The sequence below is a fragment of the Mustela erminea genome, chromosome 5 (assembly GCF_009829155.1).
Source record: "Mustela erminea isolate mMusErm1 chromosome 5, mMusErm1.Pri, whole genome shotgun sequence".
Classification (NCBI taxonomy): Eukaryota; Metazoa; Chordata; class Mammalia; order Carnivora; family Mustelidae; genus Mustela; species Mustela erminea.
In genome coordinates this window covers 30932390-31058736 of record NC_045618.1, presented here as the reverse complement: position 1 = coordinate 31058736, position 126347 = coordinate 30932390, and the positions used below count along the sequence as shown (strand labels likewise).

General features: G+C 52.3%; 8 protein-coding genes across 19 annotated transcripts in view; 4 read left to right on the top strand and 4 right to left on the bottom strand.

The window, feature by feature from the left end:
* The first annotated feature begins 5678 nt into the window (after positions 1–5678).
* Positions 5679–23974, top strand: CSK (C-terminal Src kinase). Of its 2 annotated transcripts, none has more exons than XM_032342428.1 (13): positions 5679–5791; positions 18953–19032; positions 19396–19509; positions 19628–19740; positions 20104–20323; positions 21092–21185; positions 21373–21438; positions 21526–21625; positions 21721–21811; positions 22239–22312; positions 22398–22593; positions 22718–22804; positions 23079–23974. In XM_032342428.1, the coding sequence occupies exons 2-13, from the start codon at positions 19018–19020 to the stop codon at positions 23259–23261; spliced, it is 1353 nt and encodes a 450-aa protein (XP_032198319.1). In that variant the 5' UTR covers positions 5679–5791; positions 18953–19017; the 3' UTR covers positions 23262–23974. The 2 variants fall into 2 exon arrangements, with proteins under 2 accessions (XP_032198319.1, XP_032198320.1); XM_032342429.1 differs by having other exon boundaries at positions 22398–22631; positions 23079–23165.
* Positions 23975–28832: 4858 nt separating this feature from the next.
* Positions 28833–42029, top strand: LMAN1L (lectin, mannose binding 1 like). 6 transcript variants are annotated; one of them, XM_032342423.1, is made up of 13 exons: positions 28836–29766; positions 32882–32988; positions 33150–33257; positions 33355–33413; positions 34720–34828; positions 35193–35313; positions 36133–36188; positions 36775–36907; positions 37206–37357; positions 38428–38495; positions 39833–39956; positions 40588–40715; positions 41759–42029. In XM_032342423.1, exons 1-13 carry the CDS (start codon positions 29454–29456, stop codon positions 41895–41897), a joined length of 1617 nt encoding a protein of 538 aa, XP_032198314.1. In that variant the 5' UTR covers positions 28836–29453; the 3' UTR covers positions 41898–42029. The 6 variants fall into 6 exon arrangements, with proteins under 6 accessions (XP_032198315.1, XP_032198314.1, XP_032198312.1 ...); XM_032342421.1 differs by having other exon boundaries at positions 28837–29766; positions 32882–33036; positions 41762–42029; XM_032342420.1 differs by having other exon boundaries at positions 28837–29766; positions 32882–33036.
* An 802-nt stretch (positions 42030–42831) lies between these two features.
* CPLX3 (complexin 3) lies at positions 42832–48378 on the top strand. The gene is made up of 3 exons (XM_032342436.1): positions 42832–43127; positions 44287–44374; positions 46669–48378. The coding sequence occupies exons 1-3, from the start codon at positions 42964–42966 to the stop codon at positions 46891–46893; spliced, it is 477 nt and encodes a 158-aa protein (XP_032198327.1). The 5' UTR covers positions 42832–42963; the 3' UTR covers positions 46894–48378.
* Positions 48379–52368: 3990 nt separating this feature from the next.
* Positions 52369–59331, bottom strand: ULK3 (unc-51 like kinase 3). Of its 3 annotated transcripts, XM_032342426.1 has the most exons (16): positions 59135–59330; positions 58352–58492; positions 58145–58265; positions 57481–57585; positions 56608–56751; positions 56311–56393; positions 55653–55808; positions 55400–55505; positions 55156–55196; positions 54844–54946; positions 54649–54713; positions 54485–54563; positions 54362–54402; positions 53951–53998; positions 53666–53732; positions 52369–53547 (listed from the first exon to the last, which is right to left on the bottom strand). In XM_032342426.1, exons 1-16 carry the CDS (start codon positions 59234–59236, stop codon positions 53531–53533), a joined length of 1419 nt encoding a protein of 472 aa, XP_032198317.1. In that variant the 5' UTR covers positions 59237–59330; the 3' UTR covers positions 52369–53530. The 3 variants fall into 3 exon arrangements, 2 of the variants coding, with proteins under 2 accessions (XP_032198317.1, XP_032198318.1); XR_004285638.1 differs by lacking the exon at positions 54362–54402 and having other exon boundaries at positions 59135–59331; XM_032342427.1 differs by lacking the exons at positions 52369–53547; positions 53666–53732; positions 54362–54402 and adding an exon at positions 53761–53852 and having other exon boundaries at positions 59135–59331.
* Positions 59332–59845: 514 nt separating this feature from the next.
* Positions 59846–82044, bottom strand: SCAMP2 (secretory carrier membrane protein 2). Of its 2 annotated transcripts, XM_032342432.1 has the most exons (10): positions 81859–82044; positions 69926–69994; positions 69417–69515; positions 68741–68869; positions 67540–67657; positions 66866–66994; positions 66009–66168; positions 64853–64954; positions 61631–61751; positions 59846–61426 (listed from the first exon to the last, which is right to left on the bottom strand). In XM_032342432.1, exons 1-10 carry the CDS (start codon positions 81913–81915, stop codon positions 61292–61294), a joined length of 1119 nt encoding a protein of 372 aa, XP_032198323.1. In that variant the 5' UTR covers positions 81916–82044; the 3' UTR covers positions 59846–61291. The 2 variants fall into 2 exon arrangements, with proteins under 2 accessions (XP_032198323.1, XP_032198324.1); XM_032342433.1 differs by lacking the exon at positions 68741–68869 and having other exon boundaries at positions 81859–82042.
* A 2821-nt stretch (positions 82045–84865) lies between these two features.
* Positions 84866–92503, top strand: MPI (mannose phosphate isomerase). Of its 2 annotated transcripts, XM_032342430.1 has the most exons (8): positions 84886–85011; positions 85501–85628; positions 86512–86712; positions 87425–87566; positions 87903–88085; positions 90189–90362; positions 91331–91533; positions 91897–92503. In XM_032342430.1, exons 1-8 carry the CDS (start codon positions 84996–84998, stop codon positions 92113–92115), a joined length of 1266 nt encoding a protein of 421 aa, XP_032198321.1. In that variant the 5' UTR covers positions 84886–84995; the 3' UTR covers positions 92116–92503. The 2 variants fall into 2 exon arrangements, with proteins under 2 accessions (XP_032198322.1, XP_032198321.1); XM_032342431.1 differs by lacking the exons at positions 91331–91533; positions 91897–92503 and adding an exon at positions 90829–91301 and having other exon boundaries at positions 84866–85011.
* A 1163-nt stretch (positions 92504–93666) lies between these two features.
* Positions 93667–99502, bottom strand: FAM219B (family with sequence similarity 219 member B). Of its 2 annotated transcripts, none has more exons than XM_032342435.1 (5): positions 99204–99502; positions 98905–98992; positions 98125–98202; positions 97666–97714; positions 93667–96193 (listed from the first exon to the last, which is right to left on the bottom strand). In XM_032342435.1, the coding sequence occupies exons 1-5, from the start codon at positions 99415–99417 to the stop codon at positions 96029–96031; spliced, it is 594 nt and encodes a 197-aa protein (XP_032198326.1). In that variant the 5' UTR covers positions 99418–99502; the 3' UTR covers positions 93667–96028. The 2 variants fall into 2 exon arrangements, with proteins under 2 accessions (XP_032198326.1, XP_032198325.1); XM_032342434.1 differs by having other exon boundaries at positions 93667–96196; positions 99204–99501.
* A 15791-nt stretch (positions 99503–115293) lies between these two features.
* The window catches only part of LOC116590541 (cytochrome c oxidase subunit 5A, mitochondrial), a 15622-nt gene continuing 4568 nt past the window's right edge, over positions 115294–126347 (bottom strand). Inside the window, exons 2-5 of the mRNA XM_032342437.1 lie at positions 123006–123122; positions 121423–121544; positions 117222–117344; positions 115294–115614 (exon numbers count right to left, since the gene is read on the bottom strand). Coding sequence (XP_032198328.1) covers positions 117231–117344; positions 121423–121544; positions 123006–123122 — 353 coding nt within the window. The 3' untranslated portion in view covers positions 115294–115614; positions 117222–117230. The remainder of the gene's footprint in view (positions 115615–117221; positions 117345–121422; positions 121545–123005; positions 123123–126347) is intronic.

Genomic DNA, 126347 nt, shown 5'->3' with positions numbered 1-126347 from the left:
CTGCCTCTCTGCCTGCTTGTCATCTCTCTCTGTCAAATAAATAAATAAATAATCTTAAAAAAAAAAAAAAAAAAAGCAAGGTCTGTCCCGAGAGCCTTGATTTCCTAGACCAACACCTCATCCTCATGATAAACTCCACCTGCCCCAGGAGGGAGGTGATGTGTGATACCCCTGGATTCCAGGTAGCCTACTCACTCCCAAGGACAGTTCTGTAAGGGTGGGAATTCAGGCTGAAGCTCGAGGGCCTCTGCGGAAGGCCAAGGCCTTGCCCCCACATGAGGCAGGTGCAGCTTCTTGACTTGATGGAGTCCGGGAAGCCGGCCGTCCTGTAGATCAGGAAGGGAAAGAGGGCCCAGGGGAAGCCCAACCTGGCCCCTGGTTCCCTGCGCTTTTAGCAGCTGTGGGCATCAACATGGCCAGCTAGCCAAGCAGCCCCTGGCTTCCCTAAGGATCTCAGCCCTTGACACAGGTCTGGTCTCCCTGGCCATCTTCCCTCAAGACCCTCTTTCTACTGTCTCCACCCCTCCCCGTGCCCCACCACTCCTCGGGTCAGCGAGACCCTGCAGCACGGCAGTGCCATTCACCGCAGGCCTGAGTGACCCCTGAAGCCCACGCCCTTTCCACTTGGTCTCACTGCCACCTGGGGGTCCCCAGCTGCTATTTCTTATCAGTGCCCCTAGGCCTCTTCCCCAGGGACAGAACTCTCTGAACTTTCCGCCTTCCACACCCCCTTTCTGGAGGAGCCTTATTCCCCAAGTGGAGATAGTGATGTCGAGGCCAAAGAACAGCTCCCAGGGCTGTAGGCCTCGGAGGTGCTGTCAGGCAAGGGCAGCTGTCACAGCCAGCTCAGCCTGAGCACCTGCTTGGCAGGAAGTTAGAAGGGGACTTTGCTGGAAATCTGCCTTTAATCTTGGCTTCCTGTTTTCTGCCCTGGGGGACCGCCCAGAAGGTCTGAGTTTCAAACCATTTCACACCAGCTTCTCTAAACTGTCATCTCAGAGCCAAGGGGGAGGGGAGGAGGCAGGAGGAAGAGAGGAGAGGTCCTCCGCCTTCTCAAGGGACCCTGGGAACACAGAACAGTCCTGCCATAAAGGTGCTTAAACTCTGGACTTCCGGCAACCAACCACCCATCCAACTCTGCGGAGAGCTAGCCTTGCTCACGTTGTTAAAATGCAGCCAGGAGGGCGCCTGGGTGGCTCAGTGGTTTAAGCCGCTGCCTTGGGCTCAGGCCCTGATCTCAGGGTCCTGGGATTGAGTCCTAAATCAGGCTCTCTGCTCCGCAGGGAGCCTGCTTCCCTTTCTCTCTCTCTCTCTCTCTCTCTCTGCCTGCCTCTCCATCTACTTGTGATCTCTCTCTGTCAAATAAATAAATAAAATCTTAAAAAAAAAAAATGCAGCCATGAGTCCTGAGCTCCGTGCTCCCCATCCTGCGTTTCCAGACTCTCTTTTTTTACTCCCCCCACCGTGGAGACTAGTGGCCCAGCCTGGGAGAGCAAGTGCTGGAGTCTACTAAGCAGAGCGGGGGTGCTCCTCTTAAATTTCCTCCCCAGTCCTAAAACCCAAGGACCTTCCTCCTGGGATGATTTCCTTGCCTACAGTCTGCTGAGTTCTGAGGCCATTTGGAGCTCCTCAGACCGGAATCCCAGTCCTGGGAGGGTAGGACCCTGAGGAAGTTCTTTACTTCATTCAAGCCTCAGTGGCCTTGTCTGTAGAACTTGGCTCCAGACGCCAGCCCGACATCTCCACGTCTCACAGGGGCCTTACAGCCGCTTTGTCCAAATCAGCTCTTGAGCGCTCCCACACTTGCCCTCTCCCAAGTCCTCTGCACTGCGGCAAAGGAGTCCCATCTTTTCCCAGATGCTCCAGCCATACCCAAGGATTAGGCCTGCTTTCTCCTGTGGCCTCACTCCCCACAAACAGCACCCGAGCAAGAGCTGTCATGTGGCTCCTCTTTGTCCGTGGGGACCCATGCCCATCACCTCTGGGTCCTCACTGGCCTTATAATAAAATCCAAACTCTGGGGCACCTGAGTGGCTCAGCCAGTTAAGCATCTGCCTTTGACTCAGGTCATGATCCCTCCTGGGATCAAGCCCCACATCTGGCTCCCTACTCAGTGAGGAGTCTACTTCTACCTTTCCCTCTGCCCCTGCTTGTGCTCTCTCTCTTTCTTTCTGTCAAATAAATAAATACAATCTTTAAAAAAAATAAAATAGGGGCACCTGGGTGGTTCAGTGGCTTAAAGCATCTGCCTTCAGCTCAGGTCATGATCCCAGGGTCCTGGGATCAAGCCCTGCATTGGACTCTTTGCTCAGCAGGGAACCTGCTTCCCCACACTCTCTCTCTCTCTCTGCCTGCCTCTCTGCCTACTTATGATCTCTCTGTCAAATAAATAAGTAAAATCTTAAAAAAAAAAACAAAAACTAAACTCATGTAATAGGACACCTGGCCCACAAGGTGCCCCAGGATCTGGCCCCTTCCTCCAATACCTCTCTTCCCCACTTGTGGACTGTGTCCCCTTGGCCTTCTGACCAACCTTCAAGCGGCTGAGCCTCTGTGCCTGGCTCCGCTAGTCTGTGCTCTTCCACCCAGCAGTCATGACTTCCTGTCTTCCGCCACAGCATCTAATCACCCCATTTGCTTATCCTGCTGGGCGAGAGCCATGGGGGCCTTGCTTGTGCCTTCATCTCCAGCCTTCAGGACTGTAGCAAGCACTTAGTAGGTGTTCAGTAAGGGTTTGTCGAGTGAGTGAATGCTAAGGGACTGGGAAAGTAGGAAGTTAGCTCTCCCCCTAGAGTGCACCCAATGGGCCAGGGTACTTAATTGGTTTGTCTCCTGGACCTGGGGTTCAGGGAGGGTAAAAAAAAAAAAATGTATTTCATTCTGCTGTGGAGAGGCAGAGCCAAAATTCAAATGCAATTCTATTTGATTCCAAAGTTCACACTCGTGGCCGTAACAAACCAAGGGAGAAAATCAAATGTGTGGGGGATAAAGGAAGATGGCTTGGTGACAAAACTGGGACAAGAATTAGAGCATTTTCCCCAAATCCCCACAGTCCTTTCCCATTTCACCAGCTGACCCCGTGGGGGGAGGGGAGCTGTCAACTTCTCCCTTTCAGAAGCCTTCTGCAGAGCTGCTACTTTCCTCCAGGCTGAGAGGTGGCCCCACACAGCTCTCCCTTATCATTCCATCTTGACCTCAGAGGAAAGAAAGGGAAACCAACCAGGGCTGGGCACCCTCCCCCCCCCCCCCCCCCCCCCCCCCCCGCCACCCCCAGGGCGGTTATCTTGCTGAATCTGCAGCATCTCTCAAGAGCATAAGGATATTTTGAGCCTCATCTTACAAAAGAGGAAACTGAGCTCAGAGACCTTAAGTAGTTAGCCCAAGGTCACACAGCTAGTCAGTGGCTCAGCTGAGATTTAACTTAAGATTTGAACCCCCAATCCGTGCTTTTTTTCCATTACACCACAGCACTCTCTGAGACTGGATATCTCCTCAAAGGGTAGAGGTGTGACTACTACCTCCCCCCTTTTAAAAAATAATTAATCAATTTTTGAGAGAGCTGGAAGAGTGCCCATGTAGGGGGTGGGGGACAGAGGGGGAGGGAGAGAGACTCTTAAGCAGGCTCCTCTACCCAGCGCAGAGCCCAACACCGGGCTCGATCTCATAACCCTGAGATCATGACCTGAGCCAAAATCAAGAGTTGGACATTTAGCCGACTGCACCACCCAGGCGCCCCTATTTACCTCCTTGAAGGGCTAGCCCCTTACTGGGAAGCTGGCCCAGGGGTGCAGTGGGTCACAGGGCGAGCCTGTGGTTTGTCTGGGGAGGCACACCCAACTCGTGCTCCTGGCATTTGAGGCTCTTTGCACACTCAGCCACGCTGTCTCTCCAGCTCACTCTCCCCAGGGCCCATTACTGTCCCTCTCATTCTTTCAGTCTGGGTATACTACACTTTGCCAGTATGCCTCATTTCCCCCACCAGACAGTGCCCCTCCTCTCTGCCCACCCAACCCTGATTCTTTCTCCAGGGCCCAGTCCCTAAGAAGTGTCTTGATGCCCCCTACCTACGCCAGAGTCTGGTTTCTCCTCCATCACTAACCACCGCACCCCGCCCCCCTAACACACACAACCACACACACTGTCTGCTTCTATAGCTCAGAGCAGACCACTTCCCTGCTCCTCATTAACTATGACATGTAACAGTGGTACTTAGCTGAGGGCTGATCATGTGCCAACCACTGCGCACTAAGCACTTTAAATGATTTAACTCATTTCCTCACCACAAAGCCTTAAGAAATTGGTGCTATTATTTCCCCCATTTTACTAAATGGGGAAACCATAGCACAGAGTTTAAGTAACTTTCCCAATGTCACACAGCTACTGCCAACAACTTCATTGCCTCCAGGCTGAAAATAAAGTCCAAGAAAGTCCCACGACGTTCGTTGGCTCTCTTGTCCCTGCAGAGACCCCCATCTCCCCCCACTCTCCTGAACCCACCCAGCAAACTGCAACCATACTGAGCTATTTAGGGTTCCCCGAGCCTTCAAGTGTTCTAGTCATTCCCCGCCTTCCTCCTGGCTGTTGTTCCCTACCTGGGCTCCCAGTCCTACTAAGCCTTCCCGATAGCCCTCCCCTCTTTCCTCTTCCTGTGGACCTCCCACACCACCTCTCCACCTTTCTCAGCAGTTTCTTCGCACTTGTTTGTTGGCCTGTCAGTTATCCTACTGAGAACCCCCTGACAGTAAGGTGAGGTGGCCTAGCAGACTTCAGCGCAGAACCTGTCACGTTGTCAGAGCCAGGAAACATTTGAATGAGTGAATGAATGCTTACTAGTAGCCGCGAATGAGGCCTACTCTTCACTACAGATCCGAGGACAGAGGCCCAGGTCACGCCTCAATCGCCTCTGCATCGGGGGACCGGAGCCCAGAGAAGGCTCTGAGGTCGCCCCACTGCGGCCTGGTGGGCCCTCGCGAATGGGACCTTCCCGAGCCTTCAGCGCGGGCCCGCAGGTGGGGGCAGGGCGTGGGCGCAGACACACCCCCCGCAGTGCCGCCGGTGCCCAGCAGGGGGCGCCGCTCCTCCGGCCCACGCCCCGCCGCGCGCCGGGCAGGCCCCCTCGCGCAGGCGCGCTTCCGCGGGCGGAGGATCCGGGCCGCGCTTCCTCTCGCCAGGCCTGTGAGCTTCCTCCCCGCGGAGCCCCGGGCAAGCCGAGCTTGGCCGCCGCCGCCGCCGCCACCGCAGCCGTCCTCCCGCTCCTGCCCCACCCCGCACCCTGCCCGGGGGGCCTGCCGGGGTGGGGTCCGAGCGGGGCTACCGCCCCCCCCCCGCGCCGCCGTCGGGGCCGTCCCCCGGCCAGCCGTCCCTCCCGCTCCAGCCAGCCCGTGGTCGCCAGAGCCTCCGGGGCGTGGAGCGCGGGGAGCCTCCACGGCCCCCGATCCAGCGTCCGGGGCAGCCCCCGGCAGCCCGCGCGACGTTCCAAACTCGAACCTCGGTGGCGGCGTTCGGAAGCGGAACTCTGCCGGGGCCGCGCCGGCTACATTGTTTCCTCCCCCCGACTCCCTCCCGCCCCCCTTCCCCCGCCTTTCTTCCCTCCCCGACCCGGGCCGCGCGGCCATCCCCCTGCCTCTGTCTGGCCGTCCCTCCTCCCCCTCTTTTCGCACCAATACCTCTTTGTACCGCACCCCCCGGGGACCCCTGCGCCCCTCCCCTCCCCCCTGGCCGCATGGACCGTCCCGCAGGCCGCTGATGCTGCCCGCAGCGAGGTGGCCCGGACCGCAGTGCCCCGAGAGAGGTGAGTGCTTGGAGAGTCTGGAGGGGGTGGGCGTCCGAGTGCTTCCCGAGGGAGTGAGGGTGGAGGTCGCGCGTCCCGCTTCTCTTGCTTCCGTTGCAGCTGCGGTCACGTCCACTCCCATCCCCCACCTCCCTTACCCCCCTCCTTCCCGGTTCGAATTCTCCCGGGAGTCACTGTCAGCCCGACTGGGAGGGGAGCTCACCAGGGAGGTGCTGCCCTGGGAGCCCCACGGACTTATCTCAGGCCACTCCGAGTCTGTCTGTCCGCTCTTTGCCTCCCCCTGTGTCAGGGCTGTGTGGAGCCTGGAGGGAGGGGGCAGCGTGGGTCAGGACCCTGGAGAATGGACACTTTGCCGTTCCCTGACTGTCCAGGCCCTCCCTGCAGGTCTTCTGGCCTGCCTTGTTCTGAACCCTCCCTCATTCCCTCACCGAGGAGCCAGCTGGCTCTTCTTAGGAAGCCCAGGGCCCACCACCTCCCTTGAACTTGCCAGAGGTTGAGCCTCTACGCCTCCCAAAAGACCAGGCCTAAGCCAAGGGACCTGTGACCCTTGGGTGGGGAAACTGGGCAGGGCGTCTATGTGGGTGGACATAACACTGGGCATTAGGACGATGCCCCCACCTTCTGGCAGCCTGGTCATTTCATTCTCCCAGACTCCTCAGGGCCCAGGCCAGGTGTCAGGAAGAGGCGTGTCCAGCCACCAGAGCCTTGGACCATAACTAGAGGTTCACCTCCCCTCCCATTTTGGGGACTAGTGTACTGAGGCTCAGGGGATGGAGTTGCTACCCCAGGTCTCTGGCAGAGTCAGGCTGTCTGTCCTTTCATTCTCTGCTCCATCGAGCTGGACTGCCATGGGTGGAGGGAAACCAGGCAGGTACCTTCACCCACCAAGGACCCAGGCCCCCAGCTTGACCCAAGGGACCTTGTGGGGTGAACACGTGCTTCCCAAAGAGGGCTTCCGGGCCCAGCTCTGCCAAGGTCTGGGCTCAGGCAGCATCGGTACTACCCATGGGATTTCCCCTGGGTGCCCAAGGTGGGTCCCACCAGCAGGGGATGTGATGGGAAGGGGCGCCGTGTCTGGTGTGGCCCTGGCGCTCAGCTGAAACAGCCTGGTGGTCCGTCCTGCCCCAGGCCTCCCACACATGTGGCCCAGCTGGCCTAGGAACATGAATGGGATCCAGATGGGGAAGGTGAGAGCCCCGTTTCCACAGCCTTGGCACAGGAGTGTTGCCAGAGTGGGCACCATAGGGGCTCTTTTCCAAGCTCCCCACACTTGGGTGGTTCCAGTGTCTTTCGTGGTGGGGCCCTAACAAGAAGAGGGCAGAGGCAGCAGGAAGGAGGCTGAGAGTGTGGTGGTATCCTCTTGCTCCCTGGAGGTTAGGAGGTTCCCTGGAGGATGTTGAACTGTGTCTGGGCCTGCTTGGGGCCATGGTAGTTTTGTCCTGCTCAAGACTCTGCCCTTGATGTAGAGTTTTTTTCCAGTTGCCCCGACATGCGTAGTGGAGGGGACCCAGATGTGGTGGGCCTGTGAGGCTCCCCACACCCAGCCCTAACTTCTTTCCAGCCTGGGGCCTGGGGCTGAGGCCCGAAGGTTGGGGGCTTTCCTACCGACTATGAGCTGTATGGAGACGAACCCTGGGTCCCCAGGCCTTTGTAAAAAAGGGTCTGGCTTCAGGTTAGCACAGTTGCAGAGATGTGTTTTTTATCTGGGGAGCTTGGTGTCTTCCTGCCTCTCGGAAGTGGCTTCGCTTCTCTCTGTGTTGGCTTCTGGGTCCCCAGGACCACTGCAGGGGGCACCAGACCTCAAGAGGCTGAGCCACTGTGGAGCAGCCCCGAGTACAGATGGGGGCTGAGGCCCAGGATTCACAGTGTGGGATGCAGCTGCCCGAGCAAACTGCCAGCTGGCTTCATAGGGCAGAACAGCCTGGGTCCAGTTCTGGCCTCTATCTTTTGAGGCATTTTGAAGCCTTGACATGTAGTCCCCAAAGAAAGAGGTGTTTGGTCCGAGGGTCTAGGAAAGAGAAGGTAGGGAGAGCCCTGCAGGTGCCTGAGGGACTGTTCCGTATCTGAAAGGCCGTCCCATGGAAGATGTCCCAGAGGTCAGGGCTGGATGGGGGGGGGGGGGTGCAGTCAGATCCCAGGGAAGCAAATGTGAGCTCAGGAGAAAACTGTGTACATATTACTTTCTTAATGCATAAAGTAGCAACACAGCACCACAGAAAACTTAGAAAACACCACTAGAATCACAATTTCTTCATCAGAGGAGCAACTGTTTGCATTTTGGAGTTCCCTCCCTGTCCTTTCCTGACATGTTTTTTCCTTCCTTGCTGTTGTCATTTGAATATGTGCACCATGACACCTTTTTTCTTTTCAGTTCTGTGTCTCTGGGCCTTTTCTCATGCTGCCACACAGGGTGTAACTTTGCCACTGGATTCCAGGCCTCCCCCCAAGCCCCCTGACTAATAAGCTCGTTGTTCTACACTGCAGTGGGCGCTCCAGCTGGTGGGACCACAGGCCCCCAGAGCAGCCTGGGGTATGGCAAAGGGTGGGCAGCTCGGCACCCAGCCGATGTGGTCCTGAGCCCAGCGCCACCGTTAAGGCTGGTCACCTCAGAGATGGGGATCCTTTGCCATGGGGTGGCCATACACGGGGCAGAAGGCGATATGAGGAGTCCGAACGAACTAACCAAGGTACTAGAAGGTACCCAGCACCATCCCTAGCCTCGGGTAAGCACTTTGTAAGGAGAGATTGTTGTTGTTCACAGAGTACCCACTGCGGGCTCCCTCGGTGTGTGGGGACGACACCTGGGCCAGGGAGGACTAGTCTTGGTCCATGGAGCCCTTCGAAACCCTCTGTTCTTGAGGTACTGGACTACACCGGCCAGTGCCTGTCCCACCTCCTTGGCCTTCGCCCCCCATCAGCACGGCACTGGCTGGTCCAGGACTTGAACCTGACCCTCCCTGTCCGCCTTTGGTCTTCCGGCTCCAGAGCTGACTGGACAAGGCCTCTCCTCTGAGAGCCTGCCTGCCTTCTGCCCCAAGCGAGCTAATGCTACTTCCTAGGCCACCCCAGATTTCCCTAGCAGAGCTGGAGGCCTACTTAGCTTGGGAAAACCACTACTTGGGCAATGAGCCCAGGCATCCTGAGCCCCAACCCAGGGATGGCATGCCAGCCTCATCTCCCTACCCTTTCCCAGTGGTGGGGGTGGGGCGGGGAAGGGAAGAAAACTGGTGGTGGTTGGGGATGGGGTGTCAGGGTTTCTGGCCTCCCAGATGGGAGTTGGAAGGGAGCATAGGTGCTCCACAAATCAGTGGGGAAGTCCTGTGTGTTAGCGGCCTCCTCTTAGCCAGGTGCTACCTGGTTCTGACCTGAGTGTGTACAGCTGTGACACCCCCTGCTTCCTCTTGCTGGGCTTCTGCGGAGACCAGAGTAACTGGGAGTGCCCTCCTGGAGCCATGCCTTGGGCAGTAGGAGGAAATCAGTCTCACCTTGGCACTCCTGGGCTTGAGAGACCATAGCCCCAGGCGACCTTAGGGTAATCCAGGACTAACCTAGGCAGGAGGTCCTCCGCCATGTGGCCCATTCAGTGCAGAGATCCCCCAGGCACCTGATCTCAGATTCTACCTGCTAGAGTTCGCCTGTGGAGTGTCTCCCTCCTCCCTGGTCTTGGTGCAGGGGAAGTGGGCATTACAACTACCCTCCTGTCCCACAGCTTAGGCTGGGATGAGGTCACTGGGTGGGGTCCCCTCCAAGATGCTGGCCTGGCTGGGGCAAGCCCTTTGGGTGTTTCTTGGTCCCCCCGCCTTGGTTGGGGACAGGATGGGTGGAGGAGCAGGCTGCCCCCAACAGCGGGCAGGGAGCACTGCCTTCCTCCCTTCTCTCCTGTGGGTCCCTTCATTCAAGGGCTGGAAATAGAATCCGCTAAGTAATGATTAAAGTCAAATTCAGACCTAAAAATAAAGAGCTGGTAAAGGAAGAGCTAGTGTGCTCCCTGCGTGGCTGAGGGGAGAAGCAAGCAGGGCGAGGCTAGCTTCCCGGGAGAGGCCAAAGCCCGCTGGGGGATTAGGACTCCTCCACCGGTGGGGAGAGGGCATCTCTTTTATCCGGCACCAGTTGGGTAGTCTAGCCACACCAGGGAGAGAATCCCATTTTTCCCCTGGGGAGACTGAGGCCCAGAAGGGGGAAGTGTTTTGTCCAGCCACTGCCCAAGAGCTCTCCTTGGCAGGCACCCAGGGACCCGAGGGCCCCACGCAGCCCAGTTCGTCCTTTCTGCCTGTTCAGTTTCTCTTCCTGGTTTTGAGGTACTGTGATGAGAGGAGCTTCTCATCACACACCAGCTATGCACGCCTCGGGGGTGCTGGGCCTCTGACCGCAGCTTCCCTCCGTCCCCCTGCCCCCCCATCTCCGCCCCTTCCGTGATCAGGGCCCAGAGCTGCAGGAACAAGCAGAAGAGAGGCACCCCCCCACCCCCGCCTATGCTGCTCTCCACACAGTTGGAAGTTTTGTAGGGGTGAAAACCTGGGTGTCATCTGATGCCTGCCCACCCTGCCCTGGCTGCTGCTTCTCAGGCCTGCCCAACCCCACCCCGGTCTCTGTGTTGGTTCTGGGCACCTGTGCTGGCGTCCTGTGCCATAGGGAGACTGGAAGGGAGAAGGAAGGAGGAACCCTGAGAGCTCCCCTGCTTGCCAGCAGAGACCAGACTCAGAGAGGAGTCGGGGGAGCCTGTGGTTCAACTTCCTGTCATGGCTGGTGGGGAGCTCAGAAGCTGGGGGGGGTCTGCGTAGGCTGGAGCAGCCAGGAGGGCTTCCTGGAGGGGAAAGGCCATGAAAATCAAAAAGTTTTGAGCTCCTTGCTTGGAATTTCTGCCTTCTCTAGAACCCTAGGTTGCTGGCTTCACTAGTAGCTAGATGGCCGTGGGCAAACTCTTGGTTTCTCCGTGCAAAGCAGAATATGGCACACGATTAAGGAGTGGGTGCACGAATGTAACCTCTGCTTCCCAGAGCAGGAGGGTCAAGCTCTAGGCAGATGTCTCTTCAGATACCTGCTCTCACCTAGCTGCCCATTTTCAGAGGGTCATTTGTCCTGCCCAAGGAAAGGCTGGGGTTTTTCTCCTGACCAAGTTCAGACAGATCGGAGTTCAAATCTCTACTCTGCCCCCTTGGAAACTGGACAACCTGTCAGCCTGGTTCCTCCTGAGTCAAACAACGATCAACAGTAAAACCTCACAGGGATTTTTGAGGATTAAGTAAATAACACAGGGTTGGGCCATTGGGCCGTCATCCCCATGCTTTCATTCCCATGATCTTGTGCCCATTTCATTTCATTTTCATCACCCATCCTGCCAGGGGAAGGTGTTGATAATCTCCTTCTCCATCAGGTGTGTAGCAAGACTATAAGTCCTTTGTGTTGGGCCCCCACAGTTTTATCTTTTGAGCTATGTGTTTTGTGGGTCACAGTCCTGAGACAGACCAAGAATCTGGGGGCCAAAGTTCTAGGCAGTTCCTGAGCCTCTGGGCCTCAGCCCCCCACCAGTAATGTGCATGAGAGACTTCAGGATAAAGCACAAGGACACTCATGATTAAGTGGCTGTTGGAAGTCAGCACTGAGAGGCTGTATGTAAATGTAGGCAAATGGCCATGCAAAGCCTGCAGCCTGTGCTGGGGGACAGGGGAACAGAGGCCTGTGTGAGGGCCCTGGGGAAGGCCCGAGTCCCTGCTGCCCAGTGCATGTAGGTAATTAGGCTCCTGTGCGGTAATTAGAAACCTTTCTGGGCCAGAAGTGTCAGCCTCACACCGCAGCAGTGCCCGGGGGAGGCGGCTTCCCATTAGCCTTCTCTCACGCCAGCCCCCATCTCTCCCAAACCACTAGAGGGGATTTCCGGTCCCAGGAGTCACTGGGGGCAGGAAAAAGGCAGTGAGTTGCTATAATTTCATTTCAAACATTTTTTAGCCATTAAGTCACCCCTACCCTTAGGGCAGGGGTCCTGAAGACTGAGGGAGGCCTAGGTTAGTGGGGAGGGAGGGCAAGCAACACACCCAGGAGCCAAAGCAGGGCCATCCTTCCAGCCCTTTCCTTACCCCCAGGGACATTTGGGCGTCTTGGAGGGTCTTGCGTGCCAGACTGCAGTGCCTGACCCTGAGACACGTGTGCAGTGGGTATGCTGAGCACTCTGGGCCGCCTTCCTGGGTCAGTGGGCCCCTCCAGCCCCGCAGCCTCACGGTGTGGTGTGTGGCCTGGGCCTCATGGTGCCCTTAGCCTGAGTGTCCTTTGCAGAACCAGAGGTGGGGCTGATCTTACTGCTGCCAAACCAGCCCAACTGCTGGGAGCCCCGCCCTCCTCAGGTGCTCCGCTGCCCTATCTGAGGGGCGTGCCTGAATCTGGAAGCTCAGTTTTGCTTGTTATCTGTTCTGTGACCTGTCAGAACTTCCGGGCTGGTCAGAACCTTGGTGCACCGCCACCGTGAGCTGCCTTCTGCCGACATTAACTCTTCCATACCACAGTTTGGGTAGCTTAATCCTGGCCTAGTCTAGCACCTGCTCCACGCCCTCCCCCCTGCAGTTGCTTCCACTGAAATCCTCCCAATTCCAGCTCCCCTCCCCTTCTTCCTGGAAGCTTTCCCAGGTTGCCCCTGTCTCTTCTGTCAGTGGGGACTCCAAGTACCCCTGGCCATGACTGGCCGTCTGGTAGCCAGGAGGACAGAAGTAGGGCAACATTTTGGTGGTGGCCTTAGGCTGGGCCCACAGGGGAGATAGATGAGTGGGGTTCCTAGAGCCCCCTGGGGTCTCATGGGTCCTTTCCTCCTTTCCATCCTGGCTCACCTAGCAGGGGCTCTACCAGTGAGGCTCCAGGAACCTGGTTCGAAGAATAAGGTAGAGTGAACCTGCTTGTTGCTCTGGCAGCTGCCCCTGCCCCCAGACTCTCCAGCTGGGTCCTGTGGCAGAACCAAAGTCTCTGGGGGCCGCAGCCTGAGTTCCCCCCAGGTCTCTTGTGTACTTCCCTTTTCAGTGGATATTTTTAGCTGGGTGTAAACAGTTACTGAAGGCTCCCACGCCCCACTGGGCAGTGGAGTTTTGGTGAAAGGGGCAGGGCAGGAGACCCTTGACCTGCCCCAGCTTCTGGTACATGCTAGGCGGTGGTGGTCCATGGCTGCCCCCAGGGCAGGGCAAGAGCAGCCTGGGAGTTTTTGGGCTCCCAGTACTCCTCTCTTCCCCCCTCCCTGCCAGCCCGGGCTACCAAGAAAGGCCTGCCTGAGGCTGCAGCCACTGACCTCAGTGCTTGGGCACAAAGCCCAGCCTGTTCCCGGGACCCCAGCACAAGGGCTGCTGGGAGCAGAGTTTGGGGCAGGAAGTCAGAGTGAAGCGCTGACTTCACAGAGTTCCAAAGCCCCTGTCCCCTGGTCCTTGGCGGGTGTGCCGACAGCTGCTGTCCCTTTGGGGTTAAATATAGTCCCGGCAGTTAGGGGACCTTGGTGTGGCATGGCCTAGCTTCCTCCTTTCCTTTGTTGGTTCATTCATTCATTCGGTACTCATTTACTGAGCAGCCACTCTGGGCTCAGCCCATGCTGGGGACATGAGTCAGCTCCCAGCCTTCCCCCCGCAGAGCTCCCAGGCCAGGATCAGTGAGGTTCTCACCAGAGCTCAGGGATGTGTGAGAGGCTGTGGAGGCCTGGAGCCGCGAGCACAGCTGGGGAACCAAGGAAGGCTCTTGGCAGGGGGGTGGGGTTCAAAAAGTGGTTTATTTTCAATCTTATTTTTAGGGAGAGGTTAGTAATAGATACATGCGGTTTTCGAAAAAAGAAAAAAAAGTCAAAAAGGACAAAATAGCAAATACACAGTGAAAAGTAATTTTCCCTTAAACTTGACTCCCCCCACTTCCCAGCCCAGAGACAACTCGTGTTGCCAATTTCCTGGCTTTCAAGGATAATCCGTGTGTATTTGAATTTAGGGATGATTTGTATGTCCCCTGCACCGTGTCTTTTTTCACAGCCTCGTATTCGTAGTATTTAAACCTACTAAAAAGCCAAACTAGGGCGCCTGGCCGGCACTGTGGGTGGAGCCCGCGACTCTTGATCTTGGGGTCGTGAGCTTGAGCCACGTCTGGTGTAGAGATTACCTAAAAGATTAATAATAATAGGGGCACCTGAGTGGCACAGTTGGTTGAGCGGTGGACTCTTGATTTCCACTCGCGGCTATGAGATCAAGCCCCTCTTCCGGCTCTGTGTTCTACGGGTAATCTGCCTGTCCCTCTCCCTGTCCCCGCACTTGTATGTGCCCTCTCACGTGGTCTCTGAAATAAAGAAATAAAATCTTTAAAAATAATGACAATTATCATAAAAAGCTGAAATAGTCATATAAGGAGTACCCACACATCCTTCATGCATATTCACCCGATCTTAACATTTGGCCGCATTTGGTTACCTCTTTTATATACGTACATGTGTATACATGAGGCTTGGCACTGGTTCGTTTGAGTGTCAGTTACAGCCATCTATCTTTCATTTCCAAGTCCTTTAGCATGTACTGCTTACATAATCGGAGCACCGTGATCACGCTTAAGAAAATTGCTGTTAAAATTCCCTAATATTACCTAACATTTCCATTTTTCCAACTGTCATCCACTGATTTTTATAGCTACTATTTTTCTCCCTCTGAGCCAGAATCCAATTCAGGATCACTCATTGAATCTAGTTGTCCTGTTGCCTTCTCCCTTTTTTCCAGCTTTATGGAGCTGTAACTGACGTACAGTATTGTGTGAGTTTAAGATTTACAGCAAGGGGAACTGATACATGTGTGTTGCTAAACAGTTACCTCAGTGGGCTTGGTCAACACCTGCTCACCTCCAGTAAATTCCATTTTGTTGTTGTGTCCTGTGTCCTGTTTCATCAAGAACATTCTCCAGCCTCTATTCATTTGTTTTGTCTTTTCTTTAAAGATTTTATTTTCATTTGTCAGAGACAGAGCATAAGCAGGGGGAGCAGCAGGTAGAGAGAGAGGGAGAAACAGGCTCCCTGCTGAACAGGGAGCCCGATGTGGGACTCGATCCCAGGACCCTGCCATCATGACCTGAGCTGAAGGCAGATGCTTAACCCACTGAGCCACCCAGGTGTCCCCTTTGTTTTGTCTCTCAAGACACTAACTTGGAAAGTCCTGGCCAGTTGTTGAGTCTGTGCCAGATGGCATCTTCCTGGTTTTAGTCAGGTTGACGGGCTCTGCGGGAATCCTACCCCGAAATCCTAGCAGGAGGCACTTGGCGTCATTTCTTTAATCATGGATGATGCTTAATTCGGTTGCACGGTTAACCATATATCTGCCAGGTCTGCCTGTTGTGCAGGGGCTGCTGCTTTCTGAGTAATCCTGAGTGTCCCTGTCTTGTTCCCCCCAGAAGCTTTTTCTTAAGCGACTTCAACTGGCTTTTTGCCGTTTCCACTTGCTTCGCCGTCTGGTGCACTGTGCTCTCAGCCCCTAAAGGTCTGTTCAGGCCCCGTCACCACCGGAACTGTCATTCCCTCTTAGGGGTAGCTGGCTGTCTTTTCACTTGGTCCCTCACTGATGGACATAAAGATCATCTCCCAGTCTCTTGCTGCCACAGACAAGGATTTTGTAGGCACACGTGAAACAGAAGCAATTCCTCAGGTGCGCCCTGGAGGTTGAGAGGAGGAAGGAAGTTCCTTGGGGTAGAGAAGAGGGAGCGAGTGGAGAGGGATGGCCAGGCAGGGAGGTAGGAATAGCAGGCAGGACACAGGTCTGGCTGAGGTGTTGGAGAGCCAGCCAGCAAGTCCCAGAAGAGTCAAGTGACTTTCCCAAGGTCATATACATACAGGAAATTGGTGGCGGGTCCAGAAACAGGACTGAGAGTCCCCCAGTCCCAGAACAGTGTTCCTGTACTGCCTCCCCAAAGTGGCCTGAAAGGCACACAGAACCCTTGTGTGCCAGGCCCAGGCAGGCTTAGAGGCCTAGGTTTGCTGCAGCCCCTCCCAGCCATTCTGGCTCTTCTCTCTGTCCCGGAGGGAGACTGCTAAGCCGCCCCGGGGCTCAGGCTTCCGCTCGGGCTGGGACTTCACCAGGGAAGAGCTGTCAGAGCCCACGGCTTGCACTCGGCATTTTCGCATTTTCGTGCAAAGGCAGGTCTCGCTCCTGGTGCGGGAGATGCCCACTCCAGTCTCCTGAGGCGGCCCTGGTTGCTGCAGGGTTTTCACCAACACATTGTACAGATGAGAAATCAGGTCCTAAAGTTTTAGCCAGCAGAAAAAAGGGGAAGGACCAGCTCTTTCCCCTGCTTTCCAAATCTATGGTTGCAGCCCCCTGAGAAACCCCCCTACCACCACTGCAGCCGGCCTTGTCCCTCCTCTGGGCCCTGCTTCTCTCTTCCCCTGCGCTCTCCCAGGCCCACAGCAGCTCCTGGGGTGTGGTGCAGGGGGCCTTGGGGCATCTGACACCTGAGCAGGGCAGGGCGCTTGCTTAAGGTTTAAACCTCAGGCAAGGCCACCTTGCTTCCTTGACCTTGCTCAGGGTCCTTGTCGGTAAAATGAGGTAAGAGTAGCCTCCGTCTTACAGGATTTGATGAGCTGTAGCATGCTAGGGACCGGGCCTTGCACAGAATAAGTGCTCAGAAAACAGGGCCTATTATTATTTGTATTATTATCATCAAGTCAGTGGGGAGGCGGCCGCTGCAGCTGCAGCCTGGGAAGGGAGTGTTTGCAAACTGACAGCCAGGAGGGTGACTAAGGGTGCCCTGCCCTCCCTGGTGGTGCAGTGGTGGTGAGTCTGGGGATGGAGGAGTGGGGGAGACATGGGGATGTGGAAAGCTAGCAGAGCCCCTGTTCAGAAGGGCCTGAAGATCAGGGACCCAACCAGTCCTCATTCGGGAACCCTCATTCGGGTTCTGGGCTGTCCACCCCTAACTAGCTATAGGACTTTACCCAAGCTGTTCAACCTTGTGAGCCTCAGTTTCTGCTTCTATAAAATGGGGGTAAGAAGAGCTCACAGCTCACCACAGTTTGTGGACCACAAGAGCCCAGCGGGTGGTTCCTGTCCCCAACTCAGTCATGTGAATGTGTGTTTGGGGTTGGGGGGGGTGGGGAGGCATATCTGCTCAGCCTTGTTGGGCCCCAGTCTCCCTGTGCAGACAGCAGAGATCCGTGGGCTGGCCTCTGGGGACAAAAAGCACTGTGTATCCTTGGAGGAAGGGTCGCCTTTTTGTCTGCTGGGGGCGGGGGTTATGTCAAGCCCTGCGCCAGACCTTCTCAGTCCAGGGGTCTTGTTCTGCTCTGTCCACAGCCTGCGTGTAGGGCCTGTCCCTCCCTGCCTGTCAGGGTGAGGGATCTGAGGCTCAGAAGGGTTGAGTCATTCTTCCGAGTTGCAAACTCAACAGAGCCAGGTCTGCCTGACCAGAAGCAGGAGCAAGGCCTGGAAGGGGTTCTGGTTCTCCCCAGCCTCTGCTCTCCTCAGCCACATGCTTCTCTGCCAAGGCCCTGGGAGCAGAATGTGATTCCTCACTTAGGCGTTTGAAGCCCCTACTGACCTGCAGGGTTGATGCCAGGCAGGCCACCCACCGCCACCACCAAACTAGCCCCCGCTAGCAGACTGCCAGTATGCCTGGATGGTCGGGGTGTGCTTGCCAATCCCTCCCATGGGCTCACAGCCGGGCCCTTTTCTCTCAGTGGTCCTTGTCTACCTGACCCCTTGCTCTGCTGTCACCCCAGCCCGGGGCCACCTTTTCTGCTTGTCTCCTGTCCCTAAGCTCTCCATTCTTCAGGGCTCAGTTCTGGGGCTCCCTCCTCCAAGAAGCCCACCGAAGCCCTGTAGTCCTTGTTCACCTCACACGCCTGGGCACATGCGCTCAAGCGTTGCCTCCCCCTACCTGGCCTGGGGGAGGTGGCATTGCAGCCTGGCCCTAGACCTTGTCCATCCTGTCCGATGAGCCTGGGAACGGGACTCTTGGAGGTTTCCTGCTGACATACTGCAACCGTGGAGGAATCGGCAGCCTGTCTGAGCCTCAGCCGCCTCAGTCTCCTGTCTGGCAGCAGAGAGCAGGAGCCCCAGGCCCGCTGCTTCCTGAGACAGGAGCTGGGGCTCGGGGCTGGAGGAAGATGGCCGTGCTGGAGGGGCACCAGGCTAGGGCCACAGAGTATGTGCATGCGGGACAGTGTGGCTGCTACTTTTGGAGTGTGGCTGGGCTGGAGGCTTCTTGGAGGGGCTCCGCTTTACTGGAGTAAACCTACAGTCCCAAAAGTGCCCCCATCATAAGGATGCAGCTCAGTGAGATACCACAAGGGAAACTCACCCCTCTTCCGGTGGCACTAGCCTTCCCGAGGGCAGTTGCCATCCCGCACCATGGACTTGGCCAGATTTTGAACTTTATGCAGTATAAATGGGATTTCATTGCCTGTGTTCTTCTGACCGGCTTCTTAGTTAATACCACTCGGGAAATTCGTCATCGTGGTTTCGTTACTCAGAGTGTTGGTGTTTGCCACCGAGCAGAGTACTGCTCTGTGAAGCTGCACGGTTTGGCAGCTGACCCCCAATGGGTGTCTGGGCCGCCCCCATTGCGAGGCTGGCGACAGATTGTGCTGCGCGTGTGCTCTCATGCCCATGGCACTGGACACCTGCCCTGTGTCTGCTTGGGTGTGTACCTAGCAGTGGGGTGACTGGGCTGTGAGGTCGGCATACCTTCACTTCAGACATATTTCCCAGGCCCGTTTTTACAGGCAGCAGAACTCAGAGGCTCACAGAGAACAAGTGATTTTCCCAAGTCACATTGCACCTTCCCCAGCTTCACAGAGCTGCCTCGAGCTCCCTTCCCCCACAGACCACACAGCTCATATCCGGACCTAGGGCTGGGAGAGGGGTCAGGTGGCACTGGTGCTGCCCCCCCCCCAGCTTCCTTTGCCTCTGTTGGCCAGTCGGTCGGGCTGGAAGCCTCCATGGGCCTAGGGTTGGGGACCCCTCTGTCCCTGGCACGCTGTAGCCTTCATGCTCCTGCCTCTCCCTATCCAGCGCTCTCAGGCTGCTGAGGCTGGAAGAGAGGATGGATGGCCCTTGCCCAAGTCCCAGCTCTGGAGGTCTTTGGTGCTTGTTCACATCTCTGCGGGGAAGGAATGGAAGCCCAGTGATTGGGTGGGGCCAGCTCCTCACCCCCTCCCTGGTCTTTCCCTTCTCCCTGCAGCTCTCATGGTACCAAGTGGCAGGGTGGCCTTCCTGTGACACGGGGAAGCCAGATCTTCTGAGAAGATGTCAGCAATCCAGGTACCACAGGGGTAGGGGTCTAGGGCAGTTGAGTGTCCCCCCACCTCTGGAGGGGTGCTGAGTGGAAGAGAGAGAATGAGGGCTTGCGTCAATCTGCTCCCCTTGGCCCAACCCTGGCTTTCAACAAAGGAAAATTCAGGGGGCGCTATTAGACCCAGGGCTCTCAAGATGGGAGTAAAGATCTGAGGGTGGTGGGGGAATATCAGCTGGAAGGCACCCAGAGTTCTTGGGGGTAGGGGTGGGGAGTGCCTCTCTTTGGCTCACAAAGGCAGGCCAAGAGACTCTAACCTTGAGCGTGGGTGGGCAAGTGGGTGGAGATAGCCTCCGGGCTGCCTCCACCTGCCCACCTGTCCTATCCTGCAGGCCGCCTGGCCTTCCGGTACAGAGTGCATTGCCAAATACAACTTCCATGGCACTGCTGAGCAGGATCTTCCCTTCTGCAAAGGAGACGTGCTCACCATTGTGGCGGTCACCAAGGTAATGGGGGGGCCTCACATGGCCACACCTTGTCTGGCCTCCAGGCGTTCCTGCTGGGTCCGGTCTCCCCTGCAGGTGACGGTGGGCCTGAGAGTGTGCCTGGGCTCCCTCTCCCCAGGACCCAAACTGGTACAAAGCCAAGAACAAGGTGGGCCGTGAGGGCATCATCCCAGCCAACTACGTCCAGAAGCGGGAGGGCGTGAAGGCTGGCACCAAGCTCAGCCTCATGCCGTGAGTACTGCCCAGGAGTGGTCGGGGTCTGAGGTGTGGGGAGGGAGGAGTAAGGGAAGCCCTGGTTCCCCCTAGAGGAGTCAGGGAAACAGAGAGGCCGGAGTAGGAGTGGGAATGTGTGAAGACTTCGAGATAAGGGGAAGGGCATGGGTGCTTGACCTCAGAGGTAGGGGGTGGGCCTGGAAGGACCAGAGGAGGAAGTGTGGGAAGCAGGAGATGAGGGCCTCCTATGCCTGGCTGAGCCGGTGGGGGCTGTGGTGAGGGGCGGGGCAGAGGGAGCACCTCGGAGAGTGGAGCCTGGAGGACGCATGTGGGGGCTGGTGACCTCGAGCCGCTGTGAGCCATGATCTGGCCTCCCCCCAGCTGGTTCCACGGCAAGATCACACGGGAGCAGGCAGAGCGGCTTCTGTGCCCGCCGGAGACGGGCCTGTTCCTGGTGCGGGAGAGCACCAACTACCCCGGGGACTACACGCTGTGCGTGAGCTGTGATGGCAAGGTGGAGCACTACCGCATCATGTACCACGCCAGCAAGCTCAGCATCGACGAGGAGGTGTACTTCGAGAACCTCATGCAGCTGGTCGAGGTGAGCCTGGCCAGCCTTCCGGTTCCGTCCCACCTCTCCTGGCCCCTGGGAGCCTGTGTGTCCTCTGCCTTGACAAAGCTCCTGCTCCGTGCCAGGATTGCCCTCTGACCGCCCACAGTGCTGCCATAGGGAGAGTGGCACTGTCTCCATGTCACAGCCTAGGAGACAAGTTCAAAGCAGTGCAGGGATCTGCCTCAGGTCACACAGCTATAAATCAGCGGTGCCAGGACTAGAAGCTGAGACTGGCCAATCCCAGGGCTAGGCTTCCTTCCAGGCCTACAGAACTCCATGCCTGTCCTCCTGAGTTGCACCCCGATGGCCCCAGGCTCCTGCACCCGTACCGATCTGCCCACATGGTCCTGCATCTCCCAAGGCCAGTGCTGCCAGCCCTGTTGAGGCCATATCTGGCTTCCAGAAGCCCCAGTGGCCCCCCAGATGCCTCCTGCTGCTGGGAAGGGTCCCGGGCACATCTGTACTGAGCTAGGGCTTGCCTTCTGCCTCAGGATGCTGATGAGGCCCGGAGTAGTAGCAACAGCCCCGTGTCTGTCCAGCATCTGGATGTGACTGGGAAATGGGTCACCAATCTGAGTCTGGGGCCTCCCAAATCTTTCCCCTGGCTGGAAGTGAGAAGCCCTCCTCTCAACACAAAGCGACTCCAGGCTGGGTGGGCTCGGCCTCCACCGCCCTCTGGCGGTTAGAGATGGGCAGTGCATGGGAGTGGCTGGTGGCCCTCATGGCTGGCCCTCAGTGCCTGCCCTGCCCTCGCAGCACTACACCTCAGACGCAGATGGACTCTGTACGCGGCTCATCAAGCCAAAGGTCATGGAGGGCACCGTGGCAGCCCAGGATGAGTTCTTCCGCAGTGAGTGCCATCCCCGCCCCCAGTCCTCACTTGACTCCCTGCCTCCTCCCACCCAGGCTCCCTGGCACTGCCCCCATCCCAGAGGCTCTGGAGACCTCCAGGGAGCGCCACACACACGGTCCAGGCTGTGACCGCTGTGAGCCCTGCTCTGGCTTCACCCCTCACTGACACCCCCTCCCCCCGCCAGGCGGCTGGGCACTGAACATGAAGGATCTGAAGCTGCTGCAGACCATTGGGAAGGGGGAGTTTGGAGGTGAGCGGGAGGGGGTGGCAGCGTTGGGGGGAGGGGGCAAGGGCCTGTGGAGAGTTCCGGGAACAAGCTCCAGCCCTCCTTCCCCAGATGTGATGCTAGGTGATTACCGAGGGAACAAAGTCGCTGTCAAGTGCATTAAAAATGACGCCACTGCCCAGGCCTTCCTGGCTGAAGCCTCTGTCATGACGTGAGCCGGGGCCAAGGGTGGGTGCGGAGGTCACCCCGGGACAGGGAGGAGATAGGGAGGCTCAGCAGGCTCTGACCACCTGCCTCCTGCCCCAGGCAACTTAGGCATAGCAACCTGGTACAGCTTCTGGGCGTGATCCTGGAGGAGAAAGGCGGGCTCTACATCGTCACTGAGTACATGGCCAAGGTATGCACCTGCCCGGAGGGCCCGCCCCCATTCTGGAGCTGAGCACCTGGGTCTTCCAGCTGTCCCAAACCCCTCACTGTCCTCGGGCCCCTGCTCCCTCAGGCCCCTCTCTCTCTGAAGAGAGAGACAAATTGGGTGTGACAAATTGGGTAGCTTGCCAAGCCTCAGTTTCCTCATCTGTGAAATGGAGATAGTATCGGAGTTCCTCTGAGAGATTTATGAGATTTAAGGGCGAATGCATGAAAACAGCTGAGTGTGGTAGCCGGCTCATAGAACCTGGTACCCATTCAGCACTGAGTCCCGGCCTCTCTGCTCCTCCCCCTGCTCGTATCGCCCTCATGTGTTCACCCAGCCCTGCCCATGATTCCAGAGGGCTGGGGGGCCAGTCTGACCTGGGGGGCCGCTTGGTCTGTCTGTCCTGCCCCAGGGGAGCCTGGTGGACTACCTGCGGTCGAGGGGTCGGTCGGTGCTGGGCGGAGACTGTCTCCTCAAGTTCTCACTGTGAGTGACGCAGCACCCACTGGGGGGGACCCTGGCCTGCTGCGGGGGCCCTGTCTGAGGGGACACGTGTCCGGCTCTCTCCCAGAGATGTCTGTGAGGCCATGGAGTACCTGGAGGGCAACAACTTCGTGCACCGGGATCTGGCTGCCCGCAACGTGCTGGTGTCAGAGGACAACGTGGCCAAGGTCAGCGACTTCGGCCTCACCAAGGAGGCCTCCAGCACGCAGGACACAGGCAAGCTGCCAGTCAAGTGGACAGCCCCGGAGGCCCTCAGAGAGAAGGTGAAACGGGCCTGTCCCCAGAGCCTGAGGAGTGGGAGGTAGGGGTCCTGGGTTCCCCACCCCCCACCCCCACCACCTCCCAAACTCCCAGGATCTGACACTTCTTCTTCCACCCATGTGGCAGAAATTCTCCACCAAGTCTGACGTGTGGAGTTTTGGAATCCTTCTCTGGGAAATCTACTCCTTTGGGCGAGTGCCTTATCCAAGAATTGTAAGTCGAGTACTGGGGCTGGGTCATGGCCAGGGCCGGGGCATGGCTGGGGCTGACGGGGAGGCTTTTGGAGCAAGGAGGAAGGGGTGGGCCAGAGAGGCAGCCTTTCTGGGCCCTGCCTTCCATTCTTAGCCACAGAGCAGCCCTCAGGACTTTCCAGGAGCCTTCCGGGCCTGGATCTGAGGCCTGGGTCTGAAGGGGATCCCTGAAGCTGAGTCGAGGTCCACTGGGGAGTCACTCCCTGCACAGACTGACCCCACCCGCCTGCCCGCAGCCTCTGAAGGATGTTGTCCCTCGGGTGGAGAAGGGCTACAAGATGGACGCCCCCGACGGCTGCCCGCCTGCAGTCTACGAGGTCATGAAGAACTGCTGGCATCTGGATGCCGCCACGCGGCCTTCCTTCCTGCAGCTGCGGGAGCAGCTCGAGCACATCAAAACCCACGAGCTGCACCTGTGACCTCTGGCCCCCTTACCCCCCGCACCCCCTGACCCAGGTCGGGGGCCTGCAGGGACTGAACCTGGAGAGATTGTGGACCTGGTGCCCCCACTTGCTGGGCCCAAGCCTGAACTGAGCCCAGCAGGCCAGTGGGCCTCTTTCCTCTGCCCCAGCCTGCGCCCCCTCTGGCCCCCCAGAGACCCTGCCTAGGCCTGGCACCTTTTCTCATGGACCCACCCAAGGGGCTTCGGGAGCCCCACCAAAGGGCCAAGAAGGGAGGAGGCTGGGGAGCGTGAGGCAGATGCCTTCTGCCATGGTCAGGCTTCTCCTGGCCTCCCATCTCTCGCCTTCTTAGAGTTTTATTCCTTTCCTTTTTTGAGATTTTTTTCCCGTGTGTTTATTTTTTATTATTTTTCAAGATAAGGAGAAAGAAAGTACCCAGCAAATGGGCATTTTACAAGAAGTACGAATCTTATTTTTCCTGTCCTGCCCAGGGATTGGGGAGACCAGGCCCCTCTCTAGGGACCCATCACCCCAGCCTTGTTCCCCATTCCGTGTTCTGTGTCCCGTGTCGCCTCGGTCGCCCCGTGTTTGCGCTTGACCATGTCGCACTGTTTGCATGCGCCCGAGGCAGACGTCTGTCAGGGGCTTGGAGTTCATTCGTGTGCCGCTGCCGCCCACCCACCTGCCTTGTGAGATGGAACCGTAATAAACCACTCCATGAGGACACCGCTGCCCAGCCTCGGCGCTTCCTCCGCCGAGCCTGCCTGTCCCGCCCGGCCCCCTGTCCCTGTGCCATCTTGTCCATCCCCCTGTCTCTGTGAGTGGGGCTGTGCTTGCCCTGGAGTGGGGGGGGGGGGGCGTGGGGAGCACGGCCGGGAGATGTAGCCGCCGCTTTGTGTCAGCTGCACGAGCGAGTGTCCTGTGTCTGCCGTGGGGGAGCCCTCACCACCAACCCTCCCCCACCGTCCTGTTGTGGCCCGGGCTGGGCCCCGGGGCTGTCCTGAACTTGGGACCCCGTCCACAGGGTCCTGTGTGTGGGGCCTAGCTAACAGCACAAGGAGGGCTGGAGCCAAGGATGGGCAAGGCAGCCAGGCCCGGCCAGATGGAAGCAGGGCGCCCCGGTTGGAGGCAAGATAAATGTCTCATGCCTCAGAAGGTGCTGCCCATAGAGAGGGAGGGGAAGATTCTGAGCTGCTGGCAGTTCTCACGGTTCACCCCAGATGTAAGAGCATCGCCACCTCCCAGCGCATGCCCATGTGCCTGAGGATACAGAGGTGGAGACCTTCCCCACCCCACCTCGGGGGCCACAGATGGAGAATGAGGACCAGCCTTGGCATGTTCTCCCCTCACTCAGGTTGTCCAGGGTCGGTGGTCAGTGTAGAAGCTGTAAAGAATTGGGGAGGCTCATTTCATTCACAGAGACAGGCACTGGTGGTGTGGGGAGGGTGGGCAAGGGGGTCCCCTTGTCCGGTTGTGGCTTTGACTCAGTCCCAACCAACAGGCCCTGAAGTCCAGGGAGGTCTGAACTTCGCTGTGTGTCTCGTGTCTGTGCCTCAGCCCCCTGCAGCCCAGCTGCTGGCGTTGGCCCCAACCCCCTCAGCCCAGAGCAACAGCCTCTTCGCCTCCCCCAGTCCATCCTGTCTACACATCGCCAGCCTCGTTTTTCCAAGACCAGACCATTCATTCAATAGGAGTTACTTCAATAGCTGCTTTGTGCCAGGACTGGGGCTCAGCAGCGAAACAGACCTTGTGGAGTTTCCAGTCAGGAGGAGTCACACGGACAACAACAAACTGAGAAGTGCCAAACTGAGAAGTGCTATGGAAAAAACGTGACGTGGGAATGGGATCTTGTCTCTAGGTCAGGGAGGGCTTCCTGTAAGAGGCAGCATGTAAGCTGAGATCAGGGTAAACAGGAGGTGTGGGGGTTGGGCAGCAGCATTCCAGGAAGAGATGCTGGGACTGGAGGGAGGCAGCTCGATCCAGGGTCTCTGGAAACATGGTGAAGCTACACAGGGAGACTTGAGGTGGAGAGGGGAGGCCAGAGGAAGGGTTGGCTTTTGTCACCCTTAGAGCCATGGGGTGCCAGTAGCAGATTCTGAGCAGGAAGGAACAATCACCTGGGCTGCTGATGGAGAAGTTCCAGGGAGCACAGGGAAGACTGACAAGTGCAGGAGGGGATGGCGGGAGTGGACAGCCTCCAGAGGGACAGGAGAAGCAGCTGAGTGAGCTTACAGTGGCTTCATGTCATAGGTGAAAAGGGGCCAGCCAGCTGGTCCTTTCTTCCCAGAGGACCGGAGCTTGCCCCTGGGTAGCCACAAGGAGGCCGCTGGGGACTTTAGCCAAACCTGAGTTTGTGGGGCTGCAAATTCCAAGCCTGGCTAGGCAGTGAGTGATGCGGGAGGGTCACCAATCGTGGGGGACTGAGCTGTAAGAAGAGGAAAGAGGGTGAGTTAGGGGATTTGAAGGCAGCAGAGGCGTGAGCAGGGCGTGAGTAGGGCGTGAGCAGGAAGAACGTTTATCTGCAGGCGGAGTCTACATGCTGAGGGGACAAAAAACAGGTGCGGGCATAGCAGTGATTGAAGGGGGAGCCTGCCTTAGAGTGGGAGGGCTGGCTGACTGCCTGCCAGAGCACAGAGGGTGGGCCTGCAGTGGGAGCCAGCTCCCAGGGAGGGAGCCACAGGTAGCACCGTGGTGATGGTCATGGTCAGCCCTGGGGAGGGTGGCAGGGAGCTCTGATTCAGAGTTTGCTGACATGTATGGTGGGCTCGCCATGGCCAGTGTCAAACCACCAGCCTGACTTTGCTGGCAGGGCATTTTGAAAACTGGCCTGGGTTCAGAGCCCTGCAACAGTGTGTGGCCGTAGAATCGGAACAAAGAACAAGTGGGGGCAGGTGGACAGGGACCCGTGGGTCTGCAGCCCAGATAGCCAGGTGCTTCCGGTCTTTCCACCCAGTGGCATTCGAGTCTGCCCCATTCCTTCCTTGCATTCTCTCACTTGGCCTATGGCATTTCTGTTCCCTCCTTCCTTTTCTCTCATCCTTCTGCCATGTGCTGGCTGCTGGCTTAGCATAGACAAGGAAGACACAGTTCTTACCCTCATGGAGCTTGTGATTAATAGGGATCCCACTCAGGCTCAATCTGGGGCTTGGAAATCTGGTGAGGTGGAGGGGGCAGGAGCCGCAGGGGCAGAGAATGGGGTGCTTCTGACAACGGAAGGGCACTGCCAGGGCAAAGGTGCTGGGGGGCTCTAGCCTGGTGTGTCTGGTCCTCAGGTGCCAACAGGGGGCTTTCAGGAACACACGAAGCTGGAGAGAAAGCAGGGCCCAGACCCCACCCAGCCCCGCAGATCCCATGAGATTTTGCACAAAGATGGCCAGTGGTGAGGACCAAGGAGTGATGCGGTCCTCTCTGCATCTTAGAAAAAGATGATCTGGCTACAATCTGGCCCTGGGAGTGGGAGTGTACGGAGTAGAGACAGGGAGACAGTGGGGAGGCAGCAGCTGGCCAGGTAGGATGTGACTGGCGACGGCCTGGGCTGGAGAAGCCATCAGAGGTAGAGAGGAATGTGAATGCAGTTAGCATTTTACTGATCTGAGCGCTCACTACAGGCCAGGCCCTATTCTCAAGACCCTAGAGGTATCATCTCATGTCCCCCATCTTAGCATGGAGATGTATGCTGAAGAAACAGGCTTGGCAACCAGAGGATCAGGCATGGCGGTCTAGGGGCAGCAAGAGGAAATTGAAGTGGTGGCTCTGATTTGACCGGGGCAGGGGAGGGGCTGCCATCCCTGAGACCCTAGCCTAGGACAAGGATGGGCCAGAGGTTGGAGAACAGGAGAGCTGGGGATGGGTGTATTGTCTGGGGGTCTTCAGGACATCCAGGTAGAGATGTCCCCTGCAGGATTAGGCATTCAGGCCTACAGCTCCAGGAGAAGCCTGCTTGATAGCAGAGGTTTGGGGGTCAGGAGCAGAGCAATGGCGCTGGAAGCTGTTGGCCTGGGCAAACTTGGCATGGACGCAGTTGGAGGGAGAGGAGAGGCACAAGCGCAAGAAGCTGCCGTGTGAGGGACCAGGGAGGAAGGGTGGTGGCAGAGGAGCAGCTAAGGCCTCCAGGAGCAAGCAGGGGAAGGGAACAGAGAAAGTGGATGTTCCGGTGCCTTCCACAAGGCAGAGACAGGTGGAGAAGCGTCCACTAGAAACAAAGAACAGGGTTATTGTCAGGCCTTGCTGGAGCGGCTGTCATGGGGCAGTGGGGGCAGGAACCAGAAGGACTGAGTGGCAGGCCAGGGAGCCGGGCTGCATTGGGGCCTGCCTTTCCACAGCGTGGCCGAGGCTGTGCTCGCAAAGCTGATGGGGACAGCGGGTGGAGGTGGCTAAAGGCTTACTGTTGAGAAATGAAGATTTCCTTTTAGCGTGTCCTAAAATTTTCCACTTACCGCCTTGATTTTAATTAATTTGTAGAGCTTCGGTAACTTAATCCTACTGGGAACTTACAAAGTACAGTGAAACTTCAGCTAGCCAGAATTCTTGGCAAATGAGCCAGCCACTCTGGAAAATGAGCATTTATTTGAGTGAAAATATTTAAAATGTAGGATTTCTTTTTTTAAAACATTTTTAGTATGGAAATAATCACATAAACATATGTAGTAGAGGGAAGATTCTAATGAATGCCCACATCCTAACCATCCAACTTGAACAGCAGCTCCAGACCAATCCTGTGTCCTCTGTGCCCCCTTACCTGCCACCAAGCTCTAAGCTCCGGGACCCTTGGAAGCAGATCCTAGACATGATATCAGTTCATTGGTACAGCTTTCCTATGTTTCTCTAAAAGACAGAACATTTTTTTAATACTTTAATACTTATTTTATTTATTTTAATTCATTTTAATTAAATTTAAATAATTAATCATTTAATTATAATTTAATGATTATATTATCGATAATATATTAATATATAATTGATATAGTGATAATAATTAAATATAAATTTAATTAAATGATTAATTTAATTTAATATTTATTTATTTGACAGAGACAAAGCGAGAGAAGGAACACAAACGGGGGAGTGAGAGAGGGAGAGGGAAAAGCAGGCCCCCCACTAAGGAGGGAACCCGACATGGGGCTCAATCCCAGGACCCTGGAATTACGACCTGAGCCGAAGGCAGATGCTTAACCAACTGAGATACCCAGGCGCCCCCAAAACACTTTTTAAAAAAATATATATATATATATTTTTTAAAGATTTTATTTATTTATTTGACAGAGAGAAATCACAAGTAGATGGAGAGGCAGGCAGAGAGAGAGAGAGGGAAGCAGGCTCTCCGCTGAGCAGAGAGCCCGATGCGGGACTCGATCCCAGGACTCTGAGATCATGACCTGAGCCGAAGGCAGCGGCTTAACCCACTGAGCCACCCAGGCGCCCTAAAAATATATTTTTAAAAAGAGTTTATTTATTTGACAGACAGGGATCACAAGTAGGCAGAGCATCAGGCAGAGAGAGAGAGAGGGAAGCAGGCTCCCCGCTGAGCAGAGAGCCCGATGCATCCGGCTTGATTCCAGAACCCCGAGATCACAACTGGAGCAGGAGGCAGAAGTTGTAACCCACTGAGCCACCCAGGCACCCCCCAAAACACTTTTTAAGAACATGTAACCACAATACCAGTATTACTCCTAAAGTCTTTAACAATAATTCCTTATTTTAATCAAGTATTCATTGTTCAGATTTCCCCCAATAGTCTCATTTTTCCCTAATTGGTTGTTTAAAAGGAGGCTCCAGACAAGGTCCACACATTGCATTTATTTGCTCTGGTGGGACTCCCTTTCTCTTCCTCATGTAATTTATGTGTGGAGGAAACCAGGCTGCTTGGAGGCCTGAGTGTCAGGAATGTGGGACTGCGCTGAGCGCCTCAGCAGAGCGAGTGGGACAGGGAAGGCTGGGGGTGGGTTGGGGATAATGACCAGACAGGTCGGGACTCCTGTCTGCAGGAAGGAGGCAGGAGGTGGAGGCTCTGAGCAAAGGGAGAGGCTAGTGCTGCTGGGGGCCAAGGCCTGTCCTTATGATCCCTGATGCCTCTCGGCTGCTGGAGCTGATAGAAGGTGGGAAGATGGCCTGAGCCCAGGAATAGGGGCAGAACTGGGTGGGTGAGAGGCCAGGGGTCAGGCTGGAGATGAGGGAGGGGCTGGGCCTGAGGTCAGGCCTAGAAGGAACAGGATGTCTGTGTCAGGGATGAAGGGAGAGAACAGTGCCAGAAACCAGCTCCTCCCCACCTGGCCCTGTCCCCGGAGCCCCTCCCTGCCCTGCCAGCTGCAGCTCCTCCCAGGGGCCCAGACACCAGATCCCTTCGCAATGCTGGTGGTCAGTGGCCCAGAGCCCTTGTTCTGCCTTCTCCTCCTCCTGCTCCTGGGCCCCTATAGCTCTGCGGGGGCCAGTCCTCCTCACAGAAGGTTTGAATACAAGCTCAGCTTCAAAGGACCAAGACTGGCGTTGCCTGGGGCAGGAATACCCTTCTGGAGTCATCATGGAGGTGAGGAGCCTCTGGAGGGGCTGACCAGCTTTAGATGGCTGTGACTCAGTGGGGAGTGGGCCTGCTGGTACCAGCTGCTGTCCAAGATGGAGCCAGGCCTGGGCAGGCAGTGGCCTCAGCCCCAGGAACCCTCCCAGGCCTGTCTTCCTTCTCCACCACAACACCTCTGCCATCCACCAGTCTCCATTTCTCCCCTCTGCCTCTCTTTCTCTGCCCTAGGACTTCCCTCTTCTCCTTTTGCCTCTCCTCGGACCCCCTCTTCTTCCTCTGCCTGCTGGACCCATAAGCGCACACACACGCTTGCTCACATGCTGAGTCCCAGACACAGATGCAAGGGCAACTTGGACGAGCACCTGCCTCCCCTCTCCCTGCACCTTGCTGCCAGGCCTGTGGATGTCCGTGAGAACTGGGGGCTGCTGGAGGGAGGTACCCTCATGGCCAGCTGTTTTGTCTGTGTTGGTTGGACGCAGGCGTGAGAGCATGCTTCAGAAACTTCCTTCAGATATTTCAGAAACTTCCAAGTTTCTCCATAGTCTGTCTTCTACTCGATCTTGTTCAAAAAGGATTTTTTTTTTTCCCCCTGAGGCAGGGCTCAGTATCACAACCCTGAGATCATGCCCTGAGTCAAAATCAAGAGTCGGATGCTTAACCCACCCAGGTACCTGTCAAAAAGGCTTTCCAAGGACTTACAAGGACCCATGTAGTACCAAGGAGAACAAGACTCAGGGTTAAGGCTGAGGCAGGGCATGAGTCCAGGAACATGGCTTGTCACCAAAACAGGCCATGGGGTCTGCCCGCCCTTCAGAGTTCGGCCATGGATCTGGTTCAGAGCCACCCAGCAAGCAAAGCAAAGAGAGAAAGCAGATCTACTATGTACTTCTGTGTCTGTGAGAAAGGGCATGATTCCTGACTGAGACCAGAACGAATATCCCTTTAAGATGACAGGCTCTGTCAGAAGGGTCTTTGGACCAATTTTCCTCACAGACACATGGGAGGTAAACAAGGAAAGGGGCCAATTCTCACAGCACCAAGCCAGACCCTGCCTCAGGCCTACGATGGCAGGGCCTGTAAAACACACCCTGCTCTGGGCCCGGTTGAGTCTGGAGTGTCCCAGACCCTATGGGGGAGCAGAGGCACATTCTCTGAGATCACGTGGTGATATGTGTCCTGTCCATTCGTGCACTTCCTCATCCTTATACCAGACTTCCCCCAGCACGGCCCTCTGTGCCCAGCCCAGAGACACGGGGCCGTCAGCCTCAAGGAATCACAGTTTGAGGGTGAGGTCTCACGGACAAGCCAGGTAAAGCTGAATGCATTAGTGCCCTGTACAGCAGACCATCCTTGCCTCCTGCAAGTCACTTCTAGGCAGTGGTGGCTTCTAAGGACCCTCAGGACATTTGGCCTTGCCGCCTCTGAGCCTCCCTGCCCCCAGCCCTGGCCTTGCTGAGCAAACACCCTGGATTAGCCGTCTCCGGAAAGTCCTGGCAAGGCCTGGGCCTTGGGCCAGGTTCCAGGCTGGCAGGCCAGAGAGGTGGGGAACCAGCTGGGGTGAGGCCTCTGATCTCCTTACCCCTGATTCCTGCCAAGCCTGCCTCAGTTTCTCTCCCCTTTCCCTCCTCCTCCCAGACAGGCCTCCCCCTAGGCACAGCCACTGAGAATTCACACACACACACACACACACACACTCCATCCTCCACCCTTTCCTCATGGTCCTGCCAGCCAGTTCCCACCTTTGCTTTCATGCTTTCCCCTAGGTACCCTACCCCCCGCCAAGAAGTCCCCGGCCTCATTTGGCTACACCGGAGTCTCTCCCCACTTCCCCAGCCTGGAGTCCTGAACCCCAGCGTGGCTGTTCTTGCAAAGCACTCTGCTGTGTCCTCTGGCCTCGGGCACATCCTTTTCCTTCGCAGGGCCTATTTTCTCACCTGAGACGTGGAAAGGGGTGACACAAATCTCTCCTGTGGTAGAAAAAGCTGACGCTTGAACAACACAGGGGCTGGGGAGCCAAGCCCACACACAGTGCAAAATTAGGGTATAACTTATGATGTCCCAAAACTTAACTGTTCATAGCTTGACCAGAAGCTTTACAGATACCCAGATGGCCAAGTAACACATATTTTGTATGTTATATGTATTATATACTGGATTCTTATAAAAAGGTAAGCCAGGGCGCCTGGGTGGCTCAGTGGGTTAGGCCGCTGCCTTCGGCTCGGGTCATGATCTCAGGGTCCTGGGATCAAGTCCCACATCGGGCTCTCTGCTCAGCAGGGAGCCTGCTTCCTCCTCTCTCTCTCTGCCTGCCTCTCTGCCTACTTGTGATCTCTCTCTGTCAAATAAATAAATAAAAAATCTTTAAAAAAAAAAAAAAAAGGTAAGCCAGAGAGAAGAAAGTGTTATCAAGAAAATCATGAAGAAGATGGGAGCTTGGGTGGCTAATTCCGTTAAACACCCAGTTCTGGTTTTGGCTCAGGTCATGATCTCAGGGTCCAGGGATCAGGCTCCACACTCAGCACCACAGAGTCTGCTTGAGACTCTTTCCCGCCCCTTTCCTTTCCCCTCTGCTCCTCCCCCTGTTCCCGCTCCGGCTCTCTCACACTCTAAAAAAATTTTTTTAAAAGAAGAAAAAAAACATAAAGAAAAAAATACATTTACAGTATCATACTGCATTTATCAAAAACATTTGCATATAAATGAACCTGCGCCATATGTGGCCATGTTGTTTAAGGGTCAGCTGTACTTGGAATCCCATGGCGCCAAGTTCGAATCCACTTAGTTCCTTAACCGTTCGGAGCCTCGGTTTCCTTGTGTAAATGGGGTCTTTAAAAAGCAGGCCGTACAGACGTGTAGGGAGGCTTGCGTGAGAAGTCAGGTAAAGCACCACCCCGTGGGTCTGGGGTCCGTCGCCCTCCCCTGGCAAAGCCCCCCCCACCCGGCTGTGCTGGGCTCCAGCTCCCCCTTCCTCAGTGGGTTCCCGCATCCAACAGGCCTGTTATTTACTGGCAGGCCTTGATGTTCCCACCTTTCCCCTGCTCTCCGGTCCCAGCCCAGGCAGAGAGATAATGATGGGAGAAACGGGGACGGTGGGGCCCCAGGCCTGAGCTGCCCTGGTCTGCAGATGCCATTCTGGGCCCGGAAGAAGTGCGGCTGGTCCCGTCCATGCAGAACCGCAGTGGCGCCGTGTGGAGCAGGGTCCCTGTCCTCTTCTCTGCCTGGGAGGTGGAGGTGCAGATGCGGGTGACTGGGCCAAGGCGCAGGGGAGCCCGGGGCGTGGTGAGTGGCCCCAACCAGGGCCTGGCAGCGGGGGTGAGGCAGGGAGATGGGTGGTGAGCCTAGGTTCCGTTGTCTTGAGGGACCCCGGGGACTGAGCCGCTGGGGACCCGCAGGCCGTGTGGTACACCCGGGACAGAGGCCAAATAGGCTCCGTCCCGGAGGGGCCGACCTCGTGGGATGGCATCGGGATCCTGTTCGACTCCTCAGCTGAGGACACCCAGGTGAGAGTAATTTCCCACCCCCCACCATCCACGCTGTCCCCCTCCTCTCTATGCCCATGGCTCAGGCTGCCCATCACACACCCCCGCCCCCGTGCAGAACAGCCCCGCCATCCGTGTGCTGGCCAGCGACGGACACACTCGCTATGAGGCACGTGGGTAAGGCCCTGTCTGGACAGACTCCTACCCCTCTCCTGGGCCACGAGGGCCTCAGCGGTTACCCACACCGCCGACTCAGGCCCCTGCCCCAGCTTCTGATGGGATCCCCCCACCCCACCCCACCAGGACTGTCCCCTCCCCGAGGGCCTCTCACCTGAGCTGCTTGCTGCTGCCCTGAACTCCCTCCCGCTTGGTCCCAGATGGGCCCGGTAACTGCCCCACTGAGTCCTCAATTCGTACAACCTAACAGCCCCCACTTGGGGGGGGGGGTGCGGGGCGTGAAAGGACACAGGGCAGAGCCTGTGCTGAGCGCTCTCACTCACATCTCACCCGGTCAGCAACACTCCGGAGAAGGGGGCATTATTAGTCCCCAGCTACAGGCAAGGACCCTCAGGCCCAGAGAGGTGGAGCGACAGGCCGAAGGTCACACAGCTCTGTGCAGAGCTGAGATTTGAGGCCAGATGGGCCACACCCTGCCCCTCCACCCTGCCGCCTGCCAGCCAGCGCCTTCCCTTTCTCCCAGATGACGTGGCTGCCCTTCCCACCCAGCCCAGCTGCCTCCTCAGTGTTTCTCAGCAAACATCCCTTAGCTCATAAGAATTAGAGTAATTGCGGTGTTTATGGAGCACAGCTTACCTGTGTCCTGGGCGCAGCGCCAAGCACTTTGCACTCACTGTCTTAGTTAACCCTCATAACAAAGTTATGAGGTAGTTTCAATTATTATCCTCATTTTAAAGATGGGGCAACTCAGGCCTGGAAGGACCTGTTAATTTGCCCAAGGTCACACGGGCCGCTGCTCAAGCTGTGGCTTCTGTCGGCTCTGGGCCGCCTCCCTCTCGGCTGAAGGCGGCAGTGACTGCCTGGTCTGTGCGGCTCTGGGCCCAGAGAAACTCAGGACCTCGGAGGCACACAGAACTCGCCTCGTGCTGCCTGGCCTGAGTCTGTCCTGCTGCTTCAAGCTTGGAGAAGACTTCCCAGAAGCGCAGGGGGACATGGAGGTTAAGGAAGGGACGGTGGGAGGATGTGGGGGGCCTGGGGGACTGAGGACGTCCCAGGCTGTCTCCCTGAGGGAAGAGTCACAGGAAGGCCCCTTCGGTAAACTCTGAGTGGCAGCACTCTGCCTGGCCAGGCTGGCTTCCCTGCTCCTCGCTGTCTCCTACTAAAGAAGCAGACTACATCAAGAGAGACTCAAGCTAGACCATAGGGACATGTCCTATTCCCCGGGTCACCCAGTGGGGGCAAGGGGGTTGCTGTAGGCCCATGCAGAGTGGCCCCCACCCCTGCCACCGCCCGGCTGGATTCCAAGTGCCCACAGGGACGGAGCTGGCAGCGAGCTGGGCGCCTGCCGCTGGGATTTCCGCAACCTGCCACACCCCTTCAGAGCGCGGATCACCTACTGGGGGCAGCGGCTGCGCGTGAGTACCCCTTCTGCTTTTGCTGGTTCTCTAGGCAGGGAGGGGACGACCATAAGGCTCAGAGCTACAGAGCTGCTGTGAGCGCACCGGTGACCCCAGCAGACTGGTGCCTGTGACACCACGCGGGGTCTGTTGCATAGAGGGGCTGCACTCTGGTCCCTGCACAGACTGCTAACTCCCAGAGCACATGCTTAGGGGAGCTAGCGTGAGACCAGGTGAACGTGTCCCTCCTTGCCACTCCGACATCGGGCCCCGTGGCTGCCTTTAGAACCAGGAGAGCCACTGGATCAGAGGTGGAGACGATGCCCACTGCTGGGATCAGGGGGTTCCGGGTGCAGGGGGCTCAGTCCTCTGTGCCCCTCAGGTGTCCCTGAACAGTGGCCTCACTCCCGGTGACCAAGAGGAGGTCTGCGTTGACACGGGGCCCCTGCTCTTGGCTCCTGGAGGTTTCTTTGGGGTCTCGGCAGCCACTAGCACCCTGGCAGGTAAGGGTCCTCTGGGCAGGTAAGAGCAGAGGAGTGCTACCTAATGTCCCATGACCCACCCTGAGCACACCCTCTAAAGAGCTCTGGGTGTGGGTCAGCCACTTCCTCTCCATGTGGCCTGGAGAGTCATGCACAAGCCCTCTCTGGGCCTCTGTTACCATCGGGAAGCTCATGTTTGCCTTGCAGAGTTGCCGGAAGTCTCAAATAGGATAAAGCACAAGAAGTCTTTATTCCAAGGATGGCCCTATAGGTGCCTCTAGCTGGGAACTGTGGGGCAAGTGGAAGAGGGACATGAGGGACATTTAGGGGACTGGAGCAAAAGGACATAATATCATGAAGAGTCCACGGAGGGACCCACAACTGGAAATCAGGGTGCAATCTGAGAGTAGCAGTTCTTTAAGGCCAGGACTTTTGTCTTTAGACTGTAGGCACTAGGGAGCCATGGAAGGTTTGTGAGGAGAAGAGTGACATGGTTGGAGCCATGCTGAGGACGTGGCCATTGTGTGGTTGCTTCTGTCAGTAACAGCCACGCTCTGGGGTCTGAGGGTGTCACTCAGCCTGTTGCTCTGGCTCTAGCCATTCACCACGGGCCCATCTTTGGCTCTGTGTGTGGGTCAACCCTCACAGTGCCCCCCATCTGCTTTTCTGACCCTCACACATTTCCTTTGAAGTGAGCAAGATGAGGGCTAGAGTTGCCCAAAGTCACCCAGATCTCCTGCCTACCTGGAATGTAATGGAGCCTGGGGGAGGAGGAGGGCTGAGTAAGTGGGCCACTGGGTGAGGGGACGTCTTCCTTTCCCTTCTCTCTTCTCTTTCCAGATGACCATGACATCCTGTCCTTCCTGACCTTCAGTCTGAGTGAGCTGGGTCCGAAGGTGATGCCAGCCCTGGGCCGGCCTTCAGGGGAGAGCTGGGGGAAACACAGCCCAGGGACCCTTTCCTGCCCCAGATGCTTCTGCTCACGCCATGTGCAATCAGTCCTGTCATTCCAGCCTTTATCTCTAAGGCTATCTCTCTCTCTGAGCTTTGCTCAGACCAGGCCTTGTTGCGGGCAGTGCTGGGGGCCAGAGGTGACCTAGAGCTAGGCCCTGTCCCAGAGCACGTCCACAGCTGGCTGCGGGCTGTAGGAGCACCGAACGGTCCTGACCCGCCAGCGGGAGCAGGAAAGGCCACCTGGGAGAGATGAGCTTGAAAGGGCAGAGAGATGTAGCTGAGCAGAGGAGCAGCAGCGACAAAGGTCTGAGTCCTGAGAGAAATGCTGGGGCCCAGGCAGCAGCAGGAGGCAAGGCCGTGGGGACTGGCAACAGCAGAGTGGGACAGAAACTGCAGGGCCTGGTGGCTGAGCTGAGGGAGACCCAGCTGGGGTGCTCCAGGAGGGGGAATGGAGACCTTGTGGGAAAGCTCCCCTCACCCGCCGATCTCCCATGGATTTCAGGCCTGAGTTTTGTCTTCTTTTTCCAGCCTCCCCCCCAGCCCTTTCTGGAGATGGAGGAGCTCCGGCTGGCGAGGCAGCTGGAAGGGCTTTGGGCAAGGCTGGCCCTGGGCACCAAGGAGCACGTGATTCCACAGCAGAGCTCTGAAGTCCAGGAAGAGGGTAAGGGAGCAGGGAGGTAGGGCAGGGTCCCATTTGAGCATCGCAGGGTCCTCTTCCCTTCAAAGCAGGAGCTTTTTAACTAATGGGGAGATGAAGATTTGAGGAGGGCATATCTAGCAGGCCCTGGGTCCCAGGAACTCTGTCCTATCCCCACCCCACCACCCAGACATAACTTTCCAGGGGAGAGTCTAGGAGGCAGAAGCCATGCCTTTCTGCTCCCCCAAAAGAGCCCCCAAAATATAGGATCTGCTACCCTGTCCCAGCTGGCTGCCTGTCCCAGCTCTGCCCCAATCTCCAGGGGAAAGAAGCTTTGTGCTGGCAGAGATGCTGGGCAGACACCGCCAGACCCTGCAGGCTCTCCAGGGTCTATCTGAACAGCTGGCCCAGGCTGAGAGACAATGGAAGAAGCAGCTGGGGTCCCTGGGCCGCACCAGGCCTATGGGAGCTTGGGTGAGTGGCCCCTTGGGCACCCATGGCCCTGCCTGGACAAGACAGCTCCCTCAGGGACTGGGTCCCTGCCCCCAGGGGGCTCCCTCTGTCCAGAAAGAGGAGGGAGCACTCTACTTAGGAACACAGCTCCCCCAAGGTCTGGAGGGGAAGGAGAGCCAGGGAGTAGTGCTGCAGGGGGCAGGGTAGGGCGGACCTGCCAGGCAGGGGAGCATGAGGGAGGGTAGCCCACAGATCCACACGGCAGGGCTTGGGAGGGGAGACGCTGGGCATTTGGACGCGGGCTGTAGACATGTGCCAGAAATAGACTGGGTGCTAATTTGCATGTAGCTCCACATGTGATTTGGTTCACACATGGCTTGCTTCATGCTCAGATGGACCAGAATCCTCGTTTCATCCCCACTGCTCTCCTGGCTTCTCCTCCAGGGAGCCATGTCCCATGGCACGCCCAGCCCAGGGCCTGAGAGCCCGGGACTCATTCAAGCTGTGAGATGCCGGGCAGAAGAGGCCCGTGGCTCCTGGGGGCTTGGCTGGGCTCTGGCAGCTCAGGTCTTTCATCTCGTGTCCTCAGGCCAGGCAGCTGAGGCTGGGCTGCTGGAGGGGGGAAGTGGGGATGGGGCCGTACTCCAAGGCTAGGCCCAGAGCTCCTCCTGCCAGAGTCTCCACCCCAGAGAGGGGATGTCACTTCTCCAGGCCACTCAGCAAGACAGAGACCCAAGCACTGAGAGTTGTTCAGCACTGGTCCCATCTTGCACTGTGCCCCGGGGGCTGGTGGGGTAAATAACAGAGGATTGGACTGGGCCTCTGCCTCCTTCAGGGGCAGAACCACTTCTGCAAAGGGCAGAAAGCCCGTGACCCCCAGGGGGAGGGATTTCAGAGGAAGAGGAATCCAGAAGCCCAGCTGGACAGGGGGAGAAACTCAATGTGTCAGGTCATGTCCAAACTGACGAGGGGCCAGGTAAGCTGGCAAGGCCTTCCAGAAGGAAGGGGCTACAGTGTCCTTGGGGAAGAGGGACTTTAGGAAGAGAAGGGCTGTGCTCTGGGCCCTAGAGGACAGGGCAGCATTCCTGCAGGACTTGGCCAAGGTCAGCGCCCTGCTCCATGGACAGAGGACTCTTCTCCAGGACCTGCAAGAGATGAGGTAAAGACACCTGCCAGGAGGGGTCCGGTGGAGGGGGAGCAGAGAAGCCCTGCTTCACCCACTTGCTCAGCCTCAAGTCCCTCCATCGGCTCCCTATTCCTTTCTTCACTTCCTGAGCATCCAGCACAAAGTCTGACACATGGGGAGGGGCTGGGGCAGAGTTAGGTTTGTCCAGTGGACCTGAACTTAATTGTATCAAGTTTAAAGTCTGAAATTCCTAGTTTAAAAGTAACTTTCCGGGGCGCCTGGGTGGCTCAGTGGGTTAAGCCGCTGCCTTCGGCTCAGGTCATGATCTCAGGGTCCTGGGATCGAGTCCCGCATTGGGCTCTCTGCTCAGCAGGAAGCCTGCTTCCTCCTCTCTCTCTCTCTGCCTGCCTCTCTGTCTACCTGTGATCTCTCTCTGTCAAATAAATAAATTAAAAATCTTTAAAAAAAAAAGTAACTTTCCCTGGGAAGAACCCCTCATGAGAGCCCCTATCGGAACCCCGTCTTCCCAGGGAGGGCAGGTAAATCTGAACCCTCCTCCTTCAGTGATAGCTCCTGGAAGGACGGGATGTTTTTTGTTTGGCTGGTTTTTTGTTTGTTTTTAAGACTTTATTTATTTATTAGAGAGAGACAGAGCACAAGCGGAAGGAGCCAGGCAGGGGGAGAGGAAGAAGCAGGCCCCCTGCTAAGCAAGGAGCCCCACAAGGGGCTTGAACGCTGGACCCTGGGATCATGACTTGAGCCAAAGGCAGACGCTTAACTGACTGAGCCACCCAGGCACCCCATGGAGTAGATGTTTTAATGGCCCTCTTGGAGGAACCATAAACAAGATCAGGCCCAGCTGAAGAGGGGGCGGTCCCTGACTTCTTTTTGCCTGCCACCTTGCCTCCCACCAACATCCCACCCTGGGCCAAGTCTCAGGAGCTACCCATAGAGCTCTAGGCACAGAGAGGTCACCTTGATGCCATGGAGGAGGGATCAGGCTGGATGCTGGATTCTGGGTCCCTTACCCACATCTAGACACTTAGGGGTGGGAAGATGGAAAGAGGAAGAGGAACTAAATCCCCTAGGGACTGGGGATGGAAAGCAAAGCCCAGGGAGCCTAGAGTTGAGACGACAACTTTAGGGAGACGTTCCTCTGACCTAAAGCTGTCTGGGGATGCAGAATGAAGCTTTGGGGGAAAGAAGACCAGCCCCTAAGAAGGGGCCCTATGGATGATGTCTGTTTCCCACCAGGTGCTGCCGTTTGGGATTATGATTATCCACTTATTACTAGGATTAAGTGGTTAGGGGGTTTGGCTGCAACTAGAAGGCATAATGAGTCATCTCCCTTGGTTTCCATCCCCCACCAGGGATGCAGCTGCCCACGTGGCCTCAAGAGCCCAGCTCTTCTATCTGCCGGTGGGCACCAAGCATCATTTCTTAGAGCTGGCCCAGATCCTGAGCTTCCTGCAGAAGGACCTTCAGGGCCCATTGGTGAGTGGGAAGGAAAGGGTACCAGGAGGACCCCATCCTTGAGGTCCAGGCTCAGCCCCCTTCCTCCAGCACTGCAGGCCCTCATGCCCTCATGCTCCCCTGTTGGGACTGCTGGCAGGCACACGTATGTCTGTGTCTGTGATATGCATGTGATCTTCTCTCTGCCCTATCCACTCTCTGGAAGCTCCCATAGACTCTCGATGCCAGCAGGGCCCTGAAGACCCTTGGCTCCAACCCCCCTCAGTGACCAGAAGGGAAATGGGAGTCCCAGAGCTCAGCAGTGAAGCTCTCCCTTCCCTGTGCCCCATCTTGCTCTTACCTTTGTCCTCACCCTCACCCTCACCCTCACCTTGGCTTTCACTCTCTACTTCTTCTTTCTCAACTCTAGAGCTTTCAGAGCCCTGAAGATCCCAGGCCCTAGGCCTTCCCAGCTGTTCCCACAAACAGAGCCATGGGAGCTAGGGTGGGGGCAGCAGCTTTTTGCTCTGAACCCTCTCCAAGTTCCCTGGATGAGAACCAGGGTGCCCCAAGCCTGAGGAAAGGAATTAGAGCCCACACAGAGCCCAGATTCCAGGTCCCCTCTTCCTTTGGGTAAGAAGCTGATCTAAGACTTTAGAATGTACCCTTTCAGAAAGCAGCAGCCAAGAACGCTCACCCACCTGGCCAACTCCCAGGGGCCTCCTCGTGCCTACGGCCCAGAATGTTCTTGTTTTTCCTCCTCATTCAGACTGTTGGCTTCTTCTGTTATGTGCACTTCAGGTGGGTCTTCCCATGGGTAAGGCATCCTATGCTCACCTGGCATTCCTTAATTCTGGGTCATAGCCACCCAGTTTGAGAGATGGTAAACTGAGGCCCAGGAGGAATGTGCCTGGTCTACCAGCTGGCAAGGAGTGGCCCTCAGGCTAGGACCCATTTTTTTCTGATAGACTTTACTGACCACCAGGTAGCTACTGGCCCCATCTAAGTCCTGCCCTCACAGAACTCACTTGCTGGAGTAAGAAACTGATGGGTAACTGATAGTTTTGGGGTCGGTGCCATGATGGCAGGAAGCTCAGGGGCTATGATAGTACAAGAAAAGAACACTTGACCCAGCTTGGGGTGATCAGAGCATTGACCTGGAAGGGACCTTGGATATGAGTCATCAAGATAACTAGAAGTTTTCCAGCCTGTCGAGATAAGTAAGGGCATCAATGCAGAGAAAAGGCATGGAAGCATGAAAAAGGCACAATATTCTGGAGAAAAAGTGGCAAGTTCAGTACTGTCAAAGCAAAGTATGGGACCAGTTTGTGAAACTGGGCAAAGAGAATTTAAAAGAGGGAGGAGGTCACTAATTCTGATTGGTCGGTGTTTGTGGAATGAATGAAACATTTAGAGATGGAGAGTGTGCTAAGATGCTCAGAAATGGGACTGACAGTCCTTATTGGTGAAATTTCAAGACAAGAAGAATCAGTGTGGTCTGGAGTGGTCCCGGGGGAGAAGAGAAATGTGCTGAGCTTTAAAAGCAGAGTAGAAGAGAGGACAGCCTCCAGGTGAGAACAGCACAGGTACAAAGTGGAAATGATGACAAGCTTATATGCATTATGTAGGCTTGCAATGGTGGCCATAAGGCTAGAGCCACCTGGACAGACCTTAAATGCCAGGGGAATAATGTGGTCCTGATGGGACAGGCCAGGGGAGCCATAAAAGGTCCTAGAACAGGGGAGACTCTGGGGGAGAGATGCTAGAGAGGTGAATGTGGGAGGCTGTTCTTAAAAGCCCCAAAGGCAGAAATCCAAGTAACCTTCTTCTCCTTTCCCTGACAGTAGGCAGGAGCTGGACAAGAGCCTTTGGGACTGTTTGTCGGCAGGCAAACGGTTGTGTCCTGCACCACGAAACCCTGGGGCCCTGGGGCTTCTGAGGAGGCAGCCTCTCTCCCTTAGCATTCATGCAAGACTCACCTGAAAGCCCTGAAGGAGGGGGTAGTGTCTGGGGGTAAAGAGCTTGGTCAGTACTCTCTCCTTTTGGGTGCCCAGCTCCTGCTCACACCTTACTTTTGGCAAGCGCCAGTCTTATTAAAGGTGATTTACATCTCCCGGTGCTTTGATATGCTCATTTACCTTCTGACTTCACCTTAATCTTTCTGAAGGCTTCCACTTTCTCTGGACAGGTAGCTGGCAGTGGGCTCCAAGCAGGCAAGGGGGTCAAGGACTGACTTGATTACCAAAACCCAGATACCCCACAAGGCTTGAGCCCTAGAGGATGGAGGGAGTAGAAGTCACAAACGTGACTTCTTCTACGTATAATTCTATCCCCAAATTCCTCCAGAACAAAGAGTGGTACCTCCAGGTGTCCTTCCTGGCTCAGCCCAGCCAGCATCACCATGAACAACCCTCCCCTTCTCCACTTTTTGCAGCTCTAGAGTTCAGCGGGGCTGGCGTGTGAGGGAGAACTCTGAGGCAACCCGTGGAGACATAATTGGGATTCCCGCTTTCTGGTCTCCCTCTCTTTCCCCGCGTCCAGTCCAGCTCATTGAGCAGCTGTTGGGACAGCGGGCTGGGGAGGATGGGGTACGGGCCAGGGCAGAATCTTTGCCCCTTGCTACCACTTGAAACAGCTAGCTGAAATCCTGGCTGTCAGCGACCTGAGAGGGGAGGGAGTGGGGGGAGACTGAGGAGCAGTGTTCCAGGCGCATCAGTGCAGCCCCTTTCCCTGGGGAGCGACCCCACCCCCACAGGCCCTAATCTGTTGTCAGCAATGCCCGGGCGGAGCTTGGCGTGGTAGGAGGCACGTGGGGGAGGCGGGAGTGCGGAGCGGGCACGTGGTCCAGCCTCCTCAGCCCCGTGCATGCCCCCCGCCCCCCGTGAGGAGGGGTTTGGGGAGGTGGGGGCGGGCCTGGGCGGGGGCGGGCGGCGGGAGGCTCAGAGCGTGGGGCGCCTGCCCGCGGCCGGAGCTGTCCGCGAGACCTAGTGCTGAAGTAGGTGCGGACGTGCCTGGCTCCCAGAGCCCGGTGCCAGGGCCAGCGAAGACCATGGCGTTCATGGTGAAGACTATGGTGGGCGGCCAGCTGAAGAATCTCACCGGGAGCCTGGGGGGCGGCGAGGACAAGGGGGACGGGGACAAATCGGCGGCCGAAGCGCAGGGCATGAGCCGAGAAGAGTATGAGGAGTATCAGAAGCAACTGGTGGAAGAGAAGTGAGTGGGATCCTTTCCTGGCTCCAACGACCTTCCCCCACCCCCTCCAGCCACCTGGCCGACCTCTAGGGCGGTTTCAGACCCCGAGTCCCTTACCCTACTTTTCTAGACACGGTAAGAGGCTGGCATGTGCTTTCTAGGCTGCTCCCAGAGTCACCCTATCTCAAACCCAGGACCCCGTCCCAGCTTCGCACTCCGGGACCAGAGGGAGTGGGGGCAGGGGCAGAAAGGCTGTGGGATGGGGTGGGGGCACGTGCATTTCTGACGAAACAGGTAATCCCTTAATCCGATCTGGTCCTAACCGTCTCCATCTTCCAACTGGAGCTCCTCTGAGCCTGAGGTTCTGAGAAAAGCGATGCCGCTGAGGGGGGTCAGAGTCACGGAGACAGATCTTGAGATGGGGCATTCATATATACTGAGTCTCAATGTCTACTTGTGTGTGGGCAGTGCTGGGACAGAGAGGCAGCTGGGGCTGGCCCCCAGAGCTAGACTGCTTAGGTTCAGATCTAGGTTTGTCTTCTTTTTAGATGGGTGACTTTAGACAGGTTACCTAAACCTTTCTGTGCCTCAGTTTCCTCTTCTGTAAAATGGGGGTGGTAACCATAAAACTTGCCTTATATATTTATAAGGATTAAATTATTTAACGCATGTAAACTGCATAGCACAATGCCTGGCACATGCTATATCATTAAACATTAGCTATTATTTCGCTTAATCCTGATAATAGTTTTGTGAGTTGCAAAAGAGGGAAGTAAGTGGCGTACCAAAAGTGGCAATGCAGCCGGGACGCAAACCCAAGTCTGTCCCGAATACTTTCCCCCACACGACACAATCTGTCAGGAAGGGAAAAGACAGACGGAGTTGGAGGCTGCGACGGACACGTATTAGGGTCTGCAGAATGAGCGAGACAGGCTGACGCTCCTGCCGGGAGAGTCCAGTGGCAGGTGCAGAGAAAGGGCCGCGATGATGTGGGGAGAGGCAGCAAAGACTTAGACCCAAGACCCGCCAGGTCGGAGCACACAGCCACAGCCGAGTCAGGCAGGATCGAAGCTGTTAGCGCCCGGGGAAGGGATGCGCAGAGACCCCTCGGCCCTTCCCTCGCAGACCCCGCCCATTCTCTCAGCCCCTGAGATGACTCCGCCCCCGGTGCCCCCCGCAGGATGGAGCGGGATGCGCAGTTCACGCAGAGGAAGGCTGAGCGGGCCACGCTGCGGAGCCACTTCAGAGATAAATATCGGCTGCCCAAGGTAAGCTAGGAGCCTGGGCTGGTAGGCACATTGGGACCCTGAGCTTGGGGCTCCCCACTCTTCCTCCAGACTCTGGACTCCGCAACTCAGCTCCTGAAATTCAGGGAGTTCTTGGTTGGATCCTTCTTTCTCAGAGGAAAGAAGACTCAGAGGCCAGGGTTTGGTGCTGCAAGGAAGCCCAGCCTTCCCAAGACTGATAGGTTTGTGTTTCTGGAGCCAGTTCAAGCCCCTTCTCTCCCCCGTGTCCCCTTCCCCCAAACCCTAATCAGGTCCAGGCAGAGGAAGAATCGGAAAGCATTTGATTTTACTGCAAGGTTGAGTAGGAGGTTGAGATTGAGTACTGAGATCCTGCACACGGGGCGGGGGGAGGAGGGGGACAGGGGCAGGGGTAGAGAATGCAGCACCCTCTGTGGTTCAGGTGCTCGGTCTTCATCCCCTTATGTAGTCCCTCAATAACGTTTCCAGGTGGCTATCACCCACACTACAAATAAGGAAACTGAGGCTCAGAGAGATTACAAGATGACAAGGCCACACAGCCAGCTAGTGTTGGAGCGGGGTCAGAGCTCAAGCCTGTGAACATGGAACCTCAGGTTGCTGTAGGACCCCAGCTGCCATCCAGGGTAGGAGTCCCTCTGCAGAGAGCAAAATGCCCCTTGGTTGGTCAACAGCCAGATGTCTCCTACAGGCATTACAGCACTGGATGGGCATGGAATTGTTGCCTAAGGAGGAAAGTGAGGCACAAAGTACTCCCAGTGCCCAGAATCTTCCACTTAAATTAGAAGATCAGACATGTGAACATCACATTCACTCATCCAACAAATGTTTACTGATCCTTTGGCTGCCTCTGACTCTCCAGAGGGCACCAGTCTCTCAGAGGGAAAACCAGTCCAGGAAGCCAGGAAATGTAATGAGTTAAACCCAGCTAGGAATGGAGTCATTGCTCAAATGCTTGCACTAAGCCCGTTAAGAGACACAATTCCTGCCATCAGAGAACCTGCATCTAATGAAAGAGGCAAGACTGGGTGCCTGGGTGGCTCCGTCAGTGAAGCGTCCGCCTTCGGCTCAGGTCATGGTCTTGGGGTCCTGGGATTGAGTCCCGTATCTGGCTCCCTGTTTGGCTGTGAGCCTGCTTCTCCCTCTGCCTCCGTCTCTATCCCCTGCCTGTTCTCTCTCTCTCTCAATTAAATAAAATCTTTTTTAAAAAGCGGGGGGTAGGGTGGAGTGGAGGGAAGTCTTGGCTGTAACTGAGTAGGACATAGAGTGGAAAGGGCCAGGGTCCCCAAGGGGGTAGAGAAATACGATGGCAACCGGTAGGTGTGCAGAGAGAGCACAGATATTTGAATCCATGATGTAGGGTTTTTTTTTTTTAAGATTTTATTTATTTATTTGACAGAGATCACAAGTAGGCAGAGAGGCAGGCAGAGAGAGAGAGGAGGAAGCAGGCTCCTTGCTGAGCAGAGAGCCTGATGTGGGGCTCTATCCCAGGACCCTGAGATCATGATCTGAGCCGAAGGCAGAGGCTTTAACCCACTGAGCCAACCAGGTGCCCCATAGGTTTATTTTTTTTAAGATTTTATTTATTTATTTGAGAGAGAGAGAGCACAAGCAGGGGGAGAAGGAGAGGGAGAAAAAGCAGACTCCCCACTGAGCAGGCGGCCTGACACAGGACTCGATCCCGGGACCTTGGGACCATGACCTGAGCCGAAGTCAGCCCCTCAGCTGACTGAACCACCCAGGCGTCCCCATGATGTAGGTTTAAAACAAGTGCCTCTGCTTCCTAGTTGTGTGACTTGCACAAGTTACTTAAGTTGAGTAATTTGCTTACTTAAAACTGAGCCTCAATTTCCCCTTATTTGTAAAATAGAAATAAGAACACCTACCTCACAGGGGTATTTTGAATGTCAGTCATACAATAGGCACTTAATAAATGGTACACATCACTACGATCAATACATCCTCCAGCGTAGGCAATGAACGCCAGCTTATGACCTAGCTGCCTGGAACAGTTTGACTCCTAAGCATTTCCATTTTGCTTTATTCACTATGCGAGTGTCTTTGGTATCTCAGAGTGAAGTTAGGTGGTATAAAATGCAAGGCGTGGAAGTGCAAGGTCTCCATGTCCCAAGTGTCCAAAGCTCGATCCTGGGATGTGCGGGTGGGGGCTGAGCTCACCGGAACATGTGGCTCGAGAATCTAGGGGCTGGGAGCCCAGGCCAGGCCTCCCCACTGTCCCTTCAACTCTGGGTCTTCCTGGGCCTCCAGCCCCACTCTGCCTCTTCCCCTCTTCCCTTCAGAACGAGACAGATGAGAGCCAGATTCAGATGGCAGGTGGAGACGTGGAGCTGCCCCGGGAGCTGGCCAAGATGATTGCGGAGGACACAGAGGAGGAGGAGGAGAGGGCCTCTGTCCTCGGGCAGTTGGCCAGTCTCCCTGGCTTGGACATCGGCTCACTCAAGGACAAGGCCCAGGCCACACTGGGGGACCTCAAGCAATCAGCTGAAAAGTGCCATATCATGTGACTACTCCCCCTGCACTGGGGTGACCAGAGGGCTGGGCCCACATGAGGCTTAAGAGCATGTCTCAATGCCCAGGGACCCACACCCCATCTTAGTTTTGTTTCCCCCCCATCCCATGTTAGTTCAGGACCCTTCTCATCCATGGCCCAATCCTGCCTTCTGGTCTTTCCTTCTCCACTGGGACCAAAGTCCCCATTCCTCTCTTTCCCTCAGGACCCACCCTCTCTACTCAGCTTGGAGAGGCCTCCTAAGATTATAGGAATATGCCCATCCCTCTCTGGCCGTGGCCCTAAGTTCTTGCACACAGGAGCGCCCATAGAGAGACCTAGAGAGACGTGGAAACCATGGCATGGGCGGAAGCTTGGGCCACAGACACATCCTGGCAAACACAGACACACACACACACACACACACACACAGGCCAGAACCTCCAGACACCAACACTCAGACATGCTTAGAGGGGTCTTTGGGCAGACTCCCTCAGTAGACCAGAAGCCCAAGGTTGAGCCTCCATGTTCATTCTCTGTGAAAGCCACTGTTCTTTTTGGTCCTCGCTGCATCATCTCTAAAATGAGGATGGACTGGGTAATTTCTAAGACTCTTTCTGGCTTGGCCTCCTTGGCCCTCAGAGCCAACCCCGCACTCCTCCTTGGGCAGGACAACAGCTGCAGCCATAGCCAGGAGCGGCTGCCACTGTGCCGTGGGCTCTGGCTCTCGGGAGCTGAGCGATGCTGTGTGAGGGGCTGAGTGCCAAGGATGAAGCTGGCACTGAACGGTAGCCCAGGCGGCTCCAGGCCTTCTCTGGACCCAGGCCCAGGCAATTTCTGTTCTGTTCCTGTAGAACTGTCTCTGGATTCCATAGCTGGATCTCCTCCGTCAGCTCCGTGAAAAATAAAAATTTGAAATGATGTGCCTATCTTCCCACTTCTTACAGACCTCCAGGAATTTGGGGGTTAGTAGCCCCACAGTCCTCCTCACCCATAGTTTCATAACAATGCCAGCCTCTGTAAGATGTTCAAGCCCTACCCTTCTGGGCCCCTGGGCAAGGGCGGGGTTCCTGCATAGATGGAAGGTGCCAGGTCCAGCCTGGGGCTGGATGAAACAGGTCTGGGCTTTGAGGAGAGGGTGTGGTAGCCAGCTGGATGGGGGTGCACGTGGACAAGGTCGGGCCTCTAGGCCATTACTTGGGACCCCAGGAGGGGCTCTGGTTCGATCACAGCTGTCTCTGGCACCAACGCCTATCCCCCCTTCTCACCTCGGAGATGGAAGGTGTAACTAAGAGAAGGCAGGACAACCGCCTCCCAGTCTGGGCACCGCTGTATGGCTTTGAGCGGGTCTCTTTCCCTCTGGAGTCTATTTTCCCTGCTGTGGAATGAAGAATTAACCCCTCCTAAGTAATAAGGTTTCAAAGGATGACTGTTTGTAAAGCCTTTGGCGTGAGGCAAACCATCAATAAATGACAACTGATTCCTTAGAAAACAAAGACAAACAAACAAAAATAAAGAGCACAAATCTCATCCTACTTACTTGTGGAGAGGGAGTCCAGGAAACCAACCGCAAGCTGGCCACCCAGGGTCCTGAACAGCAACAGGGTGCTACAGACCAAGCCCCGGTGCCCGCTGCCTGGTACCAGCCTTCAGAAGCCAACCAAGGTTTACAGGCAGCACGGCTATAGGAGGGCTTGGTTTCAGGGCTAAGTTTCCACTGGGCTTCCCTTGTAAAATAAGAGCACGAAACATAAAACCTGTTCAGTAGGTAATGTGGGGAGAAACAGGTGGAAGAGGGAGGAGAAAGAGAGGACGAGGCACGAGGAAGGTGTAGACAGGGAGGGGGACACAGGCCCAGGATGGGAAGACTTGAGCTGTCACACCGAGCCTTCTCTCCTGAGCGTCTCCAGGGAAGGGGCCTGTGCCTCTGAGCTGCTCCTAGGCTGCCCCCCTGGGCAGTCTCTGGACAAAAACCCCTCCTGACCTTCCAGGAGCGGGAGGAGACCCAAGCTGGAGCCCCAGGCTGGGTGTGTGTGTGTTGGTGGGGGCGGTGCGTGGGCCTCCCCGACAGCGTCAGCAGCAAGGCCCACGTCAGCACTCCACCCTCCAGGGGCCTTCTGCTTAATGGGATTGGACAGACCCTTTTTCCCTCAGTGGTTTGCAGGACCCAGATGAAAGAGGCAGAGAGCCAGGCCGTGGGGGAGGCTGGGGGTTAACACTCACTGAGTCCTCACAAACCGAGCTGACTGGGGTCAGGGAGTGGGGGGGACTGCTGAGCCTCCACACTTGTTTCCTTCTCACACCGGGAAACCTCAGGAAGCCCTGGTCTGTGTGTCTCTGCACTGGAGGGAGGTGGCTCTGGGGCAAAAGGAGCCAGCTCTGGGGCCCAGGCAGAGGTGGGCAAGGAGGACAGGCTGAGGGGTCTCCAGACTCTGTTGGCCTCTCCCTGCCTCCCCTCTTCCTTCCCCTGCTTTCAGGGCTTCTCTGCTAGTCCATGTCCTTCTCATTTGTGTCCCCCACCAACTTCCACCTTGTTCCTGCCTCCTACCTGGCCTATACTCATACCCTCAGGTGGGGGGCCTCCTCTGTACCCGCCCCAGTCCCAAGCCCTCAGGGCGTGTCAACGGGACTACTGGCCCACTACTCTCTCCCTGGCTGGTTTCTGCTTCCACTTATTCACACAGTCACTTGGTCTGTGACTGGTGCACCCGCCTGATGTGATGCGAGGGCCACAGAGAAAGCCACTTGCCCCCCAACTTCCCTTTTCCCAGCCATTAAAACCCTGCCATCAGTACAGCATAGTCTAGAGTAAATAATTCACCTCCCTAGTCTTTTTCTTTCTCCTGTTTTTTCTTCCCTCCTCCCTTCCTCTCTCTCAAGCTGGCAGGCGGTCTGAGGATACAGGAGAGCTTGAAAGGGGGTGAAACAGCCCCTGTGTCCGGACCCCCTCCACACTTTCAGGAAGAGAGGTATGGCAAAGATGGCCAGCCTGCTCCCCTCACCCCACCCCCATTCTCTGGCCCTGTAATCTGGGCGATTTCAGGAAGATGGGTGACCCTGCCCTGCTCCAGTCCCCTTCTGCCTTCTATCTACCCAGACAGCTCAGGCCTGGTTGTCAGAGGGAGAGGGGCGCAGAGGGAAGCAGTGACTTTCCAGAAGCCAGCTGGTCCCCAGGGAGGATTTGGGAGGGTGTTGGGGTTTGGAGTTCAGCGGACTTCCCCTTCCCGCATTGGCCAGATGATACCTCCTCAGACACAGATGCCCCCTGGCAGGCACTGGGGACATCTGGGGGAATGTTTGCTTGCAGAGCCAGAGGTGCCGGCAGTGCCTGTTGACCCAGCTGATGCCTGAGGTTGGGTTAGAACGGGGGAGCTGTGCGAGGGGAGTGGGAGGGAGCCATAGAGCCTGCTGCCCTGCCTCTATCCCCGTGCCTAGGGGCAGAACTGTTCCCAGAAAATCCTGCGGGGCAAGGCTCAGGAAAAGCAGGGGAGCCGGGGTGGGTGAGCTGGGGGAACAGTGGAGTTAAGGCTGCCTCAGCCTTATTCGCAGGACCTGTGCCTGTGTGTGTGTGACCACGAGTGTAAGCCCATGTCTGCACGCATCTGTGAACCTGAACTTGGCTTTGTTGTTTTTGTGTCTGCTGCCCATGGCCTATTAGTGTCTCTGTGTTAGTGTGTCTGTAGGATTTCAAGTGTGTGTAGGGGTTACTCTAGAGAAGGTGATGTGCCCCTCCCCTTATGTCCCAGCCTCAGGACTGGGCCATCTCCCATGTCAGGGCTGGGACAGCAGCTGGCTTCTGGTGACTAGAGTTCTACTAGGTAGGGGCGCCTGGGTGGCTCAGTGGGTTAAAGCCTCTGCCTTGGACTCAGGTCGAAAGGATTAAGCCCTGCACTGGGCTCTCTGCTCAGAGCTCTCTGGGAGCCTGCTTCTCCCCCTCCCCTCTCTCTGCCTGCCTCTCTGCCTACTTGTGATCTCTATCAAATAAATAAATAAAGTCTTTAAAAAAAAAAAGAGTTCTTCTAGATGACCTCCTGCAGGAACCAAAGTTCTTGGTCCTTCCACTTCTTCCTACTTAGCAGAAGAAAGGGCAGAAGAAAGGGCAGGCTGAGCACAGGGAACCCTCAGTCTGCTCCAGTGGTCCATCTGCTGCTCCCAGGGCTGGCCCCTTGGGAGGAAGAGGGACCCGAGGCTCAGGGGCTCCCCCAGCTTGGCCTAGTGCTGGCTCTGGGCTTGGGGAACTGAGTGTAAGTGGGAGGATGGGGTGGGTAAGGCACGCGAACGCTGGGGCATGTCTGCTCTGTTTTGCGCACTTTCGAAGTGTTAAATGTGAGAGACAGAAACTCGCTCCTAGGAGGAAAAATATGTATTTTTTAAAGCAGATTAGCATATTTCCTATACGTCTCCACCATTCGAAGAGAGCCCTAGAGAGCGAAGCCCACCTCCTCTGGCTGAGCTGCCTCCTTCCTTGGCAGGTGGCTTAGACACGACCAGCCTGAGGCCCCAGAAGTTTCCTTCTCCTGGGCCTCCTCCACTGGCCTCAGCTTCCCCGGCCTTTCCTGTCCCTGAAGTGGGGTCCTCCTCCCCACCCCCATCTGTAGGAGTTTTGGACTCTTATTTGGGCACAGCCAATGAAGCACAATGCAGACATCACATACACACAGTGGGGTCCGCGGGCCAACGCTTGAGCCCATTATCCTTCTGTTCCGTTGGTCTTTCAAGCCCGCCCTTCCTTATTCCCACTCTCCCTCCCATCCAGTCTTCTCCATCCGCCCGCCCACTGGGTCAAGTCACTCTCCTTCCTTTCCCTCATTTTTCTCGAGGCTTTCTTGAGCAGCCTACTCCCAGAGATAACCTGAAGTACATTCCTTTCCCTAAATCTGAAAATAACATTGTGTTGAACTTGTACTGTGTCAGGCTCACATACAGGAACTCCTTTCATCCTTACAAACCATCACCAGCCACTTACCTTCATCCTCATTTTACCAAGAAACCAGCTAATGGGTCCCAAGCTTCAGAGCCAAAGGGCAGAGCCAAGATGTTGGTCATGCCTTCTGCCCTCTAGACCACTGCTTGACACTGCCCCCTAATGGCCAGGCCAAGGGCTTGGGGGGGAAATTAAGGCCTTCCCAGTATGGAAGCCCTTCCCTGGCCACACTGGAGGCCCCTCAAAGGCAGGCAGCTCCCCCTCCTTAACTCCCCAAAGATGCTCCTGGCTGCTGTTCAGACCAGGACATGGTAGGGGGACAGCAGGCTGATGGAAACTGTTTCAGCTTGGGGTCTGGGGAGCTGGGTTTGGGCACTAGACCCTGGAGAGAATGCTCACTGCTCTGGCTCACTGCTGACTCACCAGTCCGGAGGACAAGGGCATGGGGAGGCTGGGGACCTTCCCTGCTCTCCCTCAAGTTTCCCTGCATTTCCTGGGATCCCTCCAGCCCCAGCCTGTGAACCAGGAGATACCCTATTTTTTCCAGGGCAAGAAGAGAAGCACAAGTTCAGAAAATAATTTAATAGAGAAACCATGAATTACATTCTTTATACCTAGCCTCCTGCAAAGAAGACGCCTCCTGTCCCAAGGAGGCACTAAAGAGCACAAAGGTTACGTATCATCAGCACCCTTGTGGATTTTTAAAATTAAAAGAACCCCCAAATAATTCCACTGGGTGAACACTGTTCTCTAGATTAGTCACTTTGTCCTCTTAAAAGCCCATGTGGGGAGCTGAGGAGGTATTAACAGCATCACTGGAGAGCTGGCGAGGTCGGGACCAGAAAGGGGTAAGGACTTGCCCAGGGTCACACACGGGGGGGGGGGGGGGTAGCAGCAACATCAGACCCAGAACCAGGTCCCTGGATTGCTGGCTCTTTCTTAGGGGGTCTGGCAGCCTCCATGCCTCCCCACTCCAAGCCAGGACCAGCTCTGAGGCAAGTAGGGGTGAAGGATGAAGGCTGCAGACCACTCCCCTTGTGCCCCCTGGGCCAGAGCAGGAACAAGGCATGGCTTTCTTAAATCGACCCCACCCCTGAAAAGTACATTATTTTCACGTCTGAAGGATTATCTTAAAATACTCAGAGGGTGAGCGAGGGTCAGCTCCCAGGAAAACTGGGCACTCTGTGGGCCTGAGTCCACACCGAGAGGTGGGTGGTCCCTGAGGGTCTTGGGAGTGCCCCGGTCCCATGCAAGGAGGGAGGCGAGTTGCAATAAGGGTTTCCAGGAAGGCAGGGGTGGGCACAGGGCACAGCTGCCTGCTGAGAGGGGAAGAGGCAAGAACAGAAGTGCCTGCGGAAGGCCCCCTGCCCCGTTCTCAGAGCAAAACTAGGGCCTCATGTCCCCAGAGTGCCAGGCTCAGGATCCAGCAACCACCACATAACCAAAGTCACATGAAGGAATCTCTTCTCCCAGAGTCCTGGTCCCCTTCCCCCAGGGCCAAGGCCCAGTGCTGCCAACACCGACATGGGCCATCAGACCTCCTGGGAAGTGCAGAAGATCTTGAGGGGGGCTGGGGATCCTGGGATGTGTGTGGGGGGTTGTCTAAGAGTTGCCCATCCAGGAAGCCTGTTCCATAGTGTTCCGGAGGGCCACAGAATTCTGGGCGTCAGTCTAAGGGAGTGTGTCCCAATTAGGGGTGGCTGTGGCCCATCCAGTCATCCCTCCAGGGTCACTGCAGGGTGCACGCTGTGGAGAGGAAGGGGGGGAAAGTCCATTTTAAGCCTCTGGCACAGAAGCAGAATCCAGGGCCGCCCCCAGCCCTTCCCTCTCCTTGGTAAGGGTCCGACTCCAGGGCAGGACTCACAGCTTCGAACAGACTCCGACAGCCCTTCTTTGTCCAGGGTCTCAGCGGCCCAGTGAGACTCCCTCATCTGTGGAACGTAAAGGCAGCGCAGGGGTGAGAGACAGCGACATGTGGGCACAGGGCCACACTGAGCAGCCGCTAAGCGGCTGAGCATGAGTGCCAAGGACAGAGACAGCGATGGGGGGACCTTCAGAGGAAGACGGAAGGGGGAGACATGTAAGGGGGTGCAGGGGACAGGCAGCCGCAGGCAGAGAAGGGCAGGATGCAGCCAGCCCGCATGCCCACCTTGACCTGCTCCTTCAGGTATTCAGCTCGAGCCATGAGGTTCTGAACCTGCCGGGGGAAGACACGTCCATGGGGGTGTGGGCCGGAGGGGCCTTCAAACTGCTTTCCTCCTCATGCTCGATGCTCTCCAGAACCCTCCACACCACCCAAACCAGGCCCCCTGAGCTCTTTATCTGCTCCCTTCTCCAGGAGGCCTTTCCAACCAAAGCAGCGCCACCCTGTCTGTCCCCGTGCCCTGACCCCCGGCACCTGAGCCCCTGATGGAGCGCGCAGGGCCCCTGGAATTCCCCAGGCTGTGAGGTCTGACTCCCAGCCTTGGAACACCCTGCGGGAAGCTGAGGACCCCCAGCATGGGAGCAGGGGGAAGAGGGGAAGAGGAAGCCTCCCAACCCTCTCAACCACGGCAGGCACCTCAGTGTGAAGCAGCTCCCGCCTCTGGCCTGGGGGCTCCGCTACAAAGAGAGGGAGGGTGTGCGGTGAGCGATGGGCAGCCCGCGGCCTGGGGGCCAGTGGTGATGGTGGGGGTGCGCTCACCTGCCAGCAGCACCAGCAACTCCCCCAGGCCATGCTGGTACAGGTCCAGGGCATCCTGTTCCCCACCGGCTTCCTCCTCCTACAACCACGGGGACAACAGGTCACTTCATGTCATGCCCTGCACTTTTCCTGCCCCACGTGAACCCCTCGCACTGTGTGCCTACCTTGGCTGTGGCGGCCGAAGCCACTTCCAGGGCAGCAAGGAGGCGAGGCTTGTCCCGGGCCATCTCTGGGATGAGGACAAAGGCTCAGGGTGAGGAGGAGCAGCCTGCTTTCCATCTCAGGGAAACTACCCCATGCTGCTGCCCCCTTAGGCTGGAGGGAAGCTGCTGGGGCCTGAGGCCAGGAACCAGGCCTACCTCTGAGCAAGTCACGTGCAGAAGTCCCCTGCTTCAGCAGGGCCTGATTGGAGGAGGAGACGATGGCTTTGAGCTCCTCAGCCCGGGACACGTACTGCCTCACCTGCAGGAGGGGAAGGGCTGATAAGGTGCTGCCCCAACCTCACCTTCCTCCCCGGCACCCACCTCCAGGTTCTGCCCCATGCTGTAAGGACAGGGGGCCACTGAGATGGACCTGACCCTCCCTAGGAATGAAGTTTTGGTTCTTAGTTCTAAGAGAGCCGGTTTGCAGAGACCCCAGGATCGCCCACCCCAGGCGGGTCCCTCACCTACCTTTGCCTTAATTGCCTCCTTCCGCTGGGCATCCACTTCATCTGCAGATAGTGGGGGTTTGCGTGAGGTGTCTGCTCTGCCCCCCCACCAAATCCTCTGGGACCCTCAAAAGGACCAAGTGCCAGATTTACCCTCAAAACTGCCTTGTCTCCCACAAAACTCTGGGTGGGGAGCTGCTTCTGGAATCCATCCACTGCAGCTGGGGCTGCCCCCCCCGCTGCACCCCAGGGCTCAAGGCACTCACAGTGAAGGGCAGGCACGAAGAAGTCCAGTGCTTGGCAGTAGAGGGATAAAGCGGCCGCAGCCTCCCCGTCCTGGTCCTTCTTCACAGCCTGCACCACAAGGGCGGTCTGGGGGACAGGCAGGTCAGGGGTCAGGCCCGTCCCCAGGCTCAGCACGAAAGGAGAGGGGCAGATCCCTGGTGCTTCACCAAATGGGGTTAATGAGCGCCCCCCTCAACCTGCCCTCCTCCTCCGCCCTCCCGCTGGCCCTTTTACCGCACGAGCCAGGCTCTCCCTGCTGGGCATGTGCTCCAGGTCCACCCAGGGGTGGGCAAAGAAGTCCTGGAAGGAGATGCGACGATTGGGGTCCCGCTCCAGGAGCCGCTGCAGCAGGTCCCGGCAGTCTCGGGAGAGCGGGGGCCGCAGGGGGAGCTGCAGGGAGGGTGGGAGCCAGATCACAGGGGGCCCCAGCACCTCAGCCCCAGCCCAGGGGCCGGTCAGGGATGCCCCAGAGGAACATGTGTACAGGGGGAGAACTGGAGTCTCGGGAAGAACAGTGACAGGACAAGGCGCTGGGTGCCGGGGGGGGGGGGGGGGGGGGGAGCCACGCCCTCGCAGGAAGCCTTGCTGTTGTGAACCCCATGTACTTGCTTTTCCTTCCCCGATCCCTCTTGGTAAGGCTGGGCCTGGCCTGCTGGCTTTGCTCCCACAGAGGGCCCGCACACAATCAGTGGGGCAGTCCCTTTGCATCCTGTCTGGAGCTGATCCGGGTTCCCAGAACCCTCTAGAGCCCCAACCTCCCCTCTAGAGCACGTCTAGCACCACAAAGCCAGCCTGGAGCCCATGCCCCAGGCTGTGCAGTGGCAGCGAGGGCACCTAACTCAGGGCCCCGAAGCCCTCTCCCAACAGGTTGCCAGGGCTTTCTGAGACCCACCTCGATAACCCGGTTGCTCCGGATCTTCTCCTCCAGCTCTGAGAACGACCTGGAGGCAAAGGGGGGCTGCCCGAAGAGGGCTTCTGTGGAAGGGAGGCAGAGGGCAGGCTGGGAGGGGACAGGGTCAAGCCTCGCCTGGCCCATACCTTGGGGTCGGGGGCTGACACCTCTCATGGCAGGGACTCCGGGCCTGCAGAGTCACATTCATTAGAACCCCTTAAGAGGGGCCCTAGAGAGGTCTTGCCTGAGGACACATGGTGGAGGTCCGGGGGTTGGGGCTGGGGACAGAGCTCTCACCGTACAGGATGACCCCCACGGACCAGAGGTCCACACGGGCATCGTACTGCCGCTGACACACCATCTCGGGGGCCATGTATAGTGGGGAGCCACGGAGCACGTGCTTCTCGTCCCAGGGAGACATGTGCTGTGCAAAGCCAAAGTCTGCGGGCAAAAGGCCGGGCAGCAGGGCCCTGAGTCTAGCTGCTGCATCTCCTGCCCTTTAAAGCTTCACCCTGTGCTCCAGGACAGGGCTCCTCCCCACCCGCCAGGCTCGCCAGGCTCACCAGGATCAATCCTACTCTGTGGCTTTTGCTCACCCCCTTTCTCTCCAAATCCTAAAGCCTAAAACACCCTCCTCCATCTTCCTCTGGAAGCCAGCCCCCTCAGGCATCTTTTTCCAGGAAGCCCACCCTGATCACATCAGCTATGAGGATAAGGGCCCACCAGGAGTTAGAAGCTGAGGTTTTACCTTGCTTTCTGGCCTCCCAGCCTCAAGTCCATTCTTGGCCACAGCCACCTCCACCCCCCCATCCCCCCATCCCCCAACACTGTCACAGACTGAGTCACGTGTTGAGCCCCAACCCTGGGGACAGATCAGTTCCCAACCCTGCTCACACGGTCAGTCCTTCCTGTCATCACACATGGAGTCCTGACCCTGACCCCAGACTGAGCCCTGGCCCCATCCAGTCCACTGCTGGAGTCAAGCGAAGGGAGCTTGAGAAACGTCCTGCCTTTTGGTGGCGGGCCTGTCCCTGCATTTCCCAGCCTGTCATGGCTTGATGACTCAATAGAGGGTATCATGAGAACTAGGGCTGCTGAGCGAGCCTGGGCAGTGTGAGGCCCCTGCACACCCACCCTCCAAACCCCATCCCTGATGTTCCAGACTCACACCTGCCAGTTTGAGATGGGGCTTCTCCAAGGAGCTCAGCAGAATGTTCTGTGGCTTCAGATCCAGGTGAGAGATATTCCGTTCATGCAGGAACTGCAGGGCACTAGCTGGGGAATAAGACCCACATGGAGAAACAGGTGTCAGAGAAGGCCATCCCTCACCTGCCTCTCACCACCCCGCCCGCGCCCCTGCCAGCCTTATATCTGCCCCTTCAAGCCTGCCCAACTGGACTTCTACACTGGCTGCTCTACCAAATGTTTTAATACTTAAATATCAGGTTCCTGCCACTTCTAAGAATTTGCCCCCTATCCCCCTGACCCGTTAGCAAGTCCCCTCCCCCTCCTAGAAGCCTCCCCAGCCCCCCAACCCTTAAAGTCTTGTTCTTTTCCTTGGCAAAGCACTTGAGTCCTACCCTTAGGCCCTGGAAAATTCTATGAGTTCCTTATATTATGTTCCATGTGTGGAAACCCGGACTCCCCACAAAAGAGGGTTCCTCTCTCTCTCTCGTCATCCTTAAGCCAGGATAGGCACGTGGGAAAGATGGGGCCCTAACAAGACAAGCTGAAGCAGAGACAACTACTAAGAATGGTTCTACGCCTGCAGTGGGAGGTTGAGGGGGGCAGAGATCACGAGAAGGGGCGTCAGGAGGGGGTCCGAGGCTTTTACCCAACTGCTGCATGAAGACACGGGCCACTTTCTCAGGCAGAATTCTGCGGGTATGGATGAAGCGAGACAGGTCACCCCCTGCACAGAACTCCATGATGAGGTAGATGTTGTCGCTGTCCCACTGCGGTTATAGAGGCAGAGGGGCAACTTGAAGAGAATGCCCCTTCTCTAGCTCCCTTTGGGGGTGGCCCCACCCCAGGTCCACACCTGGAAGTCTTTCAGCTGTACAATGTGGGGGTGTCGGATGCCCTTGAGGATCTCAATCTCTGTCAGGAGGTTCTCCACAGATGCCTTGTTCAGACTCTTCTTGGCCACACACTTTATGGCTACCACCTCACGGGTGTCCTTCTGTGGGGACAGGAGATTTGAGGTTTCTGCCTTGAGAGGAACAGAGCCCATGCCGGGGCCCTCCTGCCCCATCACTGGGCCTCCCCACTCACATCAGCCTCCAGGCTTCCCAGCTTCCCCTTCCCAGGCCAGGGAGGCACTGGGCTTCTGGAATCCCGGGCTCCCCACCCAGTCTAATGTTCTCCATAATCGATTTCATTGTATTCTAGAGCGCCCCCACGAAGGTGTGTCATTCAGTGTTCTAGAGCGGCGCACTCCGATTCCTAACTGGGTCCAGCCTTCTAGAACTCTGTCCCAGACTCCTTCCAGCCCACCAAGGATCCTCCCTGTTCTGCTCCTAACCTACGCCTATCTGCCTGTGACACCGAGCTTCACCGAGGCCTCACCTGCTTCTCCAGACAAAACAGAGCTGTGTGGGCGTGCGTTTTTGTTTTTAAAACCTAAGGGTGGCAGTCAGCTCCCAGCTCCTCCACCGAAGCGCGGCCGGCCGCGGGCCATTGCTCGCACGCCGCAACTCGCCTCTCTCTCGCCCATCCGGGCTCGCTCGGAGTCTGGCGAGCACACGGGCCGGGCCCTCACTAGTGCCCCAGCCCCGTCCCTGCCCAGCGCGGGGGTCCCCAGGGCGCCCTGCCCCGCACCCACCTTGGCGTAGGCTTTGTACACCGTGGCGTAAGTGCCGCTGCCCAGGCGCTCAGTGAGGATGAAGCCGTCCAGCCGCGGGGGACCCCAGGCGGGCCCCGCCATCCCCGCTGCCGGGTGCCCGCCGCTTCCTGCTTCCCCGCGCCGCGTTCCGGCGCGCAGCCCAGCGGTCAGGGCGCGCGGCCGCGGGCCGGACTCCACGCTGCCCCCAGCGCCGCCCGCCGGGACTGCAGCGCGCTGGGCGGGGCGCTATCCCGCCCCGCCCCCACGGTCCCACCTCCCCCAGGTGCTTCAGGTGCGCTTCAGGTGCCCTTCCGGGTGCCACGCCACTGGAGATCACGTAGTGGGAGCACCGAGTCTCCCTGCGGTCCGAGGCCCGCAAGCGAGGTCGCTAGGAGGGGGTACGGGGAAATCCCACCCAGAGTTTATGGCTCACGTGAAGCAGAGTAGGTGTGCCGGGTAGGGGATAAGAGTCAAAGAGGCTCCCCAGGCTGCCCCTCGGGCTCAGAACCAGCGGCTCTAAAGCAGAGATACTGGGACAAGGTGCTTTTGGCTAAGTAGTGTCAAGAAGGCGCTTGGCCCCTACCAGACCAGCCAGGGCAGGGGGGCCAGATGTGGAATCTTTGAGTCTTCACACTAACCGCTGCAGCAACTCAGTGCAGGCTCTGTTGGCCACTCCCATCCTCCCAAGTCCACCAGACAGGAGGACCAGCATTGTCTGAAAATGTCTTGTTTTTATTTAAAGCACAAAAATTGAGACATAACATATACATTTGTACATGAAGAAAAAAATACCAGAAAGTGTACAAAACCTTGGTCACTGCCATGATCAGTGGCTCTGGGGCTGAGTGGGCGGGCAGTCTGCACACTGCCTGGGGTGAGCCCCAGGTCCCAGGCGCAGGCAGTTGGCCAGCTTTTTGAGAAGTCCCCTCAGACCACACATCCGCCCCTGTAGATGGCTTTTAGAGGACAGGGTGCAGGTTTTATCTGTGGACTCCCAGGTGCCCATCACACGGGACACACCTGAGGAATCCACAGGACCAGTGACAGGTGACCTAGGTTCCATGAGGCGAGGGGGGTACAGGGAAGCCCTCAGTAAAGTGGCTCATCAGTCCAGCATGAGGGATGCAGTTCTGGACTGATTCTTCTGCCCCCTCCCCCCGGAAGAGTCATACACACGAGATATTGCTAAGGGGAGAAGGCAGAGTGAGGAAGAATCTGAGGCCACGGCTAAGGGCCACTGTCCCTCAGGAGGAGAGGATATCGAAACAAGGCCAAACCACACCAGGATAGTCAGACTCCACCCCCCTAGACAACTGTCAAAGGTTGGGCCAAGAACTACTTGGGGTCAATGTCCTCCATCCCTCCCCATCCCCGAATCCCAGCCAACCCCACTGCACATTCAGTAAGTCAACAGAGGGGAGAGGGCAAGGGCTCAGAGAGGGCCCCAGAGGGCACACATGCCTCCCACACCAGGAAGGTGCAGGGGGCACTAAAGGGCTATAAATGTGGGAGAAACAGAAGGCAAGGAAGAGCCTGGGAGTGACCGTGTCACAGGCACTGGAAGCCCAGAGACCACCTCAGAGTGATCTGGGGAAAAGAGCTTTCCATCCACCTGGACTGCAGCTCATCTAAAGGGGGCCTGGGGAGACTACTCCCGCCTAGGCAGGAGAGAAAGGCAGGACTGTGGAAGCCAAAGGCTGGGCCTGTGCAGCCAGATGCAGGCCAGGCCTGGGGGAGGAGTGGAGTCCCGGACCCTGGCAGAAATAAAACTGCAGCTGGCATGGGCCCAGGTCAGCTGATGATCCCAACTGTGTACACCTATGTGATGTGTGTGGGTATGTGTGCGTGTGCACGCATGCATGTACCTGTGTAAGGGGAAGTGAACTACAGTCCCAGTGCTTTGAACCTACACCACCAGAGAAGGAAAGACAACTTTTTTTTTTCCTTTTTTCTCTTGTGTAAAAAAAAAGTCTCTGTCCCTCCCTTCCCTCCCCTCGGGCAGAACGGAGAGCTGGTAGCTAAGGAAGGAGGAAGGACTGTGCAAGACCCTCCCCAGGTCTGTGCTGGGCATAACCACTGTTTAAGGCACCCATGGAAAGTGCAGCTAGAAGGCAGGCGAGAGAAAAGGCTGGGGTAGAGGAAGGAGAGTCAGGAGGACTAGTTCCCCTGGAAGGCTCCTCGAGCAGCAGATGAGGCAGCACTGCGGAAGGTCCTGTTGCTGAAGATGCCCTGGGAAAACTCCTCCTGGGCCTGCTGGAAGCTAGCCCCCGTCCGGCGGTACAGGGAGTGCACCTGGGGAAAGAGGCTGCAGTGAGAAGTGCGCCCTGGGGACCTGCCTAACCTCCCACCCAGAAACTTGGTGAGGACAGTCACTGGACCTCCGGGGCCCAGAAGGGGGTAGCCCAACTGCCTCCAGGGATGGGCATCCCAGAGGCGAAGGCAGGAAAGAGCTGTCTGCTTCCTCCGGCTGCTGTTGGCCCAGCACCCACCACTCACCCGCTTCAGAAGGAAGAGTGAGAGCACAGCGCACAGGGTGAAGAAGCCAGCCACCACCATCATGATGATAGACACAGCCAAATGGTCTTGCTTCAGCGTAGACAGGGCTGCGATCCAACCACTGTGAAGGCGGGGAGGAGGAAGCCAGAGGGGACACAGTGAGAGGGGGCCCCAGAGGTCCCCTTGAGGGGCTCTTTAAGTGGCCGCTGTAGACTGACTGGCCACCACCAGGCACCTCCCTGTGGCACAGAGCCATGGGCCAGAAGCCCTTGGGCTGTGAGAGCCCAGGCCTCTGTGAAGGCTGACAGGCCCCATGCTGCCCTCAGACAGGAGTGGTCCAGCAGAGGGCCTTTTCCTGCCGCTCTAGGGGATATGGAAAGCCTGGCTGCTCACTCCCAAAGCCCACCCCCGGGAAGGAGGACCACTGGCCAACCCACTGCATTCATCCTGTCACCTCAGCAACTCCTGCCAGGACCCAGGGCAGCCCCTCTGCCTCCAGTCAGTCATGTCTCCTTCCCGAGCCCCAGTGTCCTTATCTGTAAGAGGGGATAGTCTCCCATTTCTGGACTACAAAGCCACAGTTCTCAAAACAGTGCTGTACTGGCACAAGGACATACAGATCAATGGAAAAGAACTGAGAGTCCAGAAACTGATACATCAACCATCAACTGATTTATTTTTTTTTTAATTTTTATTATCTTTTTATAGATTTTATTTATTTGACAGAGGGAAAGGGGGAAGCAGGCTCCCTGCTAAGCAAGGAGCCGGATGGGGGCCTCAATCCCTAGACCCTGGGATCATGAGCTGAACCAAAGGCAGAGGCTTAATCCACTGAGCCACCCAGGCGCCCCCATCAACTGATTTCTGACAAGGGTGCCAAGACACCGGTCTTTTCAACAAATGGCGCTGGGCAGCCACACGCAAAACAATGAAGCTGGATCCTGACTTCAGCCAGGCACAAATCTAACTCAAGATGGATCAGAGACCTAATACGAGCTAAAGCCAGAATGCTTAGAAGAAAACCGTTCACTCTCCATGACTCTGGGTTTGGCCCTGGTTTTAGATATGACACCGAAAACATAAGCAACAAAAGAAAAAAACTGGAGACTTCATCAAAATTAAAACCTGTGCATCAAGTGACAGTATCACAGAATGAAAAAATAATATAAAGAAGGGGGGAAAATGCGTTAATCTGGTAAGTTAGTATCCAGAATATATAAAGAACTAGAAAACAAAATGGCAACCCAATTACCAGAGAAAGACCTGAACAGACATTTCAATGAAGAAACACAAATGGCCAAAAAGAAAATAAAAGATGGTCAACATCATTAGTTATTCAGGAAATGCCAATCAAAAACCACACTTGGGGTGCCTGGGTGGCTCAGTTGGTGACATACCAACTGAGTATGGTAGACATACGGGTTTTGGTCTCAGGGTTGTGGGTTCAGGCCCCATGCCAGGCTCCATGTTGGGTGTGGAGCCTACTTTAAAAAAAACAAACAAAAAAACCCACCACAGTGAGATACACCTCTAGGTTGAGAACACAAAAAAATAGAATAAGCACTGGTGAGGCTTCAGAAAAAAAAGAGCCCTCATATACTGCCAAAGGAAATGGTGCGGCCATATGAGAACCCTCCTACACTGTGGCTACCCCACCACAGACTTAACATGTGACCCAGCAATTCCACTCCGCATACCTACCCCGAAAGAACCCAAACCAGGTATTCAAAGGCTTGTACAAAGATGTACATAGCAGCACTGTTCACGACAGCAGAAAGGTGGAAACTACCCCAGGGTGTGTCCACTGATGAACGGACAAGCGGACGGAAGAGTACTTCGTAAAGAGGAGGGAAGTACTGAGCCATGTTACAGCGTGAGCCTTAAAAACATCACACTGAGTGAGGCCGGCGTAAAAAGCCCCATACTGTATGGTTCCATTTGACAAAATGTCCAGAGAAGGCAGATCCAGATAGAGAGAGCGAGCGAGCGAGCGCGCAGGCGCGAGAGCAAGAGAGCAGCTTCATGGCTGCCAGGGGCTCCGGGAAGGACGGAGCAGGATGTCTACTAAATACAGTCTCCTCTCAGGGTGATGCAAATGTCCTAGAACTAACTAGTGGATGGGGCCACCTAACACTGTGGACCTACTAAAAGCCACTGAATTTTTTACTTTGTGTTAAGGGGTCACTAAAATAAATTTTATGTTCTGTGTATTTTATACTTGGTAACAAGAAAGGGGGGTTCTATCCACTCAGCTGCGGGGTTCAGGAGGTGAGGTGGGGAGGCACTGGGAAGCCGGAGGCTGCCGAGCTTATGAGGGGGCAGGACGGGGGGCGGGGGGGGCGGGGCGCCCAGACCAGAACGCCAGCCTTCTGACTCCCGGCCTGGGAAGCAAAGAGCACTTACGGCACAGCCTGTCTTCTAGGATCTCACTGAGGGTAGTGAGTGATGACATTTTCAAAGAGAAAGGGACAAGCCCAGAAACAGCAGGGCGAGATGGATGAGGGGTGGTGGGAGGGCAGTGGGCACGCTCGGAGCACAAGGTGAGTCAGGCCCCTCCCTCTGGCCTGCATTTGCCAGCTCTGCTGGAGGGAAGGGACCAAAGTAGTGCAACCCTTCCAGGCTCAGGATCTCAGCCAAGCGGCTGCCTGACCTTTCTGTAATGTCCCCTGTGCACTGGGGCAGAAAGGAAAACATCAGCCGGCAGCTTTTCTTTTTGAGGCTAATTTTGAGCTGAGGACTCCAGCACCCAGGAAACTCAATCCAGCTCTGTGCTCAAAGCCAGTCCAGAAGAGGCTGGGGCTCCACCTTCTGACATTACAGGGTCTCTGGACAAAGTCACAGCACCAAGTCCACAAAAGACCAGGGCCTCTCTTGGCAGCTACCTGAACCCAAGGGCTTGCCTGGGGCCTGTAGAATCAGCACCAGCCTCTGGGAGGGAACAGCCAGAGGAAAGGAAGAGGATGCAATTCTCCACAGGACGTAGTCCTGGTAGCCTAAGGGTTTAGGGCCAGTCCACCCACAACACCTCAGAAAGTGGTGAACAGGTGAGGCAGTGAGTGGTGACCCGGGAAGAATGGGAGGGGCAGAGGAGGACACCAGGCAGCCTGCCCCCCACCTTCCCGGCCAGAGTGGAGGATAGGTACTCTCGGAGGGCTCTGTGGGAGCGAGAAGTCAGGGCAAGGGATCCAAAGCATCACCCTCTCATGCTGCCCCAGGACTCACCTGTCCCCCAGGCCAGGGATGCCTACCAACTGGATGATATAGATCCCTATTTGACAAAAAAATATGAAGAAGAACACGAAGAAGCTGAAAGAGTTGTCGGACCTGTGGAGAGAAGGGGAAACCTAAGGTCATTAAGTGGGGCGGGGGGTTCACTCCTCAGTATTCCTCGCTTGGCATTAGGAGCCAGAAGGCAGGATGGGAGCGCAGACAGCTCCAGGGGACGAGCCACACTGGCCAGAGGACGAACCACACTGGCCAGAGGACACAAACAGCCACAGCCATAATCAGAAACAACTTGCCACTAACTGCTCTCCAGTTTAAGGGGTCAATGCTTGACCCCTTACTCAAAGAGCTAATAAAGTTGCTCCCCAGAGGATGACATAAAGAACTTAATGGTCCATTTTCTGGGGTATGTACCTGCATTTCATAAGAGACAAGGAAATCGATGCCAAAGATAGAAATACCCAATAATAAAACCATTGACCTGGGTCAAATAAAAAGGTATTTGGGGAACACAGAACTGTAGACCAAACCTCCATCCCCATGTCCTCAGGGGCTGGCGTACTGCCTGCAGAGTGCATGCAAGGGTTCAGCCACCGCCCGCCTCCTCTCCCTGGGGCCTGCTAGGTTCCCAAGCCTGAAAGCAGGAACTGGGAGGCACAATGCCACAAACGCTAGGGGGTCTATGAAGTAGATCTGCTTGAGCTCATGTATCTATTCTCCACCAGCCCATCTGCACTCAGCAGGCTCAAGAGTTACTGGGGAGGCAGGGGAGAGGCGGAAACAAGCTAGGAGCAATCAGCTATGCAGCCCTTATCAAAGTGGACTCCTTAAAGCCTCGGAAGGGAGCTGAAGAAGCCCTGCCCTCTTGCCAGTAATGCAGCAGACCGCAGGGGAGCAGGTGGGAGCCCAAGGACCCCTCTCTAGGTCTCCTGTGCCTAGTCTAAGGATGGTGCTCAGAGCAGACCCCTGATATAACATCTCAGGAAAATGGCTCCTGACCCCCGTCTGCTCGCACTGTGGATGAGAATGGGAAAGTGGATTCCCCCACCATCCTGTTCTGCTCCAAGACTGGGATGGGGCCCCTGGGCATAAGGCCCTTGGCCTGCTACCTGGGATGCTAGCCATACACTCCCCTTGCCCCAGCCCCACTCACCTGAAGGCCTTATAGATGGGTCGGTACCAACAAAGGAAGGCACAGGGGGTGAAGATGATAAACCACAGGATGGAAAGGCCGAAGTCCACTCCCTTGGAGCTGTCAACTAAGAACCAGGCCAGGCAAGCAAGCAGGTTCAGAAACAGAGTCACTGAATGCACTGGGGAGGGTGAGGAGAGAGAGAGAGACAGGCTGGTGCTGAGGGGACAGAAGGGCTCCCGGGCCCAGCAAACCAGCCCCAGAGAGGATGTGAGGTCCCTACAGTGAGGGCATCAGCAGAAACGCCAGTCCTTGGACTGCACCAAGGCAGGGTGAGCTCCCAAATCCTGGTTTTTCTGGGACAGCAAAACCAGGGACCAAACCAAGTTCCTAAAAGGTGAGGGTACAGCCCAAGCATATGAAGGAGGGCAGAGGGGGAAGGGAAGATGCAGACTCAAGGGCTGATCCCTGGGGAAGACGTCTTTCAGTGACTCTTGTCCCTGGCCCTAGTGGAGCTATAGGGGGTCTTATATCCACTCACATTCCTAGGAGCCAAGAGGCCTGTGGGGAGGGAAGCCTTTGCCAAAGGAGGGCCTTTCACGGGCAATGAGCCCCAGAGGAACTCTGCCGCCTCCCGCTAGTCCCACCCTACTCAATCTGTGGTGTGAACTGGGGTGAGTGGGCCTTTTCGGGGGGCTGCCCAGGACAGGGAGTAGACAGTGGAGGGCCAATGTGTGGGCAGAAGGCACCCCCCACCCTGACCCCAGCCCAGCCCTGAAGAAGGCTGGAGTCTGCAGTGAGGAGCAGCCAGAGCACAGACAGGGCTCTAGAGTTACACCCCACTTCCCCCTTGAGCTCAGAAGACGGCCCAGACTCACACATCCAGAGATAGTACAGCATCTTGCATATCCGCTGGTAGTCGGCAGGGATCTCCACTGAAAAATCCTGATAAAAACAGGGCTTGACAGGGCACCAGAAGGGCAGGGGTGGCCAGTTGTTCTCTCTCACTGTGGGCGAACAAGCAATACAGTCAGGCTTGGCCTCTGTAGCAGCATGTGGGGTGCACACTCCTGGAGTTTATGGGCCAAACCAGGGCTCCCAGAAGGGGCCAACAAGTGGGAGTCAGAGTCACTATGGATAGGGAGTGGATGGGCAAAGTGGCATGGGGCACGAATATCCACAAGCCACTCCAAGATAATGGATCCCAAATGTACTGGGAAACAAGAGGGCCCAAGTCATTACTTTTACAAACAACCAGCCCATAAACACAAGGGGTCATCATCCCGGAGATGAGGGGGAGTCACACACAGGACCAGTGCCCTACTCTAGCAAAACCCTCCAGAGCTGGGAAGGAGCACAGAAACAACCTATAGTTTGAGGACCACACTGCAGGTCTCCTGGCCTCCACCTCGCTGCCCTTCCAGGCACTGGCACCAGCGCCGCTGAGATGATCTAGAGCCCAAGAGAGCTCCAGGGCTGCCCTGGCCCAAGCAGGCTCAGGGAAGGCTCCTGCGTCAGGCATGCTGGCCCAGAGGCTGGCAGCCTCCCTTACCGTGTAAGTTGGCCACTGTGTTCTGCAGCTCCCGCTCCTTGCGCTCCAGTTCGGCTGCTTTCCTGTCCAGTTCTTCCTGCTGCCGGAGCAGGCTTGCCTGTGCTGCGGAGGCCACAGCCTGGGGGACACAGAGGGTGGGGGCAGCCGGACACAGGAGACAGAGGGACAGCATCAGCCTGAGCTGAAGATGGGAGGGCCTTGCCCCAGGCAGGGAGAGCCAATTCCAGCCCCATGGTGTCTTGGGTACCAGAGACCACCAGAGAGATGCCAAGGCCACCTACTGCCTCAACACCTCTGTCCTCTTAGGTGTTAACCAGCCTTAGGCAGGGCTCGTCTCCCCTTCTTCCCTGAGCTTGAGATTAGAGAACTACCCCCCATTCTAGAATCCAGGCACAGTTCAATTACAGTGACCTTTGGGGTAACTAGCAAAGGGAAAATGGCCTCATAAGAGACTAACCTGTACAGAAACCTGAAGAGCCACACCTCACCTGAAGAGCCTGGAGGGTGTGTGTGTGAAGGGGACACACTGCTGCCAGCAGTGAGTGCAGCGGGGAGGCACTGGAGGGCAGACCAAAGTGCACCTAGGGCCTCAGGGATTTTACCACCACCCCACCCCACCCCCAGGAGCAGCCCCCTGATGTCCACCTGAACTGCGACCGGTACACCCCAGGCCAGCGCCCTCAGCTGGGCCCTGTTCTGTCCGGTGACATGCACAGTCCAAGCTTTATCCCCTGTCCAGGAAGAGCAAGGCCTCCCAGAGAGGCATCTAGGGAGCTTCACGTGAGGCATTCCAGTGCAGGGTCCTGGGCCCCGCTCCTAACAGGCGCTACAGCCACAGGCGCCTGGCTCCTCCTGAAGTCTACAGTCCTTAGGCAGCGGATCTCAAACCAGTCACCTTGAGAAATGACCAGCCAGGTGTTATGTGTACATACGTACGTGTGTGTGCGTGTGTACTCATACCCACACTCGCTCTCTCGCTCTCTCCAAAAAGAGTTCTCCGAAGAACTGAGGCTGCCTTCGGAGGTAAGTTTCAGGCCCCGGGGGCAAAAGCAGGACCAGAACTGACCACGCTGGACCCTGCTGAGGGTCTTGGCCCCCCCTCCCAAGTCCAGTCAGATGGTGGGAGCAGCTTGGGGCCCATGAGAGTCCAAAACCCAGCTCAGGCCTTGCCCTCACTCAGGCTCATCTACACTTTGCCTACCTTCGGAAGCTTTCGCGTGTAGCTGTCTCTGAGAATACTAGCTCCTCCTAGCAGCATCTGCCTCTCTGAGAGCTCCCTCACTGCCAGGAGTCTGGTAGGCAGGAACTCGCTGGCCTGTCTAAGCAGGAGCTGCAACACACACTCCACTGAGGGCCACGGCCACCAGGGGTAGAGGGGATGGGGGGCAGGGGGACAGGGTAGTGAGGTGATGGCAGAGAGGGTCAGGCATGAGGCAGACCAGAGCCCCAGCATTTGGTGAAGGGACAAAGGGCAATAGGAAGGAAGACAGGAATGAAAGAGGTGAAAAAAAGAAAAGCGAGAGTGCGAGAAAGAGAGAGATTCTGGGCCCCGAGTAAGAGAGGACAAACCAAAGGCTCCAGGAGGATCTGGAATGGCAAAACAGGGGCAAATGCTCTTGCTCAAGACACTGAGGACTCCAGCTTGGTAAGCAGAGCTTAGTTTCTGGTGGTAGTAGTGGGGCGGGGTGAGGATCGAGCCTGGCTGAGCAGACCCTCCACGTGCAAAAGACTAGCTCCAAGGTCAAGAGGGCCCTTGAAGGGTAGCTGGGAATGAAGGCCCTCGGTCCATCCCCTCCCCCAATCTCAGGGCTCAGCTACTGGTCTGGGGGCTTCCCTTTTTGGAAAGGAGAGGCTAAAAGGATCTTTGTTAACAGTACCTGGGGGGTTGGCTGGGTTGGTTCCACTGAAGGCTGGAGAACCGCCGGCTGCGAGGGCCCAGGGAGCTGTGTGACAGGAACAGTTGTCGCTGCATTTGTCTGCACGGGACACACCAAAGGAGGCAGGTGAGTGGTTGCACCGGTCAGCCTGCCAGTGAGGGGCACTGCCCCGAGGGCAGGCCTGGGCCTACCTTTGCGACTTCCTGGCCAACAATTGAGCCTCAGGCGCTGGGCAGTGTGGTACTTCACCCAGCACCTCTGGTCTCTTGCTGGAGCCCCAGCTCCCCAGCACAGTCCTGCTCTCTTCAGGGAAGGGCCCAGATACAGATCCCAAGGGAGGAACTGGTGACTTCTTCACCCTTCCCCCTACCCCATGTCCATGTTAGGGCTATCCCTTTGAGGATGGAAGTTTCTCAGAGCTGTTTCTGCCTCTGCCAAGGCTTCTTGCCCCAGAAACCTAGCACCAGCCAGAGGGCCCAGGGACTCAGAAAGAGGGCATGATCACCAACCTCTGAGAAGGGGTTGAATTCCGCCAGACCACCCTGTGGAGCACTGGTCAGCTGGGTCACAGAGGGATCCTGGGAAGGTAACAAAAAACAGCCGTGAGACACCAGGGAGAAGAGAGAACCTTGATGAAGGGGAGGGACATAACAGTCCCTTGGCCCCTCCCAGGGATACCTGGCTGGAGGGACACTGCTGAGGCCCTTCCTGGTGCCCTGAAAAGCCTCTCGGGAAGGCTTCTGTGCCTGGCCCCTGCCACACCGGAGCTGTGATCTCTTCTCCTGGAAAAGGACAAGTTCAGCCCCAATGACTTCCCAGGAGAGACCCAGAACAAGGTTCCCACTATGAGACCTCGGAATAGATACCACCCATGTCCTTGTTAGTGTCCTTTCCAGATTCAAAATGGTTCACAGCATTTACCTCCAGGGACTGGGAGTGTGGGGGGCCATGGGGGGGTGGTGTAGAGAATTATTTTTTACTTCATAACCTTTCTCTACTGTTGTATTTATTATTTTACAGGAAGCACTTATTCCTCTCCATTTTTAAAGGACAGTTTAAGGTTCTGGAACAAAAACGTGCTGCTGGCTGCCAGTGCTGGGGTTTTATTAAATCAAGCACACTTGCTAGGAATAGAGAGGCATGAAGGGCTCAGATGAAAAGCCGGGAAAATGTTTTGGGGTTTTTTTTCTGGATTCTTTTCAAAAAATCCAAAAATGTCCTCAGAACACAGGCTTTTCTTGAGTTTTCCTTCCTGAGTCTTCCCTTCCCCATCTGACCTCTGCCAAGGCCAGCCCTCTGGCCTAGGGCCTGCAAAGCACTCCCTGTCATCTCCTTCTCCCCAGCAGGCCGCTGCTGGCCCAAGGTCAACAGGCAGTGGCCTCATCCTGCCCCCTCTGCACCCTTTATCATCCATCCCTTCCCCTCCCCCTTCCCCATATGTAATAGGTACCGGGCTTACAACTCCACAGCTGTAAAGGATGGGCTCAGGGCCACTGGACTCTGCCAAGTTCCCGGTTACAAGGCCTCCCCTGGCCTGCCTCTGTGTATCTAACCCTCCCAACCCCCAACCCTCACTACAGTCCACATGCTCCCGTTCTGCTGGCCCAGCTTCACCTCCACTAAATGGATTCTCAAACACGGTATTCACATGAGACAGACCTTCAGAGGACAATCCCCTTACATGTCAGATGTGGAAACAGACCCTCACCATGGCACTGTACTTGTCTTAAGTCTCAGAATGGCTGGCTCCCTATTCTGTACATTCACAAAACCAAGGGTCAGCTGTGAGTGTTCTTTCTGATGTTTTTCACACACACCAATTTTCGTCTTCCCACCTGGGCCTCCGATTCCTGACCGGTGAGACTGGCTGGCTGGCCCCTGGGCCTAGCCCAGAGCTGGGCATGCAGCTCCAACTCCCTTCTTCTCTCTGGATACCTCATCTCTCTGTACCCCACCCAATTTCCTCTGCGGAGAGGCCACCTGGCTATGTGCTCTCTGCTGGCCACCATCCCCATCTAGTGGCCCCTGAAACTTAGGACAAAATGACAAGGTGAGGTTCAGAAGGCCAGCTGAGCTGGAGGAACTGGCCTTGAGGTTATTCACTGGATGAAAGACTAGCAGATTTCTCCCAGAATCACTGGGCTGGCTTCTTGCAAGAAAGATTTGGGGCTCGGGCTCTGTTCCCCTTTTCGACTCAGCAAAGCACCAAGCCACAGCAGACTGTGTGAGCTGAAGTCACTGAAATCAGATCCACCATCCAGGGAACTGGTTACCTGAGTCTGTGTCACAGGACAGAGGACAGAGAGGTGGCTCTGGTAGCACTTTTGGGTGCTGGCCCACATGTCTGCCTGAGGCGCATACGTCTTAACAGGCAACCTCCAGACCATGAAGAGAGGTCACTTCCTTTACCAAGGTCAGCCAGAAGAGGATTCTGGGGGTTGGTGAGCTGACTACTCTGCTTATAGTGAGCTCTCTCCTTTTCTCTAAAATCTTCAGCACTCGGTTCTGGACCCCTCACCAGACTCACCACAAATACTGTCTCGGCTAGCAGGCCGTAAACCTCTGTGGCCAAATGCCTCTGTGTCTAGTTCAAACTTCCAGCTCCTAGTGTTTGGTGAAGGGCCTGATGTGAAGCAGAAGCTCATGGGATCTTGAAGCTGATGTTTGAAAGGACCTGCTGCGTGCTCTTCTCCACTTTCTCTGGGGAGGTACTGCCCAAAAGCTAGGGGGCGCCCGTGCCACTGCAGCCTGCAGCAGCCCCAGGGCCCAGGAGCACCCTGCCTCAGAAGAGGGGCCTAGAACACTCGGGCAGGCCTGGGCTCCTTCTGAAAGATGAGAAGCTTAGGCCTGGTGGGAGAGGAAGGGAGCTGACATTTACTGGGGATCTACTATGTGCCAGGATTACACAGTGATGCTAGAGTGAAGTTCTAGTCACCTCAGAACAGGTCACGTTTTCAAGCCATCAGATATGAAGGTTCTACCAGCCTTCTTCAACCTGATTCCTTGGAAGAATTATGGCCCAACGCCCTAAGGCAGTCACTGTCTGCAACGAGTTGCCTTCTCCCCCGTGCATCTACAATAGATCTGGTTCTAATCCATCCTTGAGAGAATGGAGAAAACCCTCACTTCAACCAGCTTCCGTGCTCTGCAGCTCAGCTGAGCAGCCCTGGCCAAGAAAAGCTATACCCCCCCATCCCCAACTTCAACATCATGACCACCCTGCAAGGAATGATTCTCTTTAGTTTGAGGCTGGAGCAAGCCCCAGCTCACAAAGGGGAAGTAGGTTTGTCCAAGATCACAGGGATAGTGGCTGAGTGGATCCTGAATTTGTCTATCTTCAGGGACACAGTGGCAAGCCTGAGAGGGGAAGGCTTGTTCAGCAGTGCACCCCCAAAGCCTGTTGCAGTTGACAAACAGAAGGTGCTCCATGTGTGACTGAATGAAGGAACCCTGCTCCTGAGGAACAAAGATGGGGCAGAACCAGGACAATGGTTTCTGTTCGGTTTTTTATTCCTGGACTTCAGGAAGTCCTTGGGGGATACTCATGGCAGGAGACATGCAGAGTCTTGCTCAAAAGACCACACTGGCTGGTCTGAATGAAGACCCTTGGCTTCTACTCCGAACCACAAATAGGAAGTCCACAGCAGCTACGTCCTTTCCTATTCACCAAACGTCAGCTGACTTGTAAGTGGGTCAAGTAGTTATTTCAAGAGATGGCAAGAGCTGAGTTTCACCTATAGAGAGGTAACCCAAAACCCATTTGGTACACAAAGGACTCAAACTGCCTGATGCCCTTTGCCGAATCTGTAACAAAGAAAACACGCCTGCACTCAGTTCTTTCCATTCGGGGAACAGCCCGGGTGTGAGGGACACACCAAGACAAAGAGGGTGCGTTGCCCTCCCAGAGCCAATGATCAATGATCCTAGCAGAGACGTGTGCACAGCACAAGAGCCCAGGGCAGAGTGAAGGAGGGAGGAGAGGAGAAGGGAGGACCCCGGAGGGGAAGAGAGGCCCACCACCACTGGAGAAGGGGAACCCTTCGTGGAGATGCAGTGTCAGGGAACAAAGGGAAAAGAGGCGGGCAGGCAGGCAGGCTGGAGCTCAGCCGAGAAGGGCCGGGGAAAAACATACTTGTTTCCAGTCTGGCAGTCACTTTCCATGTCACAGGTCCTGGCTGCGCTTGAGCTGTGACTTTGCCATCCTACACTCCACCCAAGCTCCCTGTGTGGGATTTATTTCAGGCTCCAAATAAACACATTAAATAAACACTTCATGAATAACAACAACAACAAAATACTCAGCCATTCTCTCTGAGAGGCAGTTACCAAGACTTTGGAACCTCAGTGAAATCCTATTTGCTTTGGAGACAAGGCTGTGTGTCATATGACAAAAAAGGGCAATCGTCCCCAGACTGGCTGGCTGGGTCCCAAGTAAAAAGAGCGACAGTGAACCTTGGTACTCTCTTACCTGAGAACCCATCCTGGGGAAAGAGGATAAAAATACATAAAAATCTGGATCTGCAAAGATGTTTATTGCACCAGTATTCCCCAGGAGGGAAAAAATCAGAGGCACCTCGGTGGCTCAGTTGGTTGAGCATTTGATTTTGGTTTCCACTCAGGTCATGATCTCAGGGTGGTGAGATGGAGCCCTGCGTCGGGTTCTGCGCTCAGCAAGGAGTCTGCTTGAGATTCTGTCTCTCCCTTTCCCTCTGCCTCTCCCCCAACTCACTCTCACTCTCTCTCTCTCTAAGAAATAAATTACCAAAAAAAATAGGGCACTTGGGTGGCTCAGTGGGTTAAGCCACTGCCTTCCGCTCAGGTCATGATCTCAGGGTCCTGGGATCAAGTCCCGCATCGGGCTCTCTGCTCAGCAGGGAGCCTGTTTCCTCCTCTCTCTCTCTCTGCCTGCCTCTCTGCCTACTTGTGATCTCTCTCCGTCAAATAAATAAATATAATCTTTTAAAAAAAAAAATTACCAAAAAAATAAATAAATAAAATTTTTTAAAAACCCAGAATCAACTTAAATATCCAATGACAGTGAGCAAAGAATGTTTTGGTACACACCCCCCCTGATGGTCTAAACAACCGTTAAAAATCATAGCTACGGACACAGGGCAGCAACACAGAAAAGTGCTTTGTTATATGAATCCCAAATAACAATTTTGTCAAAAGCGCTCATATGAAGAGACTGGCAGGAAAATGCATCAAAATAGCAATGGTTTCAAAAGGCAAGAAATTGCAATGATCTATTTTGTCTTCCAAATTTTCCATGTGATTACATTATTTTTCCCTTCAAAGCACATGTACCCACGCATTTTTAAAAAGAGCCTGAGGACCCACCAAATGAGCAAGGTGCAGGCACGGCCTCTCTCTCCTGCAGCCCAGGAAAGTGAGGCTAAAACACCGGCTGGGCTCCCAAGGCCCTCCTGGCCCTGGCGCCTGCGCCCCGGGCAGGGCCTGTCTGCTGTCACACTGACCACCTCTGCCCCCTCCTTCCACCTTTGTCTCCTCCCTACGCAAACCATCCCACACCAAGCACAGGGCTAGGATGCTGGAAAAAAGCCTTGGTTCCTGTCCTCAAGAAGCAGACAGTGCAGAGAACCAGTAGGCAGGAGGGGAAGTGTGGCAGGAGGCACCCTGGAAGCAGGCAAGGCCAGGCACCTTCACGGGGGAAGAAGGGACTAAGTGCTTGGGGAGGCAGGGAAGGCAGTATACTCAGGCGCTGCCTGAGCTGGATCTTGAGTGATGACAGACGTGTAGCAAGCATGGAGGAGGGAGGAAAGAGCAGCATTTGCAAAGGCACAGCAGCGCTACAGGATGTGGGGCAACCCAGTCGGGGGGCTGCCAGAATTCACCCAAGGCAGGACCAAGGACATTGAAGTTTACTGAAAACCCTGCAAGGGAGCAGCCGGCAGGACAGCAAAGGAGAGACAGTCTGCCACGAGGCAGGGCAGGGGAGAGGGGGCTGTCGGGAAGGGGAAGTGAGAAGGTATGAGAATGTATGGAATTTTCCTTTTTTGGTACCTGTGCCTGGGTGTAAGCAGCCTGTTTCGTCAGCCAGGGCTCAGGGATCTTCTGTGCTGGGTCACTTAACAAGCTTGTTTGCATTCAGCTATAGGGGTCACTGTGGGTCCTTTTACCTGACTACTCAGGTTTCCAGTGCTCAAGTCTGACGCTTAAAACCAGCTTCTAGGGGCGCCTGAGTGGCTCAGTTAAGCATCTGACTCTTGGTTTCGGCTCAGGTCATGATCTCGGGGTGGTGAGATCAAGATGAGGGTTGGGCTCTGTGCTTAATGGGGGATCTGCTTGAGATTCTCCCTCTCCTTCTGCCCCTACCCCTGCTCTAAAACAATCTTTAAAAAATAAAATAAATCGGGACACCTGGGTGGCTCAGGGTTTGATTAAAGCCTCTGCCTTCGGCTCGGGTCATGATCCCAGGGTCCTACGATGGAGCCCCACATCAGGCTCTTTGCTCAGCGGGGGGGCCTGCTTCCTCCTTTCTCTGCCTGTCTCTCTGCCTACTTGTGATCTCTGTCTATCAAATAAATAAATAAAATCTTTAGAAAAATAAAATAAAATAAATCATAATAAATAAAAAATAAAAGCAGCCTCTACACAGGAGAAGGCTCCGATCGCTGTGGACTGAAGAGTAGAGAGAGAGGAGCCAGGAATGCCAAGAAACCAGCCTGAAGCAGGGCTGCCAGAGTTTGGACTCGACCTGTGGGCAGTGCTGGACAACTGGAGACGGGTGTCTGCCACAGTGAGGACAGTGCAGTGAGCGGGGAGAGAGGCCTAGACGGGACCACAGTCCACAGGGGTGACAGAGAGAACTGGCATGACAGCTGGGAGTGGAGAAGGGGGGACAGACTCCAGACACCTTGCTTGGGGAGATGCCATGGGCTCTGCCACTCTCTGAGCCAGAAAGGGCAAAGGGAAGTTGAGGGACAGGGTGGCCAGCTTGGGTGACTGGTGAACAAGGGCAGTGATCACAGGGGAAGAAGAACAAGTTTTTCAGGAGTGGGTGTGTGGGAGCAGGGAGAGGCCCGGAGAAGATACCGAGCTGGTCTGGAGATACCTGTGGATGAGGTCTGCTTGACTGTCAGGCAACCTGCAGGCAAGATGTGGGAATACTGGTCTGAAACTCAGGAGGAGGGGAGGGCTAGAGTCCTGGATATGGTTGGTTTATCTGTTTTCTTGAACTCACAACAATCAAGAGTCTTGCTCTACCAGCTGAGCGAGCCCGGTGCCCCTAGAGCTGTAGACCTGGGATGGCGGGGACGCAGATGCTACTTGGAAACCAAAGTGGGAGAGGACAACACCCACCCCCCACCCCCAGTCCCCACCCGCCCAGTTATGACCTCAAGCATTCTAGCTGGCTGCTTCTTCCCAGCTCCTCCCAGGGTGCAGGCTGAAGACCCTGAGGGCAAAGCGGCCTCTGCCGGAACCGAAACTACCCCCTGAAGCAACAAGGGCTGTCTGAGCCACGAGACTCCACATATGACTGACTTGAAGACAATAAGTGATTTAACTATCAGACGACCTTTGTCCTAAACTTTCCTGAGATAAACCTGGAAGTCTTTCCTCCCCGCAACGCTTTGGAGATGTCTTTGAGATGCTAGCCCGCCATCTTCCGTCTCACCACTGCTCATCTCTCTGCCTCTGGATTTACTCAGGGGCAAGTGGCTGAACCTGCTTTGTTTGGGTCCCCGGGGCCACGTGGTCCTGCACCCCATGTGCCAGCTACAATGCAAGTGGAAGTACTTACTCAGAGAGTAAGTCAAGGACAGAACTCCAGGTTTCACAGCCTGCAAACAGGTGGAAGGTGGTGAGAGTCCCAGTGTTAAAGAGTCCAGGACAGAGAGAACAACCAGAGTGACTGGGCCAAGCAACTGAGTGTGCCTCAAGTAGCGGATGTGTCCAGGCCCACAGTGGGAGAAGTTGGGGGGGGGGGCGGGGACGTGACTGGGGCTGGGCAGCGACAGTATGTGGAAGCTTCGTTACCTGAAATAGGAACTACCTTCTCTTCCCATCCAGCCGGCTCTCTGCACCACGCCTATCCCTGTTTACCACAGGTCGCTACCTTTCCTCCTCAGATCCCTCACAGCTCCTTCCGTCAAGTCTTCACTGCCCTCATCATACCCAGCATTACCGTGAACAGATCAGAAGCTCTGGCAGGTCATGTGCTGCTCATTTACCTTGTCTCCTGCGCCGGCCCTTGGAGCGTCAGGAACTCAGTGATGTGCCTAAATGTGTCAGCATCTCAAGGGAGCACTGCTGGACAGGTCATGCCTTGCTAATGCACACTGCGCTCTTCTCTGAAAGAGTGGTGAGAACCCCTTGTTTGTCCTGGTTAAGTATTATCACTGCTCGGAACATGGGATTATCCTACTCCAAGTAGCCGCAAAGACAACAGAAGTGTGGGGCTCCAGTTCCGCTGTGTTTCCAGCCAGGCACTTTCTAGCACCCAGCCTGGCTCCAGGTGCCAGCCCGAGAGGCAGGGAGACGACTCCCACCCCCAACACCCCAGTCTGGCAGCTGTCTGGACTCCCACTGTCTGAACTTCACCGTTTTCAACTTTCTCGAGACAGTGCTCCTATTCCGCAGGAAAGTTCCTAATGGGCCCATCTGGTGGGTTTAAGAATCCCAGCAGTTACAGTCAAGCTGGAGCCCACCCTCTCTGGGAAGTGGCAAAGCCTCCATGTCTGAGCAGGGAGCTTAGTTCACGCACAAATCACGTTTCTGCCACCACTTTCTCCTCCCACAGGAGAGAAACGTTTTAAATCCTTGGGAAGCAGCCACACTGCTGAGATTATCTTTTAATTTCGAGGAGGCAAGTGTCAAAGTGATATTGTGTGATCTGGCAACGCACGACACTGAAAGGTTTTGTCTGTTCAAGTGCCGCCAGCCACTTTACTCCCCCTCCTCGAGATCAACGCCGTCTGCCTGAGGCAACGTGGCAGATGTGCCCAGGAGGAAAGTGGCCCTGGCACAGGCCTGGGTGACCTGCTTGCCAGCAGGCTGCTGAAAACTCCAACCGGTGCGCCAGTGCCCACCTCCAGCCCTCTCCTTCCCCACCCAACAAGCCCTTCCAGAGAGCTTTGGGGAGCAAACCAAGAGAGGGCGGAGCAGAGGCACCACAATAACAGGGGGGTGAGGGAGTGCTGGGGAGGTTGTGAAATCCGTAATCCTTGGCTTGCAGTTTCCTGCTTCCTCCTGGAAGTTTGGTAAAAACCTTTGCTGCGCTCTTGAGACAACTCTGTGCTCACAGCTCTTACTGAGCAGGGAGATTGCTAAGAATCCCAATTATAACTCTAGGCAAAGAAGCCTAGGCTTCTTTAAATTTAAAGGCACAGCGGAAGTTGCATGTTCTATTACAAGAGCAGGCAGAAAAAGGATTCCATGGCTGGATAACTTTGGGAAGTGGTGGGTCAGACAAAGTTAAGTAAATGTCGTTACTGTAAGATTGCTCAGAGCCTTTCACAAAATAACAAGCCTTGCCAATCTGCAACAAAAATGGAATACAGAGTGATTCCCAAATTTATTTGATTACATAACCCTGAGTAGCTTTCAGGACCAGTCTTACTCAGAAGCTATGCTGCTAAAAAGCACAGTATAATCTGTATTATTCCAGCCCCACACACTGTGGTGGGGGGAGGGATTTGTGTAGCTAACACTAATTAGTGAGTAGTAATTAAAACTCACTTAACTAGTACTAATCAACCCTACCAGTACTCTCATTTCAAGAATGGGGGCAGTTGGGGCACCTGGGTGGCTCAATTGTTGGGCATCTCCCTTAGGCTCAGGTCATGATCCCAGGGTCTTGAGATCGAGCCCCATATCAGGCTCCCGCCTCAACTGGGAGCCTGCTTCTCCCTCTCCCACTCCCCCTGCTTGTGTTCCCTCTCTCAATGAATCTCTCTCTGTCAAATAAACAAATAAATAAAATCTTAAAAAAAAAAAATAGGGGCAGTGATGATGAAGATACATTCTTTCCTTAGCAGGCCTAAATAACCCCAATGCAGTTTAAGACCAGTATGTGCTCCTTCCTGCAGTGAATTAGTTAGTAACTCTAGCATGCCCCGTCCTCACCGGGTTCCTGGTTTCCTCCTCTCTAGACTAAGGGGTTACAATAGATTTCTGAGGATGCCCTGACTCTTTAACAGTCCACCATGGACTCTGAACATTAAGCATACTTTCATGACCCACCATGGAGTGACAGAAAACATGACTCTGCTCTGAAAGCTAGCTAGGTGTGACAGTTGTGGAGCCTATCGCCACTCCCCTAACTCTCTCCTGAGCTCTGTGCTAACACCCTGGGTAAATGAAGCTGGGCTCACACCCAGTCACCCCAGGGCTACACCCTCCCAATGTCCCAGCCCTGGCAGTCAGGGAAGCAAACACTTCCATCACAAGGACGGGGACGGCGGCTCTCCAGGAGAGCTTGAAGGCCCCATGTCCAAAGCTCCTTCTCCCCATGGGGCTGTGTGCCAAGAGGAAAAACCCAGTCCAGCATAAGGAGGAGCAGAGTCACAGCCAGCCAGCTTCCGTCTTCCCACACAGGATCCCCCACCAGATGCTGCTCTTTACAGGACCACAGCTGCTTCCTGTCCTGCCATATCCTGGAGCTGCCTGACGGACAGACTGTCTCGCTTGAATGCAGAAGTTACTTCTACCACAATTTGCACAATCACTCCTGGGGCTGAAGATGTGGTTTAAGCCTAAGACTTTCAAGCTGCTATTAATACAGGGCAGCGCTCAGGCCAATTATCTCGTCCACTGCTACCGCTGGAGACAAATTCTCTGCATCTCCGGAGGACTGCCTCTCAGATTAGAAACAGACATTTTATTTCTTATTCTGACAGGAAAAAGGGAAAAAAAAAAGCCAACCATTACACAGAACGCATTCCAAGAGACCACTAGATCCTTACTAAAACTCAAAGTCCAGTGTTATAAAGCAGTTTTGTAATTAAATTAAACTCTTACCAGATGACACTGACAGAAAAAAAAGATGCAAATGTTTTTTTCTTTACTCAACTAATAGAGATGAAGCCATTACATAAGAGACAAGGTCCCTGCAAAGGTTCCATCAAGAAGCATTAAGCAGCAAGAGAAATGTTCAGGACATTACAAAGACCAAGCTACTAAAATTTGCCCTGAGGGCTCCCTTTGATTAAATACCTTGAGACCAAGAAAGAGGGATAGAATGTTGATCTGATAGTATACAATTATTCCCTGCTGGTCTCCTTTGTCTTTGCTCTGATCCTTAAAGGAATTCAAGGTGAGAAAACTCACTCAGAGAGTTGCAGGAGGACCCCTCTAAGTACTTCCCCGACACCTGCAGGAAACTTTGCAGCTGCCAGTGACCAGAATAAAATACAAGCATGACAAGTTAATGCGCCTGGTGACATCCTGACAGAGCAGAAACCTCGGGGCTCATAAATCACCAGTCAGCGCAATTAAGCTTCCCTAGAACTGGTTTTAAGCAGACATAAAATAAGAGGCACAGGAGATCTGGAGCTAACAAGCTTCACAGGCTCCAAAGCCCTTTACTGGGGAAAAAGAATACCCCTGCACCCTCAGCTCAAAGGCAGAAAGGTTTCAGCTTTAAGTAGGAAGACTTCTTCCGCGATCCTTTCCTCAAAAGATCAGGCCAGCTCAAAGGTCAACACATCTCAACTACCCTAACAACACACACAGGTCCATCAGATCGCACTTCTTGAGCTTCAAGACCCTCAGGCCCTCTCCACTCCCTAAACCTGGGCTCTCTCTCCTATCTAGCCAAATCCCAGTCCAAACTAGACCCGTGGCCAAGGTGTGGCATTCTTATCAAGTCCATATTTCAGTGTGCGTTGGCTACCCACCCTCTCCCAACCTTCCTTTCCTAGCGAATCTCAGTGGGTCTCCTACACCTCGTAGGCTAGTTTGGCTCCTCGGCGGAGGCTGGGGGAGGGGTAGAGGGGTGGGAGGAGAGCTGAACTTGGGATCTTCCCACATTCCTCCTTCCCAGCAGAGGCTTCCACCTCTCCATTACGTTGTTTTCACCTCCTTTCCTAACGTGACTCAAGGAAGATGTCTTCCCAAGACTGCGGGATGGGGTAGCCACACTTCCCCCTCAGTTGAAGTCGCTTCTCTCCCCGACACTGGGGGGTCTCCCTGACTGCGTCTGGTTCAGTTCCTTTCCCTAGCAGGGTCCAGCCAGAGGGGCGACACCCAGGGAGCTAGAGGGTCCCACCACTTCTCTCCAAGCTACAGCGCCCCGCCCCCTCCTCAGTTACACCTGCTACTAGTCCCGCCCCACAGACACTACGATAGGCCAGCCCTCAGAGCCCATTCTCCCATTGGGCAGACAGCCTGTCTCTTCTACGCCACGTCTCCCGGCTCCAGCGAAAGAGGCCCGAGCCGCGGCCTATGGCACTAGAGAGAATTGAGTTGGGGGCTCTACCTGGAAGGGGTTTACGTCCACTGGGTCTGCGAAAGGGTTGGTGTCGAAGGACGACATGGCGGTCGGGGGCTGACGAGCGAGCTCCGCCAACGCTTCTGCCTCCGGGCACCCAGACCCAGCGGCGCTCTCGGTGCAGACCCTCCACTTCCGGGAGCGAGGCAGCAGTCCTGGCGCAGGCGCGGCTCCCTCTGAGGGGGCGTGGCCCTTGACGTCACAAAGATCTGCCCCGCCCTCCCGTTCAGCCCACTACAGAGCGGCCGGTGGGCGTTCGGCTTCTATTTGCTCCGTACCTTCCATTGCTTTTTGTCGGAGCTCACTGGTGCTCCGCACTGGGGACGGCACCCAGGCTCGAGGGAGCGGGAGCCGGAGACGTTATCAGTAGCCTCTCCAACTTCCTCTTTCCAACTTCGTTTTGGAAAATTCCCAAGTAAACTGCTAAGTGGAGTCGGAAAGTTAAATCCTTAATTTCCCTCGAGGGCAAGTTTGGAAAGTCGCACTGGTCCAGACGAGAGACAAGTGTTGGCCCATTTCTGCGGGAGTGGGGAACGGAGTTCCTGACCCGAAAGGACTTTGCTGAGCTAGGCGAGGATTCTGGTGGTAGAGCCCAGCAGAGGGGTTCTTCTTGGAAGAACCGACCGTGCATCTGTCCCACACAGGTGCTGAGCCCTGATTTCTTTTTAGGTCTTGCCCTCTGCGGTCAAGTTTTATCGATTTAGTGATGAGGATCCCTGAGCCCAAGACTGTTTTAGGATCTCAGCTGGGATTTGAATCTGGACATCAAGCATTTGTTAAATGAATGAGGGATTTCAGCAATGGAGGAGATGCTCTCCACTACCCTTATTTCTTCACACTCTTCTGCTTCGTTCATTTGTGCTGCCACCGAATCCAGCCACTATCATTCCCTAACCAGCTCTGGTACAGGGCTGCTAATTGGTCTATTGTTTATGTTGTAACCAAAGATCGCTTTAAAGGGAACAAAATACTATAAAATATTATTATAACAATACCATTTATTTAAAATATTATTATAAAACATTATTATAAAAGTATTATTATAAAATAATATCATATTATTTTAAACATTACTGCTTAAAGTCCTTCAATTATTTTCCTTAAAGGCCCCAATTCTTGTATGGCCCTGTAGGACCCGCACCTATCCAGCCCTGCTAGTGGCTTTTCAGTTCCTCAAACTTACCTTGTTCCCTCCTACCTGGGAACCTTTGCCCATAAAGTTCCCTCTTCCTGCTATGCTTTTAGCCCATGCCCTCATCAACCCTAGTTAACCCCTACTTATCCTTTTATCCAAGCTCAGATGCCCCATCTTCAGGAGTGACCTCTCCACTCTATAGGTTAGATCACCTCCGCCCACCACAACAAATGCTTATATTACCTTGTAGTTTTGCTTCATAAGAGGTATTGCAAATTGTAAGTATATACTCGTATTAGTGGTTATCTGTTTATGTCTATCTCTCCCACTAGACTATAAACTCCACAAAGGCAGGAGTAGGGTCTATTTTGCTCACTGTTACATTTCTGGCACTAACATAGTACCAAAAACATGATAGGTAATGAGTAAATATTTACTGTTTACCTCACCCACTTTTCTTACCTTCCTCTTTCCTGTCTAAATCCCAACTTCTCCCAGAAGGCTCATATGGCTGGGGGAGTGGGGATGAGGAGAAGGAGAGGTATTCAAAGGTAGGAGGTATGTGAGATGTGCTGTTTGTAGGATTCTCGTATTTTCCATTTTATTATTCCTTAGTGTATGCTGAAGTTTCCTGTGAAGTGCAGGCTGATTTATCTGAGCCAGGGGACCCTAGAGGAGGGGGATGTCCACAGCCAGACAGAACATTACAGAGAAAACAGCACTCCTTCTTTCCGCTGGGCATGTAAGGTAGAGATTGTGCAAATTGGGGAAGGGGCAGAGGGAAGCACAATCAGGACTGTAGTCCCTTATTCCAGTTGTCTCAACTGGCTGCCCTCCTCCTGGGCTGCTGACTGAGGTCCAGATGTCAGGGCCTATTTCCAGAGGATTTAGCAACATTACTCCCCAAACAAGGCCCAGCCCAACCTTCAGCATGCAGAGCTCCAGGTGATTCTCTCTGTCTTGTGTGTGTGTGACTTGTGAGCAGCTCAGCCTGGAGAAGCAACTGGGATTTTGCGTCTGCAGGGAGGATCAGAGGAGCACCGAGCACTGACTGCCTTCCTGCACCTCACACCATCTCATCTCACTCTCCCACACACCTGTCAGGCTGATATTGTTATCTCCATTTTATAGAGGAAGAAACTGACACTGAGGTGGTTAAGGGCCTTGCATGTGACATTTACCATCATCAAGTATCAGTGAGTCCCTACTTAAATCACAGCAATTCTTTGCTACTGACTGAACTACTCAGTAAAACCTGACGTTCTCACAATAGCCTGCGAACTTCTGCCCACTGCCTTTCTTCTCTGACCACCCTACGTGTACCCTGCACCCACACACATGCTTACCCTGCTCCACACACACATTGGCCCCTCTGCTCTTTACTCCAGAATAGGACAGGCACATTCCCAGGTGCCCAAGTTCCCATCGTGGAGTCTTTGCTCAAGCTATTTCTTCTGCCAGAACATTCCTCCTCACCTCTAAGTCTGTGCTCAAGCCTTTCCTCCTCAGTGAGACCAAGACATTTAAAATTCTGCAAACAGCTTCCCACTCCCACCCCCCTTACTTTCTGTGGCATTTATCTTTCAACATACTAAATGATTTACTTATTTATTATACTTATTTATTTGCCCGTTTTCCCTTCACCAGAATGTAAGCTCTGTAAAGGCAAAGGGATCTTTGTCTTCTCGAATGTATCGCCAGCCCACGGCATTTTGCCAGTGCTCAGTAAATTTGTGTCCGTTTAAGGAACGAACGAATACTGAGACCCAGGACTGCGGGCGGGAAGTCTCTGGGCTGCTGGAGGCTCCTTCCTCGTGAGAGCTGGAGCCGGGAAAGGTGTTCGGAGTGCGGGGAGTGTTCTCGCAAGGCTCACGAGTCTCCAAGAAGACCCTCGAGGAACTACATTTCCCATGAAGCTCTGGGAGCAGTAGGGCCGCAGGTGCTGACGGGAAGGGCATACGTGCTAGAAGCCTGGGCCGGTACCCGGAGGATGGCGGTTCAGAAAGGTGGACTGCGGGCTGGGGTGCTGACGGGAACGTGGGGGTGGGTTGCGTCGCGGGGATCTTTCCCGACCTGATATGCCAGGTGGGACCCAGGCTTGTGACTCTGCGGAAAGACGGATAGGCTTTGGAGAGAGGAGGGGGCACCTGCGATAGGGATTGAGTCATTATTTCAGAGCTCGCAGGAGGGTCTTGAGGGGAGGAGCCGCGCGTGGGTCACTTCGAGACGGCGTGTCCTGTAATAGGTTCCTCCCGCTCCCTCCCCGTCCCTCCACGCAACTATCTTCCTCACGTCTGCGGAGAAGCCTTACTGTCCGCGTTACAGATGGGAACATCTCGCCTGCGGAGAAGGGTCCCAACAACCTACAGACCCCTTATTTGACTTTGTCCCCCAGACAGAACCCTCAGCCCGTGTCTAGTTTTCCCAGGACCGTAGGGTCAGGCCTCAGGAGTGGAGTGGAAGCTGACCCACTGTTTCTGCTCCCCTGTCCCCAGTATTCCCACTTTCCTGTACGGTGCAGCACTATGCCTGGGGGAAGATGGGTTCCAGCAGTGAAGTGGCTCGGCTGCTGGCCAGCAGTGACCCACAGGCCCAGATCTCAGAGGACAAGCCATATGCGGAGGTGAGACCCGGGTTGTATTTCACCTTATATATATTTTTTTAATTTTATTTATTTATTAGAGAGCGCAGAGTGTGAGAGAGCAGGGGTTGGGAGGGGCGGAAGGAGAGAAGCCTGGCTCCTTGCTGAGTAGAGAGCCCAAGGCAAGACTCCATCCCAGGCAATGACAGAGCCCCTGTATTTCACTTTAACAGCAGGTGAGCCTGCTGTATTTCAGGAACCCCTGTATTTCACTTTAACAGCAGGTGAGACCAGGGGATTTCTCCATTCAGAGGGCCTGGGGTAAGTCATGTGGATCAGCTGGGAGAGGGAAGCAGCAAAGAGGGAGGAGGCTATTCTTGGCTCATCAGATCCCAGAAAGTGATGAATCCAGATGGCAGCCCCAAAAGAAGAGAGTTTTTGTCATCATAGGCTGAGATTTCTGGTACCCTCTCCCCACCCCCCACCCTAAGAACTCTCAGCACTTACTGAATTTTAATTTAACCCTCTTGGACAATTAAAAGTTTTACTTTGACTAGCTTTTACATTTTAATAGCCCAATATATGTATTTTTCTTGCTCATTTAGGTGAGATAAAGCCAAAGCATAGTAAGGCCTCCACTTTTGAGATTGGAATAAGTGAATGTTGACACTTCCCATAGCCATCTGAGAGAGCTTTTTAGTGACCTTGACAGTGCAGGTGTCATTCTCATTGGACAGATGAGAACATTGAGACCAACTGACTAGAACTAACTAGCCCAGGCCTCCACATCTGGTTGCAGGCAGAGCCTGAACTGGGTCTCTGCACTACTGGTGTCATGGGGTCTGCTGCTTTCTTGTATGCCTGTGATTCAGGTTGGTGGTGCCAGGTTCTTCCTCTTTCCCTCTCAAGTTTCCTGTTTTTCCAGTTGTGGATGGGGTCCCACCCCCGGGGAGATGCCAAGATCCTCGACAATCGCATCTCACAGAAGACCCTAGGCCAGTGGATCTCTGAGAACCAGGACTGCTTGGGCTCAAAGGTCAAAGAGACTTTTAATGGCAAGCTGCCCTTCCTCTTCAAAGTACTCTCGGTTGAAACAGCGCTGTCCATCCAGGCACACCCTAACAAGGTATAGGACTGGAGTGGGGTGCAGAGGTCAAGGTACAGCAGAACTCATGTCAAGGCCCTCCGCCTACTTTTACTGCTGCGTTTTACTCCACCCACGCTGCACTCCAGCCCAAAGCTAAATCCAGGCCTAACGACTCCCAATTTAGCTCTGGAAGGCTGGATGCTGGTGACACAGGTTGGCAGCTAAGTCTGAGTGGACAGCTGACCAGCCCGTGTCAAAGAGCTGCTCCATGCCCTTCCCTGGGTTCCCCTCATGCAACCAGGACTATTCATATCTGCTGTTTTCCCCGCTGGCTCTCTAGGAGAGTTCACCTTCCAGAGCAGGGAAGTCATCCTAGCTGCTGCCTCAGCTCCTAGGCACTTATCTGTCCAAACTTCTCATTTCTAGAGGGCAGAGTAAGACCCAGGAAGACAGGGATATAGCCAGAGTCACACTGCTTGTTCATGTCCGAGCTTGGCTTGGTGTTTGGGCTTCCTGATTTCCAGTCCAGGCCTCTTAAAGTCTCCCCCAGATTTGGCCTGTGTTCCTGCCCTGGTTTGAGTGAACCCTGAGTTTCTACATTATGCCCTGACTGGGCTCATTGCTGAAAGTATGAAGCCAACTGCTGTCTGGCGACTGGGGAGGGTAGAGAGCAAGGGTCGGGTGGGACTAGAGTCCTGCTAGGTGATGACTGCACGTTGACCATCCTCCTCTTCCCCTGGCCACCCCACAGGAGCTGGCAGAGAAACTGCATCTGCAGGCTCCACAGCACTATCCTGATGCCAACCATAAGCCAGAGATGGCCATTGCCCTCACCTCCTTCCAGGGTTTGTGTGGCTTCCGGCCCATTGAGGAAATTGTGACGTTTCTGACAAGTAAGTTTGGGCAAAGTGCTAGAACATGCATACTGGGCCTACGATGCATGGGCAACCCCAGGCAGAGCTGGAACAGTGGCAGAGAACAGAGGCTAAGTGTCACAGGAAGTGAGGGGCTGGTTGGCCCGATGAATTCTTGAGGGGTGGGTCTGTGAGACCAGGCTCAGGTGTGCTTGCTGAGGCTGGTGCTGAGCAGTCGGTTTTCACCTCCGAGTTTGCTTAGCACTGTGTGGCTCCTTGGTGAGGGATGGGATGGGGAGGCCTCCTCAGACTTCCTGCTTCTTCGGGTTCCATCTTGTTGGTCCTGACATGGGCCCTGGCCTGGCCTTCCTGCAGAGGTGCCTGAGTTCCAGTTTCTGATTGGAGATAACGCAGCGGCACAGCTGAAGCAGAGCTCAAACAGTGACTCCCAGTCGGCATCCTCAGCTCTGCAGAGCTGTTTCTCCCACCTGATGAAGAGTGAGAAGAAGGTGGTAGCAGAGCAGCTCAACCTGTTGGTGAAGCGGATCTCCCAGCAAGGTGGGTGTGGTGGTCCTGGGTGCAGTGTCCTGTCCTGCCTGGCCCCAGCGCAGACACTAGTCCATGGAGCTTTGGCTCAAGTAGAACACCAAAATGGGCCTTAGATGACTTAGATGGGCTGTTAGCAATGGGCATTTCTTTCCGTCATTGTGGAGCAGGGCCCTCGGCTGAGTGCTGCTTCCTAACTGGCTCTAGAGGGCTGGAGACAGATGGGCCTGGACGACTTTTAGAAGGTATTACCACCTAGGCATTCTGAGACATACCTGGGGCCTACAGTTGCTCCCCGTGGCTGGGTTTGTACTTTGGGGCTAGAGAGCAGGAAGGGGACAAGGGAATCCTCATCTCCTTTTCTTGGAAGGCCTGAAGCCCAGAACTTTCAATCAGTAGATCTTTCCTTTTTGTGTGTGCGTGTGTGTGTGTGTGTGTGTGTGTGTGTGTATACACATACATACATACACACATTTCCTTAAATACCTGCTCTGTGCCCAACCTTGTGCTAACTAAGGAGAGTTCAGGAAATGACTATGATGGGTGTGGTTGTCACATTTGCATGGGAAATCAACGCAAGCAGTATAAACCAAGGCAGGAAGGGCTCTGGCTGTGAGCTTATGGGGTGTACGTGATGAGGCCCTGTCCCCTTCTCTAGGAGTTCCCGGAGCTCTTCTGGTTCTCTCTCTGCACATTTCGCCTGCTACCTCTGAGCCATAGAGAATTATTTTATCCAAGCATATCCTTTGTTTTCTTTTGTTTGTTTGTTTGTTTGTTTCGTTTAGTTTTTGGTGTTGTCTCTGCTTCCATGCATCCCCTTTGGGGCTTCTTGCACTCTCGACAGAACAGATTACTCTTGCCGGGAGCTCCCAGAACCCCTTGTTTCTAGCACCTGTGGGTCTGTATCATTACAGACACACTTGTGACAGCTGGGGTTTTCTCCAGGCTAGGGACTTGGCTCTTTGGTCTTTGTGTGTTTCCAGTACTTAGCACAGAGGTGGTATTCATGTCTTACTGTGAAGACTCAGAACCACCCTCCAATCCAGACCAGCTGGTTTCTTCATTTTGGCACTGACACATTCAGCTTTCATTTACTCATGCCCTCCCCACTTCTCTGCACACTCAAGAAATTTCAGCTCACCTCCCTGCCCTCCCCTCATTTCCAAAGCCTTCCCCCACTACTCTAGCCCAGGCTGAGGACACATTTTTGGTCCTGGGCATATTCTGCCTCTTGCTCTCTGGGGTGACCAACTATCTTGGTTTGCCTGGGACTTAGTGATTTTCTTTTTTTTTTTTTCAATTTATTTAAAAATTATTTTTAATAAACATATAATATATTTTTATCCCCAGGGGTACAGGTCTGTGAATCGCCAGGTTTACACACTTCACAGCACTCACCACAGCACATACCCTCCCCAGGACTTAGTGATTTTCTGAGACACAGTGCTTTCTGGGCTAATAAAGGGAAGGGCCTAGTCTGTCTGGGACAGTTGTTCACCCCATATCGAACTCTTGGGTTATCCCCTAATAGATCAAGTTCTATAGCAGTGGTTCTCAATCAGGGGACACTGGCACTTGTCTAGAGACATATTGTGGGTAGAGGCCAAAGATGCCCTGAAACATCCTACAAAGCACAGGACAGCCCCCATAACAAAGGATTCTTTTTTTTAAAGATGTTATTTGTTTATTTGACAGATAGAGATCACAAGTAGGCAGACAGGCAAAAGCAGGCTCCCCACTGAGCAGAGAGCCCGATTCGAGGCTCGATCCCAGAACCCTGAGATCATGACCTGAGCCAAAGGCAGAGGCTTAACCCACTGAGCCACCCAGGCGCCCTCTCCACAACAAAGGATTATCTGGCCCCAAACTTTAGCCCTTTCAGTGGCCAGAATAATGCTGGGCATATAGGCAGTCAGAATGGGGAAATGGCATCTGTATGGGCTGGAAGATCAAGGAAGGCGGGCCCCCAAAGGGTGGGGATGTGGCTGGGAGAACACACCCACCTGTTTCTGGATTTCCCTGGGCAGGGACTTCCCCAGGACTTTATGGCCAGGGTGGGGCTGTGAACACCACTGAGAGTTCCTAAGTGGCCTTGGGGTGCTCTGTGACCGTCAGTGGCTGCTGGAAACAATATGGAAGACATCTATGGGGAGCTCTTACTGCAGCTGCACCAGCAGTATCCTGGTGATATTGGATGCTTTGCCATCTACTTCCTGAACCTGCGTACCCTGAAGCCGGGAGAGGCCATGTTTCTGGAGGCTAATGTGCCCCATGCCTACCTGAAAGGAGGTGAGCCACACTTGGTTTTTTTTAAAAGAGTTTATATATTTGACAGATCACAAGTAGGCAGAGAGGCAGGTGGGGTTGGGGGTTGGGGAGTTGCGGGGAGTGGAGCAGGCTCCCTGCTGAGCGAGCCTGATGCAGGACCCGATCCCAGGACTCTGGGATCATGACCTGAGCTGAAGACAGGACAGGGGCTTTAACCCACTGAGCCACCCAGGTGCCCCTAAGATTTCATTTTTAAGTAATCTCTGTACCCAGCGTGGGGCTTGCATTCACAACCTGAAGATCAACAAGAGCCACATGCTCCACTGACTGAGGTAGCCAGGTGCCCCAAGGTGAGCCATGTTTTAGCAGCCAGCCCTATTATCAAGCCTTGCTTCCTCATTTAGATAAAAGGGGGAGGGGGACGTCAAAGAGAGACCTTTAAGGTCCCACCAGGTCTGACCTAGGCTTCCTGGGATGGGCTGGGTAGTGGCCAGTAGGGATGAAGAATGCCAGCTTAGTGCTGGACACTGCTTGAGTCTTCACACGGACCTGTGAGGTCACGATACTCTCCTGCTACCCCGTCTGCATGTGTGGGAACAATCTGAACCCAGGCTACATTGGATCAAGGCTGTTGTTCTTTCCCCTGCATCACCTTTGCCTGTCTGTCCTATCTATCCAGAAATTTTTGTGAGAAAATATATTTCCACAGAAAGGTGTCACATTTTGACTATTGGCTATTTATCTACTCACGGATAGGATTCTGTGGTAGAATAGTCTGGGGAAGGTTGGGGCTCCCCCAGGGGCTAACATGACGTGACCTACCACCTGTTCTTGGTATCTTAGCCCATTCTCCTGATGGTGCAGTTCACACATTTTTGCATAACTCTGCAGGGGGGTTCATGGCCCTCAGGTTGGGAGGCCCAGCCCTGGTGAGCCAAACTCCAAGACATCCTTCATCAGGTTAGCACATGACAACTATCTGTCCCCAGACTGTGTGGAGTGCATGGCGTGTTCAGACAACACAGTTCGTGCTGGCCTGACACCCAAGTTCATTGATGTGCCAACCCTATGTGAGATGCTCAGCTATATCCCCAGCAAGGACAGGCTCTTTCTTCCAACTCGGAGTCAGGAAGACCCCTACCTCTCTATCTACGACCCCCCTGTGCCAGACTTCACTGTCATGAAAATTGAGGTGAGTGGAGGGTGGTGGTGGCTATGGGGAGTATCTTTCGTATGGCATGAAAAAGCCTGTCAAGGGCCACAGTGCGGAGTACACCTGGGGCAGTGTTCCCTTTCTTTTAAGCACACTTGGATGTTGGGTGTCGGCGGGGGGGAGGGGGGGAGCACACATGACAGCCACAGCCACAGGGCCCGCCCAGTCCTCCTTGTACCAGGAACCAGACATGGGCCTCCATGCTGACAAGAGCCTGAACAGTGGGGGAGGTGGTGGCCATGCTCTCCCTCTCACTGCCCCGAGATTGTCCTGGGCCTCCCCCTTGCAAGCTGACAGGCACAGAAAACTAGCTGCACTATCCCGTTGTTTCTTCCTGCCCAGGTCCCCGGCTCCATCACTGAATACAAAGTCTTGGCAGTGGACTCTGCCAGCATCCTACTGGTGGTCCAGGGGAGAGTGACAGCCAGCAGTCCTACAGCCCAGACGCCAATCCCTTTGCAGCGTGGTGGGGTGCTTTTCATTGGGGCCAATGAGAGCGTCTCACTGAAGCTCACTGTGCCCGATGACCTACTGATGTTCCGTGCCTGCTGCCTGCTGTAAAGGCCACAGCCTTCCTGGCTCTCCCGACAGTTACTCTAAGTCCTGGCCAGCCTCTCCTCAGGCCCCGCTCCAACCCCGTCCCTGCCCTGGACTTGGGTATGCCCTTAAGAGCGGGGGTAGAGTAGTGAGCTTGAAAGTAGTAACTCCAGAGCAAGCCTTGGACAAACCATTCTTCTACTGGGAGGAGGGCCCCGGTGAGGACTATGACCTGAAACTCTGCTTGTATTCTCACAGTACCCGAGCCAGGCTCTTCTCAAGGCAGGAGGCGGCAGCTCTGTTCACAGCATTAGGCAGCTGGTAAAAATCTGTAATTTGTTCAGCATCACTCACAGCAAGAGGGTAGGTAGTTAATTTCTAAGAACAGGGTTCTGGCCCTGGGACTGCCCACTTCCTCAGCTGCAAAGGAGAGGAAAGAGTAGGCCTGTGGACTAATACTATTCATTGTCACCCTCTGGCTCTGTCAAAGCAATTAAAGGATCACTTGTGTTGAGGCTGTAAGAGCAGTCAGCCTTCAGCGTTCCAGTCCTTGAAGTGGGCTGATCGAGCCTTTCCTGGATTGGACATCCAGTTTTTGCTTTAATTCCTGCTTCCAACAGCTCCCAAGGTGAGTGTGTATGGAGCCCTTTAATAGGAACATATGGGAGGGGCAGCCCGCTTCAGCCTTAGTGGCAGAGCTTGCAGATGACCTCAGGTCCTGAAGACGTGGAAGGTGAATCTAAAGACAGGGAGTGCAAGATTCCTTGTTTTCACTTGGCCTCAGGGAAGGGATCAGCCCACCAAGGCCAGCAGGCTGGATCAGACCACACCTGTCCCTTAGGTTTGGCTCAGCGCTTTCAGGCTACAGTAGCAAAATGGAACACGCACAGACTGTATGCCTGCACAGCCAAAGTAGTGACTGGCCCTCCACAGAGAAAAGTTTATCAGTCATTTCTCTAGAACATGCTCAGTTGCTGTACACTGGGGATTCAGGGACAGGGTGATCCCATTTGTGTTGTGAAGAGAAACCTAGCTAGTTTTTCTAACCTGGCAGGAAGTGTACAGAACATCATCTCCCCGTGCTTACCCTCTAGACATGGATACGCCTCTGCAGGAGGTGGTGCAGCTGTCTGAGGTCCTGTCACCTCAGACTAAGCAGACCCCCAGGCTGTTCAGGCCTTCCTGCAGAGTAAGGGTTCCAACTGGCACAAAAGGATCCTATGGGTGGTTGCCCATACTAGACCCCCTGCACAAGGGAAATCTAGGCAAGTACATTCAGAAAAGTTCTGGCCAATTTGTTTTGGGTTTTTTTCTGGCCTCCAGATTTTCTTCAGCTAAAAACAAAAGATGACCTCACAAAAGGGTCTGCCAAAAGGAACACCATCTGGAGAGAAGTGCTGTGCAAAGTCCTGCTCCCTCCAATGGTGCTGGTCCGACAATGGTGCCCACCAGGAACAGCAGGGAGAAGGCGGGCCTAGGAGGAATGGCCACAACTGGGGCTGTGAGGGTCATTTCACAATTCAGAGGGCTGTAGTCTAGGCCTTGCTTTAAAATCCTATGGAACACAGACACAGCTCAACTAGCATGATTGTATTTATTCTTAAAAACTTCCAGAGCTGTAGAAGCCTAAGCCAAGAGTTCGCAGAGTACTCTGTAAACACCATACACGTATTCCTCTGTGAGGTTAACTGCGAGTACACCCCTCTCCCCCCAGGACACTGTCACCTGCAGATTACCCAGCTCTCTGAATTAAGGCAGTTTGGCTGTAGGCACCTTGGTGCCTTTACTGGTGACATTTTAGCCTGGGACCTCTGGCCCCAAACAACAGACCATTTCTACCCTGCCTAGTGGCCCTGTTCTGCAACTTTCCCCACAAAGATAATGTCTTCCACATGGAGTGGATATTCCAGTTCTGGAATATCATCCAGGAACAGATTCAAATACATCCATGTTGACTTAAAGTAATAACCATCTGGAGGGCCCTTGGTCTTGGGGTCCTGCTGCCCCCCTCACCCACAGCTGCTGCTAACTAATTCTGTTCTAACCAACTTCCCCACACAAATGTGGCCCCACTGGGCTTCGTGCCACCACCACCGTCTCTCCATACCGCCCTGCATCTGTGCCCTCTCTTCATGTGCACTCTGGCACCTCCAAAGAAACCATGACAGCCTGAAGACAGTCTCTGTGGAGCTGCCCTTGGCTCCTCCTATCTTCAGATGCCTGCAGGCATGAGCGCCAAGGGCTCAGCACATGAGGCACCTGTGTGGCACTGTAGAGTCCCAGTCCTGAAACCATCTGCATCCCCAATTCCCCAGACCCCAAAGTGCCTGAAGTGGCCTCCATCCCATTTCCCACCTGCTGTGATGCTACTAGATGAGAAAATGCTAACCATAGCCCTCTATACCATGTATTCTTCTCAACTTTCTATGATTTGACAGAAGCACCAAGATAGAGGCCAATCAAGCACTGACAGGTTACCCTCATCATCTGACCTCAGCCTTCCAATCACCTCATGGTGGTAGAACAAGAGTCCGTGTCAGCCCTCATTTCTCTAGATGCTGCAGGACATTGAATAAATCACCAGATCAGGCACTTCCTGTGTAGCACCCACACCCCAATCCTGACTACCACGCCCCTTGGGCTGGGAGCCGTGTCCACTCTCCTTCAGTTCTCACCACAGCTCTAGATGAGCTGTGCCTCCTCCGCCCCCAAAAAGAACCACTGAAAAATCTAGAGAGGACTGGTAGAGCAAGAGATACCATCTGGGATGGGGGTGTGATCACTGGGGGAGATTATGCCTGTCTCAGCTGTGCTCACACAGGGCTGAGGCTGGGGTGCCCCAGAGGTTTACTGTAAAGCCCAATCCTCCGTATCTAAGGGGAGGCCCTCTGCAATGGCCGATGATCTCAAGCAGGGGCCCAGGGAGCCAACACGCATCCCTCCCCCACATCCTGTGAGCCTCTGCCCACCTCAAAGCCCCACCCAGCCAGGTGAGTACACTTCTTACCCATTGCTATTCTCAAGTTTCAGAAGCTAAATAGGAAGGCACCTGACAGATCCCTGCCACTCCCTCTGCTGGTCACCCACACCTGCAGGCTTCCCAGCGAGCTCCAGTCCTTTCACCCAACCGTGACACTCAAAAGACTGGATGTTGAACTAACGAAGACCAGGAGAAGACAGACAAATAAATAAATATGTACGTAGCGGAGCAATTTTTCTCCAACTAGGGGTGGGCTGACCACAGTCATTAAACCCACCCAGACAGTTAAAGCCAGCTGGGGATGGTCCAGGTCCAGGGATTCTGGAAGCCTTGATCCTGCTGTGCCATCAAGCAGCGTGCTGTGTTCCCTGCCAAAGTCAAACAGGTGCAAGGGGAAGAAGGCCAAAGGGCCTTGCTTTATGCTTTCTTGAGGGCCTCATCATGGAGCCAGGAAGACCGAGCATTGTGGAATTTCTTAAACTGGTCCCAAATAGTTCAGCTATTTTTTTCAAAGGCTCCCAGCTGCAAGCCATAAAGTGCTATTTTCTGCTTCCATACACCACCATCCAACATAGCCAGGGCACAAAAGCTCTCTCTCTCTCTCTCCACAGAGTAGGACAAATACCAGTCAAGATGTCTGAAAGATTTCCTTAGCCAACTTTGTCACCACAAGAATCAGAATTCCTCTGTTCCTGCCCTTATTAAAGTGGTTTTTCCAAACTCTAACAGCAGAGGAAAACTGCAGAATTCCACCTATCACCCTATGGTCCAGATGGGGGCCTCTGGCCTTAGAAGCACCATATAAGGCGTTAGCTGCAGGTCATTGACCTTCCAAGAGGGTCAGTGCCTCCAGTGTTTCTGGGGATGACCGCACTCCCCACTGCACTCCGTGACCTAAGAAGGGCCCACAGGGCTCTGCAGGGCACGGTGAGCAGGGCCCGTCTTAGGGGGTTATGTCTACTGGAGAGTACAGGAAGGAGAGTCCCCAGGACAGCACCAGCAGCAGGAGCATGTTGAAGAGGCCATAGGCTTGGGAGGAATGAGGTCCAAGTCTTCATCATCTGGAATCTCATCAAGGTGATACCCATCCTGGAGCAGCTGCCGGCTCACATCCTGGTTCACCTGCTAAGAAGAGAAGAGGAGAGAACTATAAGCCACACGGCAAAGCAGAAATGACTGCTGCCTTAAAGGCAGACCTACATGCCCTTACCGGAGCTTGCTGTCCATGCTCCACCCTCAGGCCAACTCCATGTATCGCTGGACAACATGGGGAAGTGTCCCCACCCAGCACTGAGGGGCCCCAAGCAGCCTAAGCCAGCACCGTCCTGGCTGCTGTGTCATTAACCCCCAGGGGAGCTGTTCTCACTGAAGAATCCTAAGGCATCTGATGTAAATATCAGATTCCAGTTTATGTTTGAAAGTCAACAGCCTGACCATTCAGAACGACTGGTCCCTGTGAACACTGAGGAATATGGGACAGTGATAGCAGAACAATGGGGGAGAAGATGAGTTACACAGGATAAGGGTGGTGAGCAGCTTCATCCCCACTGCTGGTTAAACGCGTTAGCCTTTATGCCAGCAAAGCTTTGTTCTCTGCAAAGTGGAACCTGTCAGCCTTGCTTCACCAGTTCCACTGAGCAGAAGGAAATGGAGATCAGGAATAGTGTAGGACTTTCTCTGGCTCTTGGCTAATTTTTCTTTTCTTAGTTTAGTCTTAGATACCCAGATATTCGAGGAGGATGTAATTTACAAACTGCTTCTATTCTCTTTGGCAAAAACTCGAGGGGTGGCCAAGGGTTTCCAGAACAAGGAAAACACCAGTGGCGTTCAGTCATGTCTCGAGCACTCTGCCTCTATCTAAGGCAGTCAGCTGCACATGCCACACATCTTTCCATCCCTATGTCTCTGGGACCGTCACTCTGGAAATGTGTGCAAAAGGCCAGCCCACTGGTATCTCAGTCTGAATTCCCACTGAGGGAACTGAAGGAACACAAGTTGTTTGGCCTGAAGAAAAGCTTGCTGGATGGCCGCCATGGGAGGGATGGGAATGTTGATCACAAATAAAAGGCAATCAAAGGAAGGGACACTGGAATTACTGGGTGATACTGGAGGGCAGGCGTAGGACCACTCACTCTATCCTCTAGGAGACACTTCAAATTAATAAGGAAGAATTCTTAAAGAGCTACCTGAAGAAGGAATTTGTGTGTGTTTGTGTCTGTGTGTTGGAGGGAAAGCAGGCAGCAAGGCTTCCTGGAGAGAGTTAAGTACTCAGTTACAAGAAGCATTCAAGCAAGCAGAGGCTGGTAAACACTTAGGTGGGATTTCTCACAAGGATTCCTTTTCTAAATGGTTGCCTGGGCTAGAAGACTTGTGAGGTCCTTTGAGCCCTAAAGATCTATGGTCTCTTGGATTTTCAACAACTTTCCTCAGACACCTATACCTCTGCTGGGGGAGTAAGGCAGAAGAGAAGATTGGAGAACAGACCGGAAGTCTGGCACAGTGCCGTGCACACAGCAGGCACAAGACAAGCATTTGGCAGTGGCGGTGACGCTGCCTGCAGCCTGGCCCCGTGCAGAAAGGCGCTCTGGACTTGCCTCTGCAGAGGAATACCCGGAGGAATATCTGGATTCCAGCTCCCCATCACTAGGAGAAGAGGAAAACAGTCAGTTCAGGGGGATGCCTGTGGAGCTCAGCTGAAAATAACGAGGTGGAGAGCATGCAAGGGGGTCCTGAGGACTTGTGAAACAAAGACCATCACAGAACTCAAGCCCAGAATCCGTCCTGAGTACCACAGGCTCTTTCCATTGGCTCCAGCAGGGACGGGGTCACTGTCACAAACAATGAAGCTGTAAGAGGGGAGGATGATTCCCCCACACAAGGTTAGTGCTCCAAATCGAAGGGCAGCATGAGCACCTGAGCCCTCTAACCCAGCTATCCTGGGAAGGGATAAGGCCCTGAAGAAGACTGCTCTGGAACATGCATGAAGGGTCTTGGGCAAGATCTGCAGTTTTACCCGTCACTCCCCAAGGGATATTTTCAAGGAGACCACTCACCTGTCAGAGTCGAGGGACACCAGGTTTTCATCTGGATTCTGACTAAGGGCAGTATAGCCCTTGTTAAACTTCACTGACCTGAGGGTAGACAGGGAAGAGACCAAGCATAGATGAAGCAACAGTTCACAGAGAAAGCCAGAGTCCTTGCCCTTATGGAAAAAGGACTGACTGTAGTACGCCTGTCTGGCCTTCCTGTCACACAGCCACTGCGGCCTGCCCTGTATCCCGCGGCAGCGGCTGGGAATATGCACTTCCCCACACCACTCCCCCTACTGCTCCTGAGGAAAAGCACACCTACTCCTCCCAGTAGAAGGAAAACTCCCCCACTTCAGCTTAGTTTAACACAGAACAGAAAAACTGCAAGTCCTGGGGGCAAATCTCTTCTCGAGTTTGAGCTCTTACCTATAAGAGGCTCTGGGAAAGGTCTCGCTCAGCCCTCAGACTTTACCATTCTGTTGAAAAAGAAATACAGCACTGGCTGTTCCCACACTGCTTTCTAATTTCACTCCTAGCGAACCCAGCCACTGTGCTGCTCCCAGACAATGATCCTATCTATGCACTAACAAAACTGTTATTCCAAAGCCCTTTTCTTGACATCCTTACATCCTTAAAGGAAAAAAAAAAGGTCATTTCTCATCCCATTTTAAAATAGTGAAAAAGACGGGTTGGCGTCAGGTGAATCACTAGCTTGGTCTTAAAACGGGAGAACTGTCTCCCAGCCTGAGGACCAAGGCCTTTTCTGGAAATTGCTTGCACAGAGGAGGTGGCGCCTGCTGAGACCTTTTCGCTGAAGAGTCGGGGCGGTTCGCCGAGGCCCCCAGTATGCCTTTTCTCCGAAGAACAGCCTTGGCCAGATCCCGATGCTTCTCTGGAAGTAAAAGGGCCCGGGTCAGGGGGGTCTTCCCCACTCCGCCGTGTCTCCCAAAATGCCAGGAGCCCACTTTCTCCGAAGAGATTTTCGGGGACGGGACCGGGCTGCAGCTCCCCCTCTGGGGTCGCCCCGGCGGGACTCCAGAGCCTGCCCGGGGAACCACGTAGCCCGCCCAGGCAGAGACACCCCCCCACCGGGCCGCACTCACGCAGCTTGGCCTGAATGGAAGGCGCACGCGTCACCATGTACGGCCCCCTCTTCTCCACAACCGCCGGGAGCCGCTCCCCCAGTCGGGTGACTCCACTGCCGCTTCGCCCGAAAGGCAGCCCCGTAGCTCCCGCTGCGCAGTCCAGGGTCCCGGCGGGGCGCGGTCCCGGGGTAGACATCCATACCCCGGGCCCGCTGGGATCCGCGGTCGCCATGCCCTGGCCACGGCCCGCCGCGACGCAGAACCCCGCCTCTTGGCTTACGAGTAGTGGGCAGGGAGGGAGGCGGTCTTTTCTGATAAAGATGGCGGCGCGCAGGCGTGGGCCGTGTCCGCCTAAGCTTTCCGGGCCCGCCTGCAGAGGGGAAGGCACAATTGTTCCGCACTCCCGGGGGCGGGGCACTTTCAGTTCCGGCTTTTGAGAGACGCTGCGGTAGTTGCAGTCGGCCGGAACCTGGGCGTGTCGAAGGCAGTTCGGTGTCCAGTGGAAAGAAAATATCGATATTTATGCAGGGCCGTGGCTGCGCGCGCGCTGGGCGAATCCCTTTACCCCCTGGCGCGCACACGCTCTCCGCAGTGTCTCCGAGTGGGTCATCTAGTCACATCCCGAGCTCCCAAAGGCGAGCCCTGGAGAACCTGGGTTGAACCTAAGAGAGCTGTTACGAAGGAAGGAGAAATTAAGCGCCGTTCTCCAGAAAACGAAACAGGCCCGAGAGGTTCAAGGCCTTTGAGCCCGTCGGACACTAGAGGCATTGCCTGCACTGGTCCATCTAACATCAAACCCACGTTATTTCCAACACAACTTGGTGCCCGCCTCTCTCTAACCCTCAGTTCACACATTTTTCTCTTTCCTTTTTTTTTTTTTTTTTTTTTTTAAAAGAACTTACTTATTTGACAGAGAGAGATCACAAGTAGGCAGAGAGGCAGGCAGAGCAGAGAGAGAGAGGAGGAAGCAGGTTCCCTGCTGAGCAGAGAGCCCGACACAGGACTCCATCCCAGGACCCTGGGATCATGACCCGAGCCAAAGGCAGTGGCTTAACCCACTGAGCCACCCAGGCGCCTCCAGTTCACACATTTTTAAATGGAGCCAATATCACTGCCTGTGGTACAGCGAAAATAAGTGCAAAATAGGCTGTGGAAAGAAGGGTGAAAGTGCACTGAGTCTGTGTGTGGTAGGACACAGGGCTGTCATGGCTCTTGACTCCTCCCGCCCCCAAGGGATGTGCTGGTGGCTAGCTGGAAAGAAGTTCCACATCCTTGTAGGAACTGCCAAATCCCATGAGGCCGCCACAGGCTAATTGATTGGCCTCCACGGAGTAGATCAACAATATGCAATTTTGAGTCCCCAGGGCCACCCAAACAGTAGAGCAGGACTATGCCTTAGGCAGGATAGGGGAAAAAAATTAGCACTGGAGTTTTTGAAAAATCAGAAGCGCAGAAGAATGTTAACTATTTTGGTAGATTCCACTCTTTAAAAACACATTACTTATTTTAGAGAAAGAGAGAGCACGAGCAGGAGGAGCAGAGCGAGAGGGAGAGAGAACCCCCAAGCAGACTCCCTGCTGAGCACAAAGTGAGAAGTGGGGCCTATCCCACAACCCTGAGATCATGACCAAGCGGAAAACAAGAGTCCTTTGCCTAATGGACTGTGCCACCCAGGCGCCCGGACCCTTGTTTTAGACGTCCAGAAACAGCAATTTCCCATATGGCTCAACTTAAAAGTAAGCTCCAGGCCTAGTGTGGAGTGCTTTTACCAGGTTGAACTCAGGACCTTGAGACTAAGACCCGAGCTGAGATGAAGACCTGAACTAAAATCCAGACTCCACTGAGCCATCCAGGCGCCCCCATCTGGCTCAACTTTGTATTGAATTCTCATGACTTAACGATGTAGCCGGTTGTGAGTCCTATTAGTTAAACTTGGCTGAGACTTGGTCAAATTCACCAGTTAAGTGGGAAATGCGGGATTTAAACCCAGCTCCCTGTGGACTCCGAAGACATGTTTTTCTCATGGCTATGCTGCCTGTTAAACTGATGGGGACTTCACCAGGGGCCAAAGAAAACGTGACTAGAACCCACATGATGTCACAAAATCTCTGGGAACTTTGTAGCAAGACTGTGAAAGCCCTCATTTATGTCCCTCCTGGATCTCCCATCATTAATGCTCAGTTACTGGTTATGTGATTGAACATGTTCTGCCACTTACTGGCCAGGTGTTTAATTTCTTTATATCTCCATTTCTTTCGCAGAGGAATGGGGATAATAGTACCTATCCAACAGAACTGTGACGTTAAATTGTGAAGTACTCCGAATGGCACCTCACATGTAAGAGTTCAAGATAATGTAACCTACGGGGGAATATGCAACTCTTACTTTCAGGGTTGTAAATTCAAGCCCCTGGGTGGGTGCAGAGATTACTTAAAAATAAAATCTTAGGAGCACCTGGGTGGCTCAGTGGGTTGAGCCGCTGCCTTCGGCTCAGGTGGTGATCTCAGGGTCCTGGGATTGAGCCCACATCAGGCTCTCTGCTCAGCAGGGGGCCTGCTTCCCTTCCTCTCTCTCCGCCTGCCTCTGCCTACTTGTGATCTGTGTCAAATAAATAAATAAAATCTTTTAAAAAACAAACAAACAAACAAATAAATAAATAAAATCTTAAAAAAGAAAAAAAGTAAACTTAGAAAACTTAGTGTTCTAGGAACTTAGTGTTTATTCTCATTTGGCCTTACACTCCCCAAGGGAGACTGCCTTATTTTGTAACTCTTATTTTGATCTCTTTCACCTATTTGCCACTCCCTGGCTACCACCAGTCTGTTATCTGTATCGATGAGCTTGAGCTTGGTGTTTTGCTGTTTTTATTTTATTTTTTAAAGAGATATATATATATATATATATATATATATATATATATATATATATTTTAGGGGCGCCTGGGTGGCTCAGTGGATTGAGCCTCTGCCTTCAGTTCAGGTCATGATCTCGGGGTCCTAGGATCGAGTCCCATGTCGGGCTCCCTGCTCAGCGGGGAGCCTGCTTCTCCCTCTCTGCCTGTCTCTCTGCCTACTTGTGATCGCTCTCTGTCAAATAAATAAATAAAATCTTTTTTTAATTATTTATTTGACAGAGAGAGACAAAAGCAAGAGTGGGAACACAAGCACGGGGGAGTGGGAGAGGGAAAAGCAGGCTTTCTGCCAAGCGGGACTCTGGGATCATGACCTGAGCTGAAGGCAGACACTTAACGCTGGAGCCACCCCAGGCACCCCTTTTAAAAAGATTCTATTTATTTATTTGGGAGAAAGAGAGCATGAGCTGGGGAAGGGGCAGAGAGAGAAGCAGACTCCCCACTGAGTGGGGAGCCTGTTATGGGGCTCAATCCCAGGACCCAGGGATCATGACCTGGGCCAAAGGCAAACCCTTAACCGACTGAGCCACTCAGATGCCCCCATTTTTTTTTAAAAACATTTTTATTTTATTTTTTATAAGATTTTTATTTATTTGACACACAGAGGGAGGAATCACAAGTAGGCAGAGAGGGAGGCAGAGAGAGAGGGGGGAAGCAGGCTCTCCACTGAGCAGAGTCCGATGTGGGACTCGCTCCCAGCACCCTGAGATCATGACCTGAGTCAAAGGCAGAGGTTCAACCCACTGAGCCACCCAGGCTTTTTTTTTTTCCTTTAAAGTAATCTTTAAATACTTTTAAATACTTTTTTGTAAAGTAATCTCTCTGCACCCAATGTGGGGCTCAAACATAGAACCCCGAGATCAAGAGTCATATGCTCTACCAACTAAGCCAGATAGGTGCCTGTTTGTTTTTCAGATTATACATACAAGTGAGATCATACAGCATTTGTCTTCCTCTGTTCAACTTATTTCACTTAGCATATACTGCCCTCTCAGGCTCCATCCATGTTGTTGCAAATGGCAAGATTTCATTCTTTTTATGACTGAATAGTATTTTTTATATATATATATATATCCCTCAGAATAATATACTGCTCAAATATAACTTTAGGGTGCCTGGGAGGCTCAGTTGGTTAAGCGACTGCCTTCGGCTCTGGTCATGATCCCAGAGTCCTGGGACCGAGTCCCACACTGGGACTGTTTTGCTGTTTTCATTTATTTTTTAAAAAGATTTTTTTTTAAGGGGTGCCTGGGTGGCTCAGTGGATTGAGCCTCCGCCTTCGGCTCAGGTCATGATCTCGGGGTCCTGGGATCAAGTCCCACATCAGGTTCTTTGCTCGCCAGGGAGTCTGTTTCTCCCACTGACCTCTCTCCTCTCATACTCTGTCTCTCAAATAAATTATACATGTATATATACACATATATATGTGTGTGTGTATATATATATAAATGATCTCAGGGTCCTGGGATCCCGATGTATATGTATATATACATATACCTACATATATATGTAGCAATTTTTAAAAATATATATTTTATATATATATAAAACTTTAATGCGTTGTACTGGTCATGCAAGGTTCCTTAAAGATGATCTTGAGAAAAACATGTACTAGCAGCAGGCCTCTGGTGGAAGGGATGATACACGTCCTTGAAGCCGAGCAGCTGGGGGTGCCCAGCCTGTGCAGGGTGGAATGCCGCCCTGCTTCCCTTTTTCGTTGTCTCCCCTGCCCCAGAGAAAGCCTCGGGTTAAGGTAATCCCTTTAAGTGCGCTCCCAACACTACAAATCCCTGCAGCGGGACAGACACACCTTACTCTTCTTGTTTACCTGGTTCACCATCTGACTCACATTCCTTCTTGTTTACCTACTAGACATATGGCTATTGTATAACTTTCTTTTCTTCTCCTTTGTTGCTATCTTGTATCTAACAAATAAGGAATTGAGGAGTTGGGGTGACAGTCCTTCCAGCCGTAGTCCCCTGCTCCCTCTTCTCTTGCAGCTGACTTGTTCCTGCCTCATTCTTCTATTAGGTCTATTAAGGTCTATTAGCCCCCCCCCTTTTATTTTTTTGACTAGAGAGAGTGTGAATGGGAAGGAGATTCAGAGGGAGAGGGCAAGAAAGAATCTCAAGCAGGCCCCCAGCTCAACGTGGAGCCCAACAGAGGGCTTGATCCCACAACCCTGAGATCATGACCTGTGCTGAAAGCAAGAGTCAAACACTTAACTGAATGCCCACTTTTTTTTTTTTAAAGATTTTATTTATTTATTTGACAGAGAGAAATTACAAGTACACTGAGAGGCAGGCAGAGAGAGAGAGAAGGAAGCAGGCTCCCTGCTGAGCAGAGAGCCTGATGCGGGACTCGATCCCAGGACCCTGAGATCATGACCTGAGCCGAAGGCAGCGGCTTAACCCACTGAGCCACCCAGGCGCCCTGAATGCCCACTTTTTAAATCAGAGATTTTGTTTTTCTTTCTTTCCTTTTTTTTTCCCCTTTGCTATTGAGTTGTATGAATTCTTCATATATTTTGGCTATTCACCCATTGTCAGATAAATTATTTGCTGAGATTTCCCTCATTCAATAGGTTCCCTTTTCATTTTGATGGTTTTCTTTGCTGTCCAGCTTTTAAAAAAAGTATGGATTTTTGTTTTGTTTTGTTTTTAAAGATTTTATTTATTTATGAGAGAGAGAGGGAGAGCGAGCGAGCACAGGCAGACAGAATGGCAGGCAGAGGCAGAGGGAGAAGCAGGCTCCCTGCCGAGCAAGGAGCCCGATGTGGGACTCGATCCCAGGACGCTGGGATCATGACCTGAGCCGAAGGCAGCTGCTTAACCAACCGAGCCACCCAGGCGTCCCTGTTTTTGTTTTTTTTTAATCTTAGAGAGCACCCACATGTGCATGAGCAGGAGAAGGGGCAGAGGGAAAGGGAGAGAATGTCAAGCAGACTCCTTGCAGAGCATGGAGCCTAACGCAGGGCTCCATCTCATGATCCTGAGATCATGACCCAAGCCAAAATCAAGAGGCAGATGCCTACTAAGCCACCCAGGCACCTGTTCAGCTTTTTAGTTTGATGTAGTTTCACTTATTCTTGCTTTTGTTGCCTTTGGTTTTGGAGTCAGATCCAAAAATCATCAAGACCAGTGTCAAGGAGCTTACCGCCCATGTTTTCTTCTAGGAGTTTTATAGTTTCAGGTCTTACATTCGTCTTTAATCCATTTTGAGTTAATTTTTGTGTATGGTGTAAGACAGTACACTGGTTTCATTCTTTTGAGTGTGGCTGTCCAGTTTTCTCAACACCATTTATTGAAGAGACTGTCCTTTCCTCATGGTCTATTTCCTCCTTTGTTGCAAATTAGTTGACCAGATATATATGGGTTTATTTCTGGGCTCTCTATTCTATTGACCTGTAATGTTTTTATTCCAATACCATACTGTTTTGATTACTACAGCTTTGAAATATAGTTTGAAATCAGGGAGCACGATGCCTCCAACTTTGTTCTTTCTCAAGACTGCTTTAGCTATTCAGGGTCTTTTGTGGTTTCATGCAAATTTTAAGATTCTTTGTTCTATTTCTGTGAAAAATGCCATTGGGATCTTGGGAGGGAATGCACTCAATCTATAGATTGCTTATGTACATTTTAACAATATTAATTCTTGTAAATCCATGAGCATGGTGTATCTTTCCTTTTGTGTCTTATTCTATTTCTTTCATTAATTAAGTTTTCAGGTTTTCACTTCCTTTATTCCTAGGTTTTTGGGTTTTTTTTTTTTAAAGATTTTTATTTATTGATTTGACAGACAGAGATCACAAGTAGGCAGAGAGGCAGGCAGAGAGAGAGAGAGGAAAGCAGGTTCCCTGCTGAGCAGAGAGCCTGATATGGGGCTCGATCCCAGGACCCTGGGATCATGACCTGAGCTGAAGGCAGAGGCTTTAACCCACTGAGCCACCCAGGCACCCGTTTTTGTTTTTGTTTTTAAGCAATTTTTTTTTTTAAAGATTTTATTTATTTGTCAGGGAGAGAGCAGAAGCATGGAGAGCTGCAGGCAGAACAGGCAGAGCAGGCAGGAGAAGGAGGCTCCCTATTGAGCAAGGAGCCTGACGTGGGGCTTGATCCCAGGACCCTGGGATTATAACCCAAGTGGAAGTCAGACGCTTAAGTGACTGATCCACACAAGTGTCCCTTTTTGAAGCAATTGTAAATGGGATTGTTTTCTTAAATTTCTTTCCGATAGTTGTTAGTATATAGAAACAATGGATTTTTGTATATTGACTTTGTACCCTGCAACTTTACCAAACTAATTTATTAGTTCTACCATTTTTTCCTTCAGGGTTATCTATATATAACAGGTTATATGCAAATAGTGACAGTTTTACTTCTACTTTCCAATATGGATGCCTTTTATTATTGGTCTGGCTAGGACTTCCAATACTGTGTTCAATAAAAGTAGTGAGAGTGGGCATCTTGTCTTGTTCCTGATCTTTCAGCTTTTCACTTTTGAATGTGATGTTAGCTGCAGGCTTGTCTTATATGGCCTTTATTATATTGAGGTACGTTCACTCTATACACACTTTGTCCAGGTTTTATCATATATAGATCTTGAGTGTTGTCAGATGCTTTTCATCTATTGAAATGATCACAGTTTTTATCCTTAATTTGTTACTGTGGTGTATCACACTGATTGTGATTTGCAGACCTCGAACCTCCTTGCTTACCTGAAATAAATCTCACTTGACCATGGAATATGATCCTTTTAATGTACTGTTAAATTCAATTTGCTAATATTTGTGGCGGATTTCTGCATCTTGTTCATCAAGAGTTAGCTTTTCATCCTCCCTCTGAAACTCTTTTTCCCATCTCACAGGATTCAGACTCTAACCTTCTATGGCTCCCATTACTGGTAGACCAGATAACTGCATGAATCTGCAGGTCTTTGTCAGGTCCCAGGTCACCAGCTCTACTTTTTTTTTTTTAAAGATTTTATTTATTTGAGAAAGAGAGAGCGAGAGACAGCACAAGCAGGGGGAGAAGAGGAGAGGAGGGAGAAGCAGACTGTCTGCTGAAGACACCCAGCGTGAGATTCAATCCCAGGGTCCTGGGACCATGACCCCAGCCAAAGGCAGACACTTAACCATCTGAGCCACCAAGGTGCCCACCAGCTCCACTTTCATCCCCACACATTGTCACCTCCTTCTAGGGAAGATATATTTCCTAATCCTCACAACATTCTTTTTAAAAAAAGATTTTACTTATTTATATGACACACAGGGATCACAAGTAGGCAGAGGCAGGCAGAGAGAGAGGAGGAAGCAGGCTCTCTCTGCTCCTCGGCCCGATGCTGGGCTCGATCCCACCTGAGCTGAAGGCAGAGGCTTTAACCCACTCAGCCACCCAGGTGCCCCTCCTCACAACATTCTTATGTGGCACTATCATACCCATTTCACATATGTATAAGGAAAGTGAAGTGAGGGTCACAGGGATTAGATGATCTGCCAAAGATCACCAAGTTGTGGAGGTGGGGGTTGAATCCTTATCTGCTTCAAATGCCTGTCCTCTTTTTCTACCAGTCACGTGTGTGCCTTTATGTTAGACTGACTTTTATCCACCCCCTACCCCCATTCTTTTTTTTTTTTTTTAAGATTTTTATTTATTCATTTGACACAGAGAGATCACCAGTAGGCAGAGAGGCAGGCAGAGAGAGAGAGAGGAGGAAGCAGGCTCCCCGCGGAGCAGAGAACCCAATGCGGGACTCGATCCCAGGACCCTGAGATCATGACCTGAGCCGAAGGCAGCGGCTTAACCCACTGAGCCACCCAGGCGCCCCCTACCCCCATTCTTATGTTGAAACTCCAAACCCCCAGCGTAACAGTTCTTGGGAGATAACGCCTTTAAGGAAGTGATTAAATGAAGTCAAAAGGGTGGGACCCTAATCCAATAGGACCGGTATTTTTTTTTTTTTTAAGTTTTTCTTTATTTGAGAGACAGCACAGCAGGGGGTGCAGCAAGCAGAGAGAGGAGGAGAAACAGGCTCGCAGAGCAGGGAGCCCGATGTGGGGGTCCATCCCAGGACTCTGGGACCATGATCTGAGCCAAAGGCAGATGCTCAATGACTGAACTACCCAAGCACCCTAGGGTGGTATCCTTACAAGAAAAGGAAGAAACACCAGGGATTGTGAACAGAGGAAAAAAAAAAAGCCCCATTTCTTCATTATATTATTACATTATTATCTCCCATCAGCTTATGAGTAAATATACAAAGATGCTAGGACATAATAATCACATCCGTCTTGAGGGGATCTAACTGAATCTCACATCACCTGTGCAGTATTCTTTATAATTTTTATTTTTTAAAAAAGATTTTATTTGAGAGAGAGAGAGAGACAGAAAGCATGAGCAAGGGAAGGGAAAATGGAGAGGGAAAACCAGACTCCGCACTGAGTGTGGAGCCCGAGGTAGGGCTGGATCCCAGGACACTGAGATCATGACCTGGGCTGAAGACAGATGCTTAACCAACTGAGCCACCCAGGCGCCCTTAATTTTTAATCATTTTAAAAGTTTTTGTTTATTTATTTGATAGAGACAGACACAGAGAGAGAGGTAACATGAGCAGGGGGAGTGGAAGAGGGAGATACAGGCTTCACACCAAGCAGGGAGCCTGATGCGGGGCTCAATCCCAGAACCCTGGGATCATAACCTGAGCAAAAGGCAGACGCTTGACAACTGAGCCACCCAGGTGCCCCAATTTTTAATTTTTTTAAAGTAACCTCTACACCCAATGTGGGGCTCAAACTTAACAACCTTAAGATCAAGAGTTACACACTACTGACTGCGCCAGCCAGGCGCCCCTCATCTGTGTCGTATTCTTGCCAAAAATTGTTTAACTAGATTTTAATAGCAAGGAAGCAAACCAGACGAGATCGGGCGCGAACCAAAAGCAGAATGTAGGGCATTCTACACCACCACTGTCTGGACTCTCCAGAAAAATGGACTGTACGCATTTTATGGCAAACTTTTTTAAAATATATATTTATTTACTTATTTGACAGAGAGACATAGCAAGAGAGGGAACACAAGCAGGGGGAGTGGGAGAGGGAGAAGCAGGCTTCCTGCAGAGCTCAATCCCAGGACTCTGGGATCATCACTCAAGCTGAAGGGAGATGCTTAACGACTGAGTCACCCAGGTACTCCAAACTTCTTTAAGTATATTAACAGTATTGTGGTAACAGTAGGAAGAGAAAAATCCTTATTTCTAGATAGCTGCTTAAGTATTTAGGGATAAAATGCCATGTCTGCAATTTACTTCAAATGATTGAGGGAAAGTGTATATATACCAGGAATAAAATAAATGTAGCAAACTATTAGTTTTTAATTTTTCAAAATAAAGAATAAGGAAAGAGAAAGTTCAAAACCCCATTCTGTTAGGGTAGAGCCCTTTACATCAAGCTGTGGAAGCATACTTTTTCTTTAAATTGTGAACATTACTTATTGTCTACTTCTTTTAGGTAGAACTAGAGTCCATTAAGCTAAAAGATAGCCTGTTTTCTCCAGCACAGTAAAAGAGTCAATCAAATATGACTTATGACAATGACATGGGAACTGACCTGACAAATGGGCATTTGACAGGAGCAAGAGATTTATCAGCAGACTTAATTACCTAGTCACCTTTGCTGCTTAGTAATAGGACTATGATTTAGAAATTTGCTTGCTTTGAAAATAATTCCCATTATTAGGGGTTGGCAAACTTTTTCTATAAATTGTTAGAAAATATTTTTGACTTTGTAGACTTGTGGATAGCACAGAGTGTCTATCAGCTCTGCCATCATAGTGCAAAAGCAGCCACAGAAACTGCACAAGGCAGGCACCTGGGTGGCTGTCTGTTGAGTGTCTGTCTTTGGTGGGGGTTGTGATCCCAGTCCCCCATCAGGCTCCTTGCCCAGCAGGGAGCCTAATTCTCCCTCTGCCTCTAGCTCCCCCTGCTTGTGCTTTCTCTGTCAAATAAAGAAAGAAAATCTCAAGAAAGGAAGGAAGAAAGAAGGAAGGAGACTGCACAATACACATGTAATTAATGCCACTAAACCGCACACTTAAAAAATCTGACTTCTGATTTCAGCTCAGGTCAGAACCCTGAGATCAAGCAGCGTACTCAGGGTGGAGTCTGCCTTAAGACTCCCTCTGCTCCTCCGGATGCACGTGCATGTGTACAAGAACTTGTCTCTCTCAAATAAATAAATCTTAAAAATCAAAACAATAAAACAAAAACAAAACTTAATGGGACGCCTGGATGGCTTAGTTGGTTAAGCATCTGCCTTCAGCTGAGATCAGGATCCCAGAGTCCTGGGATCAAATCCAGCATCAGACTCCCTGCCCAGTCGGGGCCTGTTTCTCCTGCCTGCCACTCCCCCTGCTTGTGCCTTGCGCTCTCACACACAAAGAAAGAAAGAAATATTTGAGGGTCTGAGTCAGTTAGGCAGCTGCTTCTGCTCAGGTCATGATCCCAGGGTCCTGGGATTGCGCCCCACTATGCTCTCTGCTCAACGGGGAGCCTGCTTTTCCCTCTCCCTCTGCCTGCTGCTCCCCCTGCTTGTGCTCTCTCTCTGAAAAAATAAAAATCTTGGAAAAAAAAACAAAAAACTTAAAGGGCACCTGCGTGGCTCAGTGGGTTAAAGCCTCTGCCTTTGGCTCAGGTCAGGATCCCCACATCAGGCTCTCTGCTCAGCAAGGAGCCTGCTTCCCTCTCTCTCTGTGCCTGCTGCACTGCCTACTCGTGATCTCTGTGTGTCAAACAAATAAATAAAATCTTTAAAAACACTTAAAATACGTAAAAACTCAAAACAGCAGCCATAGATGATATGCAAATGACTACGTGGCAGTGTTCCTTGCTTATGGGCAATGAATTCTGAATTTCATATAACTTTGTCACAAAATCTTAATGTATTGATTTTTATCCATTTAAAAATATAAAAAACAATTCTTAGCTGGTGGGCAGTAGAAAAACAGGTGATGGCCTGCATCTGGCCTGGGGGCTATACTTTGCCACACTTATCTTGGAGACAAAAGAGATACACAATGAGAGCAATTTATTAATTTTTTAAGAAAAATTTTACTTGACAGAGAGCACAAGCAGGGAAAACAGCACAGAAAGAGGGGGAATCAGAGAACCTGATCCAGGGCTGGATCCCAGGACCCTGAGATCATGACCTGAGCTGAAGGCAGACAACCAACTGAGCCACCCAGGGTCCCAATGAGAGCAATTTAAAACGCAGTGCTTATTTCTATAGTCTAAGGTACTGTTGTAACAAACATTAAGGGGCCTAAAAGTTAGCATTTACAATAAATTTAGAGGACCCATCTGTTTCTAGTAGCACAAATGACTTACTGAGGCAAAAACAAAATTTAGAAATCTCAACAGAACTTATGATGCAAAGAAAACTTCCAACTAGCTACCAATTCTTTCCAGCTCCATACAAAATCTCCGGCACATTAAGGATGTGCCAATACTGTTTTTAACTATCACCATCTTTCCAATTATCCTCTTAGGACTTAATTATTTTTTTTTCTTTTAAGATTTTGTCCATCAGAGAGTGAGCAAGTGATCAAGAACAAGCAGGGGGATCAGCAGGCAGCAGCAGACCGAGGGAGCAGCAGGCTCCCCACCAAGCAAGGAGCCCAATGCAGGACTCAATCCCAGGAACCTGGATCATGACCTGATCCTAAGGCAGATGCTTAACCAACTGAGCCACCCAGGTGTCCAAGGACTTAATCATTTTTCAGGACTCCTTTCTCCTCCCTCCTGCCTCACTGCCTAAAATCACTTTTTCACCACCTCTAATTCAGCCACAAGTTCATTATAAAAGCCATTACCCAAGTTGAAAATTCCAAACCATGGAATATTACGCCCCATTAAAATGCAGGAGACAGACATGTGTTAACTGATATAGAAAATGGTTTACAATAGTAGTCTTGACCTAGCAAGGAGGAGATAAACAAGTTTGTAAACAGCATGCAAAAAGTATATACACATGCACAAAGTAGAAACATCTGGAAAGACGGTCATCAGAATACTAGTGGTGGCTGTAACTGGGTGGGGAATTTCAGGTATGTTTTATTCTTGTACTTTTATTGTTTCATGAACATGTATCATCTTTAAAATGAGGGGGCGCCTGGGTGGCTCAGTGGGTTAGGGCCTCTGCCTTCGGCTCAGGTCATGATCCCAGGGTCCTGGGATCGAGACCCCACATCAGGCTCTCTGCTTGGCTGGGAGCCTGCTTCCTCCTCTCTCTCTGCCTACTTGTGATCTCTCTCAAATAAATAAAATCTTAAAAAAAAAAAAAAAAAAAAGAGAAAACCCAGGAGTGCCTAGGTGGCTCAGTCAGTTAAGCATCCAACTCTTTAATTTCGGCTTGGTTCATAATCTCAGGGTTGTGGGATCGAGCCCCATGTCGGCTCAGTGCTGGGGATGGAGCCTGCCTGAGAGTCTCTCTTCCTCACCTGCCACTTGTTTTCATGCTCTCCCCCTCTCAAAAAAAGAAAAAAGAAAAAAGAAAAAGAAATGAGAAAATCCAGTAAAGATATTTTTATTTTAAGAAAAAAGGACCACCACCAAAAATTCCTTAAAAAAAAAAAAAAAAAAAAGTTGTTTAGGGGCACCTGGGTCATCAGTCATTAAGCATCTGCCTTTGGCTCAAGTCATGATCCCACCTGGGATCGAGCCCCACATCGGGCTCCCTGCTCAATGGAAAGCCTGCTTCTCCTTCTCTCACTCCCCCTGCTTGTGTTCCCTCCCTCACTGTGTTTCTGTCAAATAAATAAATAAAATCTTTAAGAAAAAAAAAAAAAGTTTAAGTCTTTACTGCAGATGTGTTTAAATATACTTTGAAGATATTTCAAAGTATTTATTCACAATGGAATGACATGATACCTGAGATCTGATTCAAAATATTTGGGGGGCGCATGGGTGGCTTAGATGGTTAAGCTGCTGACTCTTGATTTTGGCTGAGGTCATGATCTCAGGTTTGTGAAACTGGGCCCTGGATTGGGCTCTGCACTCAGCAGGGAGCGTGCTTCAAGTTTCTTTCTCCCTCTGTTCCCCCACTGCCACTCTCTAACAAATAAATAATCTTCAAAATATTTAGTGGGGGTAAATGATATAGATGAAAAGTGTGGCCATGTACTGATAATTGCTGAAGCAGACTGAGGAGTACCTGAAAACTTATAATAATACTTTTATCTTTGTACTGTTTGACATTTTCTCTAAGTTACTCCTCTCTTTCCCTCTCAATGTACCTGCTCCTACAATTTTAGCCATTAGCCTACTTTATGTTTTCATCCAAATGGTCTTCCACAGAAATTTCCCCTTTTGCTGTTTCAAACCTTAAATTCTTTAGTTTTAGGCTTTTTTTCAGAACTCTAAGCCTATCCTACCCACTGATGCCTGTAATTTGACCAAAAATTAAATGTAGTTTTTTTTTTTTTTTTTTTTTTTAAAGAATTTTAAGTCATCTCTGGGTGCCTGGGGGGCTCAGTCATTAAGTGTCTGCCTTCAGCTCAGGTCATAATCCCAGGGTCCTGGGTTACACTGAGCCACCCAGGTGCCCCGTGCTTTTTTTTTTTTGAAGATTATATTTATTCATTTGACAAGAGAGAGAGATCACAAGTAGGCAGAGAGGCAGGCAGGGGGACAGGGAGCAGGTTCCCTGCTGAGCAGAGAGAGCCCAGATGCGGGCTCCATCTCAGGACCCTGAGATCACGACCTGAGCCAAAGGCAGAGGCTTAACCTACTGAGCCACCCAGGTGTCCCCTGAATTGTGATCTTAACATCAGTTTTTCCAGACTCCCAAATCTATTTCCCCTATTTACTGCTCTATTATCAAATATCTGGCACAATGCTTGGTATATAGTAGGTATTCAATGAACATGGTGTGAAAGCCACGTAATACTCATTTCTTACCCTTGCAGATAGTTGTAAACCTATGTTCACTCCTCAGGCCTCTCCTACAATCTTAAAAGCAGAAACCATTTCTATCATTTTGCATTCCTCCTATAAGGTAAGGGCCCATGATATTGATATGGTCCTTTTCCAGCTAGTTCTAGTAAATCCTTTAGATCTGGTGAACTGAAAAAGGAGACTTAAAGGTGATTATTTATGCACATAGAGAAACTGCCAAAAACAAACAAAAAAACACCTTCCTCCCCAATGGTGCAAAGGCCAAACATGTCATATAATAAATAAAATTACCTTTTAGATAAAGCTGTGAATAAACAAAGCACCTCCAATCCTTCAGGCTTCAACTTAAAATGTTATTTCCTCTTCAGGAAAGTAACCGTATGTACCCATTATGTATAATCAGAATAGTACCCATGTACGTTCTCAGATGTTTAAGATAATCTCTGCCATGATGTCTTTATATAGGTGACTGTTCTGTTTATGACCTCTCTTGACCCCTCTCTCTAGGATTTGGGAGGTAGACCTATGATGATGTCATTCCAAGTGAGAAGCAACCTGACAATCTGGAGGAAAAACCAAACAGTGTGACTGGGACATTATACTAAATGCAATGAGGAGGGGAAAGAGCTGCCTACGGAGGGGTCAAACCTAAGAACCATACCTACCAACTACACAATTAAATAAACATATGTGGGGATGCCTGGGTGGCTCAGTCGTTAAGCGTCTGCCTTTGGCTCAGGTCATGATCCCATAGTCCTGGGATCTAGCCCCACATCTGGCTCCCTGCTCAGCGATGGGAAGCCCGGTTCTCCCTTTCCCTCTGCCTCTGCTTATGTTCCCTCTCTTGCTGTGTCTGTCAAATAAATAAAAAAAATCTTGAAGAAAAAAAAAAAAGACAGAGAGAGAGAGAGAGAAAGAGGAAAGATAGCTAAACCTCAACCTATTATTAATCCTATTTCCCTGGCACTGCAGTCAGAATGGCTATACTAGAAGTCACTTAGACCTAAAATCTTTCTCCAAGAGCTAGTCTCCAATAACATGGGCCTTCTAAACTAAGACGGGATTAATTCTCAAGAGTAAACCCATTTATTTAGTTCTTAAAGAACAAAATCTATTATATAGATTTTCACATATCAAATATATTAGTATTTGATGTCCAAGGCTAATACTGCACTGCGAGAGAAGAACAGGTAGGGAAGGAAAAGGCCAATAAGAGAGAAGCTGGCTACCACACAGCATATTCTCAAGACTATCTCGATAACCAGTTTTAAATTTATTTCATGTCAGATGGTTTCCAGAGAATTAAGGCAGTTCTCTCAGCACACAGTGGCAACAAAACCATGGAATCAATGGCTCTATGATGGCTCATTTTCTGCTTTTCAAAGCAAACACATGGAACGATACCTACTTTCAGTTCAAACTCATTTCCCTTTTATTAAAGTCCAAGTTACCATTACATGGTTTCGTACTCAATAAAGGAAAACTTGTTCAAATAAGGTAATATGTTATCATCAGTATTTCCAGGTGATTGTTTACAATCAAGTAGCATTATGAATAAATCCTTGAGAAGCCCATCTGTAAGAAAAAACACGAAGAATTAGCCAAAAAATAAAGGAAAGGTAGAAATCTTATTAAAAATAACCTTCTTTAGAGCAACAGTCCAGGGAAATCACTGGCTCTGTGTAGCCTTTTCTGTTCCTTAATCCTGCCTAGAGCTAACTCACAAGGGACTAGCTCTGTGGCTTTTTTGTATTTATATACCTAGTACTTACTGGGGTGGTCCTCTTTTCCAAACATAAAGTGTTGGGGAGTTGCCCTATAAATTTTTTTTTTTTTTTTTTTAAAGAAATGTCATCGCAGCCAGAACAGATTCTATGTAACAAAGATCTTCTGGACTCCTGGGACTACTTGATAAAATAAAAATTAAGCCGAAGTGTTTAAATATCCTTGTAAGAGGCCCACTATGGAATATGAACCACACACAAGAGCTTCAAAAATGTAAGAGGAAATCTATTCTGAATGCCTAGTTTTCTCACAAAAATCATTATTAGTACACACCTTTAAAAAATAAAGCCTTTCATGTATTACAAAGATGAGCTGAAGGACTTCAGGGAGGTGGTGGTGGTCTGGGGGTGGACAAAGATAAAATTAGGACTCCTGCTCCACAGCAATCTCTAATCAGGCTCACTGGACCTTTATCTTGTGAGGGAGCTGATTTAGCTCCTTCAAGAATTTTGGGTTCGCTTTTACTGGAACTTTTATTAGGTAGTTGACTTCCACTATTTTAAAAAACAATGTCCTCCTATTCTTAGGAAGCAAATCTTCTAAGCTTCACTGTTTACCACTGAGAAATGAATATAGTAAATGCCTACACAGGGTGTGCAGCACAGTGAGAGCAATGGAAATGGGCTGGACTGGCTGGCTTTAAGTGTGGGTTCCAGTACTAGCTATATGACCTTGGACAAGGTGCCTCAGTTTCCTCATTAATAAAAGAGTAAAATGGGAATATTAATAATAATAATAGTAACTACCTCAAGGGATGGTTTATGAGGGTTAAATGAGTTAATATTTACAGAGCACTTAAAACAGTGCCTGACATAAGAGTCATATACGCTGTATGTGTTTAAATAAAATAAAAAACGAGTCACTGCTTATGTATTTTCTGCACACTCTCACTATCTAAAAAATCCTGTGGCTGGTTCTATTACCTGCCTTCCCGAAGAGAACAAGGTATCAAGTAAGTTTTTATTATCAGTGATACTTACTTGACTGTTAAAATTCTAATGTGGGCACACAAAAACGCATGCATCAAATTAATAAAACTGTTAAAAATAAACAGATGTATAAAAAGCATGTGTGATGAACACCTTGTATGCAGTGGATTACTACCTTTAGTTTGGGGGAGGTAAAAGGAATGAAATTTTATGTTTTAAATATTTTATATAGATTTTTAACGGAGGCTTCCTCTTGCCTTTACACTAGTTAACACTAGTTAACACTAGTTAACAACTAAAAACGACAATTCTAGCTCCTTAAACTTACCATCATTAGTACTCTCTAAATCCTTCTGTTCATGGCCTCTAAGGAGGCCAATAAAAGATCTTATGCTGAGAAACTGAAATGTCACTCACTCCCCATTCCTTGGATTCATTTCTTGCCTTATTCAATGGTGTGTTGCTTACCCATGGGGTTTACACTTTGTCAAGGCCCAGTTCCTCTGGAGTGGAGATTCCCAGTTCATTTAAAGTTGGTCTAAGTTCTTGGATGACATAGGGGTAGATTTCCTTATGAGGTCCCGCTTTGTCCTGATGGCAAAGAAAATACTTACATTTAGCTCTCTGAAAAGCTATCTCTATTAAAAAACTGAACTTGAGGGGTGCCTGGGTGGCTCAGTGGGTTAAAGCCTCTGCCGTCCGCTCAGGTCATGGTCCCAGGGTCCTGGGATCAAGCCCCGCATCGGGCTCTCTGCTCAGCGGGGAGCCTGCTTCCTCCTCTCTCTCTGCCTGCCTCTCTGCCTGCTTGTGATCTCTGTCTGTCAAATAAATAAATAAAATCTTAAAAAAAAAAAAATGAACTTGAGAATGCTTTTAATCACATATGCAGAGGCTAATAGCAGAGAATACATGTCACCTACTTTTTTTTTTTTTTTAAAGATTTTTATTTACTTATTTATTTGAGAGAGAGAGAGAGAGAGAGAGAGAGAGAACATGAGAGGGGAGAAAGTCAGAGGGAAAGCAGACTCCCAGCAGAGCTGGGAGCCCGATGTGGGACTCGAACCTGGGACTCCGGGACCACGACATGAGCGGAAGGCAGTGGCTTAACCAACTGAGCCACCCAGGTGCCCCACATGTGACTTACTTTTAACATAGAACAACTAATGCAGGCACTATTCAAAGTAGGTTTATAAGCACCTCAAGAATAACTAAGACCATTAGATTAAATCCAGAAAAAACTAACAAAATAAAACAGGTTTTTAAAAAAGATTTATTTGACAGAGAGAGGCACAGCGAGAGAGGGAACACAACAAGCAAGGGGAGTGGGGAGGGAGAACCAGGCTTCCCGCTGAGCAGGGAGCCCAAAATGGGGCTCGATCCCAGGACCCTGGGATCACCACCCAGGCCAAAGGCAGATGCCTACCAACTGAGTCACCCAGTGCCCCGAAACAAAACATTTTAAAGCCTCAAGTTACTAGAAAAGGTGGTGATGACAGAATTTTGTGAAGATAATTAAACATGCCCAGCAGGCAATAGGAATAATTAAGTTAACACAAGAAAAGTTTTTGAATTTGCTTCCAATCTGAGATCTTAACTCAATTAAGTACTGGTGCTGAATGGATTGACAGCCTACAGAACCCTTAATTATCTACCCACTGAAGATCAAGTCATGTCACACTTTCCCTCTTACAGACTTGCATTTCTTTCTTGTGTACCATGTCCCTTCGTGGAGAGCTATACTTATTCCCAGGGCAAGAGAGTTTTGACAAACACTCTTTGTCTTTGACAAACACCATAAAATGTAATTATACCTATATTTTCACACGATTCCTCAGGGACAAATATTAAAAGGTCAACTGGGGGCCCCCTGGATGGCTCAGTCAGCTACCTTTGGCTCAGGTTCCAAACCCAGAGTTTTGGGTCAGGCTCCCTGCTCAGCAAAAAGTCTGCTTCTTCCTCTCCCTCTGCTCCTCCCACCCCCACTTGTGTTTTCTCAATCTCTCTCAAATAAATAAGTAAAATCTTAAAAAAAAAAAAAAAAAAAAAAAAAAAGGTCAAATGGACTAAGAGAGTGCCGAGCTGCTATTCATTTGCCTTTAACAAATTCTAGGTCTCCATAATTGTATTTTTCTTTTCTTTTCTTTTTTTATTTTTATTTTTACTTATTTATTTATTTATTTATTTATTTTTTAAAAAGATTTTATTTATTTATTTGACAGAGAGAGAGGCAGGCAGAGAGAGAGAGAGAGAGGGAAGCAGGCTCCCTGCTGAGCAGAGCGCCCGATATGGGACTCGATCCCAGGACCCTGAGATCATGACCTGAGCCGAAGGCAGCGGCTTAACCCGCTGAGCCACCCAGGCGCCCCTCTTTTCTTTTTTTAAAGATTTTATTTATTTATTTGAAAGACAGGGATCATAAGCAGGCAGAGAGGCAGGTAGAGAGAGGAGGAAGCAGGCTCCCTGCTGAGCAGAGAGCCCGATGCGGGGCTCCATCCCAGGACCCTGAGATCATGACCTGGGCAGAGGCCCAACCCACTGAGCCACCCAGGTGCCCCCATAATTGTATTTTTCTAAAAAGATTCATTTTGGGGTGCCTGGGTGGCTCAGAAATTAACCATCTGCCTTCAGCTCAGGTCATGACCCCAGAGTCCTGGGATCAAGTCCCGCATTGGTCTCCCTATTCAGCAGGAAGCCTGCTTCTCCCTCTCCCACTCCCCTCACTTGAGTTCCCTCTCTCCCTATGTCTCTCTCTGTCAAATAAATAAACAAAATCTTTAGAAAGAAAGAACGACTGATTAATTTCTGGCATGGCTGGGTGGCTCAGTCAGTTGGGCATATGCCTTCGGCTCAGGCCCTGAGATCAAGTCCTGCATCAGTCTCCTTGCTCAGCAGGTAGCCTGGTTCTCCCTCTGCGGGCTGCTCCCTCTGTGGGCTGCTCCCCCTGCTTGTGCTCACTCTCTCTCTCTGACATATAAGTAACAGTCTTTAAAAAAAAAAAAAATGTATTTATTTCTTTAAGAGAGAATGCAGTGCACAAGCAGGGGAAAGGGGAGAGGGAGGGAGAGAACCTCAAGCAGGCTCCCCACCATTCAAGAAACCTGAGGCAGAGTGTGGTCTCATGACCCAAGCAGAAATCAAGAGTTAGAAGCTCAACCAACTGAGCCACCAGGCATCCCTTAATCGTATAAAATTTTTTGTTTTTTATTAAAGATTTTATTTATTTATTTGACAGACAGAGATCACAAGTAGGCAGAGAGGCAGGCAGAGAGAGAGGAAGGGAAGCAGGCTCCCTGCTGAGCAGAGAGCCCGATGCGGGGCTCGATCCCAGGACCCCAGGATCATGACCTGAGTGAAGGCAGAGGCTTTAACCCACTGAGCCACCCAGGTGCCCCAATGGTATAAAATTCTTGTTTAAAATGCAATGTATTCATTTTTCATTACAGAAAAACAGGAGAGAGAAAATCAACAGAGAGGAGGGCAAGTATATATTCTCCTACATTTTCATCTATATATTTTTTAAAATAAAATGGGGTCACACCATAAAAATTGTTTCATAATTTTCTTCCGTTATGGTCATGATCCTGGAGGCCCAGGATCGAATCCCATATCCGGCTCCCTGCTCAGCAGGGAGTCTGCTTCTCCTGCTGACCTCTCTTCTCTCTTGCTCTCTCTTCCCTCTCAAATAAATAAATAAAATCTTTAAAAAAAAAAAAAGTGTGAGAGTGTGTGTGTATGTGTGTATATATATGAAATAAATTGTTGGGCACCTGCTGGTTCAGTTGGTAGAATGTGTGATTTTTTTTTTTTTTAAAGATTTTATTTATTTATTTGACAAACAGAGATCACATGTAGGCAGAGAGGCAGGCAGACAGAGAGAGGGAGAAGCAGGCTCCCTGCTGAGCAGAGAGCCCAATGTGGGGCTCGATCCCAGGACCCTGGGATCATGACCTGAGCCGAAGGCAGAGGCTTTAACCCACTAAGCCACCCAAGCACCCCGAGTGTGTGATTCTTGATCACAGGGTTCTGAATTCAAGCTCCACATTGGGTATGGAGCCCAATTAAAATTTTAAAAAATAATATTAAGAAGGAGAATACACTATTGTTCAACACATTTCCACAACATTAATAGATAACCTCTTCTGGGAAGTCCCATCTTAAGAAACAACTAACAACATTTAACTTCATACCACAAATAGCACAAATAACCTTTGTACATCCGTAATTATTTCCTTAAGATAAATTCTCAAAAGGAATTGCTGAACAAAAGGGTTATCAAGCAGAAATCTTTTTAAGATTTTATTTATTTGACACAGAAAGGGAGAGAGCAAGCATAAGCAAGAGGAGGGGCAGAGGGAGAGGGAGAAGCAGTCTCCTCACTAAGCAAGGGGCTCAATCCCAGGACCCTAAGGTCATGACCCAAGCCAAAGGTAGATGCTTAACCAGCTGAGCTACTGGTCGATGGGCCTGAGGTACCCCTCAAGCACGATTTTTTAAACGTTGCATAAATTCTGCCAAATTGCCGTCCGGAAAGATTGCAATTGCAATGCACATTTCCTATAAGTATAAGAATTTTAGGGATTTTAACAAATTCAAAAACAGAGGATACACTGATACCTAACAACAGCCCACCCATCTCCAGGAACAACTTTAGCATTGTTATTTCACTGACCTTAACAACCTCTAGGATGCGAACTGCACTAGCAAAATCATTTAACCGTCTGCATGCCCGTAAAGCAGCATCAATGATTTTGGGTTCTGGAACCAGATCATAGCCAACGAGTGTGTTCATCCCTGTCAAATAAAAAAAAGGATCCATATCAACCGGGAATACCCTCATATAAGCTACAATTTAATTATCTACATTTTTACTGAATCATAGACATGTGATCTTGTCTGTTTGGACCTCTAGTCTCTTGTCTATAAAATAAAGTATGAGACTCTACTTTTAACAATTCTAGATAGTAAGATCATAATGGATCTTCCACAGTGAAGTAGTGGAAAGAACGAACTATGCAGCTGCATGCAGGCTGAAGATTAAAAAAAGAAAAAGAAAAAGAAAAAAGAAACCAGAGTTTTCTTAAATGCTAATACTGTTTTTATAATAATTAGCTGGCTCTCCTTCAAACAAGAGGGTCATTTACAACTCATAGCCTTAACTCTTAGCACAATGTATATACTTTGGTTGCTTTAAAATAGATTTTATTGGAAAATAATCTAAAAACCACCCGAGAAATGCTTAAGGAGAGTTAATGAAGCCCAAATGAGGACATTATGGAGATCTAGAGAAGCATTAGTGCACATTCAACCAGAAAATGACTGGGCATGATTACTTTCAGCACTGCACAAAATGACGTATCATAAAATTTAAGATTCTCTTAATGGGAATGCAGAATTACTGTTCTTTTCATTACTGCTATTCAAGATTACTCAGTAAGAATTTTCCTGGTTGCAGCAAAGTAAGAGTCATTATTACATTAGTGCAGATAAGTCTGAAGCACTTACGTGTCCTGCTTTTAGTTATTTTAATATATGTAAACAAAAGACACAGTGACTACAATGCTAGAATATAGTCACAAAGACTGAACTCTTTGTATGAGATAAATTATGTATACTTGAAATTAGTTTTCTACTTGACTCTTAGACTAGTCATCCTAAATGTTACCTACTCATGTTCGATGCACATCTGCAAATTAGGAAAAACAACTTCTAGGTTACTTAAACTGAAGAGTAATTCAGGGCAAGATAAATCACAAGTCAGACTGAAAGTAACAAAAAACTCAAACCATTACCAAGAGTAGGGAGTAGGGAGGACCAAATGCCTACTTGTTTAATTTATCTAAAAGGTACAAAATTGTTAATTCTTGCTCATCCTAATCTATCAACATAGCGATGGTTTTCAATCACGGGTATTTTTGTCCCCCAGAAAACATTCTTGGTTGTCACACTGCAGGCTGGTGGGGGTGAGATGGTGGTTGGCACCTAGCAGGCTAAAGCCAAGGATGCAGTCAAATATCCTATAATGCAAAAGACAGGCCCACAACAAAAAATCATCTGGCCCAAAAAGTCAATTGTGCCTGCTTTACAGGAAATACTACGAAGGCTATAAACTTTGCCACCTGCAAGTTGCATGACAATACCTAGTTTACATGAGGCATATTTTCAAAATAGTGGCTTTCAACAGAGTAGTGAAAGACTATAAAGTACTTGCCAATTCTATGCCAAAGTAGACAAATATGCCTATGTTCCAATTACCTTTACGCAATTCCCAGGCATCAATATCTGGCTTGTTGAAGTATGTCACCCAGCGAGCATCAAACTCCTCATCTGTCTCATGTGACCCATGGGAGTAGCAGCGAAGAGAGTGGACAGCTACAATGAAGAAAGAACAATGACTTCAATGTACAGAAAGAAATAATACTTGACATACCCTGTCAATACATTAAGGTTATTTGTTTTCTTTTTTTAAAAAATTGTGTTGAAAGAGGTGCCTGGGTGGCTCAGTGGGTTAAACCTCTGACTTCAGCCTGGGTCATCAACTCAGCAGCAGGGAGCCTGCTTCCCCATCTCTCTCTGCCTGCCTCTCTGCCTACTTGTGATTTCTCTGTCAAATAAATAAATAAATAAATATCTTTAAAAAATATTAAAAAATAATAGTAAAACTGTGTTAAAATATATACATCAGGTTTACCATCTTAACCACTTATAATTGTACAGCCCAAGGACGTAAAATATATCCAATGCATTAAATTCTGAATCAACTATATATATCATGGTAGGAAGATTATTCAGCAGGTTGAATAAAACAAATCTTATGTATTGATATGAAAAAACATCTTAAAAACTAAGCAAAGAAAAGCAGGTAGAGGGGCGCCTGGGTGGCTCAGTGGGTTAAGCCGCTGCCTTCGGCTCAGGTCATGATCTTGGGGTCCTGGGATAGAGTCCTGCATCGGGCTCTCTGCTCAGCAGGGAGCCTGCTTCCCTATCTCTCTCTCTCTCTGGCTGCCTCTCCGTCTACTTGTGATTTCTCTCTGTCAAATTAATAAATAAAAGCTTTTAAAAATAAAAAAAATTAAAAAAAAAAGAAAAGCATGTAGAACAAAAAGTACTATATATGTACGTTTCTACTTTTCCCCCCTAATGTGTAATATAGCTTCAAACTGTTAAAAGTGTTTTACATACTTCCGAAATATATGAATTTTATGATAAGCACAGTATTAATTCCTAGTTTTTAAAAAATGCCCATTCTAGCTTTATTTTTTCAAAGATTTTATTTATTTGACAGACAGAGATCACAAGTAGGCAGAGAGGCGGGGGTTGGGGGGGGAAGCAGGCTCCCTGCTGAGCAGAGAGCCCCTGTGCGGGGCTCCATCCCAGGGCCCTGAGACCATGACCTGAATCGAAGGCAGAGGTCCAGCCCACTGAGCCACCCAGGTGACCCCCAATCCAGTTCTTTTTTTTTTTTTTTTTTTTAAAGATTTTTTATTTATTTATTTGAGAGAGAGACAGTGAGAGAGAACATGAGCGAGGAGAAGGTCAGAGAGAGAAGCAGACTCCCCATGGAGCTGGGAGACTGATGCGGGACTCGATCCCGGGACTCCGGGATCATGACCTGAGCCGAAGGCAGTCGTCCAACCAACTGAGCCACCCAGGCGTCCCCCCAATCCAGTTCTTAAGCAAATTTATAATTTGTATTTTTAATACATTAAAAAGAAATATACTCTCCATTAAATTATATTCCAAAATAAATTACACAACCTGACAAAACAATAGTAATTAAAAAAATTATTTTATCAAACTACAGTCCCCTCCTGGCAAATTCTGATAAACCCCTAAGAGGGAACATACACTCTCACTTACACTGCATGAGAAAAACTGCTCTGTAAGATGTCTAAGAAGTGAGAGTTTTAAATGTAACATATGTAGGGGCTCCTGGGTGGCTCAGTGGCTTAAGCCTCTGCTTTCAGCTCAGGTCATGATCTCAGGGTCCTGGAATCGAGCCCCACATTGGGCTCTCCACTTGGCAGGAGGCCTGCTCCCCCAACTCCACCACTTTCCTCTCTGCCTACTTATGATCTCGGTCAAATAAATAAATAAAATCTTTAAAAAAATATGTATATATATATATATATATAACATGCAAAAAACAACAACAACGATACAGGACACACTGGGGAAAAGATAGTCTCTTTAATAAATGGTGTTGGGAAAACTGGACAATTACATGCAGAAGAATGAAATGGTACCATTTTTTTACATCACACACAAAAATAAACTCAAATGGATTAAAGATGTGAATGTAAGACTGGAAACCATAAAATTCCTAAGAAAACATAGGCAGTTAAGTTCTTGGACATCAATCTGAACAGTATTTTTTTGGATCTGTCTCCTAAGGAAAGGCAACAAAAGCAAAAATAAACAAATGGGACTATATAAAACTAAAAAGCGTTTGCAGAGTGAAGGAAACCATCAACAAACCGAAAAAGCAACGTACTGAATGGGGGAAAATATCTGCAAATGATAAAACTGTTAAGGGTTTAATATCCAAAATATATTAAAAAATCACACAACTCAATATCAAAAGAGCAAGCCAATTAAAAATGGGCTGAGGACCTGAATAGACATTTCTCCAAAGAGAGACAAAAGGCCAACAGACACATGAAAAGATGCTCAACATCACTAACCATCAAGGAAATGCAAACTGTAATCACTATGAGATATTACATTATACCTGTGAGAATGGCTATTACCAAAAGGCAAGAAATAACAAGTGTTGGTGAGGATGTGGAGGAAAAGGGAACCCTTGTGCACTGTTGGTGGGAATGCAAACTGGTGCACCTACTATGCAAAACAGTATGGAGGTTCCTCAAAATATTATAAACAGAATTCCATATGATCCAACAATTTCACTTCTGGGTATTTATCTCAAGAAAACAAAAATACTAATTTAGAAAGACAGATACATGCACCTCTATGTTCACTGCAGCACTATCTACAGCAGACAAAACATGGATGGAACCAACCTAAGTGTCCATAAATAGATAAATGGATAAAGAAAATGTGGTATTTATATTTACAATGGAATACTACTTAGACATAAAAAGAATGAAATCTTGCCATTTGTGACAACATGGATGGACCTAGGGTATTATGGAAAGGAAAATGAGCCGGAGAAAGACAAACAGCATATGGATTTCACTTGCATAGGGATCTAAAAGATAAACAAAACAAAGAGACTCAGGTACAGAGAAGAATCTGTTGTTGGTGATTGCCAGAGGGAAAGGAGCATGGAGGTGATAAGCACATACAGGGATTAAAAAAAAACAGAAAAACTGGGGCGCCTGGGTGGCTCAGTGGGTTAAAGCCTCTGCCTTCAGCTCAGGTCATGATCCCAGGGTTCTGGCATCCAGCCCCGCATCGGGCTCTCTGCTCAGCGGGGAGCCTGCTTCCTCCTCTCTCTCTCTGCCTGCCTCTCTACCTACTTGTAATCTCTGTCAAATAAATAAAATCTTTAAAAAAAAAAAATCCTTAGCTGAATACTTAAAGCACAGTATAAAAAGTTATAATTACTTTGGAAGACTGTTTAGTGCTTTTTAT

Bases quoted from the DNA above. Each gene is read 5' to 3' on its own strand.
- MPI (XM_032342430.1), top strand. The intron at 85,629-86,511 runs GTGAGACCCGGG...CTGTTTTTCCAG, and splicing joins AGGACAAGCCATATGCGGAG to TTGTGGATGGGGTCCCACCC. The intron at 88,086-90,188 runs GTGGGTGTGGTG...TGTGACCGTCAG, and splicing joins GAAGCGGATCTCCCAGCAAG to TGGCTGCTGGAAACAATATG.
- CSK (XM_032342428.1), top strand. The intron at 19,741-20,103 runs GTGAGTACTGCC...GCCTCCCCCCAG, and splicing joins ACCAAGCTCAGCCTCATGCC to CTGGTTCCACGGCAAGATCA. The intron at 21,626-21,720 runs GTGAGCCGGGGC...CTCCTGCCCCAG, and splicing joins GCTGAAGCCTCTGTCATGAC to GCAACTTAGGCATAGCAACC.
- FAM219B (XM_032342434.1), bottom strand. From the start codon at position 99,417: ATGGCGACCGCGGATCCCAGCGGGCCCGGGGTATGGATGTCTACCCCG. The intron at 98,203-98,904 runs GTCTCAGCAGGC...GTCTACCCTCAG, and splicing joins CCCGACTCTTCAGCGAAAAG to GTCAGTGAAGTTTAACAAGG. The intron at 97,715-98,124 runs GTGAGTGGTCTC...CTCTTCTCCTAG, and splicing joins GTGTCCCTCGACTCTGACAG to TGATGGGGAGCTGGAATCCA.
- ULK3 (XM_032342426.1), bottom strand. From the start codon at position 59,236: ATGGCGGGGCCCGCCTGGGGTCCCCCGCGGCTGGACGGCTTCATCCTC. The intron at 55,197-55,399 runs GTGAGTGCCTTG...CACTATCTGCAG, and splicing joins CTTCGTGCCTGCCCTTCACT to ATGAAGTGGATGCCCAGCGG. The intron at 53,999-54,361 runs GTGCCTGCCGTG...TTCCCCCGGCAG, and splicing joins GGGAGCTGCTTCACACTGAG to GTTCAGAACCTCATGGCTCG.
- LMAN1L (XM_032342420.1), top strand. From the start codon at position 29,454: ATGTCTGTGTCAGGGATGAAGGGAGAGAACAGTGCCAGAAACCAGCTC. The intron at 35,314-36,132 runs GTAAGGGTCCTC...TTCTCTTTCCAG, and splicing joins AGCCACTAGCACCCTGGCAG to ATGACCATGACATCCTGTCC. The intron at 38,496-39,832 runs GTAAAGACACCT...ATCCCCCACCAG, and splicing joins CAGGACCTGCAAGAGATGAG to GGATGCAGCTGCCCACGTGG.
- SCAMP2 (XM_032342432.1), bottom strand. From the start codon at position 81,915: ATGTCGTCCTTCGACACCAACCCTTTCGCAGACCCAGTGGACGTAAAC. The intron at 68,870-69,416 runs GTACTGTTAACA...TGTGTGTTGCAG, and splicing joins CAACCCAGCCAACCCCCCAG to CTCCTGCTTAGACAGGCCAG. The intron at 61,427-61,630 runs GTGAGTGGTGGG...CTCTTTCCCCAG, and splicing joins CACTCTTCCTTCTGAAGCGG to GTGCACTCCCTGTACCGCCG.
- CPLX3 (XM_032342436.1), top strand. From the start codon at position 42,964: ATGGCGTTCATGGTGAAGACTATGGTGGGCGGCCAGCTGAAGAATCTC. The intron at 43,128-44,286 runs GTGAGTGGGATC...TGCCCCCCGCAG, and splicing joins AAGCAACTGGTGGAAGAGAA to GATGGAGCGGGATGCGCAGT. The intron at 44,375-46,668 runs GTAAGCTAGGAG...TCTTCCCTTCAG, and splicing joins ATAAATATCGGCTGCCCAAG to AACGAGACAGATGAGAGCCA.